This window comes from Lipophrys pholis (genome assembly GCF_963383615.2).
Source record: "Lipophrys pholis genome assembly, chromosome: 1".
NCBI lineage: Eukaryota > Metazoa > Chordata > Actinopteri > Blenniiformes > Blenniidae > Lipophrys > Lipophrys pholis.
In genome coordinates, this window is record NC_137635.1 from 42,265,712 (window position 1) to 42,392,561 (window position 126,850).

A 126,850-nucleotide genomic window follows, 5' to 3' on the forward strand; every position below is an offset into this window, starting at 1 on the left:
GTTTGGATTTTGAAAAGTATTTTAGTTTCCAAGTCGCAATAATGACACAAGTATTGGTATCAAAAACAATTTACCAGCTCCTCGCAGAACAAAGATGGAGCCTCTGTAATCGGCCACAGTCGACATCCACTTCACTGCAGTCACTCCCATTATTGTCAGAAGTGGGCATGTTTGCTGGTGAGATGGGTGTGTCTGAGGGGATGTGGGCGTGGTCACATTGTCGTGGGCGGGACCAATGGGGAGTGGGTGTGGTTACCCATTTGCAGACTGCATTCTCGTCTATCTACTGGGATAACAGGCCGGATGTTTCAGAGAATTTTATGTCAATTTTAACTGTCGGGCTAGTCTATGATTATCTTATTTATTTCTAACATTTGTTTCTAGCATCTTCTTTTTTTTTTCTTTTTTTTTTTTTAAGTCAGCTGCTAAATAGCACAGTAGTTAATAAGAAAGAGAGATAGAAACAACCTGCCTCTTGGGAGTGATGTGGTTTAATTTCTGTATTCATGCGTTGTAAGAAAGGTTTTTTTTGTTTGTTTGTTTGTTTTTACCTCCATAAGTTATGGAGAAATGACCAGATGATGAAGCTTGATCTTATAAAAGAGGAAGTAGACGTGAAATTGCAAGGCTGCTTGAGGTTTAAGAAAAAAGGAGAAGAAAAAAAGAAAGGAAAAAAAAAAAAAACTAGTTCAGGGAGGTTTGTCTTCTCTGTGTGTTTTTGATTTAAAAGTTTCTGCCACGGGAGTTTTTCCCGTACCGTCTTAGTCTACAGGGGTCATAGGTCAGCCCCGCCACCCCACTCCTCCGCTGAGCAACGTGTTTCTACTTGTTGTCAACCATCGCAGCCGTGACTTCTCTAAATGTGACTAGAATGTGTTTGACATGTTAATATTCTGCATGTAGACTCTTGAGGGGCTATTTTTGGTCTCTAACTAAATAAAAAAAGAACAAGTTTTTTTTAATGTACACCCTCGTGCCGATGTGTCATTTGATTCAAAATGTTGCTTTTAATTTCTGCATTCTGTGATTTTCTTTTTTGTTTTGTCTTTGACTTGTGTCTCTTCTTCTCACGGTGCTCTCATTTTACAGCATATACCACGTTCCTATGATGATTTACGGATGATTTTGAACAAGATGTGTGTATGTGTGCTATGTGACTGCAGAAACACAAATTACTGAGACATCCTCTGTGATCGGTCACAAGAGGGAAAAAAAAATAGTTTTCCCCCTCCACAGGGACTCTATGTCCTAATTCCATTCGTAACGTCAACTTTAGTGCAAAATCTGTACATGATGGCAGTAGAAGACTTGAAGTCCTACATTTTAACCATGTTTGTGCTATAATAACCAACATCAGATCAGGAGTATCTTTAATTTGGAAACACTGTTTGATTTCTTATCTTATGATCAATCAAACTCACAATGGGTCATCCCACAATGGGTCCGTCTGCCGTATACTATATATATATATAATTGTTCTTAATAATTATTTGATCCATTAACTACCAGCTGCATTATGTAGATGTGTTAACTTGTAGTAACATGAATATATGGGCCCCATTACAGAAGCTTTGAGAGCTTGTGTTTTGAAAATGAGGGCCATTGAGGTTGAATATGGCCTTCAGCCATCATTATCTGTCCCCACCCACCTGTCAGAGAAAGGAATACATCATTAATTGTCTCATTAAAAGCTGCTTGTCTGCAGAAGCTTGAGCAGGGGTCACGGCTTCGTCATATGAAAATAAGCCAACCACACATTTCTGTCAGGGGCGGGGCCTCAGGAACGCTCCCGCGGCTAAATATAGAGGCAAAGGCTGGCGTTGGTGGGTGGTTGTGTGGGAGTGGGGTATTTAGGGACAGGAGCAGCTGCTGACTTCAGTCGAACTGATTCAGCAGTCAGATCACTTCAAACTGCTCTTTTATAACATCTTTACATCCATATTTTACACTCCTTTCATCCAACTTCGGGCGGTGCGGGGTGCTGGAGTCGATCCCAGGGAGCTCCCTGTGAAGGCAGGGTACACCCTCGACAGGTCACCAGTCCATCAGAGGGCAAATACAGAGACGGAGGCAGTCACACACTCCATCAAGCACACCTATTTAGCGTCATCCATTAACCTCATTCATCAAGTTTGGTTCAGTTGCTTTATAAATGCATATTCTTCACAGTATTCATTAAATACCCCTCATGGTTTGGGTGTCGTCTGTTTTCAGATACACCGCAGAGACGCAGCAGGGGACAAAAACATCTAAACCGAATAAACCGAGGATGTGACTGATGTTGGATCAACTCTCTTTTTACAGAGAATTTCCTTTGTTCGAGTGTGTGATTGAGGAGTTCTTGATCTTTATTGACTCCTTTGTACCTTTTGTGAGCACTTGGGGAAATCTCACCTGATAAAAAAGACTCGCAATCCTCCACAGATTAAATTAACACATCACATAGCATCACTTTGTTTGTTGAATTCTTTAATTCATTCTTCTAGAGAAAATAAAAGCATCTATATCAGTAAAAATATACATATATCAGAAAAAACCTATTTATGTAAATGCAAGCATTGCGCAAGCTGGCTACAATCATATTATGATTAATGCAGATCTGGTTTGCCTCCTAGACAATTAAACTTTAACCGAAAGATGTTTATTACATTCATTAACAGTCTTCAACAAGCATTTGTAATCATTTAGAAATTTGTGTATCTGGTTAATACATATAACGAAGAGGTGATAATTTGGAGTAAATGAGGTACTTGGTTTTAAGCAGATGTATTTCCATTTGTCTCATTAATTCAAAGAAATAACATTGCAGAGAACCTGCTCTTTTGAAAAACATATTACAGTGTTTTAATTGAACTTCACTTAAGCACAAAATAATCGGAGTGCTTTTCACTGTTTTTCAAAGGCATCCAATCATACACGAATGATCATGGCCAATTTGCGTGTGTCTTGCCCAAGGACTGCTTGACAAAAAAAAATAAAAAATGGTGGATCAAACCATGGACCTTGGGGTTGGAAGTCAACCCGCTCGACAGCCAGCACTGCAGGCAGAGGAGGATAATCTGAGACCAGAGGATTAAAATCATTTCATGAGATGTCATCAAAGAGACCGTAGAACGGTTTCCAACACATTGTATCGAGAGTTTTACGACCTCGGCTTCACGCTCTCAAACTGTGAGTTAAAGAGCACTAAATACCACAAATTACCAGACGCGCTGCACGTGGAGCAGCGTTCAAACTCCATAGAGCCCTGTGTGTGGTGGGAGTTCAGACGAGCGGGTGTTAAAATAGTGTCACTCTGATACTCCTCCTCACGCTCTGAAACTGTCAGTCATCTCTATAAAGAGCTTCAGATCTCAATCTCACTCCACCACTCAGGGGAAAGTTTAAGAATTTTTTTTTAAAAAAGGCAGCGCTGCAGTGATTAATCCCCTGAAAACATTCCTGCGCCGTGTAATCAGAGCAGACAACTGAGGTTTCCCCGCATCAGTCGCCTCCAAACAACTCTGGAGCTGTCGTTGATGTACACGTTTCACAGCTGCTGACATGAACACACTCTACGATCGGAAAATTATGAATCAGCCTGCGTTGGTTTAACATAGCGGGCCAGCACCTGGATGCAGATTTTCATCGTCCCCTACTTCCCAAAATGTCAGAGTGTCGCCTTACAAAAAGTTTTTATTTTTAGCTGTGGGTTGGTGGGTGTTCGTGTGAGCACTGCAAACTTTATCGCCTGGATCTCATCCCGATGGGGGCTGACTTCAGGTCCCATTTGGATTTTGAGGCCTTTTTTAAAAGGAGTAGGTGGAGTTTCGGGTCTCTCCTCTCCCCAGACCTGAGTCTGGGTCACTGCGGTTGGGTGTTGCCCCTCTCCGGTCTCCTTGCTGGTAACCCCAACGGGTCCTCTCCATTTTTACCAAAACCACACCAAAAGTTAAGACCTGATTCATCGAACCACTGCAATGGATCAGCACAAGTATCGCACGGCTGGTGTACAGGAGAAACTGGAGATCGTCGGTGTGGAGGACGAGGCCGGGAACCCCATCAGTGCCCTGACCATCCTGTCCCTGCTGGAGCGTGTGGCCGGCATCATCGACAATGTCCAATCCTGCCAGCAGCGCATGGAGGAGCGTCAGCTGGAGCTGGAGAACAACATCAAGACCATCCAGGGGGACGTCATGAAGCTGGCCAAGGACCACAACGACACCAGCGGGACCGTGGAGAAGCTCCTGCAGAAGACCCGAAAGGTCAGCGCCAACGTCAAGGAGGTCCGGACCCGCGTGGAGAAGCAAAATGTTCGAGTCAAAAAGGTGGAAACGACACAGGACGAGCTGCTCACACGCAACAAGTTTCGAGTTGTCATCTACCAGGTGAGCACAGGATCTATGTGTCATACTTCTAAAAAAAAATAAATCCTCTATATCTTTTCTTCTGAATCAAATGAAAACCTGAGCAGAATTAATCAGGGCAATAACAATACCATTCAATAGCTTTCAATATAAAATGTTTGACTCTTATTTGACTCTTTCAAGAAAGAAAGTGATTAATCCAAGGACTTCCAGCAGTAAAGGTCAGGGGTGAGTTCGATGGTAGAAACAAAAAAACAATGAAGGATTCACAATGCTTACAATGTAAAGTGTTTCACATCTGTTTTTAAAGATCAAACTTAAAGAATGTAAAATGATTGCTTAATTTGCTGCCATTTATATTCAAATGAATGTGAAGAATTTAAGAAAATCTTTTCTTAATTCATAACTCCAATGATCAAGGTCTCTACCATTTCAAAGTACGCCAAATGCAAGAGTGAAAAAAGCAGGGATCTTGAAAAAATTGCATGTTTATGTGAAGTTTTCTGGATAGTCTGAGTTTGAGCACATCAAGGTTTCTGTTTCCAAAGGACTGGAGCGTAATTATCAGAAAAGAAGGAGAACAAACTCTGAGCGGAGATCTTATCCCAAATGAACTCAGACTCAGTTCATTAAGCAGCGGTTGTAGTGAGAGGGCAAGCAGCGATGTGAGGAAATGAAGGGCGGCTGAAGTTCAAACTCTTAAGAGCCTCCGACTCTGCCACACTGGCAATTTATAGAAAAGCACCCTCATTATGTTGAAGGGGCACGAGTTCAATGGGCGTGTTAATCGGGTCACCTAAAAAGCATGAAAACAAGGTGGTTGACTTCAGAGTTTTATCTGTAATCCAAAACACTCAAACAAATTCTTAAATTCAGAGAGATCAAATCTAATCTAAGCCATACCAGCTCCCGCATGAGTACATAATAGAATCCAGTCGTCTCGTCACATTAAAGGTCGAAAAATAAACCTCAACAATACATAGAATTTTCCAAGGCACGATGCCTTCCTTGAGGTTAAGAGTACTTGGATACACTTGTGGTGATTGAGGACACGACTGCTGGTGAAAAGATGGACAGACTTTATAATACTATTAAATAAGGATTTTCTGTGGAAGCAGCTGATGAAAAAAAAAAAAAGAGCTTTTCTCAGCTGAAGGATTTTTAACGCTGATCAAAGACGCTCCACTTATCGCTCCAGGCTGTATGAGTTCAACTTTGGTCAGACAAGAGGAGAGTGATGTCAAATTCTGAACTTCAATAGTAGACATTTGGGTTGTCGGAGGTGTGTCAGGATTCTTGCCATATGTTGGTTCATTTCTAGTTGTTTGAATATCTTTTAGAGCGATTGAAGCATATTTTTCCTGATCATAAATAACCTTGTACAGAAATAAATGCCCTCATGTTGCTTTTAACTAGTATTACTTTTAAAATCACAATACATATTGGTAAAAGCACATTTAGAGCCGTTCAACACTGAAGTGACTCGATACACCATCTTGTGGTTCAAAGTGGTATTACAACCTGAAACCACGTGAGCTTTCATCGGGAGATGATGACACTTTTATGCACTTGGTGGTAAAGACGAGTGTTTGTAGTAATCACTCTGTCCTCTTTCCACACTCAAACATTACTTTTTAATCGTTTCTCACGTTCCTAAAATCCGAACATCCTTCCTTGACAGAGGAAGTAGTGACGGAGTCGTTGAGTTTGGTGTTGCTCTAGATGACTAAAAATAAACACGAGAGTTTACGTGCATCTCTTGATTGTGGTCTTGGTTGTAAATTGTTGAGGATTGAGCCTTCAAAATTTTGCCTTATTCAAATATGTTTATGTCATTAGGTTGACTAAGTGTAATGTTCTGAAAAGAGAGCTTTCCTTTTTGTCCCATATCAGGTTATTTGCTATTTATCTGTGTTAATCATTGTGTCATTTGATCAAATGTAAATCTCATGAAGAGTTATCATTGATATGAAGCCTTAGATCACAATTAGAACTCGGATCTCATTGGTGGACTCAATTATTATTGTGGCTTCTGTAAATGTCAAAATTCAAAAGATTTTTTATCCTCCAGCTTTTTCATAAATCATGACTTTTAGTACTCATCCATCGGCACCACCTCTATGTAAAAGCGACATAAAAGACAAACTGTACATCAAAATCAGGCACTTGCAGTAAAACCTGCCTTCAGTTGTGTTTTAAAATTTTACTTTCAAGCAAATATAAGAATGATGCGGTCCAAACCGAGACAAACCCTTGTCTTCGCAGCTCAGCGTCGAGTGAAGCTTCTGTCCTCAATATCGTCGAGACTTCAGAATAGTAACCGGAGCTCTATGTGCCGCTAACAGCTGCTGTGGATCCGTGACAGAGAAACCTATTCTGGGATCACAGCATTCTCCCTCACTGCCAGTGGGGACAGGCCATAAACTGCTGTCAACCCGCATCAGGGTCTGATATGGCAGCTTATCACAGGGGTCAATATACAGTGAGAGGCAGAGTGTCAGTCAGCATGACCTGCTGCCGGAAAAACTGCTATGTGGAATAGCAGGAAAGGAGGACAAAATAAAAATGGATTACTTTGACCAGACAGTGAATGAAAGTGGACCACAACATGGACAGAGACACACTTTATTCATACCAAGGCTCTGCTGTATGAGTCAGTGGAAGGTGGGCTCATGATGTTGACGTCCACATTTCATGTCACGTCTTATCGTGGCTCCTAGAAAACCTCGGCAATGGCAAAGGAGCCGTTTGTGAAACCGTGTTTGTCCTTTTCAGTTCAAGGGAAAAGAAAACACTGATCGTTAGAAAGCCAAAAGCAAATGATGGTGATTTATGCAGCCGCTTGTATTTCCAGCTGTTGTTTCAGCTGCTACTGGCTGCAAAAACATCTGGACATGCCCTGATGAGAGGGGAAAGTGATAGTGGTCAAACCCATCTAAGGCTCCTCCAACAACATTTTTTTGTTGCTTTTTGCTGCCAGAGTTACTTGCAAATACAGCTGGAGAAAACAGTTGCTTGGGGTCATTAGACTTTGTGGTTTGTTTGTATCAGTATCAGGCATTAATCAACACTTTCCGAGTGCAAGCTAAACAGCCAAAACACATGCAAATGCCAATTCTGAACTGCTTCACAGTCTCGCTCATCCCCACCTTACCAAAAGCATTTGTTTTTTTTTAAAACCTCCAAACTTGACTGAGTTCCTATATGTACACCATATAAAAATCTGACCCCTGCAGGTGAACTTATTCATGTTGGACCTGCTTCAGCACACGATACAGAGACAAAACCGAATGAATGAAAGCCTTGTCAAGATGTCTACTGCTCGTGTTCCCAGCTGTAATACAGCATATCACGTTGTGCTCTTGCCCTCCAAGCCCAGGTTAACTTCGCTTGGGTCAGAAGACAGTTGCACAGTTGAGTTTCTTCCTGACTGATGTGCTGTCGGATATTCTGAGGCCTCCGTGCGTGTCCTAATATAGAGCCTCGGCTCTGTGGACGTTTAAGAGGGAAGCAGCTTTGTTAAAGACGCTCGTCGCCGGTGGCTGAATGATGACGGCCGGACGAAGGTCAGTAATAAGAAAAAGATAAATGGCTGCCGTTCTATACCCGGGGCCGCTCCGTCCTGACTGTTGTTCACACCGCTGGCCGTTGGAGGACGAATTGTAATTTTGGGGAAGTTAATGGATCTAAGTTTGAGATGTTTCTGCTGTGTGGCAATGAGAGAGGATGAGTCGTGACAGGTCCTGAGTCATACGGCCGACAGGCAAACACAATTAAATAAGAGGTCACCCAGGAAATAGAGCAATGCTGCATAGCATCCTGAGATATCCTGAATGAGTAGTGTACGTGTATATCTGTGGGGCTGGTCAATTTATCATCAGTGGGACAGTAAAGTCAACCGGTGCCCCGCCCTGAGATTATTAGCCGATCAATCCATGATGAATGTATCTCACAAACACAAACTGTGCCTCACAATTGTCTCTGTTAAGGCTTTAAAATAGGAGTCCCCCAATCGGCGGGATGAGGAGAGCTCCACCATGAACAGCATGAAGCAATGATCGTGTGTTCACAATGTGAACCTCAGCTACGACTACAACACTAACCGAATTATTAGTTCTAAATTCCAAAATCTCTATCAAATCATTTCAACCAATCATTTGTCGCATTTCAGAAGTTGGAATTCTGCCCCGTCGTGCTACAACACAAAATATACGTTCAACACACCAAAGCAAACACTTCACAGATGATCAATATATAAGAGAAAGATATATTGTTTATCAAAAATTCCTGTCTTCAGACTTTTCTTCATCTGCTTTCACCCTTCAGTTAACTCATTTGCCTTTATGTCCCCTCACTATCAATGTCCGTCATGGTCATTTTTTTGTGATTTAAAGTCATTTTGTCCTCTAACTTTCTACGTCCCGAGTGTGTCATTTCAAACAAATTTTTTTCTTTTTTAAATGTAGTTTCAATTATTTGTTTTGCTTTGCGTCACATACGTTTCTTGTCTCTTTCTGATATGAGTTTCTCGACATTGTCTGTTAATCAAAACAGCCTTTTTTCACACATCACCGCTGATGACCATTAAGGTACCCAAATCGCTTCTTCATTGATGCTCCGGTTTATTAGAAAGCAAATCGCCCCACATTCCCAGCCGGTGTAATTATTGTGTCATTCACATTGTCTGGACACGCTCCGACGACTCCTCCTTGATTAATGCATGTGATCATCGCAGGTGGCTGCAGCTTAATTAGGATTAATTGGCTTTCACATCCAAAGTCACCTGTAGGGCACAGCAGGTGGAGCAGGCCTGGGAGGAGTTTCCTCCTGCGGCCGCTTTGTTTGCTTTGGCCAGTAAATACAAGTGAGTGATGCTTCAGGAAAATTAACAATTACTGTTTGACACAATCACTTGAAAAATTAAAAAGAGGAAAGTTTTGTTGGGTTTTTTTTACGATTTAAATCAATATATTGTATGAACTTAATTTGTCGAAGTTCATTTTTATTTTACTTTTTTCATGCATATTCCTATAAACCCTCCAACCAACCTTTGGTTTGACTCCATTTTTCAATAATTTATTTTTTGCGGAAAACGGAAAAGGTTGATGAGAAAGGTCATTTGCAAAAACTAATGATAACGGAATGAATTTCCATTTAATATACAGATTTCTGTGCATCATTGCACCACAATGTTGCAGAAACTGCAGATTGGTTCGTCCCGACCATGACATTTCAAATTTTGTTATTTGCAGACAACTTTTTGAAATCAATGTATGAAACTGATATAAATGCAGAGGGTTCATATAGGTTCTGTATGTAAGTAGACTAACATAGCATATGATATTTCCTCTGTTTTGTTTCTCAACCTACTAAACCAACATGTTACATAGTGTTTATTTAATCATGAAAACAAAGATCTGGTTGATGGGTTCTTCTACCGGAGGTCAGATGAGAACCAACAACAGTTAACAGAGGCAATGAAACCTAATATACTCTACCATCCCTTCATGCCGACACTCCACTGATCATTAACGTTAGCCAAGATTTCCATGTGAATTCTGGGCCGCTGTGACTCAGTGGGAATAGCGGTGCTGAAGTGTCCTTGAGCAAGACACTGAGCGAGCGTCTTGTATGGCGGCTGAGTGTGTGAGCATATGGACAAATGGGACTGATCATTGAAAGCGCCTTGAGACTGCTCAAGCGATAAAATGTGCTTTAAGTAAGAGTCCATCTACCAGTTACTCCTCAGTGTGATTGTGCAGCTCTGACTGGCCACATGAAAGATGGCGTGGTTATTATTACTGGCAGTTGTCCCTGCCAGCAGTTTCCTGTCTGAATGAGGTTAAGTTACTCTTCGTCTGTAAAAATAGAAAAACCTGATCTCATCACGGCGGTAGAGACAGGAGGCAGGAGGCTGCAGGTCAGAGTATCTCAGCAGAATATCATGTTTTCTGTCTAAGCCTCCATCAACTCGATGATCAGGTCAGTATATAACGGAACGATGGGGCACATGGATAGCTCTGTCATCTGCACTTATTATGTATGTGACGTGTATATGTTTGGCACTACAATTTTTTTTTTTTGTCATTAGTTATCAAAAAAAACAACAGCTCAAGAGGTCATAACAACAATGCTATATTATTTTCTTTAGTCCGTTCAAAGTTCTCCGTTATCATCCTATTTGTTTAGGGCTACCATGGTTACAGTAGTTATTCTGGTCTGTGCTGAATTTATAAGAAGAATATGTATAGTCCACGCCCTCTGCTCGATAACGACGCGTATATAAATATAGAGAGTAGAGCGACATTGGTATTCGCATTCGCTGCACCGTGTTTTAAAGCCTGTGAGTGTAAATGTGAGCCGCTTCTCTATAGTGTTTCTTTTGTTTGGATGATGCTGTTCTATTCATAAACAAGTCTCAGTGGTTCCAGAAGTTGTATTCCGCATTGATTGCAATCATATCAGAAACATTTACCAAGTGTTGAGAAAGCTGTTTCCAAAACAGTAGAGCGAGAAGAAAATGTTTGAGCAATATCTACAGTATGAAGAACACACACACACACACACACACACGCACGCACGCACGCACGCACGCACGCACACACACACACACAAAGATAACTACGTGAATGCTTTTGTTACTCTTCAACAGGATCGACGTTTCAACTTAAAAAAAAACAGTACATTTTAACACAACAAAACATAACCAAAAGATTGTGAAAATAAAACCCTTGTGATATAGTCTGAAGGATGTCCATATGTTCCATTGCATTTCACGTGATCAGTAAAAGAGCGGTGTTCAGCCCATCTAAAAAGTTTGTCCAACCTTGTAAAACACAGCAGGAGGCGCAAACAATCGTCAAAGGAACCACACATACAACAATGACTCAAGCCGGCAAGCAACTGTCAATGCTACCTCCACACCTAATCTCTAATTCCTACACAATGTACTTTTGAAGGAATGGGCAACTAGATTTTTCAAGAAGTTCCAAAACTTTTACCACTACGACCAAGAACTCTTCCACACGGCCATGTGACTGACACGGCTGCTAATTAAAAAAAAAAAAAAAGATTTGTGAAGTACCTTCATCAAGTCAACTTGGATATATTCAGAATGTTTAAATTCATGGATAAATTGACCTTCCTAAGGGTTCTCAATCTACCACTTTATAGCACATTTGAATCCCATTGTAAATGTTATCACTGCAAAAAAAAAGAAAAAAAAAAAAAGATTAAAGAGTCTTCAATTTGAGGTTTTTAGTGGAAAAATTTAAAAAGGCTTGTAGGTTCTATGTCTAGGTTTCCTCATTCTTATTGTATTTTTAACCTAATTTGTAGATGATGTTTGTCTGTCCGTTAGTCCTGTGGCGTGGTCTGGCACACAGTAATGTCTGTTTCCAGTTAATCCAAAATTACTTTATCTTTCTTATATATCTTTCTCTTGTTTTTAGGGTGACACAGAGGTCCCATCAGTGGCAGTCACCAAGGGACCCAAAGATCCCGGACTGGAGGGGGTGGAGATCGAGCCTGACTCCTACGACATCCCTGCTGACCTCTCCTCTGATGAGGAGTACCTGAGCGTCGAGGAGGCCGACCCGTCCCGGGCTGCTCGGATCAAGAAGTCTATGGCGAAGAGCACGGAGACCCTGAAGGCTGCTTTCTCCAAGGAGAGCATGAACAAAACTAAAGACAACCTGGGCTCCAAGTTTCACAACCTGGGTGAGAAGGTCATGCCGCCCGAGAGGAGGGAAAAGATGCACCAGGCCGGCGAGCGGCTGAAGCAGTCCGGCGAGCGGCTGAAGGAGAACATCGCCAAGAAGGCGCCGAGCAAAGAGGCCTTCCGCATCAAGCTGAAGAAGGAGCGGGTGGTCGCCGAGGGCCAGGAGGGCGCCGAAGCTGAGTCAGAGCTCCCGGGCAAGGGGGAGGAGTCATCTGGAGGGGCCGTCACTTACACCGAGGTTGCCATGGAAACCAAGAGAGAGGGTCCGGTAGAAGAGGTCGGCGCCACCCGGATACCAGAGTAAGGTCACAGGAAGTATATGAGCATGAGGAAAAGCAGGACCACAGGAGAACACTCATCCCAGTTGAGATATCGAGGTCCGTAACTGGTCAACATCAACGATGGGACAAGTTCATTTATTTGGTTATATTGAAATGGAGGAAGTTGGTACTGACACTAAATTAAACCAACTCAGAATATCATCTCATATAGAATCTGATCATTTGAGTCAAGTGACGTCTTTCTTGTCTTTCACAAACTCGTGAATTTTTATGAATGTGAGTAAAAAGTCCCTTGAGTGTCTGTTACGTTTGACGACTTCAAGAGTTACGATTGTCCGTAAGTTGTGTCGCAATTCATGACCAGAGTCAAAGTGCACATGAGGTCAGAGTTAATTTGCACAGGATGGTTGAGAGCAGAAAAAAAAAGGGGGGGGTGATAACAAAGTGGTTGAAAGAAACGCGTCGGAAAGGTTAATGAATGTTGAGTATTTTTTTTTTCTCAAAGTACATGTAATGTTGTACATACTGCCAGAGGTGGGTGGTGAAATTGGCCTCAGCTGGTCTCTGAGAAGCCCGGTGACTAAAAAAAAAAGACGAACTGGAGTGAGACTGGCTTTTTGTATGAGATCATCGGAGTAGGAGAGGAAACTTCATGGTGCGAGGAAGCAACAATAGTGAGCGCTTCGATAGGCATTACAGCTGCACCAAGCAAAACCTTTACGTAAAAGGACTAACATGTTGTTTCTGGTCTTCACTGAAGCTTTACAATGTTTACAGGGGGTGCTAGGCCCGTGAGCCTTTGTCAAAGGTATTACTCAATAGCTGTGGACAATTCTTGACAGTTTTTCAGATATGGAGTAGTACTCACACCTCTTACATGGCTCAGTGATATATATATGTGTGTGTTGCAGACTACAGTCAATGACACCGACGATAATTTGAGTTAAACCACAGATTTTACTCACTAATTGATATGTTTGATGATACATTAACATTGTCAGACAGGAGCTGTTTGTTTTTGTTCAGACTCAAACAAAAAAAACAAAAAAAAAACAATCAAACATCCCGTTTTGCTCTTGGTGAAAATCCAGGCGTTACGTCCTAAAACTCTTTAGATTTCTTCCCTCGTCATAGTTGATCTCCCAGATAATTACTATAACTTCTGGAGGTTTTGACAGTTCCTTCATTCTGGGTGGTCCGGTTGGACCCTACTGTGACACAACTATGCGAATCATATGACCAACAAAGCCATTCGATTGGCTTAGCAGCATTAGCGTCTGCTCAGTTGGTGAACTAACAAAAATCATGCATGTACTTTTAAATAGTATAGCTCCTTCTGGCTAGCAATAATAGTAATAATAGTAATAATAATAATAATAATAATAATAATAATAATAATAATAATAATAATAATAATAATAATAATAATAATAATAATAATATAGCTCTGAAAGTGGTGGATTTAAGGTGGCCTGAGCTTGGATTTTAGTGGCTTCAAAGCTTTTTGAGCACCGCTGCATATTGGCATATGAATGTTTTAATCTTTTTGCTGCTTAATCGTTATAGTTTTAGCTTCTTTGGGGTTCAGCGTGCACACTGAGCTTATTTTCCTTAAGTGATGACTGAGAACATCTTCAGTCGTGATCACAGGACATAGAAAATATAGCTTATATTATCCAGAAGAAGCTTTGCATTTGTAGCGCTGTTGTTGTACATGAAAGCAGCGTCTTATTCTACACTCTGTAACAACTTTTACTTCTTACATTGATGTTCATGTACCGAGGTTGGTGAGTGGATTTATTCTTCTAAGTAAGGGTGTTTGAGTTGATTTCATGTCTTCTTTTTTTTTTTTCACTCGTGATTACAGTTTCCACATTTTGTTTTGTTTTTACAATTATCAGTCACCTACACTTTACACTGAAAGACAGTTGATTGTTGTGTTTGCCTGGACTCACTTTGTTTTTGTATAAATAAAATTCTCATAAAACCTTCAAATATTGTTTCCGACTGTTTGTTTTTTTCTGTTCAAATACGGTGCAAATTGTTTGTCAACTGGTAATTGATGGGAGTTACAATTACTTTAAGCTTTTATAAAGAAGCAGAGTCAACAAGATCGCCATGCAAACATCACATCACACCAGTTATTTCGGATGATCGTTCTGTTGTAGTTGCAGTGTTGTTTTGATTGATAAGCTGACTTCACACTTCATTGTTGCGTATTTTATGTACCTTGTTTGTTTTCATTGTGTCTACTTTACATTCTGTTTTAAGTATATTGATTTTAAAATACACTCATTCACTTATATGTTTTAATTCGATCACATGGAATAATGAACACTGGGAAAAGCGTGTTAATTGTTAAAATCCAGTAACATTTTGTTCATTCATATTAAATGTAAACTAAACTAAAAACTAAACTAAATCATACTTTTATTTTTTTTATTCTTTAAGACAAGAAAAAAGAAAAACATGAGCCAAACAACACTTTGGGCTTAAGCCTCTGATTGTCTTGTAAAAGATTAGGGGTTCTATATCAAACATCTGTCGAGCAGCAGTGACAGTGCTTTTGATCATCTCTCCTTTCTCGATTTCATCTGTTTGCCACTCAGATTAAATCACGGACTCGTCGGCTGCAGCAAAACACAATCACTCAACTGAGTCAGCAGAGTCGGGCGGATTCACCCACTTCTCCAGCGTCGGCCTCTAAATGAAACGCCAATCATCCCGCCCCGCTCTGGTGGGGATTTATGGTCCAACTCATCTCTGCATGGCCAGGGGTCGCAGCAATTTATCAACAGCAAATTTATCGCGTTCATTACAAACACTGGGGCCCTTATTTCCTAAACTAGTCCAATCAAACACACCAACCAGCCGCAACATAAACCCTGGAAAGATGAAAGGCAATAATAAAAAGAAAAAACTCACGAGCGATCCAATTATCTACAGAAGACAGCATGTTGGTCAGAGTTCTAAAACTTCATTATTTTATCAATAACAAGACCACCTCCACCACCAAATCATGTCGCTTGTTAGAAACATGTTTTTGAGCAAAACGTAATAAGCCCAGAAAGGCACGTGACAGCCAAGAAGCTAAGATTTATTTCTTGTTCGCATTAATCAAACTTGAGTCACATCACCTGAATATTTGCATTATCAGGTAATGTGGCTGTAACAACCTACAGTTTTTACATTGCAGTCAAAAACTGACTGAAAACACGTTGGAAAAGGAAGCCATGACCATTGTGTAGGAAGACTGAGAAAACGTGTGACAGGAGAAAATCAGTGACCGATTGAATATGCTGATTTCATCCAATACATTACGTTTTAGAGGTCATTCAACTTTCTTGAGGCATTAAATGTAATTGTCGCCAAGTAGTGAGTACGGTTAAGATGTAGGCGGGATTGTGAACAATGGATGTGTTGGGTGAAGAATGCGGAGGCGGCCGCGGAGCTACGGTCGGTTTAAGCCGCCATCCGAGTAAAGCCTTGAAGCCCCGTTCTCTGTGGCACAGCATAAACCTTATCATTGTGAACAGCAGCGTCCAGCTCCCGCTGAATCTCCTCCTCTCCTGTTACTGACAGGAGCGTCTGCACCTCCTCGGAAGACCGCAACGTTGTGTCGAGCGCCGACATTTCAATAAACCGAGTTAACAATACAACACGTGAGCACAAAGCAGCACATATAAACAACAGGAGGTTTACAGCCGATGAAATATTTAAATATTTTGCGGGCAAGTCGAGAGTGACGATGGTGACTACCAATCAGCTGCATTGTCGCTCCTCCTCACAGACCCGTTCCTCAGTGTTCGGTACCTCAACAGAGGGGAGATGAAAAATCGGAGCCTGTGGTTGCGTTTTTTTCTGTACCATTCACAACTTTTTCAGTTGGACAACACAAACTCGTCCCGCCCTGCCACGGCACAAAAAGTGCAGTGGACCGCAGCTTAAAAGTACCTACAGGTGAGCAACAGTGCTCTCTTGTGGCCACTGCCTGAACAACGGTAGCAAAGTAGATCCACAGGAGATTTAAAAAAAACTAAACATGGAAAGCATGAAAGAAATAGTGAAGTCTGTATATTTACTGTGTAATTCTACTTCATCCCTATCCCGTCTACTAAAATAGAAAAAATGGATATTTACTTGACTTGAGGAGCTATTTAGATTTTGATCAACTTTTCACTTTTACCTATACGATTGACTAGAACTGTCTTTACTTTCTACTTCTTACCTTCCATAAACCAGCTTGTTGCTTATTTAATCCTTCATGGATGATTCAGAGGTACAGTCAGCTCATGGTGACAGTTTCCATACTGAAGCTGCAGAAGTTGACTCATTTACAAATGATGAAGTTACAATAATAATGATTAAATGTCTGAATGGAAGACTTAAAACTCCTTCAGCGAGTGGATTTATGGCCGTTTGCCTGTTGTTCTTCAACCCCCTAACACCAACCAGAACAACAGAATGGCTCCATCTTTGCGTCTGGTTCCGCAGGTTTTTTTTCCTGTTAAAACGGAGTCGTCATTGTTTTCTTTCCACTGTTGCTTATGTAAGTTCATGTAGAATTGTTGGGTTCTTCTCTGTAAAACTGGATTGAAATGACTGCATTGTATTTGAAAATAAAATGGAATGGAACTGAATGGAATGTGTTGAAGTGTCCTTGAGCGAAACACTGCACTCCCAAACACTCCGAAAGGACATGTGTGTGCGTGTGAGTGCGTGCGTGTGAATGAGTAAATGTGATTAACAATGTGAAGCACATGAACGCAGTGGAAAAGCATTATATCAGTGAAGTTTCGCTTTTAGTCAAGAAAAACAATCCAATCTCTTTTCTTTTTTTCAGCTCTGTATTGTTACCCAGGTAAAGAATTTGAATACTTTTGGGACTCATCCAAACAAGGTAAAATGAGGAAAGTGGGTTTGAACCCACGACCAGCAGGTGCAGCTGGTTAAGCTCTGTTGCGGTGAATGGCTGCAGAGTGGTAAAGTGACAGTGTTGAATGTGATTATGAGTCCGTGTGTAAATGAGCTGCAGACTCTAATCTGCTCTCTGCCTCTGCAGGTCGTCAGTGGCTCCATCTAATTTCAGCGCCGCTGCTTTTTATAACCGGGACGAACTTAGAAAGACGACCCTGCCACTGTCTGCACCTCCCGCAGGATGGATATCGGTCATAACCTGAGGGCGCCTGTGCTTCAGTCCCTACCAGGTTGTCACGGCAACTCTACCCATCAAAGCTTTTCGAAAAAGTGGAGCAAAATGATGTTAATTAATTTCCCCTCATCCAGCCAGATCTGTGACTTGGAGCCACACGATCTCTGTGCTGCTCTGCGGCACTTCCAGGCCTGCGTCGCTGCACCGACGCCAAAAACCATAATTTTGATTTATTTCAGCGCTTCAGAGAGCGAGAGGCAGGGAAAAGGAGATAGAGACGCCACTCTGCAGTGATTGCATTCAGCTCCATCTGTTTGTTATGCATTAGCTGAGCACAATTGAGCTCTTCAAGCAATCTGTTGAAAAGAAACGGCCTCGGGTGAAGAGCGGAGAAGGGAAAGAAGAGCTCCATTAAGATGTTTTCATTTTCTCCTTCAGAGTGTGAACACTTTCTCTGTGCCAGAAACACTTGAACAATCGGCGGAGATTTTAGTTTGTCTCAGATTGTCTCGTCAGATCTGCTGCATAACATCTATTCATGCCTGTGTGGGGAGGATTTACATTTTTGTAAAGCAGAGGTGAATCTGGGGAGTTGTGCTGGACTCGTCAATGCGTTTTTGTCTCATTTGATGTATTGTGTGAAAAGCCGACCTCTGGCGACAATGCAGAAAATGTTTTCTTTAGAATATCCTGCGGCTTCTTATTTATTCACTGTGACAGCTACAAGCACACTGAAGAAGACCAACCGGCTGACAGAATAAGCTAAAGTGAAACTTTCTGCAGCTTCAGCAAGCTGGAGACAACTAACATGCTCCGCACAAAATTACATTTGTATGGCCTACTGGTAATCTGCAACAGCAACATCATTCAGACGCATTACAGCAGGACGAAATTAATGAGCCACACTGTGACAATAAACCTAACGGTTACTGCTGTATTTTCACAGCATTGATTTGGCCTCAATGCAGAAGCAGCAGGTGGATGCTTAAGATTTGGTCCGCATTATTCATTTTTGAGGATTTCTGGAACACTCATCAGGATTTCAAGAGATCTTAGGGTTTTGTGTGTGTGTGTGTGTTTGTGTGTGTGTGTGTGTGTGTGTGTGTGTGAGTGTTATTTAATTGCAGAGAGCACTATTCCAATTCAATAACTTTTTATTTCTATGTTTATCTCAGTTCCTACGTTTTGATTTCAGCTCCCAGTGTTATTTTGATTAATTCACATAGTCTACATAAAGCAGTCAGCCGTTACATTACATTTATGAACCCCCCTGATTAAATGGTATAGGTCTCCCTATTTGCTGCAAATCAAAGCACAGACTTCTTCGAGACTCCAAAGAATCCGAAACATCTGACCTTCCTGCCCTGTACATCGTAACGCGAGGCGTCAACCATCACAACCGATTTCAGAATCACCTTTAGTTCCAAGCTGGAGACATTATCCCGCTGAAAAATGTCACTGGCAAAATATTGTTTTTATGAAAGTGTTTACATGGTCTGCAGCAACACCCACGTAGGTGCTATTTGTAGAAGTAAATTCCATATGGATCATGGCATGTCCAAAGGCAGAGACTCTTCCTCTATACATTTTGTCTAGTGCCCTTCCTTGACGGCATCACTGTCATAATATCAAAAGATACAGTTGAAGGTTGGTTCTTGGAGCTCCAGGTAGGGCTTATAACATACATATATGATATTTAAAAAAAACAATATGATGATTGCTAATCAATCAACAAAAATCTCTATATTTTTTTGTTTTATTCGCACACTCACCACTAGAAATAGGCACAAGTCATAAGGGACCAATAAGCCTAACAGATATGTTATTGGAGGAAGGTAGGAAGCTGAAATACCAGAGGAAAACCTTTTTCAAGCAGAACAGTTTTGCAGTGATGCGTACAACGTTAAACACATTTCTGCCACGCTGCATATGCAATATACAGGTTTTTATACTACAGCAAAAGCTGAAGCCTTCACCATGGTGTATTTAACTACTATACCTGTTATGTAAGGCAGTGTGAGATGTATTTTGTTTCTTTGTATTAGTTTGATTTAATTTTGAACCTATACAGCTATACAGATTTAAACATTTATTTTATTCATGCAGACTGTCTGGGCTGCGATCAGCCAGTGCAGCATGTTTATTTAAGTGTTTCAGGTTTCACTGTATATTTGATATATAGCTTTGTTTGATGAATGTGATTATTTTTATCCATCCAACATCTGAATTTGACGATTGATGTGATCTGAGATAAATAAATCCATCAGTGACAGAAAAACTATGTGCATCTTCTGTTGTTTGGAGGGAATTCACTGTTATCGTTGACATTTTGGACGTATTCCCTTTTAAGTTTGTTAATGTACTTGGAAAATGTGTTTTGCGTAACAATGGCAGCTTTTGGCTTTCTCACAAACCATCACAATGAAACACTAAAAAGAACAATTAAATATACTCAGATTGAGATCATTATAATTCAACATGTCAGGTTTGCGCTTTGTCTACACTTCAGGGGGGGATTTTTTTGTTCTTTTTTTCTGCATCGGCACAGTGACTGCCTCCCTGCTCGGAAGCATCATCCTCAGACCTGCTCCGTGTTACTGAAGGAAACACTATCAAATGTGTAGAGGGTGTTTGAACTCACTGCTCAGTGTGTGGGAACTAATAGCTTCGCCTGTCAGTCGGCTTTCGGGGAACATAATGACTCATCAAGCTGCGAAAGAGAGAGCATTTTCTTTTCAAAATGACAAATCTGCCATTTGAAAGAAGTGACACCTTCTGTTAGGAAAATGAGCACTGACTCCATAGCAGAGGAAGTGGAATATTAATGAGGCTGGGAGCCGATCTCCTCACATCTGTGCTCACACAACAGTCAACTTCATCGCATCCCTCAAATTTAAAGTTACCGCTGACCTTTAGCAACATCGATCTGCGAACTGTGTAATCTGCGATATCACCTTAAGACGTGGCCAGCAAAAGTCTGCTGGAGAAACTGTGCTTTCGAAATCAGTTCTTCGTATTGCATACTACAGAAATGGTGTCGCACAAAAATATTTATTCCTGTTTTGTTTTTGTTGCAGTTCCAATTTTTCCCAGGGAGAAAGACCAATGGTGATTGTTGATCAATATGACTTCCCAAATATATGGGAATGCCTGTTGGAGACCTCTGGTGGACATTGAAATTATGACAACAGCAAAGTTTGAAGGCATTTTAAACTTAAACTGCGATCCTGACTAACCTATAGTTAGGTTTGAGATAGGTGGGAATGTGTCCTTTGTCATGATGAGGAAGGTCTAGTCTACATCTTATCAATTAAAGACGCCCTAATGTCAAAAAGCTGGAGTTGAAGCCTTTACAACCTGATATCTAAAAGACTCACACAATTTGAAGCAAGTGATGCTTTTACAATGTATCAGGGAGTGTAGATCGAGGACCCACACTAAGATCAGGGTCCAAACCAAACAATGTTTATTCAGGTGATGATTTCTCGGATAAAGAAAATGAATAATGAACACAGCAAGTGTGAAGTGGGAAAGGTGAAACAACAGAAAGAAACACACCCCAGGAGGAAGGGCTTGACGAGAACAGGTGGAAACACTCAAGAGGCACATCCAGTGGAACCCACCAGGGTGGAGCCACAAAAAACAAGAAGGGGAAATTGCACGTGTAAACATCGAAGAGGAACAAGGGACAAACAGCAGAAAACTAAAGAAGGAACTGAAAACGGGGGACAGCAAGATGAAGAAGAAGACAGAACTGAAATGTAGTAAGAAAAATAATGAATGAAGCCAATGTCTGCAGGTTCGGATTTGTTGGGTTTCTCTCTGTTAAAAGCACCTAGAAATGACTGCCTTGTATTTGGTGATTTCTAAATGAAGTTGATGTTGAATTAAAAGATATTTTGCATGAAGAACGTTAAGCTGTGGGAGGTTATCTCAACTAAGACTGATTTGTCATTCATTAGCGTCTTCTATCTATTTTCCCCTGTAGTGGCAATATGGACAGAGAGAGAGAGAAAAAAAGCCCAGGTGTCCCCGTCCCCGTCCCCGTCCCCGTCCCCTTCAACTTCTTCCGGCTCTTTAGGGAGGATCCCTCATCAACCGAGAAATGTGATCTCTCCAGTGGGGTTGATCTCTGGGCCTGGGAGACCTTTAATGGGAGGCAATAGAGAGCATCCTAATCAAACACCTCAACCGACTCCTCTCAATGTGGAGGAGTAGGGTCTCTTCTTTGAGTCTCTTCTGTGGTCCTCACTGTCATTCTCGTTTCTGCTTCTGCATTCTGTTATCCTTTAGTGATACATTTTTATAATTTCATTTTTTAAGGCAACTTGGTCTCCACTGCAAGAAGGATTGTGCTACTTTTCCTTTCATAACTAGACTATTTGTGGATAGAATCCCCCTTCTGGGCTTTTGCATAGTGGTTAATGCTCTTGGCTCAAAGGTTCAGGCATTGGGGGGTCTTTCGGAGTGGATTTCTGAATGTCATGGACAACTGGATTATCTCTGGGTTCACTGGTTTCCAGTCCAAAACCATGATATGAATAAATTATCTGTAGGTGTAAATGTATGTGAGGTTTTGTGCAAATTATTTTTAGACTTTCCAGACCAGCTAATCTATGAGGAATTGATACTGATTCAGAATGAAAAGATGCTGTGAGATCAAAAAAATAAAAAAATAAAAATGAAAATAAAAAAAAGGAGCTTGAAAAAATTCTTACTGTAATCAATGGACAGTTTAAGGTAAGACAGTGTTCAGAAGACACATTTATTATCAACCGTGATGTGACAAGCAGAAATACTTTACAAGATCACATAAATCCTCCTCAGTACCTTGACAAGCATATCAGCCCCCGCGCGGTCATTTAATGCTGCACAACAGCAAAAACGTCACCTATCACCCCTTTTAGAAAACATCCAGAGGAATAACGACTCATAGATAGCAGTTATTTTCATACAAAAAAAACCAAAAAAACCCACAAATAGGCTTTGTGAGTGACACCCGGCACGCTGATAAAGCGTCCTGCTGGCCCTGAGGGGAAGCCTCCCAGCAGCCGGCGCTCATTACCGCCTCACTCAGGTTAAGACGTGGAACCACCTCTGCTTCTCAGTCCAATTACTCCTCCACCCAGCTCTGGCAGCGCTGTCTGGCTTGCACCAGTTCTGTAATCACACCAGAGCAGAGGTGAAGAACAGTTTACTTTCTCTGCAGGTTGTGTAAAGGTTCGCTCAAGTCTGACTCTCATTTGTGGGCGTCTGGGTTGGAGATTGATAATCAGCTGTGTATTGTGAGCTCTATTCTTGTGAGGACTGACAGTTATTTGCTTGCTTGATTTCCCATATTATCATCGATTTATGGTAATCAATCATCAGACGTTTTGATCAGTAAAGGGATTTTTTAAAATGTTCATGGCAAGAGTCACTATCAAATGTCACTGAAAATTTAAACTTATACTTATAGTCATAGTTTCACTATATATTACACTCATTTACCTGGGGGTGACCATATTTCTATTTCCATGAAAGAAGACACTTGGCCCAACCTTTAGATACTTTCATGAAAGTTGAAGTTTGCAGTGACTACAACACCACAGCAATCACTCGTAAATAAGACTCTTAAATATTATTGAATAAAGATAAAATATAATATACTGAACAAGTTATGTGGAAAGCCTACGTGGGTCCAGCGACCATCGAGCCATCATACGCCACTATGGCAGAAACTGACCCCTGGGACATGAGAAATCATGATACAATTAATTAATAGCTCTCTTTTCACATGTTGTTGGATAGATAAATAAATAAATAAATAAATAAATAAATAAATAAAGCATTATGGACAGTGATTGGGATTTTAATTGATTTTCTTCAAACATGCTGCTTCACTGAAGAAAAGTGCTGCTGCTTTGGCACTTTGACGGCAGTTTAGACGCAGCACTGCTCACTGTTTTTGAGCGTAATGGAGTGTAGTTTCCCCAGATGTGTGTTTGCCTCAGTTTTAACGATCAAGTAACAAATGTAAATTTAATAGAAATGAGTTGGTTGTCAGGTGCCGCTTGGAGTGTTTGAGCTGTGGTCTGCCTTATGAAAGCAATGAATTGCACTTATTTTACTACAGCATGAAACATCGCTCAACCAACCACAATAACCAGTATTATCTGGCGCACACACACGGCTGACTGTGGCTTGATAGTCCAACAAAGTACGACTCTCTGGAGTTAATGTGAAGCTTAAAGTGAGCAAACATATTGTGGTAACCTTAGGGGTTAAACAGTCAATGAATTACTTCCAAAGCCTCCTTTTGACCTTTAGTGAGTGTATTTCTGAAGAGTGCATTCAGTCTTTTAATGCCAGGTTACATTCAGACTGGACTGTATCCTCATTGCAGCTGAGGAGCAGTCTTTCTTGTAGATTGCATATCGCCTCTTTCTGACATTTCGATGCATCGTGGTCTATGATAGTCCTTTTTATTTGCTCATAATCAAACTGTTGATCCTGCTGCTGGCCGCTGTTTAGCTAAGGAATGTCTGCACCTTTATGGCATTTATAAAGCTAGGGGGGTCAAGTCTGATAACTTATAACAAGTTTATCCATTTAACTTTGATTATTTGATAAAAAAAGAACAAAAGTTATTAGGCCATCAGCGATTTTGTTTCTGTGGTGTATATTTTTGCAGGTGCAGCTTTTTCTGTTTGACTCTACTTTCATCCATAAAACTGCCACAGTGACTTATGAAAACACCCAGAGACATTTCTATGCACTTTATTACAGTGAGTAAATTGGACCGCACAGTATAAAAACGCATAGAAAAAAAACAAAAAAAATAAACGAAATCAATTCGAAGGTATAAACTTGATCACAACTGACCATCCTGTGAACCTTTAAATATTTTCAAGCACTTTGGCTCCTTTGAAATGACTCTGATTTCGAGGTGCATATCTCTGCACAACTCCTGCAGGGTGACGCCACACTGCCGTTCAGTTGGGTTCTTTCAAAAGGCGAGCAGAAGAAATACTATATGGAATAGTAATAGTGTGCATTGCTTTGGATCAGCACACTAATGAAGGAGGCTCTCTTCTTTCTACTATGATATATGATAATGTCACGAGCTGCAGATTCAGAGCAGCACAAGTGTGTTGCTGCCTTCGACAGTTCGGTTGTATAACTCGCTGACTCTCCTGTATAAATTATCTGCCTATTAGTGCTGATGAAATTCAGCCCCGCCACTTCATGAATTTATCTGCGTTTCGCAGGTGACATGGAAAAAAGTATTGTATTATGTAAAAAAAAAGAAAAAAAAAGAAAAGTCATTTTAAATATGTACTCAATAGTCACTGAGAAGCAATAAATACCAGTTATTTTCAAGTACAGCTAATGGTTTAATAACTTACCTCTTATTTCAAACTACCGAAACCATATCAACTACGTAAACTTATATAGAGATGTTGTATAAGCAAGCCATTTAAAGAGTATGTTTATCAACAACTTTTTGCAAAGTAAGTCTTCATGTTTTTCTATAACTTACCAGAAAATATATGAACTATTTTATTCTGTTTTCTGAACTTATGCTCACGTTTTAGGTTGCCTAGCACGAGAGAGGTTACCTTCTCACCTGCTCAAAGTTCAATTATACCACTGAGGAAAAGACCTAAGGCTGAACCTGAACCTGCGACGCTGGGATCACACGTTAACACTCTAAAGTAGTAAATATGTTAGAGTGGTAGCTCATTGCTTTGAAGCTGTCTGACACGGACTGTAATGGCATACAACTCATTACGTTAGGATACTCTTCGTACGTGTACATCCATCCATCCATCTATCCATCCATCCATCCATCCACACACCTCCATGTTGTTCTATCTCTGTATGACTCCATTCCTCAGTTTCGGTGGCGAGTCGATGGTGTGAAGCCGAGTTGCGGCTTGCAGAGCATCATCAGCGATGCAGCACGCAGTCAGCAGGCCTGTCAGTCAATCGCAGCCACTGGGGAGCTCCACCTGTGTGCTCACAGACAGGCTGGGAGCAGCATGCAGATGAAACAAACACACTCTCCTTCACTACGCTGCCTGATGCACCACGGGGGGGAGGTGGAATGAATTATTCATTCAGATAGAGGCAGGGAGATGGTGTGTATCGTGCATCAGAAGAGGTCACTAGGTGATGTTTGACTATGTTTAATGTATAAAATAGGAAAACATACGAGAATGATACATGAGCAATTCCTGCCTGTTACAAATTTTCATTTATATTAGCTTCTGGCTACAATCGAATAGAACAGAGGAAGTAGATATATTAAAGCTGAATTACTGAATACTTTAACTCTTCCCACTGTGGACCAGGGCATGTGTGTGTTATCAAAATTCCACCTCTCTCAGTTTAGACTGCACAAGTGTGGTTCATCCGCTGTACTGCCATAACTAATTCTAATGTAGTTTCATTCCAGCAGCACTAGATTTGGTCAAATTTTAGCTAACAATTCTTTATTAAGCTTAATTGCATTTAAAAGATAGATAGAAGCATTATTGTCTGTTCTTTAGTCTTTGACATGGCTTATCACAATTAAAAAAACACACTTACAAACACATTCACATACAACAGATATAAACAGTGCAGCCTATCTTGTGCTGTTTAAAGCAGTTATAACAGAGGGGATGAATGATTTCTTGTAGATGTTTCTGGGTTCTGTATCAAATAGCTACATTAAAACCGTAACATTGGTGGCATTTGCTCAACATTTCATTTCTAATACACATATGTTTGAATGTCATTTTTGGCAAAAACTTTTATTAGACAACTCACAGAAATATCCTGTCATGGATCGATTAAAGATATTAAATATTGTGGCGAGCCGAGAAGAAGAAGGACGATTCAGGCTTCCTTCCGCACGCTGTACAGACAGGCGCTTTTATTGTGAAAAATCAGAACGAACCATTTGAAGAAAACGGACCAGAGCACATCAAACACAGTACAACTCTCGTACTTGGTGCTAAAATAACAATAAATTAAATTGGGTCAACTGATAAAACAGTAAAAGCATGACAACACAAACACCAACACTACAGCCAAAACTAATTAGAACAACATTAATTGAAGTTTAAAGCCCATATTCCCCAAACACCCAAGATGCATTGCTGCATACACAGCGATCAGCTCCCTGATCGCTACACAGCCCCCACCTGAGGGGTCAGTCGTCCTCGGCGACCCCATCACCCAGGACAAAGTCTCTCAAGCGTCCAGGCCGCCTCCGCTGGCGATCAGGCCGTCCAGAGCAGCCAGCAGCCGGACCTGGCGGAGTGTCAGTCTGGTTGGAGCCTGGGGGGTTGCCATCACCCCCTCCGACAACTGCTGGTGGAGCAAGGGGGCGATATGGTGAAAGTCTGTCCTGGTGCAGCACCACAATGCGGCGTTTACCAGGCATCCGCACCCGATACACCACTTCAGACAGACGGCCCACCACCTCGCCAGGCCCCTGCCAGTGGCTGCAAAGCTTGGGGGAGATCCCCTTTTTGCGGACAGGGCAGTATATCCACACCAGGTCCCCTGGCCCAAAAGCTTGTCCTCTGCACCGGGTGTCGTATGCCCTCTTCTGCCGAACGTTGGAATTAGCTTGGGCCTGACGGGTGTAGTCATGCACAACCTGCAGTCGCTCTTTCAGTCTGCGGAGGTAATCCATCTCCTTTCCTCCGGCAATCTCCGGTTCTGGCGGAGCACCAAACACCAACTCCACCGGTGTCCGGAGCTCTCTCCCAAACATGAGAGCTGCAGGTGTGCATTGGCTGGACTCCTGCACAGCCGATCGGTAGGACCACAGAACCAGTGGAAGGTGGCGGTCCCAGTCCCTCTGATGCTGGCTGGTGAGGATGGCAAGCTGGGTAGCCAGAGTGCGATTGAATCGCTCCACCAAACCATCACTCTGAGGATGAAGGGGGGTTGTCCTCGTCTTACTCACCCCCAACCGGCGGCAGATCTCACCAAAGACCTGGGATTCAAAGTTCCGCCCTTGGTCGCTATGGAGCTCCTCAGGAACCCCGAAACGGGCGAACATCTCCTCCACCAACCTCTCTGCTGTGGTAGCGGCGGTCTGATCTGGGACTGCATAGGCCTCTGGCCACTTTGTGAAGTAGTCCATAGCCACCAGCACATAGCGGTTGCCAGAGTCTGTGATCGGGAAGGGCCCGAGGATGTCCACCCCTATCCTCTCCATCGGGGCCCCCACCAGATACTGCTGCAGAGGAGCGTGGGAGCGCTGAGTTGGACCCTTCTGGGCGGTGCAGCTGTCGCAGCAGTGCACATGCAACTCCACATCTTGCCGACAGCCAGGCCAGTAGAAGCGTCCCCGCAGGCGACGAAGGGTCTTCGCAACCCCGTAGTGCCCCGCCCCTGCTGAGCCATGGACAACCTGTAGGACTTGGGGACGCAGAGCATGGGGCACCAGCAGCTGCAAGAGGTCACTCCCTCGTCCGGGCGCCAGCCACCTACGGTACATCACCCCATCACGGGCCTCCAGATTGCCCCACTGGGAATGAAAGGCCTTGACCTCAGGTCCCAGGGCCGACACCTCAGCCCACTTAGGGCGCTGCCCCGCGTCCATCCAGCCTCTCACCACTGACAGGGTTATGTCAGCCTCTTGCTGCTGCTTCAGTTGCTCAGTGGTGAGGGGGAGCCATCCCTCAGTGTCGTAAGTCGGGCAGGCGGCCGCCACCTGCTCTGTCTCCTGACTCCGCTCTTCTTGTCGCCAGCAGTAGCGACACTCCTCTGCCTCACACGGACGACGTGAGAGGGCATCGGCATTGCAATGAAGCCGCCCTGCCCGATGCTGGATCTCAAAGTCGTACCCTTGAAGAGCCTCCAACCAGCGAGCCACCTGGCCTTCAGGGTTCTTGAAGTTCAGGAGCCAGGTCAGTGAGGCGTGGTCGGTGCGGAGGAGGAAGCGACTCCCATGCAGGTATGGCCGGAACTGCCGGAGGGCCAGGATAACCGCCAACAGCTCACGGCGGGTGACGCAGTAGTTCCTCTCTGCTCTGCTTAAACCTCGACTGAAGTAGGCCACCACATGTTCCCCATCTTTTCCTTGCTGTGAGAGGACGGCACCAACGCCCACGTTGCTGGCATCGGTGTCCACGATGAAGGGCTGTTGCGGATTGGGGTACGCCAGGACAGGGGCTTCAGTGAGGGCTGTCTTGAGCTGAGCATAGGCCGCCGCACAGTTGTCGTCCCAGTTGAATGGTTTACCCTTGTCAGTGAGGCGATGCAGTGGACTGGCGGTGGTGGCGAAGCCACGGACGAAGCGCCGGTAGTAGGAAGCCAGTCCCAGGAAGCTCCGCAGTTCACTGACGTTTGCAGGGGTTGGCCAATCTCGAACTGCAGCCACCTTTGCCGGGTTAGTAGCAACACCCTGAGCACTGACGACATGGCCCAGGAACTCCGTCTCCCTGGACAGTAGGCGACACTTGGCAGGGTTCAGCCGCAGCCCTGCTCGGCGGATGGCTGCAAAAACCTCACTCAGATTGGACAGAGCCCTGTCAAAGTTATTGGCGTGCACCAACAGGTCGTCAAGATACACCACGCAGTGGCTCCGGGGAACGTTGGCCAGCACCCTCTCCATCAGTCGCTCGAACGTAGCTGGGGCATTGCAGAGTCCGAATGGCATGACCCGGAACTGCCACAGTCCCTGGCCAAGGGTAAAAGCGGTCTTTGGTCTTGCCTCGGGGGCCAGCTCCACCTGCCAGTAGCCACTGCGGAGGTCAAGGGAGCTGAACCAGCTGGACCCAGCAATGTGGTCTAGGGCGTCATCGATGCGTGGGAGAGGGTAAGAGTCTTTCCTGGTGACTGCATTGAGGCGACGGTAATCCACACAAAACCGCCAGGTGGCATTTTTCTTCTTCACCAAAACGACTGGGGCGGCCCATGGGCTGTCTGAGGGCTCAATCACCCCAGCTGCGAGCATCTCGTGGATCTTTTCCTCTGCCGCCTGCCGCTTGGAGAGGGCCAGCCGATGGGGGCGTAGACGAATTGGTTGGGCATTCCCAGTGTCAATGGTGTGCTGGACTAGGGAAGTCTGCTTACAGTCCTCATCTCTGGCAGCAAAAATGTCCCTGTAGTCATCGAGGAGGCATTTCAACTTGTGGCACTGCTGAGAGTCGAGACCGCTGCTACTGCTGCGCTGCCAGAGTTGATGTATAGCTTCAGCTGTCTCAGCAGATGGAATGACTGTTAGCCCTATGGGTGGTGCTCCAACAGATTGTGGTGGTGTGTTGCTAGTGTTGGGTGTTGGCACCTGCTCCGCTGCGGCTGCTCGACGGTGCTCTCTCCCCTGGTTCTTTCCTTCCCGACCAGACTGGAGCCTTACTATCTCATCACGGAGGGTGACAGTCTTACTCACCACATCAATTTGAGCTCCCCAACGGCTCAGCAGGTCTAGCCCGATGATACATGGGTCCTGGATATTGGCAAGCCAGAATTCGTGCACCACCTCCTGGTCTCCCGCTCGGACTGTCAGCAGCCTCTTCCCCTCCATTCCAACCTTTTCCCCAGTCACTGTCATCAGTTGCGTATCTTTTGGAGCCCACGCCAAGGAAGGGGTGCCTGTGGTGTCAGGGAGAGTACCCGGTCGTACTAAGGAGATTGTGGATCCTGTGTCTACCAGAGCACGGCAGTGATGACTATCAAGTTGGCAATTCAGATAGAGTCCTTTAGAGTGGCCGCAACGGCCCACCAACGTGCATCTGCCTTGGAGGGGGAGTGGAGGTTGGAGTGGCGGTCCCCTCATTGAGCCACTCCTCTGTCGTTTCCCTCTGTCTTGATAATCGGGGCAGGAGCTGGGCAGTTGCGTGCCATGTGACCAGGCTCATCACACCGGTAGCAGCGGCCAGGTGAACGGGATGGTTTGCTGAAGCGCGCCGGCCTCTCCTGGGATGACAGCACTTGGCGTGGCGTGGCTTGGCGGGTCTCTTCAGCCTCCTCTTCCTCACCGTAGTCAGCCATCCTGACAAGTGGTCGTGGAGCAGGGGCCATTTGCCGCATTGGCTGAGAAGAGAGCACTACTTCAGCCCGTTCAGCTTCATACAGCGCCTCGGAGAGGGATTGAGGCAAGGCTAGGCGGACATGTTGCCGCAGCCTCTCAGGCGCGAGGCCCCGTAGGAAGGCGTGAAGGGCGAGCTCTTCTTGGGCAGCAGCGTCAAAATGTGGGTAGCCTTGCTGGGCATATAACTGTACATCTGCTGCAAAGGTACCCAAGTTCTCCCCCTCCTTCCGACGCCGATCAGCTAACTGCTCCCTACTGTGGTCGGTGAATCGCCGTAGTCCAAACCGCCTCTGCAGTGCTGTAGTCAGGCTGGAAAGGTCTCGCTGTTCTGCTGGAGCAAGGTCAAGAAGCACTTGCACCGCCTTCCCCTCTAATGCAAGGGCCAGATGTGTGGCAGTAACCTCATCACTCCAGCCGCTGTGCTGTGCTGCTAGTTGGACTTGGGCTAGGTATGGTGTTAATGGCGTTGCGCCATTGTATTTAGGCAGTTTGACTGGCAATCTGGGCATCATCATTGGTTGTGGGTTTGACAAAACCATCAGTGGCAAAGAGTTATCTGAGGCAGCAGCAGGAACGCTCTCTGATGAACTGTGGCCGACAGCTCCAACGGCATCTGCTGTAGTAATCCTCTCGGCATCCAGGGGGCGATGAAGCCGCGGTGCACTGGAGCCGTCTGCTGCAGTACCTCTCCCGGCCTCCAGGGGGCGATGAAGCCACGGTGCACTGGAGCCATCTGCTGCAGTACCTCTCCCGGCCTCCAGGGGGCGATGAAGCCGCGGTGCACTGGAGCCATCTGCTGCAGTACCTCTCCCGGCCTCCAGGGGGCGATGAAGCCGCGGTGCACTGGAGCCGTCTGCTGCAGTACCCCTCCCGGCCTCCAGGGGGCAATGAAGCCGCGGTGCACTGGAGCCGTCTGCTGTAGTACCCCTCCCGGCCTCCAGGGGGCGATGAGGTTGTGGCGAGCTGAGGCCGTCTTGCCGATCACCGGCCTCCAGGGGACGTCGAGGTCTCGACGCTTCGCTCCCCTCTCCGCTGGGCTCTTTCGTCTGTTTCATCATCTCCCGTAGGGAAGCCATGCATTCTTCGACAGCTCGCTCGAGTTCGTGGACCTCCATCTCCATTCTTCTGACGGAAGATCCCACTTCTGACACCAATGTGGCGAGCCGAGAAGAAGAAGGACGATTCGGGCTTCCTTCCGCACGCTGTACAGACAGGCGCTTTTATTGTGGAAAAATCAGAACGAACACATTTGAAGAAAACGGACCAGAGCACATCAAACACAGTACAACTCTCGTACTTGGTGCTAAAATAACAATAAATTAAATTGGGTCAACTGATAAAACAGTAAAAGCATGACAACACAAACACCAACACTACAGCCAAAACTAATTAGAACAACATTAATTGAAGTTTAAAGCCCATATTCCCCAAACACCCAAGATGCATTGCTGCATACACAGCGATCAGCTCCCTGATCGCTACAATATATATATGTATGTGCAGTTTTGTAAGATACCCTTGCTGTGTTGTTGTTATTTTTGCTTGAGTGATGTAACTTCATGTGCAGAGTTGCGGGACACGATAAAGGTTCCGTTTTATACACAATACAAAGTCGCTAAAAGTGCGTCAACTGACTGATTATAAAATATATTTTTTAAATGTGATGGCCACTTCGCGCTGAATAATGAGACGACGCAATGGAGATTACGTGAAATCCTGTCAAGATATGAGGCAAACAAAGAAGACTTACTTTGTATATTAATGACTGTGTGTTTGCGATTTTCATTTGTTTGTTTGTAATGTTTCATATAAATTCATTAAAAAAAAGTTATTAAAAAAAACTAAGACGTCCTTTATAAAAATGACGTTACTTCCGGTGTCGAGAGAGAAATGGCGGCTCTCATGGTTCGCAGATTGTTTTCTCTCGAGTTATGCAGCTCTTTTTATAGGAATTAAGTTTTTTTTTTCTTCAATCTAGAGTCTGAGCTTTACATATCTTGAGAAAATAACTGTTTCGCATAACAGTACACCTGGAATAGGAAATATGACGGAAATAGGAAATTGGAATAGGAAACGTTCGCCACCGAGCTAGCTGGGTAGCTCTCGGTTGCCAGACAACGCGGAGCTCGCCAAACAAATCGGACAAGTGGAGCCAATAACCCATTTTATCTTCATTTTTTTTGCATTTTGTTTTCCCACGGTGTGATTAAACTCAATGGCAGACGAGGGGAGAAGAGGAGAGGACGACGACCGCGGTCCTGGAGCTGCCTACCAGGTCTTTGTGGTGATGGAAGGTCTGCTGGAGAAGTTGATGCTTCTTCATTATGAGGAGGAAGTTCTCGCTAAACACAACATGAAGAATCTGTCCAGGTGAGAAACGAGCTGTACCCAAGGCTGACGATGTTTAGGCATACTCAAAATGACTGGTAGTGATCTTTTACCTACCTTCTTATGCTGTTGATTAGTGTCGGTGTGTTTAATATGGCTCAGATTTAAACAACTCCATCTCACATGCACAATACTGGGGACATTTCCTGCTTTCAGTGTTTATTGGCTGGATATTGAAGAAATATACTTTTGCTCTCCTCAACTACATGTATCAACAATTTGCATGTCCCATAACATGTGAGGAGGTTAATCTGTGGCTTTAAAATTGCCTGTAGGGGTGAATGGGACTGTGTGTTATTGTCTGCAGTTCTGAGTTTTTTCCCCAGGATGTATCTGTCTTCACCCATAGTCATAGATGGATCGATCAATTAACCCATTACTTTTCCTAGAATCTGGTCAATATTTAACTGCTGCAACACAATGCTGAACTATTATGCAAAATACCAATGTCAAATTAAGTCATATTTATTTGTCAAACACATCAACAAAAAAAACCTCAACAACAAATAAAACAGCAGTAGTGATGTGCGATACTGCAAGATTCCACCAATACCGATGCATTGATGTACTTAAACATTTTCATGGCCTTTAAAAATCAGGACAGAAATTGGGTAAAGACCACAGATGACATGAAAATACTTTATAGTTGTGATACGTTTTTGCTCAGAAATGTAGGAACAATTACAAAATGTGACGGGGGCAGATAACACACAGAGCATAAAGGAAAGAAACTAAAGTATCATTACACTTTGATCAATCAATATCAATAGCATCAGTATTAGTGACATTTGGATTGGTCCACCCACCGCTACTGTACAGTTGTAAAAGGCAGATGTTTAAAAACAGCAAATAGCACCACTGATGGATCACCGGTGTGGGTCCCTGCGCCTGGCCCTTAATCCCTAAGAACTGTCCAGGCTTCATCAGGAACAACGTACAATGTCAAACCTGCACCATATGAAACATGCTGATCACATGATCTATCGTGATGATTGCAGAAGAGAGCAGCAAAAATGCATTTTCCCTCTCTTAAAGATCAAATAACTGATTGAGTAAACATGGGGAAAATTGTTGTTGCAGCTCTGATTGAGGGAGTCCCAATACGCATGTGATCGATTAGCAGATGTATGACTCCGTATCGTTACTCAGTTTATCTCATTCATCTGCTCAGTGCAGAGCAGTTTAAGTAAACGTTAACATTTTTTTCCCCCCCTGCTAATACAGAATTTAAATGACTGACTGATTCAACGGGTTCTTCATGAGCAATCATTCTCCCGCTGTCCTTTCTGTGATCTGGTTTTGTTTTCAGACATTACTTCGTCTCCAGCCCGTACCTCCCGTCCAACTCGGGCGAGCAGTTCTACATGTTCACCATCCTCGCAGCGTGGCTCATCACTTTGGCCGGGAAGCCGTTCACCGAGCCTCAGGAGTATGACGAGCCGAACGCCACCGTGTCCAACATCCTGGCAGAGCTCAGATCTTTTGTGAGTGTGACATGACACTATCAGTCACAGACCTTGAGTGCATTGACTCAGGAGTGTCTGGAAATCTTGACAAAAAAAAATGAAGTCAACGTAGTATAAATCCATTGATGTATGTTATGGTAGTTCGAAGCACAACCTGTTCCTTCTGACTTCATTCAGACACTTAACCTCACTGTGCCGTGCGGTGCAGTTGCAGGGTTATTTTTTAAAGTGAATTCGATGTATGTTAATTATTCTGATTGATACTGATGTTTGTAGTAGAGCTGCAGGAATCAGTTTGTCAACAAATTATGCTGCTGTCTTTGATAGTTGTTTTAACTATAAACATCGCTGACACCAGCATCCTAACCGTGAACACATTCATTTGTTTGGCAGCCATAGTTTACAATGCTTTTTGTTGCGCCCGTGCATGCTTGTAGGGCAACCGACTCCTCCTGAGGTTTGTTACTATTAATCATGTCATATTTATAGGTAAGATCAATGGAAGATGGATGTTTTTTCAAAGTTAAATGGGAGGGGTTCAATCTTGACACACAAAGGCAAAATAAAAACCGCCTGAATCCATGATTTAATTCAAAGATTGATACAAACTAATCATGAAAATAGGATGGTTACTAAGAAATATGAGAATTGGCAAAGAAAATGTTCATATGATGCTCTTCTTTTTTATGCGATACTCTTGGAAATATTTTTTAATGCAAAAAACCAACAAACAAAAGTTGGACTGAATCGTGAACAGTTGACGTTACAATTTCGACTGAATCAGAACTTGTCAAACTTTCCAGCACGAACCATCTGAGGCTCGCTGTGGACACTTCACACATTTATACTCATCATATGAGAGTTGTTTATTCGGAATCTTTGTCAGCCTGCAGCCGCACTGTACAATGAAGCAGTAGCATTACAAGAGGCACTTAGCAAAGTCTATCACCCCGTTTATCTCTCACACATACAGCAAGGGATAACATTAAGGTTAATAGCTGTTTATCATTCATTCACACATACACACAGCAGGGCTGACAGATGTATTGCCGCTCAGTATCTTCAAAAAAAGATTCTCATCAAGGTCGGGAAACATTAAGACAAAAATAAAGCGGTTATTTTAAATATGGATTTCATTTTATTTTATTTTTTTATGTATCTCTCTTTGTACTATTTGTATGATTTATCATATTTTTCACTGAAGAGAGCTTACCCACCACCGCAGTTTGCGAATCACTGCACTAAATTATACGATGAAATTTCCTGTGTGTACCGATAAAGGCACTTCTAAGGTTTTATGTCTCTGGTATTAGTCGGGATTTAAATCCCAGTTGCAGCAGGAAGGGCCACCGGCGCGGAAACTGGCTCAGTCTAACAGTGAACATTGTATTGAGTCAGCATTGCAATAGCTTTAAAAGGTAGCAGCCAAATAGGCATGGTCTTAAAAAAAAACACACACATAGTAAAAACATATGAACTGCTCAAAGAAAGGCCCACAAACATAAACTCAAATTGGGGATATTCTTGCTGTAAAGCAAGAGTGTTGATTTTCTTTCCGCCGCTTTTAATCAGTCTTTCTATTAAATGTATTAATTCAGACTTAAAGAATAGTTACTAGTTCTTTTTTCCCATGGGAAGAGTGTTGAAGTGTCCTGTGCTGACACACTTTCTTATTCCAGATGAAGCTCACAGACAGTCAAACGTTGAATAAAAGAGATAACCGCCAGTTTGACCCGTTAATAAAATATCTCCAGCCCTCCAGTGTTAATTTGGCTCCGACTCCTCATTACCAGCCGCGGCTGCTCCGAGATATAGAGTGATTTTGAGATGATAAGAAGCTCGTGTCTGCGTCTAACAGGGTGTGAAGGTGGACTTTCCACCCTCCAAACTGAAGTCCGGCTCTGGTGAATACGTGTGCTTTGTGCTGGACCGACTGGCTGATGAGGCACTGAGGAAGACGGGATTCACTTTCAGGAGGTACCGCCTGCGTTCTTACCCTCTTCGCCGTCTTCATCCTCTCGTATTTTTATTGTTGGCTCGATGTTTGCATCAGCTTCTTTTTATATTTCCTCGTATGTGTAAAGTTCACTTTTTTAATCCGAGTCTCTGATGTCTTGAGTTTAATCTTTGAGAGTGAAATTTCTCACCTTAACTTCTTTTTTTTCTTTTTTTTTTTTTAGGCCCAAATACCCAACAGAAGACGCAGAGGAAGAGTTTGTCATGGAGGACAACGCAGAGCTCACGCTCAGCAAAGTGGAGGAGGAAATGATTGTCGGTGTCCCAAAATCACTTCATCTCTTTCCCATATTTTTACCGTGTTTATTCCATTCCGTGTGTTTCCGTGTGCGCTCAGGAAGAGGCTGATGACGAGGAAGAGAACGTGATGGACCTGAAAGCGCTGCAGTTACGAACCACTCACACCGTGAGTTTCGCCGGAAGCTTTTCAGCTCAGTTTGGAAGTGTTGCATTCGCGCTGACGAAGTGCGTCCTGTCACCCGTCGCGCTTTGACAGGAAGTGGAGCCGTCCTCCAAACCCGACGAGATCCTGGAGTCGACGGTGGATGCGGAGGAGTGGAACCTGGAGGTGGAGAGGGTCCTGCCACAGCTCAAAGTCACCATCAGGACGGATAACAAGGTACGCCAACCCTTCGACCCGTTAAGTCCTTTTGTGTGGGATTCAACGGCTGCGAATCAGGGTCAACGCCAAGAAGCAAGCGGGTTGTTCAATATTCAGCAAAAGTGGTACTGAACCGGAAGCTTCTGCTGATCCACGGGGAGTAGTAAATCTGTTAGCGAGTCGCATCGGCCATGAGAGACACTGCAGCGCGGTAATATTGTTGACAAAGGAGCGAGGCTTCGACCTAATGCCAAAGGAGATCATAAATAAAGACCGAGGACTCTCCAATGTCAGGCAGTCTGGGTTGACTTTATAGTGTGCAACAAGTACAAAGACATAAAGCACAAAGGTACACTTGCATCTCCTCTGCTTATCTTGGTTGACCTCGCCGTGATTCACGATTGGTTCATTTCTGTTGTTTCACTGCGCGTCAGTCAGAAGCATTTACTTTGATCAAATCTCACCGTCTCTGTTTAGAAGCACACAAACGGCAGCCAACAAGAACTCCGAGTCACTTGATTTGAAAGCCAAAGGGAACCGATGCTTTAGTTTCTTCACCTCCACCGATCTGAACTCATCGATTGTTCACGAGGTGGGAAAAAGAGTCGATGTTTATATTTGCACCGTGAGTCATTATATTTCAAATAAGATTGTTCTGTGCGTCACATTTCTGAGATGCTCCAACTTCATTCACATCAATACTAATTCGTTAAATCATTTGGAATGTGCATTATTATTGAGTCTCAATTAATTTGAATATAATACAAAGAACCTTAGGAGATGTTCTGGAACATTAATTGACATTTTGATTGACAAAGACTTGAAATCGAGGCGGGCTTGATTAAATCTGGGTCATACTTTACAAAAATACTATCATAGTATGTGCAGCCACAGTGTCAGCCGGGGGTTATACAGTCATGAGGTAATTACTTGAATGCAACTCAAATTTAAAAACATTTTTATATCTTCTCAGTATTTTTCATTCATTTGCAGTTGGAATTCAATTTGCAGCAAAGAATTGTGGGGAGGGGGGGACAGTGATTCCAATTCCGACGCCCAGCCGCGCGACAGCGAGCCAACACGCTGTGACCCTCGCCCCGGCTTCTCACGCCGACTCGGCCCTCGATCAATAACAATCACACACTCAACATCACTCGACGGGAAAAAAAACTGACCCGATGTCAGATTTACGGTCGTTTCTGATTAAAACCAGAGATCCCTTTTCTGTGAGGCAAATAGCAAAAACCGCTTTCAAACAACGATCCATCGCACGACTGCAGCGTTGAGTTTGTAAGCACAGACAGGAAGCGCATCCAACTGAATCAATCAATCAATGGAAAGTGCGATCTGAAAGGAGCAAATCCCCCAGGGCGTTTCTGCCTGTTGGTAGCCATGCTGGAGAAGTGGCGACGCGCTGGAGTTGTGGTTCTTGACGGTTTCGATGCGATTTGATCCGAGCTGAACGTGGCAGTGTATCGTTTGTGTATGAAAATATGCTCATCTCTGTTGCCCTTACTTTTTTTTTTTTTTTGCTTTGATGGTAGAAACCGTGGACAAATGCGTTTCCAGGAGACGATAGAAGAGAAAACACGGGGCGAATGAGCCTGGCGGGGCTTTTAGTTTATGTATAAACCACTGTTTCGGGTCCGAGGACGAGCTTCCGCTTTCCCCACGCCTCTCTGCTGTTTGTTTGCTGCCGTCTCACCTGGGGCCGCCTGTTGTCCTGCAGGACTGGAGGATACACGTGGACCAGATGCATCAGCACAGAGACGGGATCAAGTCTTCGCTCAAAGAGGCCAAGGTTTGTTCACTGACTGCTGGGTTTTTATTTTTTTCACGGCTTTACTCGAACCGTTTCCTCACCTTTTTTTCTTTTAAAGGCACCTTGTTAAATCACCAGTAAGAGCGAAACGGAACGGCAGCAAGTGGCTTTGTGTGGAGGAAATGCATTGAGATTCTGTGGAGCTGCAGGCTCATTTGTACACATTTACCATGACAGGATGACTGATAACTACAAGAGATACGAATCAAAAAAAGCAATTACAGAAACATTTAATTCCTAAAAAGTGATTTATCTGATATATCGGCAAATTGAAAACAGTTTGTCGGAACTGCACTGGTTCACTAAATCCTCTTTTGGTTTTTAGTGTGAAATTGGTCCAATTGGTCTCTCCAACCTGTATTTACTTCCCTTTTTGCGTCTGTGCTGGGTGACGCTACAGTATTCGATCCAGTTTAAAATAAATTCGGCACTTTTAAAGAGCAGCTACAGAAAAACAGTACTTGAAAGGAGCAGCTCGCACATCGTCAGCGTCTTACATCCCGCTAACTGTTACAAAGGTGTGTGCCAGTTCATGTCCCGCTGAAGGATTTCCAAACGCCACAGAGTTGAATCCAGGATGGAAACAAATATATGCTGCAAGTGGTAAAAGGGATTAAAGTGATTGTAGTTTGAAGTAAAAATTCCCGCTGTAAGAGCGTCACAATCTTTTCACTCCCGCAAGTGATTCCAGCAGGAGTTGATGTTTCCAGCAGACGCCTGTAAAACCCATTTAAGACGCACTGCAGCAGATTTGAGTTGTTTCTCCTCCTCTCCAGCGTCTCTCAGCCTCAGCGTTGAAGATGTTTTATTCAGATTTCTCATATTCCATGACGTAACATTCAAAAGACTGAAGCGGTTGATTTGACGTAAACCGGAGACATCGTGAGGTCTTTTTCTGGCGCCTTCAATTGGGAGTGAAAACGAAACCCGGCAAAGCACGAGAAATACGACTCGACCTGGATACATATCCAAAGCGGAGGAGAAGAAGTACCTCCAAGTTCAAAGAGAGGGCTTCCATTGGAAGGATTCCTCCTGACAGGAATGTATCCCAGAGAGAAGCACAAGCTGTCAGTACTCTGACAGGTGTGAGTACTTTCATAGCGCCGAACGGCGTCTAAATGAGCTGAATCCTCCTGATTGAACGCCTGAGCAGAAGAAGGCCTGACAGTGGAGAGTAAACAATAAACACAAATAATCCTCCCTCCCGTCACAAAGGGAGAGGGTTTGTCTTGCAAACCTGATTTAGACAAAGCGACGCCGCAGTCGTAATGAGGCGTCTTGTTTGACTTCACAAACTGCAATTACCCCCCCCCCCCCCCCCCCCCCCCCCCCCCCCCCCCGTTTTAACTTAATTTGCATTTCCAGAGTGACACGATTTAAGTACCCCGGAGGTGGCGGTGTTACGCTCTTGCTCCGCTTCACTCAGACGCCACCCCCAGAGAGGAAAAAACGGGCTCATTCAGAAAATAATCACACGCAAAAAAAGCTGGAGAACCGAGGATCGCTGGGAGCGTACATGTAGACGTACGTGACGCACAATCCCGGCTGTCCCGTCTGCCTTGCAGGGCTACCTGGACAAGCTGCACGAGGACATCGGGAAGACGCTGGAGAAAGTGGGCAGCAGGGAGAAGTACATCAACAACCAGCTGGAGCATCTGATCCAGGAGTACCGCAGTGCTCAGGCCAAACACAGCGAGGTACCGACTCATCCTCGCCGTGCGGCTGAAATATCTGACTCAGCATCCGCGACGCCAACCGCTTGAGAAGTTTCTCTTATACCGACGGAGCAGAAGTGCACATCTACGTGTAGTTTTATCGACCGCGACTGTATGTTTGTATATTTACGATTTTCAACAGAAATCAGATGAAAGTGAGCCGAGTATAGATGAATAAAGCACAATGTCAAAATAGTTTTTTTTCAGTAGGAAGATCCTCAGTTAGAAGTTGCTTAGAATTTGTTTTTGAAGGTCAAAACAGCCTTATTATTAGGTTCACTTTCCCAGTGGAAGGTTGGACCCAGTGGTGGAATCCAGGAGATACGGCGTATATATGCTTATTTTTCAGTCAGCATTACACACACACACACACACACACACACACACACACACACACACACACACACACACACACACACACACACACACTAATCCCCCCACTCAGCAGTATCTACGAGCCAGGTCGCCCTCTTTTTTTTCCCCCTACAATGATGAAGCCATGACCCACCCTACTCTGCCGCTAATTAGCTAGTACTCACCGCATTCACTGATCTGATTGGTTGATGTCTATGTTTACAGTGCAGCATGAGGGCTGACGAGCCAATCAGAGGCAGAGGAGGACGGATCATGATGAGGCGATTAGAGCTGACCGATACATTTTAATGAAATTATGGGACAGTGAGAAAATACCATGGACAGATTTTCACTGAATAGAATTTTCTTACATGTCACTATTTGTAAAAAAGAAAAAGAAACTAAGGACATAAAAGAAATCCGGTATGTACCCACTTCTCTAGGCACACACATCCTGATCCACCAAAACCCAAAGGGGATTTATTTTGTTGGGATGTAGAACTGAAGTTTAATAGATTAATTCTCGTGTTGAACAGTTTGAGACCATTTGAGGTTTGCGACACGGGATGTTATCATGTAGAAGTCGCCATCGGCCGTAAAGTGCTGGATAACAATGCTTAGGAAGGCCGTGGCCAAGAAAATCTTTCTTCAGCTTTCTCCACTCGGACCAACGTGTCCTCACACAAACCATTTCACCCAGGCCTCTCGAGCCTCATCTGCCAAAGATTTTTATCAATTGATTGATGTTGTCCAACAGGTGAAGGAGCGCTACCAGCAGGCCAGTGGAGGAGTGGCAGAGAAAACCAGAGTCTTAGCGGAGGTCAGTGAAAGCACCTTCCAGCATCTTGATTGGCAAAAAAAAAATATTTTTTTTGCAACATCATTCCTGTGGGTACGGCAGTTAAAAAAGTTTAAATGGAATAACCTTCCAAAAGAACATCATGGTTTATTCCCAATGTATTTCGCCTATTTCACAAAATTCTAATTGTGAAGTTCATTGTGATAATACAGTATATTGTAATAGTACGGAGCATCTGGCATGTTTTCCATGTCCTTTTAGGAATTGCAGTTGAAAGACCAATACATGTGTGGAACACCAAAATCCCTGTGTTGTATTTGACATTGTATTGGAGCTGAATACACTCCTGTCCTGTTGTCATTCTCCCATCTAGTCTCTTCTCTCTTTCCATTATTGGAAACTTCTCCACACTCTAACCAGTCAGCAGGCTCAATTTCAGCTCAACAGATGCCTCCAAGTGGCCAAAATATGTCACTGCATCCCTGAAGAGCGCTAGAAATGTAATTAAAAAATAGCGTTTGGTGCATATCACTGTGATGTAGAGTGTCACCGACACGGGAGGAGATTCACACAGCACAAAGTAAAATAAGACAAAGAAACGGGAAGCTGAAGATTTCATTTAGTTTAGTCTGTATTTTTGTTAGTTTATTCTTTCCGGATGATTTTTGCATTATTTTATTTTCTATGTCAGAATGCTTTCCGTGCGTTATATTCATCACTAAACTCTATATATATATATATATATATATATATATATATACACAATCTAGAATTACTCTCATGCTGTGGGTTTATGCTTTCTAAAACTGCAATAAGAAAAATAATAATGGTTTTATAGTGAATCAACAAAACGCTAAATAATGACTAGAAGAGAAATTCAAATGCTGTTGACAATTAGTCTGACCTGCATTTGGCTTTAAAACATTATTGTTACACATTTGAGAATATATCTAGTTTTTTCATTCAGTGTACCAATCGTATGGTGGGCGTGTATTTACACATTGTCACTGTGTTGAAAGATTATAATTTAAATCAACATCATTGGCGAAAACCACTCATCCAAATCCTCAACACACTGCTTTTTAGTAATATCTTTATTTTGATGTGTGGAACTCTCCTTATTGAATGGCATGGTGTTTCAGATCAGTGACGAGCTCGATAAGGTGAAGCAGGAGATGGAGGAGAAGGGCAGCAGCATGTCTGACGGAGGTAAAATCTGGTGTCCTACACACACTTGCTCTCTGTCCTCAATGTAAGTTAATGTTACGGTGAAGGAGGTCCCATCCAACTTCCTTCTCTCTCTCTGCCTCTCTCTCTCTCTGTCTCTCTGCCTTCCTGCAGCTCCGGTGGTGAAGATCAAGCAGAGTCTGACCAAGCTGAAGCAGGAGGTCGTACAGATGGACGTGAGGATCGGGGTGGTGGAGCACACGCTGCTGCAGGCCAAACTCAACGAGAAGTCCAACATGACCCGGGACATGCACGCCACCAACATCCCCGAGCCTGCAGCTGGGCACTACGTTTAATGGACACGGACCTGAACAGTCTTTTTTTTTTTGGTTTGTTTGTTTGTTTTTTTATTTAAAAAAGAAGAATTGTGCTTTTTTTAATCCTCTTGGGGAAATTTCTACAGAATCACGCTCAAGGGGAACTGGTGGGAGCCGAGGATCTTGCTCAGGGACCTCCAGAGGAAACCTACGCGCACACACGGGGAGAACATGGAAACTTCACACTCATCGTGAAATGTCTGTGCGCCCAAAAGCTGAAAATGGCGTGCCCCAAAAAATACTCCGATCTATAAAACCGTGCGTACGCACATCTGCACACACTTTCCCTTTATAGATCACCGTCCACCTGGAAGGTTCGGCCATTCATATCCCGCCCTCATCACACGCACATACATTTTTTATTTATTTAAATCATGTCATTTTCTTTTTCTCACATTTCATGAAGCTCAATATGCTTACATGTTGAAAAGGAGCATAAAGAAGATAAAACTAATAGTGGGTGTCCCTTTCTTCAAAAGACAATAGTAGAAAAAAATAAATATATTGAATGGACTGTTGTGCAATTTATTGAATATTCACTTAAGTCACACAGACGCAAATCATGTCATCACGTCATCATGTCCAGCAGAATTAAAAAACTATTTAACTTATTGTAGCTCATAGCTTACAAAATCTGAGCTGCAGTTCACAGACATATTATCATACATTTAACTGAGTTATTGTGGCTCCTAGGATTTCATTGCTGTCCTTTTGATTTGTCTTTTAAATTGGTGCACAGTGGAGGAGTTCTTTAAATCCGAGACCAAGACATTCCACGGTTTGACTCCAGCCACAGAGGTGCTCATCTCTTTCTGGCTCCTTCTGGCAAAGGGGAGAGTGAAGTTGAGTTTTCTCTGGCGAGATGATTGGATTTGATTGGAAACAGGTTTTGTACAGTTTGAGGCAATAGAAAAATGTCTTGTTTTATACATTATAATTAGTGTTTGCAGTTTTAGTACTTTTGATTTTATTAATAGTTCACTGGTATGTTCTCTTCCATGGTTTTATGTACAATTCTTAACGCTTTTTTTTTTTTTTTTGTACTGTCAACGGTTTGATAGTAGTTGTGTATTCTATTTCATGTACTTTTAAGCAGTACATGAAATAAGGCAATATTAACATGTAGTATAAAAACTGTAAAGCTGTACAGTTTAGAAAATATTTTACTTTGTGACGAATAGAAATCTCTTTACTTAATTTCTTTGGAACGTTGTCAACGTTTCCAGTTTAATTTTTCATCCAGTGTCGCACCAAAGATAAACTTTCAACATTTAGTATGTAAATTGAAAACGCCATAAATTTAGGTTAATCCACATTTAGTGATAATTTATTTTCGTCAAATCAATTCTTTATTTTTTTTTATTATTGTAGTCATGTCCTTTGAATTTCCTGACAAGAAAAAAAAAAAAAAGCATCATCAACAACGAACACAAACTGTAATGTTTCTGATGCTTCACATAGATCATTTATGTCCCGATCCAAAAGTTCAGGCTCGATAATGGAACCCTGGGGTATTCCACATCGAATGCTCTGTGAATTTCATTAAGGCTAAAGCTACGGATCGGTTGGTTTAAAACCCAAACTGGCTCTCACTCCAATTACTTTTCTCTATAAATGCATCTAATCTATAAACAAGTTTTTTTTTCAATAATTTTTTTAAACTGTGAAAGCAGTGATGTTGCTCTCTAATTGGTTTGGCCGACTTTATCTCCTGGCTTGGAAGAGCGGGATTACTTTTGATATTTTCATTTGGAAAAAACCCCAGACGCGAAAGACGGATTGAAAATGTGTCATAAAGAGGTACTTATACAATCAATAATTTGTTTTATAATCGTCATATCAAACCCATTGCTCTCCGGTGACGTCTTATTTATTTAGCTGAGCTCCAGTGGATCTAATTCACGTCAGTGATGCTTCAGTAACGCCCTCCAAAAACATGGAATTCATCATTTTACTTCCCCTTTTCCTGAACTTCCAGGTGGTCATGTGAGTCAACTTTCTTCTGTAAGATTTGGGCCAATTTTAACAAAATAAGAATTGAATTCATTGGCCATGTCTTTTATATCTATTTCCTTATTTTACTCATTTAGTAGATAGTTGGGTACACTTGTTATGCCAACTTTATTCTCCATGACATGATTTAGTATTTTCCATGTCTCTTTGATGTTGTTCATATTATCTATTAACATTTTTGAAATAATCTTGTTTTACTCGTGTTAATATATTTCTCAGTTTATTTTTTTTTATAGGTTTTATATTTAGATTTTGTTGCTTGTGTTCTATATTTTATGAAATCTTTGTATAATTTATTTTTCTTTTTACAAGCATTTTGCAAAGCTTTCATTTTACCATAAATGATCAATGCAAAGTACCTCGGGAATATTTTTACATCTCAATAAGCCGACATTTGATGATAAATCGGGAAAGAAAAGATGAGGAAAAGGATATCATTCGGTGGTCACAGTGGTGCTCACCACTGCACCACATGCGGCCCAAATTCTGTTCTGTCACATATCACTTTTGTTTGTTTGTGAATATTTATATAAAATAAACGTTGATACTCTTAACATGTGTTGAGGCTAATTTTTACTTGCATTTAAGCAAAATGTCCACTAGATGTCACTGCAGTTTCACAGTTTTACTCCCAAAAAATCTCATATTTTGTAGGTGTATTCAGTTAATATTCTTCAAAGCAGCAAGCCTAACAACAAAAATATATTTGTCTAGAGTTGGACACTAAAGAATTTCTCACGGGTAAAATATTTCTATTCTAGTTTATCTTAAACAATACGTCAAGATGGATAAACGTAATTCGGAAGTCTTACTTCAGTTTTTCAAAATCATAATCAAGATTCGGCTTCGTGAGGAAAAACGTCTGGTGTTAAATTTACATTTAGTCTTAAGTCACTTAATTACTATTTACATTTTGTCATTGAAAATCCAGATCAAAGAGTACAAGATTCAGTAGCCACATATAGTTATGTGTGTATTTACTTTGAAACGCCCAACCGGATGTTTTGTGTGTATAAGTATTGACAGGGGCGTAACCTGTTCACAGATAACTGAAGGTCCGAGGCGAGTGCCAGCTGTGCTTCGCTTCTAAAGAGAAACTGCATTGATATTTTTAACTTGAAATACAGGAGAAAAAAAAAATAAGAAAAGTAATAAATAGAAGTTCACCACCCGGATAAATATTTTTTTTCTCGTTTCATTTCGGACGAAGAGAGCAGAAAACCACGGTGAGTTCAGATGGAGACTGCTATATGCTTCCTTTGTCCGTCAGTGTACCGTCAAAACTGCTGAGGTCAAGTTTAAAACCTAAAAAACAAGTCAAACAAAGATGTTTTATTTAACTGAGACACATTGGACAGTTGATAGTTATTTTGATGCATTTCTTTTAGTGTAATGTTCAGAAAAAGAGTCATTTCCGCTGTTTATTTTCATTATAACAGACGTTTGTTGCTATTTCCGTTTATAGTTTTAATCCACTATAACAATTCAGATAATGACAGAAAGACATTCCAGGCATACATTAACATGGAAACACAGCTATAAATATCACACAACTATTATACATACGTTGGGGCATTTATAGCCGAGGAGGAAAGGAGATAAAGTACTTAAAATTAATTATAAAGGCTCTCAGAAGGAACATTTCAGCTGTATTTAACATAAAGTGGATATTCTGCATCACTTATTTCACAAGTTGCTATGAAGCATCAAATAATGAGTGTGACAGGTGAATATTACTATTTTTATTATTATTATTTTCAAGTATGATTTGAAATGTGAAGTGTAGAAATGACTGTGGTGACTGATACTAGGTTTTCAGATGATGCTGAAGTGGTTTGGTCCGTGTCTGTGGGTCTTCAGGCAGACTCTGAGGATGCTGAGATGGTTCGGTCCATCTCTGTGTTTCCTGTGACGGGTTTTCCTCCAACATCAGCAGCTCCAGCCATGGCTCCAGCAGCTGCTGCGGGGCATGATGGGAAACACAGGATGGGAAGAGACCACCGTGTCCCATACAGGGGAGGAAAAAAACAAAAATCATTATTTTTAAAAGCAGGTGAAGGAAGGCCGAGGATTAATTTCAAAATGCTCACGTTTTTTAACCTCACACTCTAATTATATTTAAATTTTGTAATTGTGTTTGTGAGCTGCAACAATCAATAGATTCTCACTATTGCTTTTATTATTACTTTTATTTATGTTATTAGTTACCCATCAGGTTAAGGTTTGAATCCTAGAAGCATCAGGAAGCGGCACCGGACACAATGACCCGATGTGGTGACTCACTTTAATTGTTTCTCAGGTAAAACAATGGATAACCGTTCAGACTCGTCATTTTTCTCTACATGAACGATAAGATAATCCTTAATGGACCCATAGTGGGAATATTTTCATTTTTGCAGCAGCAGAGGGCATATAAAGGATACAAGCAATAGTAATATATAGAAATGAATGGAACTATATAATGTCAGTGATCGTATGATAAAGTTGGTGGTGATCGGATTGGACGTTATTAATTTGGACAGAATAAATAAATGCGTTACAAACAGAACAGTATTGGACATTAAAGAGTGCAGTGTCTTAATTTGTCCAGGTCGGGGGGCATGTGAGGGGAGGTGTTACTGATTATCAGGTCCCACAGCTGCAGGGTGGAAGGACCTGCGATAAGGCTCCGTCACACACTTGGTGTGAAGAAATTGGTCCCTGAAGAAAGTCGTCAGTGGACTCAGGGTGGGAGACTTTGTACTTAAGCTGCAGAAAGTTCTGGCTGCTCAGAAAGCGGAAAGCTTGTTTGTTTTTATCCACCTCAAGTTCACAGACTGGAGACAAGCCAATCTAACCCTTTACAGGGCATTTCTTAAAAAATAGTTTAAAAAAATAAATCAACCAGATAGAAATGTTGTGACCAGTAAATGCCCTTATGTGCCACTTAATAGTAACATTCTTTATAAAATCTGTTCGGCTCTGCTTGGTTTTCATAGGACGGCTTGAAGATGACTGTAATTTCCATATGTGATGTTTCAAACTACAAGAAACATTGTTTAATACGCGAGAGGGAAAGGACCCCCCCCCCCCCCCCCCACCCCCCCCACAGGCATTCACTGTCACACAGAGCTCCTCTGTTCACTGCCCACCGACAGTCGTTGACCCAGTTCTTGTTTTCAAGTTGTTAGTGACCGGTCCGTGTTCATCCTGCTCGGTGGCCGGAGGTATTCCCCAACGCTTCATCCCTGAACGCTTCGCCTTTCCAAAGGAAAGGCCTGTTCTGAAAAGCATCAGTATATATTAGTAATATTTAGGTTACGGTTGTGTATTGGTGGCTTTGAGGGGTTTGTGCTCAGTTTAGTCTAACAAGATGGGTGAACGTGAGCGTGTGTGACTGCGTTTGCATTGCGACGGACTTGAATTCATTGAGTTTTGTAGAGCCTTTGTTTTGCTTGTGATCAGTCCGTTCATCGGGGGAAACCGTCGTCTGGAAGCAAATAAGATCACAGAAGTGAAAAAAACAATTCTGTTTGCCATTTCAGCTCAGATGCATCCATCATGCCTGATAATATTGTCGATTTTCACACTGAGACAAATTTGGGGGAAAAAATGACCTTCATGATGTTTATAATTAAGAGTTAAAAACAGTGAAATTGTATATATTAAAAGTTTAAGTAGAATATTAACAGAAGGACTTATTGCACCTTTTTTTTTAAATTTTTTAAGCTTATTCTCAAGATTGCATTGTCAGTCCCAAAGCAGTTTGTCCCCAGCAGACGAAGTGTTAACAGGAAACATGAGCTCAGAGTCACAACCCCTCACTTTTTTTTTCTTGATGTTTTTCTTTTTCTTGCACGTTTGTTCTCAGGCTTGGTCTCCGCAGGATGTGAGAGAACCTCAACAGAGAACAACACAGCAAACCAAGCAGCCACTCATTTGGAGGTAAGATTAAAACAAAACCCCGACTGTCGTAATCCATGTGACTTTGTAAATATCCTGCACAGGTTTGGTAGTCAGATCAGTGTGGATTAGTTTTTATACTAACCTGCGGTTAATCCCCGGGATTGCTCAGCCGCACTTCTCATCAGTTCTGCAGAGATCAGCTGAACCGACTGAGCTTTAATACGACTCCACAGCATGGTGGGTTTTTAAGTTCTAGTCGGTCTGTTTATAACACTCCTACTGTCTTTCTTTTACTTATTGTGTATTTTAGCCTGAATAAAGTATAACTGCATCTAAGTGCTGTGTGTGTGTGTGTGTGTGTGTGTGTGTGTGTGTGTGTGTGTGTGTGTGTGTGTGTGTGTGTGTGTGTGTGTGTGTGTGTGTGTGTGTGTGTGTGTGTGTGTGTGTGTGTGTGTGTGTGTGTGTGTGTGTGTGTGTGTGTGTGTGTGTGAACGATATTTCTCATTACTTTTTGCAACTTTAGTCAAGAAAAAAAAAAAAAAAAACTAAAAACTTCCAGTTGGGTGACAGTATAAATGTGAACATCATGTTCTTTGATCACACTTGTCCTGATGTAACCAATCCTCACTGGAGCTCCAGATGTGCTCTAATCAGCTGCTGGAAATAACCGCCTTACAAAAAACCCCAAAAAAAACCCTGCCTCCTCTATTTTTAAAGAGTAAATATCTCTGCTTGGAACAAAGTGAAGGTTGTCGGAGATGCACCGAGTCACAGTTCGCTTGACGTCTTGGTGGTTTTCTCACCGCTGGGTATCCGCTCTCCTTTCTGATGCGTTTCACAGATCCACGGACGAGACCCCCGCAGAAACAACATGGCTCTGTTCTTCTCGGGAGCTGTCACGAGTAAGCGTCACCACACAGACAGTTAAACAAGCTTAAACTGACACCTGAGAGTCGACTTGAATGGAGTAGTGGAGTATCGATCACACCTCGACTGTTTACCCCCCCCCCCCCCAGTGTGTGTGTGTGTGAGCCTGGGTATTCTACAACACGGTCAAACTGGACGCCGCGGCCTTATCTCTCACAGAGCCGCGCAGAATCTCACACAGACATCGCATAGTTTCTCAGTGAGCAGAAAGAGGGGGGGGTGTGTGTGTGTGTGGGGGGGGGGGGCATTTTGGAGTAAAGATAAAAACATCAAACCTGATTGAATTCACAACAACATAATAAGTTCATAGCAAACACTACAGGTTACATGGAAATTAATCTATTAAAAAAAAAAAAAAAAAAACCTTTTGTGATTGAGGACATTTCAGAACTTTTCAGTCCTTGTTTTGTTTTGTTTTGTTTTTGGTGCACAATCATCAGTATTTCGAGTTAAGTAAAGAGCGTGAGTACTTTTGCCACCCAGCACCTCTGCAGAGCTGTACAGTATGAGTCATGGAGAAAAAAAAATCAAGTCATCTGTACCTGCTGTAAAAACTTATATATGTATATCCAGTTCTGCAGACAGGTGGGACACTCCACTATCTTCTGTCCTCTTCATTCTGCCTCACGTCAGTTTTGCGCAACAAAATAAAGAGGACAGAGAAGTGCTTCCTGTTGACTCAACTGCACTTTGCAGGTCGCGGCTTTGTTCCTCCCTGTCTGTCACATTCCTCCTCGCTGTTTATCTTCATCATGTCGCTACTGACTGGAGTGTTGTTCCAGCCCGGCCCTCAGGAAGGCTCTGCGGTTCTTCATACTGATAAAAGTCCTCTTTATTTAGAAACCTCTTTCCTAGCTCACCGCTACTTCTCACCTCTTTTTTTTTGTTTGTCCAGGTTCACCAGTGAAACGAAGACTGCGGTCTAACCACTGTCAGAGGTAAACAGTCGCCGTGGATCTGTGTGTCACTGCCCCATTCACGTAACATCAAGAGGCCGTTCTGTCTCCTTCAGCCTCGACGCGTCTCTCCTGTCTCCCGACTCCTCCTACGTCTGCTACCCCTCCGCCGATGGCGCCGACCCGTGCAGCTGCCGCCGCTCCCCGCGCCTCCTCACCAACGGGTACTACAGCGTGACCGAGGACAGCTTCTCCTGGGACGGTGACGGCAACGTGTCCCTGACGCCCTGCAAAACCAGCGTGTCCTACAAGGAGAACCTGGTCAAGTGAGAGCGGCGCCATGTATTGTAAACTCGCTGGAAAATTGTGTTTTTCTTTTTTTTTTAAGGACACTTTTAATAAGTGTTTCCACAAGACGCTGGCGTTTATTTAACAAGATTAAGTCACATCAGGAAACCAGCCAGCATGTGCTGCGACACACGCACACGCACACGCACACGCACACGCACACGCACACGCACACGCACACACACACACACACACACGCACACGCACACGCACACGCACACACAAAAGCACCTGCTCTTCACGTTAAGACGCTGCAAATTCTTCAAATCTGACATCATTCTCTCTCGGGGGACCGAGACGTGATGTCTACAGTCCCGGTTGCTAGGTAACCGCCAAGTTATTGAGCGCCTCAGTGTCGTAATGTTACGTAACTGCTGCTTTCACATCAGACTGACCAAATGAAAGAGTTTGGTTGCTTTACGCCTGGATTTGTTCACTACTTTTAGTTACTCTGGCTCACATTTTGATTCATTGCATACATTATTTTAATGTATGATTGTTTTTTTTTTGTTACTTTTGTTTTTACGCTCTTGACATTTAAGAGGGTTTTTTTTTTCTGTCATTTTTGTGTTATTACTTTGAAATGTTTTTTTAATCAATTAGTGGACATTTATTTGACTTTCCATTTGTCAGTTGACAACAAAGAGGCGTAAAGCGAAGAATTCCTGGCGGTAATTTAATTTCATGGACTCCTGCAGAAACATTGAGTCCTATTTGAAAAATGCTTCTTCTTCCAACAAAGTGCTTAACTTAGTGTTGAGTTTTGTCCAGAAAAACAGCATTTACAATCGATTTGTCGAAAAATAATCACACGAAAGATGTTGGCAGGTAATTTACCAGAATGGTTTACTAAGAAATCACAAAATGAAGTGAGTAAAGAAAGTGGAATCCAGTTTTTGCTCCTCTTCAGGGTTTTCCGGCGGAGACGGCGGCCTCGCAGCTCCCTGGCGAGCCTGCTGAGTGACGTGACGGAGAGCTGCCAGTCGTGGCTGGACGAGAAAGTCTTCAGGGGCATGTTCAGAACAGGACAGAACCAGAACCTGAGTCATGAGCCGGACCGGGATCGAGACCTGGATCTGGACCGGGACCGAGATTTGGACTGGACCAGGAGCACCCGGGAAAGCCTGGCCCCTCTAGACGAGCCTTCCTGGACCAAACTGAACAGCACCGAGCTGGATGACAGCCGCACTTTCACCTACGGTGAGTCAGAGAGACTTTTATTTGTCCACGGATAGAAAATATTTGATCCTAAATCAGCAATAAAGTTCTCACACATTTTCATTCTCTTGTGTTTCAGACCCGACTGAGGTCCCGCCTCCTCCTGACAAAATGCCCCCAAAGCTTCTGATCCAGGAGGACATTTGCTCTGAGATCTGTCAATCAAAAGAGACGTTCGCCCAGACTCTGGCCGGTCTCTCTGAAGTCCCGCCTCCTTCGCCCTTCTACACCAACACCTGCTGCTGTCAGGTGACACCGGAGCCCCACGGTGAGCTGCACAGGCGTTTCTTCCAGTTTGTTCCTTCCTGTGGATGTGAAAAGCTCCGTCATGTTCATTTATTGATAATATAGAATGTCGCTTTCAGGCTGAAATATGTCTAAGATGGGGATTTTTAGTCGTAGAAAACACAGAGTACAATAACTGATTCCGATTTGTGTCTTTATGTTTCAGGAATAACAATGAAGGCCCTGCTGCTTTTCATTTTCACCGTCTTCTTCTTCACTGCTCTATACTCACGGTAAAAAAAACCAAACAAAATGTTAATTCACTAATTAATCTCCTTTATCTGCTTCAGAGACGTGCCGTGGTCTGTGATAGTGTCATGGACAAAGCATGTTAAAAGTGAAAGTGGCTACTCATTATTCATAGTATTTGATTTCTCTGTCGTTACTTTTCTTCATTTTGTGGTTGTTTTTTTTTTTTTTTCTTCTTGGTTTTGTTTGAAGAAACGTACCGACGATAGTGACAGTTCCGTGTCATGGTTTTTATTCCCTGCAGATGCTTGTGGTCGAGTGCAGCTGTGGCAACGACCGTGTTCATGATGATCACAGCAATCATGGGTGAGGATTAGAGGCTCCCTTCATCAAAATATATTCTAATTCTAGTTATGATGTCGAATTTATTCAGATGTAGCGGAACTAAATGCTTAAGAGAATGTGCAGCTATCTGTGTTTTTACTTTATAAATAGTCATGATTATGAACATTGTGCGGATCTAATGTGTGGGAGTATTTCCTCTACCTTCAGTTCATACATTCTATTTATAAATATTTCAATTGGTATATAATTTGCCCCAAAAAAACCCCGTTCCTTTTGCATGTTTTTTTTTAGCCAGCATAGGTTCTCTGTAGCTTCAGGTCTTCACACGCACGTCAATCTTAAAGGCTTTTCTCTTTAAATGTAACTGCAGATCACGGGGACGTGCACCACCTCGTACTTCCTATATTTGTCGTGAGAGAAGAAAAAACAAAACATGCCGCCTCCTTTCAGTGGAGGCTGGATAGGAATAAAAGATGTCGAGTGGAAGCTATTAACTGCGTTACGTGACACAATTTTAATATCGGCGATCAAAGTAACTTCAAATGTTCCGCTTGTTCCTGCCAGTGCTGACAAAGTCGGGCCCGATGGGCGAGTGGCGGAGGGCAAAGACCGAGGTGAGTCTGAAGGAGACACGACACGCTTCCTCCTCACGCCCGACTGCTCGTTCAACCGAACCTTCATTTGAATCATTCAAGAAATTAAGATTAACATCTTTTTTTTCTTTTTTTTTTTTCTTTCTTTTACTTTTAGGACATCACGTCACGAAACGAGTGAGGACAGACGCCCGGCGAGGTTCCCGGCGTGTTTGAAGGCTGGAAGAGACAGAAGAGAAAGGTGTGATGGGACTCAGTAGAAATGTAATCTCTGAATATTCTTCTTTTTTTTTTTTCTTTTTTTTTTTTTTTTACCGTTTGCATGTGAGTTGCACCTAAAGGACGAGTCGCACTGAACTCTGGAACACATTTTACCGCAGTGCTTGTTAGAGGCTAAATCTTCGACATGGGTCGATGGATCGCGACGCGATTTTAACCTTAAAATGTTGAGAAAGAAGAGAGGGAATTTAAAAAAAAAAAAAAAGCGTCTATTGTAAAGAACACGGGGAACCGTCCTGTTTGGATTCTCCCAGCTCACGAATAATGCACTGCCGGAATGACGAAGGAGCTCAGAGACGCGGCGACGTGAGAAACTGTAGTGGAAAAAAAGAGAAGAAATGTATCCGATGTTAATTCTTTAAAGTGCATCTTGGCTTTTTTTGAGCTGTCCAAAGTGACCAAACAGAGTTTTCTAAAAAAAAAAAAAAAAAAAACGAAACAAATTCAGGTGTTCCATGCAACAAAGCGGACGCCTCACTTCTGCTCAGTGAAATAGTGAACAGGAGATAAGTGCCATGTTTTTCCTGAAGAAACCAGATGAAGAGTTTTATTCCAAAATGGGGGAAGAAAAAAAAAAAAAACCTAAACCAGCTCAGATTTTATAGTGATATTTTCTGATTTGCCGATTCCAGACGAAGAAATATTTTTTACATTTAAAAACAATAATCGCTGTTGTTATTGTGTGACGTTTCACTCCGTCGGGACGTGATTGACGGGTTAATGGGCGGGGCCAAGAACTCGCGTCACCCCGTGCGAATGATACCTGAATCATCAGATGCATTCATTTATTTTGAAATTTAATGAAGCAGCTCTCGCGTCAAACAACCGAAGAAAAGCACACAGTGTTTCCACATTTTTTGTATGATAAGAGGATTGGTCTTTCGTCAATGAACGGCTGGTGCAGCTTGAATGACGCCGTGTGCTAAACCGGGTGTGTTTTCTGTCTTCTGGTTACTAAACGGTCATTTTCAGGTAGAAAGCTGCTCCCCTGCAGCCCTTTTTGTGGTAAAACTCTTCATTTTGGAAAGTGCCTTCATATCAGCCAGCATTGCATGAAAGTCAACGACGACAAAATTATCAGGAATACAGGGATTCGTCGGGTGAAAGCGCCTGAAATGCTGCTCGCAACAAGCTCCAGCATTCATGGAGACGGGGATTTGTGAAGTTCCAAAAGTCCAATCTTTTGTACTTATGAAGATAGAAATAAATGCTTTCGTCAGGAAAAGAAGTGTGGCAAGACGCTCAGAAGGATGTAACGTGCATCCAAACCCTTTTTCACGTTTGGGCCTCAAAATATGCCAAGACTGATGGAGAGCTGAGCTTCGGTTTGACCTGCAGCACAGCTCCACTCTCTCTGTTTGTGTAATGGGTGTCCACATGAGGACTACATTCAGGTCGCTCGGGCGCTTCGTTGCTTTTCGTCGTGTTTTGAGTCACATGGGAATTAGTGTGATGTACATAACTTTCCTGCCCATGTCCAAATCGCACCCACAGCTGGAAGATCTGGTGCCACATCAGGCAAGTTCTTAGGTCAATAAGTGGAACTTGCGTGTTGTTAAGCATCGGCCTGCTTGTAACAAACTTAAGTTTTCAACACGTGAGTTTATTCCGTCGCAAACAATCAAGGAGAGCGACGCTCAGTTCATAAGCTACTATCACTTTTGGCTCTTTGCGCGAAAGGCAGCAATAATGAAGCGATTTAATATAATATAATGATATAATATAATGATATAATATAATGTGTTTAGGCTGTGTTCACTCCACGGTAGCGACCCATCAGCGGTGGGATTGCTCCCTTTACCTCCAGGCCACCGTACTGAATCCACATGGGTACTTTTTTTTTTTTAAACCAGCTGATGCTTAAATATCAGTTTTGGAGAGACTGAAACTTTAAAATATCAACTCTCACCACCACTGTTGTACATAACTTCCAAAAGTGTCGAATGACTTTGACAGATAATGTGACACATTTATTCTCCAGTGAACAAAAGACCGTCTACATATCAGCATTTAATGCTCTGCATCTTTTTAGATTTATAAAGCCGTGCTTAACAAAATATTTGTATTGATAGTGAATCATATGACGCATTGCGAAAGGCCTGTGTAAGCTCCTTGTTTTAGGTTTGTAACTTAGAAGTTTCGAGGAACTAAAACCCAGCCAGATGAGTCAGCGATGCCAGGTGGGAAATGTAGGATTTTCTTTTTTTTTTAGGTGTTTTGACACAAGTCATGAGCAAATTAACGACCCCTTTGTTGTTGAATAAGGCCGATCGCAACCAAGTATTTTCACGAAACGGTGAAATTATCATGGATCACATCGAGAAACAGATCACGTTAATATAATTATTGTACGTCTGGCATCGCTGTTCCTCCATTAGTCAAGATATGTGAAGGTCTCTGTTCTAAAACCAATGAATGCAGCTTTAAACGATCAAACGTCCGATTGATCATTTTAGATATTTATATTGTGTATTAAGCAGCTACCTAACACAAAGTTAATATTGTGGCAGCACTTATCTTCTCACTGTACTCGCGTTAATGAAAACCGTAAAGTTAAACCTTAAACAAAACACAAACTGGGACACAAGGGAGATTTGTGGCCGATGTTCTAAAAAAGATTCCGTCTCAAAATGTTAAAAGAAAAAAGGATGAAGTCGTAAGGATGAAGGCTTTTTAGTGTTGATCACTATTTAGTAAATAATCTGAAATGAACAGATTCGGGGGTTGGCGGATTGGATTTCTAAACACTGTTGTTGTGGTTAAGATTTAATTTTTACAGTATTTTTCATTACGACGTGTATTATGTGAATGTTTCCGATCCAATAAATGTTTTAAAGACAATTCTTTGTATTTCTGTGATCCTTCCGACATTTTCTCACACAGCAACGCCACAGTGGCTCTTCCTCTTCCTCTTCTTCTCTCTCTATCGTCATGTCTCCTTTCATCAAACCACCTTTTTTTTTTTAAGTCTCATTATTATAGATTATGAAAATATCTTTCTATCTGCTCATCCTACAAATGCATGGTACTTATGAAACCTAACATGATTGATAACACAATAAATGGGAGTTCCAATGTTATGGAATGTATTGCCAAAAAGCAGTAAAAAAGAAGAAGAACAAAAAAGTCTACTAGTCAGGGCTCAAGTTCTTTGGCTGACATTTAATCTGAACGCGCAGAAGACGAGTCAAATGTAATCCATATGGATTATCTGCATCTTTTTTAATAAATAGATACAAAATTGTTTTTGGTTTGGCCACAGTGTTAGATAACTTTCAGCCAACAAATGCACATTTGTCTATGGATAAACTAGAAGATTAACGCTGCACGTCGTTGCACTGAACCTCATCAGATCTAAACAAACGTCAACAATTCTACTTTCATATTTCGGAAACAAGTAAAACGGATTTATTATTGACGGACGTTCTTACTTGAAAAAGGAGGGTTTTTTTTTATTGGAAATGCAAAACAAAATAGTGCCTTGATCAAAGCGATCATGTAGTGCCAATGTGTACTTCTTTCTTTAAAGAGGCTGGAGTTACAGAAACATACTGTACTTCCTGTTGTAATGGAAAAGACAAAAACCATGAAATATAAAGGTTTTAATTGCATATAGTTAAAAACAGTGGGAATGTAAAAACACATCTAATGTTGTGAAAGGTATGCAAATTATTTTACTATCACTTTATGTGTTTACAACACTACAAATACTTCCCTTTTTAAAATCCAATGTAAAACATTATGTTTTAGAGCGCCAACTGAAAAAAAAAAACCTATTAAATCTCCAATTCAGCTCAAGCAACCAAAAATAAAAGAAATCTGTTATTTTTTTTAAGAAGATCTTTTTTTTTTTTTTTTTAAATAGTGAGTGTATTTAAGATAAACTGTTTTCACTGTGTATATTCACCGTTTTGGAATCCAAAATCAGTTTCTGATGCACTCATTTTCAACTTTTTGGACTTGTTGGATGTTGATTTTGTGGCTTCGGTGAAAGTCGGTGCCGAGCTCTGCTCTCCCTCACTGCGGCGTGTTGGCGAGCCGCTTCTCTTCGGCGTGAAGGGCGATGTGTCGCCGCAGGTGGCTGCCGGATATGAAGGTCTTTCCGCAGAAGGAGCACCTGAACTGCTTGTAGTCTGTGTGGACAGTCATGTGGACCTTGAGGGAGCCCGACTGGGCGAAGCGCTTCCCGCAGTGGACGCAGCCGTAGCGCTTCTCGCCGGTGTGCACGCTCTGGTGGCGCTTGAGGTTGCTGGAGTCGGAGAAGCGCTTGCCGCAGAGCGCGCAGACGAAGGGCTTCTCCCCCGTGTGGACCCTCATGTGGGTCTTCAGGTTCTTGAAGCAGGCCAGGGCCTTGCCGCAGTAGTTGCAGACGAACGACTTCCCCCCGGACTCCCCTCTGCTGAGCCCGTCCTGCTGCCTCCTCGCGTCCCTCCTCATGAGGGCACACTTCCCCGCCACCTCTCGCCTCACAGGGAGCTGCTGCTCCTCTGCGGGCGGCAGCGTCCTCTGCTGGCTGTTGTGGAAAGCTGCAGGCTGCAAACTCGCCTCGCTGAGAGTATAAGGAAAGCTGCCGCTGCCGCCGCCGCCGCTTCCTGAAGCGCTCATGCCAGAGCAGCCGGGATCCACACCCAGAGGATTCTGGGAGCTGTGCTGAAGCTGCGGCTCAAACAGAGCACAGTCATAACCGCTGGTTTCCAGCATCTGGCTGCTGTGCAGGCTTTTCTGACCGGACATGGACGTTGAGCTGACTTCCCCGCTCGTCCACGACTGACTCGACGCACTGCCACCGCTGTCGCCTGCTTCGTGTTTAACCAGCGGCGACGAATCGTCCATCTCGGTTGTCCGTTCTTCGGCGACAGGAGAAAACTCTGGGAGACGGAAATGCAGAGTGAGAGGGGAAAGTTGCAACATATAAACACTTTATAAACATTCGAAACCTCCAAGTTGACGGTATCAAATGAAGAAATTGAAGGGAAATACCATGAAAAAAAAAACAAGAGACTTACTCTCCATCTCAAGATGTGACCAAGACTCTTCCACATCCTCCACTTTGATGATGGCCGTTGTCTCCACTGCAACTGGCTGTAATCAAGGCAGAGAAGATGAGAGCTTCTGGACTGGGTGAAATTCACACGTTTTCGCTGCATGTTCGAGCTCCACTCACCATCTCCTGTGCGGTCTCTCGTCCGAGTTCTGCGGGTGGACTGGGGTCTCTGCACACGGGCGACTCCTGGTTGGACAACTCGCACAACGCCATCTGACCTGGATGAAGAGAGACCGTTGTTGATCGCAACTGTAGGATTGCTTCGACTCAACATAAGCTGCATTTACATGGTCACCTTTTTTTTTGTCAGTCAGGTTCAATTCTTTCCGATGAAAGGATCAGATCGGCCCGTACACATGAACACTGAATAAAAATAATTGGAATACTGTGCCGGTTTGTAAGTACCAGGATCTGGCCCGATTAATTTCAGTGGATCAATCGCATAATGCTTTGCACTGTGACTTTTGTGGTCTGTGACAGGCGCACAGAATCCCCCAACCGGATGGAATTAACCAGAGTGACGACGCTCGTGGAGCGTCTTTGTTTCATTGTTTTTTAACACTGCGACCTCAAAGATACCTTCTCTTGGTCAAGAGGAACCTGGTTGTTCACCTGAACAATAAACTGCATGTCTGATAACTCAGCTGCATTCGAGTGACTTTAAAAACTTCACAGCCAATGAAATGGTCTTCTTCAGTGTTACTGGAATGAAAACGTTTTCTTAAGCTGAAGTAGAGTTAACATTTCTAATGCTGTTTGAAATGGTAAATTATGCATATTTCAAAAAAAGGCTGAAAAAAATATGAATGCATGATGATTCAACATCACTTTTTTGAGTGCATGGATATTTTAATCTTAAGAGTGCAAAATGCATTGAGATTGTAAAATCTAAATTAAAAGTAAGAGTTAAAAATAGGTGGACTGCAGCCAAAAACAAGTTCACAGAATCATAAAAATGAATAAGAGAAAAACGCAAAATGACTGAAGAAGATATTAACTGGTGATGTAAAGTCAACGTTTTGACTTTCAATAAACATTTTTCTGAAAAAGCTTTAAAAAAAAATTGAATTATCTTTCTTTAAGTCACTGTGGTGTAGTTTTACTAAACCAATCATCGTTTAATAATTCCCTTGGGGAAATACAAATTTCTGCATTTACCCATCGCTAGATGATTGGGGTCAAAGGTCAGGCTTGGGGACCCACAGTGGTGATCTGTCTGCGGTGGGAATCGAACCTGCCAACTCCAGATCCCAAGTCCGCTTTGAGAGAATATTTAACACTTTGACTCAAAGCTGAAAGGGCTGTCATTCGGGCAACATAAATCATATAAAACACCGCCTAAAATCACAATTAAAATCACAATAATCACGGTTGACGTGTTAACTGTTACCCGTCGGTCTGCTCCTCTGCAGCAGCTGAACCCGCGCGCGGCCGGCCGCGTGCACTAGCGCGGAGCCGCTCGCGGTGGAGGCGGCTCGCAGGGCGGTCGCTCGGGCTGTCCGCAGCTCCATGAGCCGCAGCTTCCTCCGCAGCACCTCGTTCTCTTTGCGGCTCCGGCTGATCTCCAGCTGCAGCACCGCGTAGCCGCTGTCCACCAGCTCGCAGATCTCCGCCACCGCCGTGTTGGCCAGCACCTCCATGATGGAGGCGAGCTGCGCGTGGAAGGTAGCGACGGGGGGCATTTTTTTTCGACCCGCCACGGGCGCGTTGTTTCAGGAGAGAGCTCCGAGAGGCTGACCTATATTTGTTTACAGTTTCAGAAAGGAGCTCGGCCGCAGTTTTTAAACTGAAAGCGGAGCTTCAGCTGATGTTAAACCCCCCTCCCCGACACGAACCAGGAAGTAATGCCTGGAAGAAAAAAGGAAAACAAGCCGGAATGCGCATGCGCACTGCGTCCAACTACGCGTGTTTCCATCAGGTACTGTATGTAAAACTAAAATCTCCTCTATGAAACTTTGACATTACGCCTAACGCAACAGCCTGGTTGATTAATCCATCTCAGGGGCGCTTTCAGGCCAATTTGGTTTCAATGGGGTGATAAAACTGTTTCATAATCATGTCATGACATCCCAAAAACGTTCACTTCTTTATTCTTCTTTTGTCTGCAAAATCTGTTATGAGCAACATGGAGATTCTAAAGGGATCCAGTGAATGCAATGCACTTCCATACTCCAGCAGCGAAGGCGGTTTTCATTAGTAGTAGGTAGCTGGTGATCACAGCTGCGTTCTCTCGCTACTCTGCATGTCGAGGTGGAAACTGCAGCATATCTATCCATCTTCTCTATCTGTGCCTATGTTACATTGCTGCTATTTCCCCTTATAGTTTTGGGTGTCAGTTTTGCATCACGTCCTCTATTATTGAAACAATCTGACCAGCAGCGTCTTTATTTTTCACACATTGTTTGGAGATACTCGTTTGACACCTCTGATCTAAATAATCACAGCTTTTCTTCACATCACTGTCATACAAACAAGACATTTCAGTTCACCATAGCAAAGTCTAGAAAAATAGCCATATAAAATGCAGGATGTCTTTATTAAAATCCTTAAAAACCAACATCATATCAACTATGTCAGGGCTATATATATAAATGCACGTAAAAACAGGGAAAAGGGTGGAAACTGTTTTGTTTTAACGATCTGGCAGAGTGGGAACACACAACATAGAATTTAACCGTCTTTTTTGCGGGAGGCTGTGATACTAAATAAAATTACCCTGATCTCAGCTTATCAGAGTCATAAGGAGACTTTATGTGCTGATGTGGATTGTGTGTAAAGAAAGAGACAAATGTTTTCTTCACACATTGCACATCTGGAACATAACTTTCTGTAAAAATACAACAAAAAACTGCTTCATCATAATAGAAATGCCAGGTAACCCATTTGTAACCATGCTTTATTTCCAAATTAAAAAAGCATGGACGATAAAATCTTTTTTTTTTTTTTTTTGAAATCTGCCCACAACATACAGCAAGTAAAATACGTGGAACACTGATTTTCTCAGCACTATTGGCACGTCCATCAGTTTGTAATAACCAATGCAGTCTTGCAGATTGCATTGGCTATTGCAAAGAATTCAAACGATAGATTTTAATAAACTACAGTACAATAAATTTGAGGTGGCACAAGAAAAATAGTATGAAAGTAATTGAAGTTCAACAGCACAGTTGTTGGTGATCAGATATTCACTGAGAAAAATAGTGATGTGTTCAATATTCATTTCACCCGCTTTAAATCTGTTTGAATAAAACATTTTTCGGGAGTTGTTGAACAAACCAAACACAATGCATAAAGAAAAACTACACGTCCTTTAAGTTTAAAGGACTTTGCCATAGTTATCAGTGAACTCTTTATATTTACAGTGTTTTGAAATGTTGTCTCAGATGCTTGGGTGACACTTCTTCACGTGCAACTTGAGGCTGTATTTGACGATGAAGCTCTTGGAGCAGACGGAGCAGGAGTATGGCCGCTCTCCGGAGTGAACGCTGAGGTGGGACTTCAGGTGAGCCGACTGCGTGAACTTTTTGCCGCACTGGTGGCAGCTGAACGGCCTCTCGCCCGTGTGGAGACGCATGTGAACGTCCAGGTTCTGCGCCGTGGCGTACGTCTTGCTGCAGAGGGAGCATACGAACCGCTTCCTCCTGGCGCCGGGCTGCCCGTTGCAGAGCTGCGACTGATCGCCGTACATGGCGTAGTTCATCATTTCCCCGTCTTCGTACTCGAAGGCTGAGCTGCTGCCTTCCGACAGCTGGCAGTCGGTGGAGGTTGAGCCCGACACGCTGATCAGTTTCACTCCAAACGATTCGCCTTCCACGTTTTCACTTTGGTGAAATTGTGCAAAAGCCATCGGACCTTTGGACTGTTTGGTCCACGATTGGTCCACGCTGAGGTCCAGTTCCGCTCTGCTGGAGGGAGACTCCATCAGAGCGCTACTGCCGAAATATACCTGTCTGTGAGAACCTGAAGGAACGAGCGTGCACTCCTGGACCACGTGGACGTCCGAGTCCATCTGGGAGGAATAGGAACACCCGGACTCCCCAGCGTCCACCTCCACATCTCCACCGAGCTGCCCAGAGCAGCTGGGCTCACTGCGAGGGGAGTCCAGAGAGTACACAGACATAGTCTTCTTCTGCATTCCGACGGTCACTTTCGGAATTTTAGGATTGTCGGGAGATGGCTTCCTCTCAGCGTCCTCCTTTTCTGGCCAGATCATCCTCTTGTGCCAGCTGTTTGGAAACGATGCGGTGACCTCTCTGGATCCAGCCGACCCTCCGTCGGAAGGTTTATTAGAACCTTTGAAATGAGCAGAGACAAACGGTGATTAACAAACGCACGACACATAAAAGCTTTTTTTTTTTTATCACCGTTTTGCATTTGTACCCTCGGCTAGAGTTGAGCTGTATTTGACATTGTTTGTCCACACTCGTATTTTTGGGGGACAGCAACACTGTTCTTTTGTCCATGGGAACATCTGTGGCAAACCCCATGAACAAATCCTGCCCGGGCAATAACTTTTTTGGAGTAAGACTCAGGGGGGCTCAACCTTGGAAGAAAGAGACTCAGGGATGTAGTCTGGCGTTTCACTCGACCTCAGTCTGACAGCAACTTCAGTCAACTTGATACTAAACGTAATGACCATATAGAGGAAACTCCAACTCCGTTAACGTGCTCCAGTTAACCACCACTGACGATGCATAGTGACATCACACCTCTACAGTCTTCATGATTGGCGACTGTGGCCCTATGATCATTTTTTTTATAGAAAATCTGATGTTAAAATGACTCTTGACTGCTAAATTTAATCTAGTTCACTCATTTGTTCCCATTTTGAAGAAAATTGAGACGAAAAAAGACAAATCCGGTCCAGTTCCTCATTTAGTGGAAGTGAACACTTCTGACAAACTGGAAGAGATTTCCTCACAAGATTTTCACATTTGGGACAAATATAGGTCACGGTGACCTTTGACTTCTAAAAACGAATCGGCTGAAGTGGATCGTACGGCTTTGGACGATTTTCTGGAACAAAATTGACATCTGATCACCAGAAAACCATCAGTTTATCCTGTTAGGTAACAAGTTAGTTTTCCATAGAAAATTCCTTCCGGACGTTATGGAAATGTATCAACGGCAACACCAGAGTAATTTCTTCTCACCTTCGTCAAATGTGTCGTTGCTGTCAGAGTCTTCATCTTTGATTAGCACCACATCTGGAAGCTGTGAATGACACAAGAAAATATCACAAGTAGTATTTAGTATTTACAAGTAGAATATGAAACTTTGAGATGCCTGAGGTCCTCTGGAAGAGGTTTACTACGTTTTAGTCGGAAGAAAACTAGGTGAAGCAGCTTTTAGTTCTGAAGCTCTTCACCTGTGGAACAAAGTCTCTGAGCACCTGACAGCTGCTGACACACACACACATACTTTTCAAAACCAGGACTTAAAACACTTATTTGTAGAGGCTTCTGAATAAACAATAGATGCATTATTTCTATGTCGGATGCGTGGAGCCAGTCTGTTGTTTGTGAAGGTACCTGGGACAGCGTGACGTGTGGAGTTCTCTGATAATGTGATGCCGAACACCAAATATGGGAAAAGAGCCAAGTGAATTTGATCCAATGAAATGGTTGAGTGTAAGACAGAGAATGTAAGCGGTTATAAAGTATTTCATACTCTTAATTCCTTAAGATGAACTCTTATTAAATGCTTGCTTTAATGCATTTCTCTCAATTATTTGTAAAGCTTTAATGTCTTTCTTTTATTTCTCTATAAAACACTGAACTGTAATGTCTGAATGGTGCTCTATGAATACATTTACCTTGCCAATAAGATGCTGTGTGTTTGGACTCAACAAGTAAACAACCCAAATGGTTACTTCTAATTAAGACATTAATTCTCCATCTCATACACAACCAATAACGTGTAAACTAATTAAGATGGAGTCCTCATTGGCTGACTGGTCTTTAAGATTAAATGAGGTTTTAATGGAAGAATAACTGAACCGGGAACATCCAGGGAAGGCGGTGATTACATTAACTTTGAACAGCTGGCTTAAGTATTTATGGTGACCACGGAACATTGCAACAGTAAATGATCACATTATCTATAAAATGTTATTTTGCTTTCCTTCAATAACAAGATAATTAACACAAGCAAACAGCCCAGAGCCAAAGGATAGAAAGAAATGATCATCTCAAAGTGCAGCAGCCATCTGCACATCAAGATAACCAACCACAGATCAGGAGATTTTTTTTTTCTTCCCCAAGCAATAATTTACATCAGCCTGATATTCCAGTAGCGAAATAAACAATTAATGGAACAAAAGCCGTCTGTGTCCAAACAAAATTATCTGGCTTCCACAAATTATTATTTCTGTAACACTGAAGCCAATTAGGGATTTCAACTCTCAGATAATCTCTGGGATAAATGTAGAGTCTGTTATGAAAAATTATGTCCACAGTTAGTTCAGTTGAAGCTGTAATTTAAGTTAGTTTTAAAATTAGTTGACTATAATGTAAAAAAAAGAGGTGAAGAATATACAACACTTTTTTATCATAACCGAGTCATTCCCTTGTAATGGGGAAATAAACAGTTTATAACCTTCATTAATCTTGTCTGGATTATATAGACTTGGATTGTGTTATAAATAGAGGAAAACTATCTATAATACCAATTACTAAAGATTCCAACCTTTAAAGAAAAAACTTCAGGTTTTTCTTAAGACGTTTGATTGAGTAAACAAGTGGGAAAACATACTGACAGCTAAGAAGAGTTTAAAATTCAGCAATATATCATTATAGAATATACTGCTGATAGTTTGCAACAACTTCCTCTAAACTATCGAGAGGAATGGCTTTGGCTGATTTGTTTACCTCTTGCTGCGCCACCGCGGCGTGTCTCCCGTCCCTCCCGGCGGCCGGAGCAGCGGCGGCGGCTTCTGTTCCGCCTCCGTCGCGCTGCTGCCGCGGTGTTTGCGGCCGCAAAGCGTCTCCCGCGGCCGGATCGCCCTGCGCCTCCGCAGCCTGCACCGCCCCCCCGCCGCCGCTGCCCCGGACCACGATGGACTCGATGAGGTGCAGCTTCTTCCGCAGGTCGTCGTTCTCCTTGTGGCTGCGGCTGATCTCGCGCTGCAGCACCGCGTAGCCTTCGTCCACCAGCTCGCAGATCTCCACCACGGCCGCCTTGGTGAGCGCGCCCATGATGATGGACAGCTGCTCGTGCAGCACCGCGCTGCTCAGCAGCACCGACATCCCGCCGCTTTCAGACAACCGGGACCGGACCGAAACGCGTCCGCACGGGGCTGCAGTGGACTCTGATTGGACGGAGGAGGAGATGGAGGCTGACTGGAGCCGCTCAGACTTCTCAGCGTACCACAGACGTCTTCTCTGAAGCGTCTCCAACCTCAAAGACGACGCACTGCTTCCTGCTCCCAACTGGCGTCACTTCCGCTCTGGCTGCTTTGTTGTTAATGTTTACCTTCTGAATTATATTTTAATCTGACGTTATTCTGCAATTCAAAACACAATTCTTTTCATTCTTACCGTCTTTGTTTCTGATTATATTCATTAGTTTCAAACCAATCTCCTAAAGCATTTCTTTTTCAAATTTAATCTACTTAATATTAAAGGCGTCAGATTATTAAGCTTTTCAACAGTTTCCTTTGGGTCTCGTTGGTCCAGAAACGTTGTATCCAAAGTTTTTTGCCCCAAATCCAGCTTGATTTTCATCCATTTCAATATTGGATCATATGAGCTGCATTCAGAATCTGCTGTGTCTGTGAGAGCTGGCCTGTCTCCGCCCACATATGCCTATCTTGGGAAGCAGAGAAAGTTCTCTGGTGTCACGTGCAAGAATAGAGCTGCCTAATTGTGGGAGAGTCAAAGGGAGGGTCTACCTTGATTGGGATTGGCTGAACCCCCAATGACAATGTTTAGGGTTTGATTTGTGATTCGCTGGTTGGAGCTGTTGGAACCCGGCCTTGGGCCCGCTGGTTCTTCCAGGTCCTCTGATCCTGTACTTGGTTGTCTAACAAAGTCTCAAGACAGAAAGATACATTTCGACACCGAGTAAATTCTGCAGGAGCACACTCAAAGTGTCCCGAACTTTCGGGGATCACAGTTGGGTTTTTCTCCTGGGGGTAGGCCTGCCCCATCAATGGGTCGGTCTTTTTCGCAATTGGTCAATTTGAAAAATTACACCTTATTGCCAACTAGAAAAGACGTCTCATCAGTTCTTGTGTGAAAATATTGTGTGAAGAATTGTTTGTCCAGAGTTATCTCGTGGCCTTGACTGTATCATCTTGACAGTATCATACCATCCCTGCAAATTCAGCATTTCTTACTGATTAATAATAATATATTCTATTTGTATAACACTCAAAGACACTTGGCTTTTGTTCTGTTGTCCTGATAAGACACAGGTGGCCAGACATTACTTCAGAGTTTTGAAAAAATGGCACTCTACTGTTTTTAGGCCTCAAATTGCATAGAAGTTTAAAGAGTTTAAGATTATGATCATTAGCTCAGTATAGTATTCTTCAAAGTGCACACTTTTCATAAAGTGTCAGGGAGAGAGATGACAGACCTTACTTCTGGGGCGTCACTCCCAGGTATGAGGATGCATTTTATGATCGGAAAACCATCAAAGAGAATTTTACATAATATATCATATATAAAATATTTTTAATATTTACCTATTACTAATTAAAATGTTAAACTGTCTTAATTTAGTATTTTAAAGCCACAAATGTCTATTTTTGGCCTCATATTAATTTAGTGGCCAAAATTTGATATGTTGTGGTCTCAAATTAGTATTTTAAAGCCAAAAAATATATTTAGTGGCGTGAAATGTAGATTTCATGGCCTCAAGTTAGTATTTCATGTCCGCAAATTATTGTTTCATTCCTACAAAATACTTATTTGTGGCCACAATTTTAAGTTTTAATTCAGAATTAATGTCTGTTCTAATTTATATTTGTTTCATTAATCTTATTGAAACAGTTTTTTTGATCAGTTGATTGTTACATTTAAAAAAAAGGCCTCCCGTATAGTTTTTTTTTTATGGGTCAGTTTGACCTTGTTTCACCTTTCTATTTTGATTTATAAATATCAGACTTGGGTTTTAGTCATGGAATAGAGTCATATGAAATGTGTGTAGATGTGTCTCTGGGTAACTACTAAGTATAGCTTGAATTATTCTCAAGTTAGAAACTTAGAATGATCTGTTGTTTTGATGCTGTTAAGAATTTAACTTTTGATTTAAGAATTCTTACTGTGAAATATTCATTTTCTTAACCCAGTGGTAGCCATCATGGTAAACATTTGCTTGGCATAACAAGACTACATAAAAAAAAAAAATAAAAAAAAAGTCATACTTCTTAAATTCAGTGAGTCGGTGCAAACTTTTAAAATATTTACAAGTATTGAACAGTCATTCTTTCATGTCAACATTTATGAGACAACTCTCCCTGCCTCTATGATCAACAGCAAACGTCACCTGAAACACAGTGTTGTTATTCTACTACCACATCAAACATGTCTGCATATAAAGTCCCCGTCCAGCAGTCAAACCCTTCATCCAGCATTGCACACGTTTATTTTCAGATATACAGCAATCAATGAATAGCCACATGCTTCTTGCAAATGTTAGCTTGCTACAAACTAAATATACCAGGCAATCCCAAAGTATTGAAGTGGACCTAAAAATGGCCGACGTTCTTGTTGAGGTAAGAATTGATTCAGATCAGGTCAGGGGACCATTTCGTCTCTTTTTGTACCAAGGCAGTTAAAAATGAGTAAGGCCCGACAAGAGTTACCACGCTCGGCACTACTGATCAGTTTTATGTTACAGTAACTCTTCAGAAGAGCTCCGTTCAGTAACAGCAGTGAGGTTTTGGTCCGCCAATTCACGCTCAGAATCAGTTTCAGCTTATCCGCACACAGTGTTTGTACTCGTCACATGTTACAGCTGTCCAGGGAGCGCTGCCTGCTCGGCCATGTGGTGCTTCTGTTGGTGTATCCTCAGGTTCTGTTTCCCGGCGAATCTTTTCCCGCAGTGCTCGCAGGCGAATGGCCGCTCTCCGGTGTGGACACTCTGGTGAGTCTTCAGGTGGCCTGACTGAGTGAACCGTTTCCCGCACTGGGCGCAGCTGTACGGCCGCTCGCCCGTGTGAACGCGGACGTGTGTCTCCAGGCTTCGGGAGGAAGTGAAGCATTTTCCACAGTAGCTGCAGACGAAGCGTCGATCCCTGCAGTACCTGTTGAGGTCGAGGGGATCGAGTCTGGAGCCGCTGAGGGATAAGGCCAAAGGGAAACTGGCCGCGTTCAAGTCGGAGGCCTTGTCCATAAGCGTTGGTCGGTGGTCTGGTTTCAAGTAGGACCGATGATGAACCATGCTAGGCAGACCCTGGCTGCTCCACGAAGAGCACAAGTCCAGCTCGGCGTCATAGTGGCGGGAGCTGATCAGCGAAATGCCCCGTTTCAGCTCGGAGGTCCCGGGGAGTGACGCTGGACTGTCTCCCGACCTGAGCAGGAACGGCTTGGCAGTCTGGGCTGCAGAAGGAGCGTGACCGTCTGACTCTGCAGCCAAATCAAACACGACATCGGCGGAGTTGCTGTCAGTGGTCCCTGGGGGTCCTGCAGGAGAACTGGGCATGCTGTGGGACTCCTGATGCTCGAGATGCTCCGACAGTTCACTACTGCTCTGGTCCCATAGGCGGACGTCTGCAGCTGAAGCAGAGATCCTGACGCCCGAGGGCCCCTCGTCGCTGTCATCTGCCTGTGACGGCAGCATCTCTGTCCCTGAGGAGAAACAGATCAAGTCTCTTAGAGAGAAACGATGTCTTTTAATATTAAACACAAACCGCTGAGGTTCTTAATAATTAAAAGTGAAAAAATACTGTCCATCTTATGTGCAAGTCCCAGATTAACTAGTGATAAACGACCAGATCCTTCATCCTTGAATTCCTACATTATCATCTGTACAAACTCCTAAAACATGTACAAGAGACCGTTACAGGGACGAGGAAGCGCTCACTACATTCCACTCACCACCAGAGGCAAGCATGCCATTATCCCTGAGAGACTATTGTTTCAGAGAAGTGAGTTTCATAACGAGAGAAAAAGTAAAAGTCACTCTTTGACAACCCAAATCCACATCTGTCTCAGACTGAGTAACAATGCTTGAATTCCTAAGTCTATAATTCCCGTAGATAAAATGTTGCGAGGTCGGCGCAGTGTTTTTTCTTTTTTAATCCTACTGTGTCAGAATGGCTCAACTAAAATCTTCAATGGAAATATCCAAGAGTCGCTTCATTGGCACTGTTCAATTTAAAAAAAGTATGTCCTCCGTCCTCCCCTTTCAAAATCCAGCCTCACTTTTATTTAAACTTGAATTGTGGCAACGACATGCTAAACAATTTCAACTTGTTGACTCGTACCATTGTCGTTCAGAAGCAGCTCGTTTGTAGTGAGGTTGTCAGTCACCTCCTCCTTTGTGGTTTCCTCCTTTATCAGAACGACGTCTTGGTCAGACTGCTGTTCGTCTGCTGGCGCTGCAGAGGAATCCTGAGAGCAAAAGACAAAGAAATGAACAACTGCTATTTTATTTATTAAGTGGAGACAACCCCTGAAGGTTATATGAAATAATAATAAAGCATTTGTCTTGCATTGCTCACTCTTTTTGTGCGACTCTTTGTTGCTCGACTCTCGGGAGTGAAGGGTGCAAAGATAAGCTGATCTAGCAGAATTAATAAATAAATAGAATACAATATATATTTATTATTATATTATTAAGGTGTCATCCATAGAATCCACTAAGAGCACCATAAAATCCACTAAAAGCCCTGAGCAAAACAGGAAAAACACAAACATCCATCACTCAGTCAACCATGTCTTCTGTCAATGTGCCATTGCATTGATTTCTTATAAAACATATTACCCATCAAATGCGTTTTTCTGTGTTGAGTGTGGTGATTGCTGTTGGATAGAAACGGTTCTTGAATCTGCTTGTTCTCGTTTTTAACGCTCTTCATCGTCTGCCTGACGGCGGCAGTTCGACCTGAGCGTGTCCAGGGTGTGAATTGTCCTGAATTATAAATACAGACCCAAAGCACTATTTATTGCCTTTAAACATAGAAAAGAATATAACTACAACTTAAGTTCAAACTCAAACGACCCAGTTGTTTTCTCCGGCATTGTGTTTATGATTGAAAATGTACAACGTGTCATACTGTTTGCCATATTGGTTTCATCTACATCTTCATGTCATTTATAAAAAATAGGGTAACTAGCGTCTTTATCATGTGTAAGCTTGACTGATGTTATGGAGCCAGATCATTTCGGTCTAAAATCTTTCATCACAGTGAGGTCAAATTATCTTCCACATTGTGTACTACAGGAGCGCCACTGTGTTTTGTCTTGAGTTGTGTTATTGGTCTCACCCCTTCTGTTGCTTCCGTGGTCACATCCGATCCCGAGAGCAGCCCACATCTTCTGAGGTTCGACACTTTCAGCTGCTTGTGGCACAGTCCAGCGGGTAAGGCGTGCTCTGGAGGGGAGGAGACCAGTGGAAGTGGAAGTCAGACAACTCCTGCTTGATCACACATGGTGCACCAAGAGTTTTGTTTGTTTTTTCTTAACAGTGACAAAACCAAGGTCAACGTGTTGGTCCTCGAGCCTGGATGTTTTGATGATGGCAGTAATAGAGTGGTAAGAGAGGAAAACCTGTTTGCACCACTTTGAGGTGCATCCAGACAGCAGGAGGCCGAGGTCATACTGAGTTTATGTTAATAGAAGGTGTATGTGGAGTTCTAGAGAGAATCGGGAGTGAACTTTCCTCAGTTCAGACAGAAACAGGTATATCAGACCACTGGCGCGGTCGGTTCTCCCACATCCTGCCACCACCAGCCGTCGGGCACAACAGACTGGTTGAACAGCCAGAGGTTTAGAAAACCAAAACAAAAGCAGGCCGAACAAACTCACCGATGGCGAAATCCACCAGGTCCCCGCCGCCCTCCCCCTCCACCGGGCCGCCGTAGTCCAGCATCTCGGCGTGTCCGCGGTTACCCCGGGCGATGATGGACTCGATGAGCTCCAGCTTCCTCCTCAGCGCCTCGTTCTCCTTGTGGCTGCGGCTGATCTCCAGCTGCAGCACGGCGTAGCTGTCGTCCACCAGCTCGCAGATCTCCGCCACCGCCGCTTTCGCCAGCGCCTCCATGATGGACGTCAGCTGGGAATGAAACGCCTTGTAAGTCGTCATCTCGGCCCGACGACGAGCAGCAAGCTGCCGCCGAAACGTGGATTCAGTAACGGGGGCGACGTATCCAGGGGAGGAGACGCGGCAGACCGGACGAGTGCCGCGTTTACCGGCTGGGCGAGGCGGTGGATGCTGCCGCGGCGGACTGTCGTTGTTTGGAGTTTGTCGGTTATCGCTCAGCTTCAGCGTGTCCGCAGCAACTTCCGCTTCAGCAATGTCAAAACAAAACACCTTTCTAAATACGCTTATCTCTTAGCTTCAGCGTGGCCAGACCAACTTCCGCCCCGATACTGTCAAAATAAAAGATCCCAACGACTATAGTCTTCTCAGCTTCAGAGGGTCGACAGCAACTTCCACTGACACCCGTTCAATGTGAAAGATCCCACTACGAGCACATCTCAAGTACCTCGAAAACGTGTTTTTTCTATCTCATTTAATTTAGTTGAAAAAGCAAAACACATCGAGTAAAGGAGTCTCTGTCACATAGCCTATCTTACATAGTGCCTAATGTAGCCTATACTACTTTTCTATTCTATATTACATTCAGTTTTATTCTTTACTATTTTTACAGTTTTTTGCATTGACCAGGCCTCAGGAACAGCTAATACGTATGTATTATTCCATTATTAGCTGCAGCATTACATTCTGGAATGATTTTATGCTACTTAATTCATGTAATAACTGCATTGTAAACATAATGTCATTATGATAGCTAAAACATGCTCTTACGCTACTGGAACGTTGTTATGTTGTTGGGTTGACGACATTGAAAAATGCTAAATTATTCCATTCTTGGTTGTCACAACATGATGAAAACTTTTGTGAACACTTCATGGAGCCACTATAGAGCGACGAAAGAGCCACATGTGGTTTAAGAGCTGCAGGTTGCAGAAGCAGCGAGAATATCCCCAGTGGATGCACTTTTGTGTTTGAACGAATTTTACTGTGGTTTTGTTGAAAGGTGAGCTTTAAAATGATATCAACAAGGTCCTGATTAAATCAATATTTCAAGATTAACAAAGTAAGAAGTCACAGTGGAAAAATAAATTCACAAGTATGAAGTATGACAGAAGCTCTTTGCCTGATGGAAAAATTGACTCAAAAGTCAAACATATGTCAAAAGAAGAAAGAAATGTCTCCTTGGCTGCCAGTCAAGGATCCTTGAACTTTTCAAAGCTTGTCAGACCTGTTTGTGGTCTGTCAAAGACACATGTGAGATGTGACATCCTCTTTCAAGCACATTGCTTTGTAAATCACAATGCAGGAGAGAAAATTAATGTAATAATTATTTCAAATGAGCAGTGTTATGGCAATATTTTTTATCATTCATGTAAACTATATGCTGTTTTGTGTTTAATTGATGGCCATGGTCCTGTTAGAACAAGGAAAGGTAAACACTTGTCCTTTTTTTCCATCTTATTGTTCACATGTAGCAGATAAAAGTTAAAATAATAAGGTTTGGATGGTTATGTACTGTTAAACAACAGACTTTGGATTTAAATTCAGCATGAGCCCATATTTGTCTTCCCCATTGTGGTGGGAAAAGTGACAAGTCAAACAAACAATGAATAAATGTACTGAGTCTGAAAATACTGGAGGAGGCGGTTGAATCATGACATCCATGATGATATTCAAACGACATCCATGCATGTGTGGGTTTTCTGTCAAATATGAAACGTGAAATGTTTAATCTGTATGGAAAATTAAAAAGCATTTTAAGAAGGATAAAATAAGCTATTTATAGTTTTCCCCTCAATGTTTATCCAAAAACTGAAACGTCTGTCATTATTATTAGAATGCAATTAGTCCGTTGTAAACTCAAAGTGTGCGTGTATTACTGAGATTTTGAAGAAGCAAACACCAGCTGCTTTAGGACAACGATTGTTTCTTGGTTTCATTCTCTCATTTTTACCCCTCTTCCTCTTTCATTGATAAGATTTCCGACAACACCCAAACGCAACAGCGGTGCGGTTTCTATAGCAACCGCCGTCAACAGAGGAAGGATGGTGTACAGTAAGTTGAAAACAAAGAAGAAAACAACGATTATTTATCACATTAGTTCTGGTTTCAGAAACTGACATCCCCTGTTATTATGTATTTTTCAAATTTAAAGCAGGTTTGCGTTTTTTCTGTTGTTATTAGGAGAAGCAGCCACGGTGGAGGAGTTTGTATGAGTCGTAGAGTAAACGCTGTTTTCTCGAAGTTTAACAAATCCACAAGGATGTTTGACATGAAAACACAAATAAGATACTATACACACGCAGCACACGTGTATTGCACATGTGCACAAATAGGGCACGTGACTGACTGCCATGTTTGTTTTGATCGCAATATCAGCTCGGCTTTGGAAATGACAAAATATTATTTATAGACAAACTAACACATCCGCTTGGTTAAAACTGTGAAAAACGTGCTTTGAGGATTCTCGAGGGAGATTTTCTTTATTTTTATAACGATGGTCAATCAATCAATCAATCGATGTATTTTCCTTTACCATTTTCCATCAATCAAAGTACTTGGAGTTTGAACAAATAATGCATTAATAATGAATGGCCAAGCTGAACGGAAGATATTTCATTACCACTAATAATGGGCCTAATAATTAATAACAAAACAAACAAAAACAAAAACCACCAAGTCTGAATGGCTGATTTACAGCTCGCTGCTTTATTAAGTTGCATTAGGGTTAAAAATAGTAGCTCTGCACATGAAACTAAGACTCTGTAATGCACAGTATTGGAATGTTGAGACTGTTTGGAATACTTTAATTGAGACCATTCATTTTTGGCGTCATTTAATCAATCTGGGTGGATTTTAACTCTGAAAACATTTAAATGTACTATAGCTAAAAAAAAGTATTGTCAATATCAATGATAAAGAAATGAGCATGAATTGATTGATCAAAAAAAAAAAACGGGGGGGTCACACCAAAGCTGATATCTCACGGTAACGTGTATTCACCACAAATGCTCCTCTTTGTCTTGTTTGAACCAGTCACCGAGGACATGGTTCGGGGCCGTGCCGAGCACAACGAATGTGAGCTCTTCTCCCTGGAGGAAGTTTCTCTGCATCAGCAGGACATTGAGAGGATCGAACACATCGACAGGTGGTGCAGGGACCTACGGATCCTCTACCTGCAAAACAACCTCATTCCCAAGATAGGTGAGCTGTGGATTGCTCTGGTTGTCGACATCGCTGGAAAGCAGATATATCACTTCGACATTCAGTCACGTTTTTGTTAACTGTGACTTGCGCCTTGTTTTCAGAAAATCTCGGACGCTTAAAGAAGCTGGAGTATTTGAATCTGGCTTTAAACAACATTGAAGTTATTGAAAATCTTGAAGGTATATTGGAATATTTTCACGAGTATCTACATTCTGTTGATCTCTTCTTAGTCTGTGTGCTGCCTCCTTTAGGGGTCACCATTTTAGTCAATATATATCCACTATCTCTCCTCAGCGTCTTGTCTTTCGAACAGTTCCTCTATCTCCAAACCACAGATCCCAACAAGTCACTTGTAAACCTTCCCTTTCACTCGTCTCCACCGTGCCTGCATTCTCTTCTTCACCTCTCTTTTTTTCATGGTCCATTGCGAATGATGAACTCCAGGTACTTGAACTCATCTGCTTTTACTGCCACCCGCCTTCCTGTCATTTTCACACTCACACTATTCTCTCCTGTCTCCTGTCTTCTCTCCAGTGCAGACTTTCACCTCTCAAGACTCTTTTCCATCTCTTCAGTTACAACAATCAGTTACAATACTTGGTGATACTCCTTTGTGTCCACGTCCATAATACTTTATTGAGACGGTAGGTGTGAGCATAAACAGAAAACACCTCAATGATCAATAAACTGCTTGCAAAAGGTTTGTTTTACTGGAAGCTTCTTATCCTTGTAATTTCTTTTTTTGTAAAGGTTCATCTAACTTGACGCATATTACAGACTGATGCACTGAGAGCCGACAATTTGTCACCTGGCTCAGCTAATGTCTCAATCAGAGGCAGTTGTGTTGTTTTGTTGTGCTTCTTTCATACAACGACGCCGACTGCCTGATGTAAAGCTTAATCAGAAAGACCAAACAAAGGCAATGAGCATGCTTCGAGGCTTTACGGAGGTTCTGATTGTGGAAATGAGACCACACCTAATCTCTGTGACCACTCGACCACTGCCGCCTGTTTTACTCCTTTAACCACCCAGTTATTTACCATTCTCCCAACATTGTGCCACGTTTGAAGGATGTTGAAGTAATACACATTCTTACTACTTTTTGAACAGTGGGATTTTGTGGGCTCAACCTGCCGCCATCATAATAATGATCTCTGATCACAATAACATCCGCTGCAGCCTTTGAAGAAGAATTGTCTAAACGTTTATATTGCTCTTTTGGAGTATTGTTGTTTGCAACCAATTTGGATTAAAGTTAACATACTGACTGAAAAAGCTTTGGTGACTTTGAAACTGATTGAACTAATTGGCACTTGCATTCTGCCTTCAGGCTGCGAGAGCCTCCAGAAGTTGGATCTGACAGTGAACTTCGTGGGACGTCTGAGCAGTGTGGAGTCCGTGAGGCACAACATCCACCTCAGAGAGCTCTTTCTGGTGGGCAATCCATGCAGTGAGTTCGAGGGTTACAGGCAGTATGTGGTGGCGTCTCTGCCTCAGCTCAAGGTCTGTTTGAATTTTTTTACTATTTTCTAAAACCATGTGATAAGACTTTTTTATGTTTTCAGGAGTTGTGATAAAACACAACAACATTTCACATATTATCTGTGTGTGTGTGTCTGTGTGTGTGTGTGTGTGTGTTCAGAGTCTGGATGGGACAGACATCAGCCGGTCGGAGAGGATCCGATCTTTACAGGCCCTGGAGGATGTGAGGAGAGAGGTTCGGGAGCAAGAGAGGGAATATGTGCAGAGGAGAGCTGCAGAAAAGGAGGAGGCGCAGAGGAAAGCAGCAGGAGAGGAGGAGGGAAACAAGGAGAAGAAACCTGGCTTTGATCGCCGCTGGTACAGTGACATTAACAACACAGCGTGAGTCCCTGTGATTCCTTCCTGTGACCTCAATATGTTTCCAGGAGGTCAGTGATTACCTAATATGTTATGCATGCTGCAGAATCTCAAGAAAAGAAATATTGAAACATTTTTAAAGTATTTTTTTAAATGGAGTGTAACATTTAAAAAAAACATTTTTGTACTGAAAGATTTTGAAATCCAAAACTCTGTTAAAAGGGAATCCTTGAATTTATTTGACAGAAACAACATTTCTTAGAATTTCCAGTTTGTTTTATACTATTTCAATGAAACACATTATATTGATATATACTAGAGAAATGTATTTATAAATATCACTTCACAGCATGTCTAGGTAATATGAATGAAACTAATTAGAAAAAGAAGAAAAGAGAAGAAAAGGGATCAAATGTTTTGTTGGGCAATCGGATTTGTCAGAACTGCTATTTGTTGATCATTCATAAATCTGCTGACTATATTTTTTATTTTACCTGTGACAATTATTTATGAACCATTCTGTATCTTTCGTCTGGAATAAAAACTTGTGTACTTTCAGCCCATAATAGCAAAGCTATTATTATTTACATAACCTATGTATTTGTAGTTGCAAAGGAAAACTTAGTAATGACAGAAGACTGTGAGGAAAGCTCAGTTTTGTTGATTATTTCTGCTGTATGTTGCCGTAGTTCACCACTTCAGAAGGAGGAGGAACTGGAGGATAACAAGAGGACTGAGGAGTCAGTAGAGGAGGAGAGAGAACGGGAGTTCTGGCACAAGCCCTGTTTGTTCACGCCAGAGTCTCGTCTGGAGGTTCACCAACACCTGCAGGAGAAGAAGAACAAGAAAGTCAAGTAAGTGCTGCTCACCTCCATCTATTTAAAAAAGGGTGTTCAGGGTGTTTGGTTCCCTTAACATTAAACAGACTGTGAATAGCAATGGTTCTCTTAATTCACTGTATATTTTGATATAAATATATGCCTCTGAATCATTAAACTCGTCCATATCCTGAGCAGCCAAAAATGGAAAATGGAACACATGAACGGACACTGAGGAATTTAAGTTTACAACTTTTAAACTGTCCGTTTTAGTGCAATTCACAATTGTAGCCTCTAGATGTCAGTATTACACCAGGCATCATCCAGATCACTATCAATGATCCCTATTAAAAGTTTGTGGACACCTGTATCCTTTCATTTGTGGTGGAAGGAGGTATTTTCTAAGTAAAAACATTTGGCCTCCAATCTCAAGGAGAAATTCCCCACATTTCCTCACTATTATCATTAATGAGAGAGCCCACCTCAACATTATAACTGGCATTATACAAAAAAGAGACTTTGTGTGCTGTTAACAATGTGAGCACCAGTTAGTTTGCCAGTTATTTTCCTGGTTAATTGAAAACTTCAGACGGACAAAACAAGGGGATGAATAAAAAACAAAAAGACATGTTTTACTTACTTACTTTTTCTTTTTAAGTCATGTTGATGCTAAAATATGTTTGACAAATGTGCATCGGACCATCAGCAGAATACATTGAACAATCAATTGATCACTTCACTCTCCTATTTATTTATATGTAAGCTGAATATCGAAATCAGACAGGAACGCTGTATTAATTAGCAGTGCAGACCAGAGCTTTAGTCCAGATTGTGTCTTCAGTTTAATAGGAAGCATTCAGACGAACACACTGTTCTACAGCTGGGACAAGCGGGCGGCCTCAGCTGGAGGAGAGATGAGCGGGTTCAGGGGTTAGAGGGAAATTTGTTCTGACATTTCGTCGACAACTAATAAATCAGCATGGGAAAGCCTATAATCCTGACTGATTAGGTAACCTCTCATAAAGGTGTCACAACAGGATGGTGGATGGTGCAAGTGTTGAGGATGTTCGCTCTTAATATGAGGCCTTTGGGAGACCACTAAATGTGCAGTCGCACAAGTTTGTTATATTGTCGAAATCAGTCACAGGAAAGCACTGTTTGCTGAATTGCATACGTCATCTACAGCCTGAAGTGCCTCTTCTTTTCCATCACCAGTTCTTTGTCAACCTCCTCCTCGTTCCTCAGCTGTCATGCTTTCTAACTTTGCACTCGCCTCGCAAATTGACACCAATTATTTTGAGGGGAGCTGACAGGTCACTGGAGCTTCACCTTGGAGGCTAAATATTAGCGTTTGTGCGTGTGCGAACACAGTACATTTATCTGCAATCAGGAAACACAGAAAGTTGGAGGGAAAAAAAAGTGACATTTGGCAGCTGCAGCGTCCAGAATCTTCCTCAGGAATCTGTGGGGGGAGCAAACATAAAACTACATTCGTCCGGTGACAATTAAATCCAGTCGGAGTCGGTTATAATCCTCTGTATGCTGGATATGCCACTTCTTAAAGAACAGATACTATCACCAGATTGACCTTTCATCACGTCAATATTTGTCAGTGGACTGTAAACCTGCTAAAAAATATATAGTTTTCCCTTGTCTTGGATTGGTGAAATCCAGACAAGCACCTCCTCCACATAAACAATCCTCACAATGTGACACACAAAGTGAGCGCGAAGTTCCTGAATTAAATTGTGACCGGACGGTTGGCCTGAAACACCAAAGGGAGAACATGCAACCTCCAACAGAAGGATCGTTTCTATCCGTGTATTAGTTTCCTTATAAGAGTATAAGAGCCCAAACTGCTCCTCATATAAACTGCAGAGAGGCTGCGGTGAAGCTTCTGCTGTGTATAGCAGTGAAAGGATATTTCACAGGATTTTGACAGCGACTTCTCCCACGCCGCTGTGGCCTGATCTAATCACATGCCGGTCAGGTGTGACTCCAACACCAATCGAACGGCAGTGTGTTGCAGCGGGTCGCCGGTGATTCTAATTAATTTCTTCCGCCATCCTTTCCCCTAATTAGTGCTCACCCTTAAGGTGACTCCCATGCCAAGGTGTTAATTGAGTGTGTGTGTACATCGACATCTCCGCTTGGCTTATCTCCATTGAACACACTTTGTCACCGCGGTGATATCTTTCGACAGCTGCAGGGTTTCATTTGGTCACAACAGCCAGTGGACTGTACGCACTCATTAAAATTCTTTATTATTAGGTTGGCTGTTTTTAAATCTCACGCTATGGGGTTTTCTCATCAATCAGAAAAGACTGAGCATTTATATGCAGTACATAATATGCACACTAGTTTAATAAACAATATTTCACATAAAGACTTGTTCATACTCGTGGCTTAGTGGTTATAGCACTCTCGCTTCCTAGCAAGAAGTTTCAGGTCAGGGCTTGAGGGCCTTTCTCTGTGGAGTTTCCATGTTATCCCTCTGCATCTATGGGTTTTCCGTGTATTCTGTGGTTTCCTCCCACAGTTCAAACACATCAGTTTGATGTTAATTGGTGAATTGGTCCATTGGTGAAATTGGCTTTTGACTTGTCCGGGGTGTAAGCCGACTTTATCTCCAGCACCCCGAGACCCTGAGTTTAGTAAAGTAGCGTAGAAGATCGATGAATTGACTATTCATCCTGTTCGGGCTGCAAATATAGAGCAAATTTACACTTGAATGAAATATGAAAAGGGATTTGACGCATTAAACGTCATTCAGTTCAGTGACAATCAATCAATAGCAGAGCCAACTGGCTTCACCACATTCAGTCGTTCAGTCTGAAAACTTTGTTTTGATGGTACTTTTCAAACCGCAATATTCGTTCAAATGGGTTTTTGCAAGCCTCATGCCTGTGCTCCAGGAGTTCCTGTGAATTTCGATTGTGACATGAGCAGTGGCATCCCATCCTCACCACTTAAAACATGGAAAGCTGCTGTGTTGGCCATGATATTCCCCGTGGAGCTTGTGCCTGGTTCACCGTGATGAGCAGGTATTTATCTCTGCAGTGCCCTCGGTTGAAGGTTGGATCACGCTCTTTGATGAAGGCCATTTAATTACTTTACATTTGCAGTTGTAGTCCCCAAAGTTACTTGTCATCGGTCTGTAGTAGAGGAGTGTAATTTTTCTTCCTTGACACTTTTTTTGTACTACGACGCAAGTCTTATGAGGACATCCCTATAACTGGGTTTAAAGGCTAAGAAAATAAACCTGTCATGCCATTGAGCTGCAGGATAAGAAATACACAAAAAAAACCTCTTGTAGTCAATCCAGCGCTGTGGAGACTTCAGGGTCGGCCCAGACTTCATCTGTATCCAAGGGCACTCTGACGGTGCACTCTGTGGTACCTGCATCCAATCTCCAGTTCACTGTTGAATGGACCCTGCAGTAGGGTCTGAATATTAAACTTTCAGCCTTCAGGTTACCGGATATATATAGATCTACTTTTACCATCTTTTGGGTAGTGTCCCAAATAACTCAAACAAAAATACTCAAGAGTTGATGTCATGTAATAAATGCTTCATTGTCTCCTCTCATGAGTTCTCAAAAGTTAAAATGAGCATAAACATGGGTACCATTCTATTTGCTTGATAGCAATTGAATCAGAATATCAATTATCAAAATAACAGTGTGGTATTGCTGAAGATTATGGTACTTTTCTCTGGGAACTGCAGGTAGACTTCTTGGGAAAGCTTCTTATACCACAGGAAATAATTGGGTATAATATGAGGCCCGGCATAGTATTGTGGCTTTTCAGTCAATGAATTGTCATTTACATTGAACGACTTTGTGGAAGAAGCTGATACCCCCTGATATAAGCGTAGCGCCTAGACTCCATTTGGGGGGGGGGATTGGTGGCCCAGAGGTTATAGAAGCAGACTTCGGATCAGGAGGTTTGAATGCCACAGCTGACGGGTCACCACTCTGGGTCCCTCCGCATGACCCTTGACCCCCATCAGCACACCATGATGTGACTGCACCTCCGCATCCAAGAAATAGAATGGATCAATGCAGGAAAGAAAGCAATTTACTCCAGGAGATTAATAAAGTTTTTAGTCCAAGGTTTCAGCTTAACCTGGCTCTTCTCATTGACAATATTTTCCTCCCACTCTCTCAGTTGATGGTATCTTAGGTGGTTATGGTACACTTCGGGTGCTAGGACAGGTAGACGACGGCATTGTCACTACTTACCATAACTCACATAAACAGAGCCTGGGTTTCTTGAAGTGGACAGCGTTAGTTGATCTGTGACCGAACAGTGAGAGCTCATGGCATGTCTCAATCACACATTTGGACTTGTCCTGCCACAGAGAGCAGAAGTTTAGACCACTCTTGGGGATTCATCATTGGTTTTTAAGAACAACCTTCTTATTTCCTTGGCTCGTTGATCTCCAGAAGTAGCTCTGATGAACACAATTTCGTTTTCATAGCATCTAATGCTACAGATTCTTGAATCGCTGTATTTGTGCTCTTACTAATATATATATATATATATATATATATATATATATATATATATCATAACGAGTGAGGCCAGTGGATAAGCCCTACTTTAATAACCACCAATGGGTGACAGTCCATTTCCTCATGCGCATTACGAAAACATTGCAGGCCTGCATGCTGTCCAAGCATAAAATCGGGGTGATATGGTGTTGCCGTTTTTATCGTCTCCCCTGCGTGGGGCTGTCAGAGTGCGCTGACGTGATGTGTGCAGTCGTCCCATCACAGGATTGTCAGGAAAGATGAATTTCCTGCTCCTGCGGTGGATTCTGCGATAAGGTCAGCCAGGAGATCCTTCTGCATTTAACTGCTACTCTGCTCCTCTTAGAGGAAGGATACCCTCAGAGAAATGGCAGGTCCTACCGGCAACCAGTGCAGCAGAACCTGAACACACTTTGAGGTTGAGAACAAAGCAAGTGGTTCGTAAGAGACATCAGTAGTTAATGTGGACAGGTAGAGATTTAAAGGTTTTTCCTGCATGCAATATTGTAGTGTCGGTTATATAAATGGAAAGCATTAGCCCCGACCTGAATGAAAACGTAATTAATAATATTGTGTTCATAATCATTCAAAACTTTTTCTGAGTAGTCATCTGTAGTTTATTGGTGAGTGTTGCCTGAATGATGATGTGAGAAGAAATGATTCAAAACAGCCACTTTATCCATTACCTCTGTGCTTTCTTGCTGTGTGTGACTGTTGCTTCACCTCCAATGCATTTTCATTTATTTTTTGTTTTTTAGCAGATGCTGCCAACCGTTCCTCTGTCACTATAATATGTCACCAGCTGTTTTGTCAAAGGTGATGTTCCTTTTGAGAGGTTTATGTGTAAAGTCTTAGGTGATAAATCTCAAGGTGCATGGAGTGCTCTCTGCTGGTGGCTGATCTAAAGCTGTCTCAACACATTGTCCTCAGTTCTGAAGTTTACGCACAACCAGCAGTGGAACAGTCATGTCTCATGACTCCCTGACTCAGCCGGTTGATAGATGCTCTGTTGCACCATTTTACAAAAAAAAAAACGGCATTTTACGGCAGAGCCAAGCTGTGGACAAGTCAACAGTATATGGAGGAGGAGCAGTGACGCCAGTGGGATGCTCATTCTGTTTGATTCTGTTGAAGTGGATACTTGCCCTCTCTCTCACCCTCCCTGTAACAACATCAGGGAAATGACAAAATGATCAACCAAGTATTATGATAGTAATGATCTCCAGTTAAAGTCCAGCGGGCTCATTTAGGGTCACACTCCATTAAACTGCTGAGGGGATTTCCAACATGGAGTGTGTTGGTAAAGAGCTGCTCCTCCAGTAGCCTTGAGAACATTTGACACTACTCGGTACGATTCAGTTTTATTTATAAAACACTAATTACAAAATAGATATGTTATAGCCCTTTTACGGAGAAAAATAAAAACAAAAAACAAACAAAAAAAAACCCACATGACCCAGCAGAGGCGCCAGTTGTAAAGAAAAACTCAAATGACAAAGAAGTTGATATCAGATAAGTTGCTGGTCCAAGCGATGCACACTTGATGAAGGCACAGTAGGACACAGATCATGTACTTCCTGTTACGCTGTCAGAGGTCCTGCAGACAGATACAGAGAAGGAGGGGAGAGAGCACAGACTACTGGAGCAACATACATACCGTACTTTCATACCACCTATACAATGATGACCCATGAGTTTATAGAGTGAGAAGTGGAGAGAAATAACTTGTAGTCTTAATCTGTAGCTGCTTTACTACAAAATGGAACAGAGTGACCTGAGCCACCTCTAACTTTAAGCTTGATCAAATATTAAAGATTTAAGCCTGATCTTAAAATTACAATGTGTGGAACATCCAGTTTAATGTATGCGTTAGTACATACATATTCCAAAGAATTAAACAGCCTTGGTTTTTAGGTGGACTTCTTATTGTCTCCGATGTTGATGTTGAAGACAGACTTTTGCAGCATCTGTTGGCCAGCAGAGCAACTGCAACTGGAGGCAGCATGTGTCCGGGAAAATACATATTTCCATATATAAAAGAGAATGCCATTATAGATGTGCGTATTTGTAATAATTAAAAGATGTTCCTGGTAATCTTAACATTTGGTTGAAGTACACCCTCCAGTCCTGCAGAAGGTGTGGATGTCTTGCCTCCCTAACTATTCCATTCTAACACTGTTTACTGCAGCAGTTACTATTAACCAGGATGGTGACACTGTCTCGGCTCCCTGTTTGGCTCCACAGCATCACTTAATTCGTTATAGCGCCCTGCAGCCCCTCTCTAATAAAAGCGTGAACTTAACATCCTTGAGTTCAGCAGATTGAAGGCTGCTCGAGCATGCTGTCCCACCCGTCCTCTCCACTGACGTACGGCCGTGGAGGTTGTGACGGCCGACCCTCCACGGAGAGCTAAACACTCGCCCAGCTCACCCGCCAACAGGCTCGTCTGCTGCTCAGTGGGTCCAACAGACGGCTGGATGTGAAGTGTGCAGTTCCCTGCCTGTGCTTTAGTCCTGAACTGCTCCACGCAGCTGATGGAGGGACTTCTTGAAGCAAAAGGTTACACGAGTGTTGTAAACCGAGGTGGAGTTCTAGAGGAAAAACTCTTCTTGACTTCAGTTTCAAAGTATGCTGAATGTAATGGTATTTTTGCAAAGGACTGAAAAACCTCCTGTTTGAAGAAAGTTCGTTCAAACTTCTTATGTATTTGTCTAAGTTTATCCTTTGGATCAATGATGAAAGGAATTTAAAAAAAAAGAAAAAAAAAGATATATATATGCTCCCTTATATAAAGAATATTTGAGAATATTGAATTGATTGTTAGGCAGGTTACAGTGGAAAATGTGAAGTCAGTCACTTTATAATTTACGGTTGAATGAATGACTCAACTATGAATTCAGAACTTCTTCATTGTGTCTGTGGTTGCCAGTAACAACAAAATAGTTTTGAGCATATCTACAGAGAGGTATGGAACATACAGAACTAAATCCTTGACTTTATGAGTGTCCAATTTTGTCAAAGTGCAGAATAAAACCAATGTACCTGTAATCTCTGGAACGATTTGGGTCTTTATTCATATTTTTCCCACTGTTTTTATTATATATATATATCTATTAATTCTTACAGTATGGAGCTCATTGGAAACATAAGGAGTTTAAACAATAAGGATACCTCATAGAATCAGATAAAAGCAATTATAAATGTGAGACTAAACTTTGGTTTATAAAAGACAAGTGGTTTACTGAGTATTGAGTTGATCTAGTTATGATTAATGCAGCGTATACATTGTTTCATAAATGGTTAATAGAATAGGTTCAGATGGTGTAAAGTGTGCGCCAGCTACCTGTTTAAAAAATCCTACCACCCCAGTCTTGAAGTTCTATGTCTTTTGATTTGCATTATATGCTACTGCAGAGTGCATTGTTGCTCCACTTAACTATGAGTGAATCATTACATTTTGTAAAATAAGTCAAATGTTTCTGCTGCAGATGTTTTGGTTCTGCAGTAAATCCTATGATTGCTGTTTTGTCTTCGTGCCTGTTCCTGGCGGACAGGTAGCTCTCTCTCCTTCACCCCTTGGACCTCATAACTCCGCTGCTGTCATCCTTCAGTCCATCTTCGAGACAATAACACTCGTACTAAATGCTTTTTCACTCCTAATGCTTTCCTCGCTCTCTGCAGGGAGACGGAGAAGAAGCCGAAAGCCCCCAGGATGCTGATCACCACCGATGGACGAGTGTTGAACGTCAATGAGCCAAAGTATGAGCTGAGAAACAGCAGGTTTTCAATTGAGTGGATGAATAGAAAGACATTTCTTTCAATTACATTCTTCAGCACAACCCATTACACCTCAGTTATTTTAGACTATTTGTTAAGATGCTGACATAATGGCAGACATGAATGAATTTATCATCACAGGGAATTCCCTGCACAAACAAATAAAGGAGGACGATTGTCCCCTAAATCTATGGTTCACCCTTCAATTTGAATCAAACTAACTTTGGTCACACAGGAAGATTCTTAAACCCTTTTAGCCACCTATCCATCTTCAATACAGTTTCACCAAAACTCGGGGTCACAAGGGGCTGGAGGAGCAAAGCCCTCTGTCAGTGAAGTGCATGTTATAGGTTACTAGAGCATCACTGGGGAGACACAGTCACACACAACACATCCTCTCCTCCGGGCAATGTGGAGTCACCAATTACAAAAGAAATGCACATTTTGAGATTGTGGGAGGAGACTGGACAACATGTAAACTCCACACAAGAAAGCTTCAAACTGGACTTGATCTAGGAACATTCTCGTTTTGCAGTGTGAGCACAAACCACTAAGCCACCATGCAGCCCCCTTTAGGTGAAGCAATTCCATATTATTGTTTTTCCTCCATTCCACTTCATTATCTCGTGTAAAATAGAGCAAATTATCACCAGCAAGTGACCCAAGTTTTTAGTTTGACTAAAACTTACTGCTGTAACTTTAGGAGAGTGGTTTTAATATTCTTTAAATATAAAGTCTGGCGAGATTTATAGCCATCCATATTCAATTGTGACTGGAACTCAATATCTGCAACCTGTCTTTCTTCAGCTTTGTGGTTTTAATCCAAAATGCATTTGTTTCACAGGCCCTTTAGGATATATTTGAACTGCCCACAGGCCTGATGCGTGTAACACTATATATCCGAATCTGTTTTGCTCCACAGAGTTCAGAACAGGTCATTTTATTAATAGAAGTTTTCTGTTTCTATTACTTATTTACTGACTAAGCTTTTTTGTACCAGCTGGTTAATACAGTGTTTCTGCCTGATCCATTCAACAACAGCAGCAGCAGAAAGCAACAGAATTGTTTCTGCTCGATTACAGCAGCTACAAACAAAAAAAACCTGAACGAAGCAAGATGACTTTTCTAGTTTTCTTTCACAGTTCTTCATCTCTGTCGTATTTCACTTTTGAGACCCTCCATTACTTCCGTCTGTAAGGCCGGTGAAAATCACTGGGTGCTGTGTGATGATTCATGGTGTTTGGATTTTGGTCTCTAGTGTTGAATTGTCCCGCCTGCCTTCGTGTTTTGTGAAGGGTGGCGACGACGGCGGCGGCAGGGGCAACCCGATGACCGCGGCCCTCCTTCGGTTTCCCTCCATTAGCTCGAGGTTTATATCAAGAGCAAGGCCACTCGGGTCGAAGCCCTAAATCGCAACTGATTTCATTTGTAATCTGAGCTGAGGACGCAGCCGGGTCCGGAATGTGTGATGTATCACCTTCCTCCGGCGGAGAGACGGGATGGTGTGGGTCACTGCCACCCGCCTGATAACAGTCACAATGTTATGTTGGTACGGTTTGAATTCTAACTCCCTTCCACGGGCGCTTCAAACGTCCCATTATGCAAACCGGTATGTAATGTGGCGGATGATTATCTGACAAGAACAGAAAACTGAATAAATTAACTGGCAGAAGGACAAAAAAAATTTGAGTTGCATTGTCAAATGCAAAGGTGCATGGGGCTGTAGTGGTTAGAATTTGCCTCACAAGAAAAAAAACAAAAGCCAGGTGTACTTATGAATGGAGTTTCCATGTTCTCTCTGTACATGTGTGGGGCTCTCCAGGTACTTCAGTTTCCTCCAGCAGTCCAGAAACATGCAATTGATGTTAATTGGTGACTCTACATGTGAATGTGTCCCTCTGGATTGACCCTGTGAAGAAGTGGAGGCCTGTCCAGTGTGTATCCTGCATCGAGCGCCCCGTGACCCTGAATTGTATACATTCGATGATGGACAGTAGATGTATGGATGGGTGTCAGATGTGAAGCTGTACATTACAGGTCTGGATTAAAAGATAATATTGTATTTTGTGTAAATACTTATTTTACCAGTAAAAGTAAAGGGGCACCAATGAACAGTAAAATGTAAAGATTTAGTATCAAAAAGGACCAAAGTATAGTTTTATATATTAACAAACCTTTTAATAAAAGATAGTTGGCAGTTGTGCGAGTGGTAACAACTGTTTAAGAACTGTTGACAAAGGGGCAGAAGTTAGTTGAAGCAGAAGAAACTCCCAGCTGAAGCTGACACACAGTGCATGGTTAAAAAAGGGCTAGTTAAAATCAGTGTTGTTGACAAGTCAACAAGTGAGTTAAATGTAAAGTGTAAACTTAGCCACAAGAAGTCTTTATTGTCACTACATTTATTGTAACAAACTAATGGTATGATCCTGTTTTGGTTTGTATGTAACAACATTTTGCGAGATTGTTTTTCCATTTATTTATTTATTTATTTGTTTATTCCCTCCCTTCAAGAATACCCCAAGTTTCATAACGGGCAGATATTCAGGTGCTTCTTCAATTATTGTGGCATCCAATAAGCAATCATGCTTAATGATACACTAAATAGCTGTACTCACTGACCATCTTTTAAAGAAAGGACTGAATCAAAGCATTTGCTGGTCATTTCAATACTGATTAAGTGAAAGTTCGATATCCCTTTACCAACTTTTGTTCTTACAAGCTATAAAAGATAAATGTTTTTGTTATTATCTAGATTTTAATTTTTGTCTGCAACTTTCTTTCTTTGTGATCATTTTGTTGTGTCGGTGAAGTTTTTTTGTTGCGTTGTCATCGTTTTGTGTTCAGTGTGATTTTCGTCACTGTACATTTTGTACATGGTTGTAGCGTTGAGCCCATCTGTGGTCATGTTGGCACACGCAGTCTGGATTCCTGCTGACTCAGTGAAAAGTCCACCGTAGATCTGAGCGCTGACGATCTGTTTTCTAGCCGATTACCATGTACAAACAGTATCGGCAGATCTGCAGTTTTTAATGTCTCGGCTTTTCTTCCTGTGCACAATAACAGGCTTGATTTCTCTCTCACTGAAAATGAGGAAAACAACACGATTGTCTTGGACCTGTCGGTGTACAGGTAGGAAATGGACGTGCTCAGTCTCGGCTGACAGTTATGTTGAAAATACACAACTATAATTCAAAATGATGGCAAGAACTTGAGTCGCATGACCGCCGTCATGGTGCTTGTGTTATCAGACGTCCTGATTTCTGAGTATGACATTCATGTGTGTATCTGATTCTTGAAGAGTGCAGATTTCCTCTGTCCTTTTTTTTTTTTTTTTTATTAAGTCTGGAATTGAAATGTTCTCCCTTCACAGACACATGGACACCTCTCTGATTGATGTGGACATCCAGCCAACATACGCAAGAGTCTTAGTCAAAGGAAAGGTAGGCTGTCTAATATTTTGATTTACTCATGACCTTTCAGATTCAGCTACTCACCCTGAACCATCCAACAAACACATTAATTTGGGATCTTTTTTTTATGGTTTTAAAGGGCAGCGCAGACTTGGACGTGGTCCTTAAATTTGTTTTATCCTCCTTGGTTTATAGGTCACTCTGTTGCTCAGCAACGGTTTCCATTGTAGTTGTGCTGCTTCACTTCTAGTGCATCCTTAAATGTTGAACTCGAGGAACAAAATTCTCAGATATTAAAAAAAAAAAAAAAAACGTGGGCTTCACTACAAAACATTTTGTTATTTCCATGTTATTTTCAGGTATGTTTGGAAAGTATCTAACCTGCAATTCCTCAAGAGAAGTTTCATCCTTTGCTCTTTCACACCAGAAGTTGGCCAGTTTAACTTGCCTGCATCTCTGCCAGCAAAAGATTTTGCTCAAGGGCGCAGTGATCAAATCTTAGTCAGCCTTTCTTGTGGAAATTAAACAGTCGAATTTGGTAGATTCCCAGAACGCAGATCTAAGTGAGCCTTCACCGCGTTCCAAATATTTGTGGTGCTGAGAAAACCTTCCCTATGTTTAGAGCCGTTTGCATGAGGTTTGAAACCACCACAGGGAGCTGTTGGCCTCTGAAGCCGCAGAAACACTCACTGTGCTGCATCGCTTGTACAGTGCAGCTCTGATATTTCACTGTGACGCGCTGGCGCAGCTGACAAGTCAAAGATTTCCCCCAACAGACGCTCAGCTCAGCACACTGCAGGCCAACAGCAGAGTAGTATAATCAAACGACGTCAAATGTACGCAGAAGGTTCTTTTCATCAACAACCATGTGCCGTATTTAATAACTATCTAACAGTCTTTCTATTGAATAATGGCTGCAGATGTTTTCTTTTTTAATGCAAACCCGGACGGTCAATCCAAGTCAGGCCTTTAAGAGAATTCACGGCTTCAGAATAACGTCACATCTGCCCCTCAGAGAGGCGCCTGGCATCATTCATATAATCACAAGAGATTGCTTGTCAGCATAACACATGTTCATACAAATGATTTCCCTGGTGAGGACGGCCTCAACTGTCAGAGTGACATGTATGGCACTGAAATGTTTTCGGAATGTCAAGTGGTGCAAGAGAGTCCGTTTCTTGTTTCTAAATCAAGGTAAATTTGCCTTCCCATTTCAGACTGTAACTTAGCCGGAAATCGAATCAAATTTGGCAGGGAATCTTTAGGTTATTCAAACACATCTCTGAATCTCATTTGCTGCCTGGATTTCTTGGTTTCTTTAATTGAGTGTCTTTTGGTCTTTAACTCAAACTCACAGCTTAGTCAAACTGACCGATCAACTACTTACGCTAATGTGCTTTCAGGGGCAACAACTGTTTTGTAAATGGAGTCTGGCGGCATCGAGTAACGAGGTGGTGATTTAACTGCTCCTGTTTGCCACTGGAAGAGTCTAATTGACTGTTACATTGATTGTATGAAGATGGACGATGTGACAGCGCCCCAGAAGTGAAGCCAAACTGTCTTGATCCGCCTTTGGCGTGCTTGTTCCAATACAGGTCATAAATCAGTGAGGACGGAACTTGAGCTCAACTAAAACATTTAGGCACACATCAGATGAGTTGTTGTCCAGTTTGTTAAAATGCTAGTATTCTCATGGCTTGGCACTCATAACTTTCTTAAGTCAGGGCGAAATCGTCCTTCTCTATCTGGTACTGACAATAGTGGTGTATTGGCTTCTTGTAGATTTTAAAAGATGATTTCATCACACTTTTTTTTTTTTCATCCCTCAGTTGGTTTCTTATACATTTCAGAATGAAATATACTCGTCACCTTTAATGCTCATCTTGCTTTGGCTCCATGATACAGCGGATGCTGTAGAAGCCGGTTTGCAGCCGCAGAGCCTCGACTGGTGCCCCTCTGCATATATTGTAATCGAGTAGCAAATATGCAAGATTTGCTGGAGGATTTTACCCCTCTCTGCCCTTTATATATCTCCCCCTTATTATCATTTGTAACCTTTAAAATACAAGATATCGTTGCCAGTGGCAGATTTATTGACAATGGTTTTTTTTTTTGAATTTTGCCTTTTTTTTCCTCGCTTGTTTGCTCGTGATTTCTGCTTTTTTTTTTTTTTTTTTTTTATGTTTTAAAAAGAAATTTGACTAGAAAAAAATATCTATGGACTTCAATGTAAAACAGAAAATTTGAATAAAGGCATTTTTCCTCCAGGCACTCTGGTTTTCTTCCCACATTCCCAAAAACATGCACTGGGGGTACCTGAGCAAGACGCTCAGGCTCCCCTTGAGTGCTCCTCTGTGTGACTGCTACCGATGGGTCAATTCAGTATGAATTTCCCTCAGGGGATTAATACAGTGCTATAAAATAAAAACACACAATCCAATTTCAAATCTGAACTACCTTTTAAAAACATTCACAGTTTTCATTTTCTGCACATTTAGTGATGCTGCCTCTAATACGTTGTTGTCACACTTTAGTAATGACCATGGGCCCGAAAGAAAAAAAGCATTATATTATCTGCCCTGAAATGCTGGTACTCTTTTTGATTCTTCCCATTTTTACACACTGCCTCTTAATGTAATGATGTGTCGAGCGCACGGAGTGATTCATGCGATAACCAGCCACAGCAATTTCATGGAGATGCTACTTGTCACTGAGTCAGGACCCCAGGGACGTGTGATAGAGTCAGATCGAGAGCAAATAAAACCCCAGCCCAAATCTCACTCATTCCTGATACACCCATGATTGTTTAAAACTCTTCCAGTGGGGACTTTGGTTTGTTCTTTATTCCTTCACAAAATGGCAGCTGTCCAGTCTGAAATGACCGCGATCTTTCTTTGGAACGGTCCCCGTTTAGATGTTACAACCTGTAATCAGGCGAGCTTCCTGCCAAATTTGGCGTCAGCAGAAGTCGAGCAGTTTTTATCTCATGTCAGGTGTTTATTTGCAGCCCTGCATGAGATCTGCTGCAGTCTGACTGCGGCTTATTGCGAAGGGAGGCTCAATCCTGCTTGAGTTTACTCCACCACGGCCCCCTCGGCAGCACTGAAGGGAATATGTGGATCCTTTTAATTTGCCACAAATACAAGACATTGACCTCTGAGTGTGATTAAACAGCTGTGTGCCTGTATTTTCCTTTTTTTTTTGTTGTTTTCACTCTCTCACAGAGCCCTGCAGGTAGTCGGGTGTCCTGTGAATGTCACGGCTCGGCCTCAAGCCGTTACAGTATTTATGGACGGTTGTTTTATGCCAGGGGTCAGCCTGATTGGACAGGGCAGGTGATTTACGCAGCGATAGATCAACTCAGGTTTTCAGAATTTCATTTTAATGCGAGCTCATTTAGAGGAGATGGAGGAACTGACTGGAGGAGTTAACCTCTAGGGAATGTACATCAGTCACATCCTGACACTTGGAGTCAGAGGGAAGATCCACTTTTGGAGTTCTCCTATGGCCTCCCCGTGAGTGTGGGCTCCCTCGAATTCCCTCCGACTATCCCATCAAATTGAAATGAAAAAGTCTAATTTTATGCCCAATTTGTAGTCTCACATGGTTCATTCTGGTTTCCTTAGGATTTTGCTTCAGTGAGTGATTGTCACTGTTCTCATTCAGAGCTATTCTTGGTTACTCTCCTAAGTCCTTTGTGGAAAGTGTTCCTATAAAAAGACCAACTAATGATTAAAGTCATTTGACACAGTGGGACAGTGACGGTGCCAGATCGGAGCATTAATCTCACTAATTAAAGTTGTGAATAATTTACTCTGCAGATATTTCAGGTGGTTCTGCCTGCTGAAGTGAAGCCCGACAGTTCAACGGCTCAGAGGTCCCAAACCACCGGACACCTGGTCCTGACGATGCCCCGGGTACGTAGAGCCGCGCATCGAGGTGGTGTACATGGTGTACATGAGAGTTACTTGGTGTTTTATTGCAAACACAAACTTTGTGTCCCGTGTCACGGCACACCGTGACTTCAGCTTCTTCGAGCTTGAGATGCTTTTCTCTTTTGACTGGCTACTTTCTGACTCATTCACTGGCAAACCACATTGGCTTGTTGTTCCTCAACATTTTCTCACTGAGTTTAATGATAGTCTTCATTGGTTCCAAAACAGTTTTATAAACATGAGGTAGTAGACTCCAGGAAAAATTGACTTTGGAGAACAATATAAACTGCTTAAAAGTTGTTCTAATTGCTATAATCCACTGGGATGTGGTTACTCATTAGTTACTCTTTGGCAGAACAACAAATTGGTGTAAGGATGTGATGGAGCTGACGTTGCTAATATTGTCACAGACACATTTTGTTAGGTTTATGGATTACAACTAGTTGGATAGATTTAAGAGGCACCTCAAATTACTAGTTTGTCAGTTACACATGGTACATGCAACTTAAAACAAATACATATTTGGGGTGATTTTAAAGAAAACTCCTGAAACTGAGAGAGAAGAGAGTTCTTGCCAGTCAATCTGTGTCATTACCTTTCAAATCGTACAGCAGAATGAATAAAGCAACCCGCTTTATAAAACCCACAAACAATAAACTATACTCTCTCTTTTGAAACAGTTTCTCTGTTTGATGTTAGTTTACGATAGTGTTTTGATAATTGATTAGATTGCTTTCAAACATGCTTTTCTACTTTAGAAACCCAGGAAAGGCTTGTTGTCTCTGCATTGATGTTTTGAAGTAGTACCATCAGTGATTAAAGGTACAGCATGACCTAAAAGTCAGATGTCAACGCCTAACAATCGTTCTCATGAGAAAAACTTTAATGAATGTTGTTAATTTACAATCTGCTCCTCTTTCTTTGTTGGTTTGTTTCTGCATGTTTTTCCTACGTTGATGTTTGATGAAAGAAAAGTTTATAGTGACTATAAAAAGACGGTGGTGCTGATACTGCAGAGTCAGCGCTGCCACTATTAATCCTCCATATGGCCTCGGATACATCCGTCACCAGAGAGCTTGCAAACGTTCTGAAATCAAAGTGTGAAAGCAGTTTGCAGAGGACGCATGTGAACGTGTTTGGTTGTTCTGTGTCCTTCAGGCTGAAGGTGAAATCAGAGTGACAAAGACCACCCCACACCCACCCAGAGCTCCTCTAAACAGACTCCGCAGCAGCTCACCGGAGGACAATAAGAGGTAGAAATTCTCTCTGAACCAACTGGAGAAGGGAGACCTTGATAGTCTGTGTCGACAGGCAAAAACACATACTTTACAATCCGTATTTCATTATTATTATTATTATTATTATTTTCAAAGGGCGGCTGTGGGTCGATTGGTAGAGCAGGTTGTTACTCCATCAGAAGGTTGCAGGTTCATCCCCCCCCCCCCCCCCCCCCATCTGTCCCTATGTCAAAGTGTCCTTGATCAAGACACTGAATCCCAAACTGCTCCCAATGGATGGATTGTGCGCCGTGCACGACAGCCGCCTCCATTGGTGTGTGAACGTGAAGAGCTTTGGGAAACGTGCTAGACAAGGGAAATGTGCTTACGAAACCGAGAGAGCAGATTCCAGAACTGTCAAACCTAAACATTATTGATCGATCAAATCTAAAATACATTCTCAAAATATATTCTTCTTTAATCTTTAAATTGAACTCGAGAAACAGAACATTTTTCTGGTAAATACTTCCTGAATGTTAGTGTTTTATTCCTCGATATGGTACTGATTCATGGTTTTATTAACTATTTGATTAGTTGTTTGATTGAATCACTTTTTGCACAAACATTTGACTGAAGACCAAAACAAAAAAAAACAAAACTAGAGAAAATACAAGCAGGATAAAGACAGCTACAACATTTCAGATGAAGTTTTGTGTTTGCTCGCTGCGGACAATAAAGTAAAAGTAAAAGTTAAGATAATTTTTAACCCAAATCCCATCCGCTTTGAACGGAACGTTTGTTGCAGTTTTTTTGCGTTTTCTTTCAGAAGCGATTTGCCAAGTCAAGTTAACAAAAGTCATAGCACGTTACTCCAGAATTTTTCCACACAATTTTAGGTGCTTTTTGTGTTCACACGAAAATCTGGCGGAAGAAAAAGATGCAAGTACGTAGAACTATAATAATACATTGTATATGTCTACTTGCTTACATAGGCAGTCTATTATCATACTACAGCAGTGCATTTAAGTTGATCATTCTTCCTCTCCTCACTTTCTTGGACGACATCATTTAGATTTCAGGGCAAGCGAGTGAATCCAAGTCTGCCAAATGTCCATGAAACTGGAATTATTTGCCCATTAACTTGGCACGAAGTCTATTCATTCGAAGTAAATCAAAAAATGTCATCATAATACTGAATTAATTCATCCATATGCTATAACGCTTTATCCAATTCGGGGTTCCAGAGTGCTGGAGATGGGTGGCAGGGCACTCAGTACACCAGTCCGTCACAGGGCAACAGAGAGAGACAGACAACCAGAATATGCAAGCTCCATACAAAATGACCCCCAATCCATGCATTAAAATATCACATTCACAGCCAAAAAGTAGTCCGGAAACCTAGCTCTTCTTACACGTAATATTCTGTTTATAGGATGCGACAAGATACACTGACTTGGATCTGTTCCAGCATTGTAATCCTGTCTTCTTATATTACACTGATCATTTCATTGAGGCATGCCTACTCAGCTGTTCTTGAACAACTTCAGTAACGTGTGTATAGACACCCGTGGTTGTGGTCTTTATATTTATGATGACCCAAGCAGCTCTTCGGCTTACAATTGTTCTTGAATTTCTTTGTGTATTCGTGTGGTTTAGAAATGCACCGACTTCAACAATGTCAAACCAGTGCACACGGCTGATTGAGACCCGGGGTGGGTTTTCAATAGGGATTATTAATTTCTTCTTTGTGATGCCATAAAAGATAAATCAGCCTCTGATGAGATGTTGCTGTAAGGCACTGGAATTAGGTCCATATACGTATATAGTGCTGATGATATTTGACATCACCACTTACAGTATATGTAACCTAAATGGGTTTCCTTTTGAACTTTTAACCCAGCAGTGTCCATGATAAAGCTTCTCACAGGGTCCATTAAATCACACACATTATTTTTAAGTTCTCCATAAAAATGAACTGCTTTTTCCGATGCATTTATTTGAGATTTACTTTTTTTGTGTGTGTGTGCGTGTAAAAACTACAAACACAAATGAGCCGTGGATCAGAGAAGCTGCAGTGACAGCTACCTCACTGCTAGTGATGTAACATCAGCCTCACAGCCAAACTATGGAAAGAAAAGTTGCAAAAAAACATGTATTCTAAAGGCTGCAAAACGTTGCAATAAGATAGACGTGTCAAACGGCTTTATGTGAAGGTTGCCTTCAATTTAAAAAGACATAACCTGTTCAGGTTATGTGGACTTACAAATGTAGACTTTTTCAACATGTACTCATACCCCCTTTTCACTTAAACAAATTTGAAACTATTGTTATTGTACTACTATTTTTCCATATTTTTCCATAAATATTGCAAGACAAATATCTCTTCATAAAAGTAGCCGTAAGAAAAATGTATCAGATTGGGCTGTTCATGTCACCTGAACTAAAATGAGTTTGAGACGACCGTGTTCGTGAATGACGGTCTTCCAGATTGGAACGTGCCTTAATCATGTAAGAAACTAGTGACGTTTATAAACCTTTTCAAGCAGAGGCCTAAAACACAGGCTGTGTTTCAAAGTGTTAGATTGTTGGAGATCACACTGTAATCCAAATCAGTTTGTTTGTGGTGGTGGCAGATGATAAAATAGCAAGGGAAAGAATCTGTTTGTAATATTAACAAGACATAAAGAGCAGCTAACAGCAGAGTTGTACAGATAGAACATAGTTTGTGTTTGTATGAATTTATCAGAGCCCAGCGTCAGTCTCAGTCGGCTCTGGTGTTGGTCTCGGTTTGGCCTTGAGTTTGATGCGCACATATTTGAATGCCCGTGGCTTATCAGGTCCCCGTTGTCCCAATTACCGTTGCCTGGTGTATATTAAACACTCTGCACGGTTCATTTTATCAGCTATGTTGATGATTGCTCTCCCTGTGCTAATGACTGTGTGCTGGGCACAGATAACCTTGACCAGATGTGAAGCACCACATTTGGAGAAAGTACAGTAAACTCCTGAGTAGAACACGTCTTCTATTGTGGGGCCCAGATTTGGCTTCAGGCAAACCACCAAACAGCTGCTGCTGGCTTGTCTCTCAGTACCTCACCCTGTCTGTGTGTGAAACTTACTCACATCTTCGCTAATATCAACTGCATAAAATAGTCTTTAAAATACCTGCGATTTTGGCCACATCATGGAGTAGCGGTGCACGCTACTCCTCGTTCATATCTGGCCTTGGGGACCTTTTGGGGGCCTCTCGAAATGCAAACAGATGCTTTTGAGGTTAGATGGCGACTCTGAATTGTGTGTGGTCGATCTTGTTATTGACTGGTGACCCGTCCTTCACCCATTGCTGGGATTGTCTCCGGCACTGTGTGACCCTGAGTCAGATGAATCATATAGGAGATGAATGGAAAGAAGGATGGGGCGAAATATTGGATTTCTTTATACATATGCATGTAACTAATATATATTTTAATTTTTTTACCTCAATCTTCCTGAACATCATTATTATGCCAATTCCACACAGTTCTTAAAAATGTATGCGTTGTTTATTCATTGTTACATACTTCAGTTGACATGAGTTCATATCTCAAAAACGCGGTGGGAGGAGGCTTCCTGGGAGGCAAGGAGTTCCAAACACCTTTATCAGCTTCGTGCCAGGACATTTTCATGGTCAGCAGAAATTCATGGGAGGAAGAGTGAAGAGTGTAATCAAGACAGCGACAAGAGTTTGACTCAAAATTTCCCATCAGCTATTTTCTTCTCCGATATGAATGTTGAAGTAACAGGAACATAAAGCCTGCTCAGGTAATGTGCAGCATCTGCATCATGTACAGTTATGATCATTCATGGTTATGCAATGAAAAACTGCCAATGGAGGCACATGTTATCATTTGAAATATTCAGTTAGCACCAGTTGCAGGTTTTTACCATATATGGTAATGTGGAGACCCGGTAGCAACTACATGATGTCAAAGGGTCAAAGGATTCAGATGTTCACTAGTGCAGAGGGTTGTTTAAAACCTCTCATTCATTTGTTGACCACCATTTTGGAAAAGTCACTTATTGAGCCTGGAATACAAAGACACGATCCCGATTACATTTGATTCTGTTCAAGACAAGGCAAGCTAAGCTACATTTATTTCTATAGCGCCATTCGGACACAAGGCAATTCACAGGGCTTTACAAGTACTGTATGAAGTAGTGCTGTCAATCGATTAAACAAAATTAACTAATTAATTGCACAATTTTCTGTAATTAATTGAATTTCTTCTACTTAAGATTGAAGCTAGTAATGGATATTTATTCTTGGAAAATCATGTAATTAAATGTAGACGCAACAATTGTGTTAGTCTTTGTTAAGGCGTTAAACATTTAAGATTAATCGCCCCAATTAATGTTTTCATTTTCACAGCACGAGTATTAAGATAAAGGTAAAATATATCGTTTAAAGGAAGGTCTGAGCAATTAGTTATGACTATGTCATGTTGTGTTCAAATGGCATTATGCTGATTTTGTTATTGTCTTTATGTTGTTAAATTTCAGATCTGAGTCCATAATCTCCACCAGATCTCTTAGTTAATTTGCCATCTTGAGTGTCAAAGAAAAAGATGGAGCAGGAAAATGTAGAGTACCTCCAGTGTAGAATTCAGTCCTTGGACAAGGCTATGAAGTTCTACAGCAAAATCAGCATGGAGCAGTACTCCAAAATATCTGAGCTGAAACGGCGCTTAACCACCTCAGAACAAGAAAAAGAGAAGCTGCTTGGAGAAAAAGAACGCCAGCTGAGAGCTTTACAGGCCAAACAACAACTGATGGAATCAAAGCTCCAGCAAAAGGAAGAAGCGGTCAACACCCTCAAGCAGGCTCTACAGGACAAGGGAACTGATCCCAAATACGATCAGAGTGTGTTAGCCAAAAAGGTCAGGCAGATGAAGATAGTGGCAGACAAAATGTTGGCTGACACGAATAACCGCTGGAATCAAAGACTGGAGAGCAGAGAGCAGAAAATGGCTGCAGAGAGGGAGGCTCTCCGCAGAAGCCAGAAGGAGGTCGTGGCCGAGCTCACCTCAGAAATTGAGCGCCTGAAGACCACTGTGAGGGAGCAGAAGACCAAGGTAGACAATACAGAGTCACTGTGGGAGGAGCGCTGGATCAACCGAGAAAGGAAGGTGGCTGCACAGATGGCTGCTTTGCAGAAGGAGAATGAGAGAAAGCTGAATGAACTTAGACAGGAAAAAGAAGAAGCAGTCGCCAGCGCCCTGCTTGAAAAGATAACCTTCACTGAAAAGGTTATGGACATTGAGTCAAAGCTGAGAAAGCTACAGAAAGAGATGCACCAGAAAGAGGCTGACTTCCAGAAGCAGTACCAAGCTCTGACAGACCAGTTGAAACAGGACAAGCACTCAGAAGAGATTTCAGTCACCATGGAGGAGAAATGTCTGGACCAACACAAGACGACCAAACAAGACCTGAAGGTACTCGTCAACGGGGTCAACCGTCTCGATGAACTGGCCTCCAACAGAAAGAGAGGGAAGGCCAAGAAGAGAGCCGAGAAGAAAACTCAGAAGGCCACCCACCAGAACAAGCAAGAAAAGGATGGAGGAGAGGGAGAAGAAAAGCAAGACCCAATGAGGGAAGGATCTGATTGTTGAGGAAAACACCAACTCACCTTCTCTCTTTTCCTCGCAATCTCATGCCCTATCCACCTCTCAAACTTTCCAAAAAATTCAGCATTCATTATAAATCCCAAATTCCTTAATGTCTGTATGGTTCTTTTGCAGCTCAGTGCTGCATGTAGGTGTTGTCAGACTTCACTTGACTACAGAACCATGAGTTCACTTTGTTGTGCGTTGTGGACTGAATTCAACATCCACTCTAATGTATAAACAAGAAGTTCAACAATAATTCAAACTTCTGGAGAATGTGTTATCAAAGTCATTACTCAACATTTATTCAAACTGCCACAGTCATTTTGAAGCCTTCGCAGTGAGTGGTGACTTTTTGTGCACTTTTACATAACTTAGAACATAACAGAATCATGAACAGCAGTCTAACAGGTAATACCATTTTCCTGAATCTCAAACTGGACACTCACACTGGCCACAATGACTTTAGCTGACTGTGTTGTTTCATCTCTTACTTCAAGTGTCCATCCGGAGAGGTGAAAACATATTACAAGCCATTTATGAGAGTCTAAAGAGAGCATTTATATAGGTTTGCTCTCCATTCAAAAAACCAAACAAACTGTATTTTAATTTTGTCAATAAGCACCTAAACAGTGTTGTTATGGTTACTTCTGGCCGCCATGTGATTGGTCTTGACCATTCACCTTATGTAATAAGTAGGGATGCACTAAAATCAATTTTGGGTATTGGGTATCAGATCCGATACTCCACGGCGTACTCACAGTCGTAAAAAGATTTTATTCTGAGCCATGTTACATGCTACTATGACTGATGCAGGACTGAGCTTGCTGTGTGCCGCCACACGTTCCAACCTGCTGTTAAGGACTTTGTTGGAGGGGCGTGCAGCGTCGACGCAGAGGTTGCTATGGCTATGTAGCCTTTGTGTATCAATCGTGCATGGACTATAAATTAGGCTTAACTAATGCCGCGGCGGTTCATCAAATACTTTTCAACATTGCCTCCCTCCACCACAGCAGGACGAACATACCTGTTAGAATATCACACAATACAGGCGACATTCTTTTATTGAACATAAAAAAACTCTATATTTGGATCAGAGCACAAACTCCCTGACCACCTCACTGCTCACCACGGCTCTTTTGGAGAAAAAAAACATGAAACTGAAAAATATGTGGCAGAGTTCAATAAACCATTAGTACAAATTTAAGTCATATAGTTCTTCCTAAAATGTATTGATTGATTGATTGATTGATTGATTGATTATGTGTTGCAATGACAAGGTCAAGAAAAAAGAATAGGAAATGTTTAAGTGTGGGTCAAATGTCTTAAATATGAAAGTCTCAAATGAGGAATTATACATTTTGAAAGCATTTATAATGGCAATTGAAAAGTGCTTGTATCAGTACTCGGTATCAACAAGTTGCCTAAGCTTAGTACTTGTCCTTTACAAAAGTGGCATCGGTGCATCCCTATTTGAAATTATGTTGAGGTTTTGGGTTGGAGCTGGTTTCCTTGCAGCCACTTTATGGTTACATTTGCATGTGGTATCCATGTATCCTGTGTATACAATAGTGGTGCACCTACTTTAATTGATTGACTCCTTTTTTTTTGAGCCAGAAACACACAGATATTCTCCCTGAGCTTCACAGCTTCACCTCGTAAAGAGCGCATTAGTCCTCAGTCCTGATTCACTGAACCCTCCGTTTCCTCACCTTGCCTGGAGGGGCCCTCGCCATTGTGCTATCATCATTATCATTTTATGACTGAGAGTCACTTGGTGTCCTTCAGCTGGCCCCATCAGACATAGTAAAGAGCCCCTCTTCAATCCCGCACCCTCAAATTAAACATTCGATAAAATGCTAAGCTGCTCCTGCACCACAGCAGGGTGGCAGGTGAAAAGTGCTGCTGGCTCCTGAGTTATTGTCTCATTTGGACATGATTAGGAGTAACCTTTGACCTTAAGCTTTACCCACAGGTTCTATATTCTGCTTCCGGCAAGAATACAAATAGATTTGAAGGCCATGGTAGGTCTAAAATGGATTGGCTTGATAACAGAAGCCAGAGTGTAGTGTAAAGGGTGTGATGAAATGGAATATCAAATTCCTATCTGAGATCTACAGCTGGTGTCTGTCGCCTCTGATAATGTTCAGGCGGGTTTAAAGGTCAAGGTCAATTGAGAAGAAAAAAAATGTGTTATGAAATTAAAGCAAGGATCCTTAGTGTTACTAACCAGTTCGCCTTTAATTCATTGGGCTTAAAAAGTAATGATTAGTTTCATTAACAATCTAATGAAGGTTTGTGCAACTCAATAAAAAAACAACATCGACGCTCGTCAGAAGAGGTGAAGAAGAACCAAAAAAATGCCATGAGGACCAATCACCAAATTATATGATGAAACTTTAAAAAGCTAAATATATATAGAACAGGACATTGTAAGACCACCTACTAGATGTCCAGAAAATAATTATTCTGTCGCTTTCCATTAAACTTAATCTACATTTTCATTAAAAGAAACCAACATTTCCTTGTGAACTGGCGACATCTTTCCTGTGGGCGTCATGAATAAACACTCCGTCTACTGGCTTGGATTTGGAAATCAGAAAAAAAAAAGATAAACATGCATTTTATTGGTTTAATTGAGCATTCAAGCAACAATCAGTTTGGAACTGATAAACTCCTCAAAATAGATTATTTTGAATGTAGAAATGTCCCTACTGTTAGATAATACAAATCTTTTACGGTGGCTGACTTGATGACAGAAGTAACCAACAGATCAGCAGTCAGCAGTTTTTCTTTTTGTTCCACCTTCCACTGCATTTTCTTCATGATTCGTAATGTTTTTAACCCTTTCTGTTTCTCTGTGTTTACGTAAGAGAAGCTGCCCTGTTTATTTTTATAACCCTGACCCCTCCTCCTCCGTCACACACCCTCTGAGCCGCTCTGACATCTGACAAAGCGGCAAACGTGCACAAGAAATCACTTTATCAATAATGCACCATGGGCAGTTATTACTCCCCTGCTCTCTCATTATAACACATTCTTGGTCGGATAATAAGGTGTGAACACTTCTCTGTAGAGTGCTGCAGAGCCCATAACCTGTGAGATGTGATGACCAATGGGCTTTTGCCTTGGGTAACCTATTACACGCAGCTGCTTTGGACCTCCTAACCAGGAAGGACATTAGTAAGAGGAGCCCCGCACTAATGACTCCATCCATCTAATAACGGGGAGTTGCCGATGATAAGGTTTACACGTCACCAAGATGACTGTTGGGGCTAAACTTAGACCAGGCTCTAAAATGTCATAAATCTTCAAAATCACCTTCCACCTCTTCATCATCAATGTACTCAAGCATCATTTAGATCCTTTACTGTGTTACGAGTTAAAGGAAACCAATGAGCTGAAGAGATGCTCTTCACAGGTCTCACATTCGTTGTGTTTGATTCCAGGACAAAAGGTAATGAGAAATCAGTTAGAGGTTAAAGGCAAACACGATATCCATATGTAGAGGAATCAGATGGCTTTTTTTAATTCATTTATTTTTTATTTTATTTTTAGATAGATTGGCTTAAGAATTGGCTTTCTTCAGTTTTGTTATAAATGTGGCTACAAGTTTGGAATACTTAAACAAATCTATTAAATAAACACGATTTTTTGATTTTAAAATTACTCAATGTGAAAACAACAACAACAACAACAATTGAATAAGGCCCCCAAAAGTGAAAGAAAATATTTTGGTCACTTCTGGTTGGTTGGTCTCAGTATTTAACACAAGCATGTGTTCACAGCAATGACAATGGGGTATTGATCTTGATTGACAGCCGCTCTCAGTGGGTCATTCAGGTACGTGGGCCATTAAAAGGTCTTTGGCGATGTAGCTCTTGTCACCATATCAGCCGTCTCAAAGCTCTCCAAGGTGCTCGGCCTCCATGGGGAACAATTTGGAGTTCAGTGTCTTGCCCAAGGACACTTGGACTGGGTGAGGTGGGAGCTCCAAACGGCTCACCTTGGGATTCCAAGGTGACCTCTCGGCCACACAGAACCTGCATTTATATGACCTCGCCAAGACCGAGCTGTGATTAGCTTCGGTGAAACCACCAACCTGAAGTGGAGAAAGCGGTGTAGAAGATAGATGGGTTTGAATGGATGGCAGTGCTCATTTTCAGGGTTATTTCGCTTCCTATGCATGAAAACAGTCCATGGTTTAAACTGACGTTTATCAGTTGTAAGTAACTAATGCTTTGAAAAAATAAAACATAAACATGATATTTGAATCAGAAAATGTATCTACTTCCTCTGACTCGACAAGACACCACAGGTCTTGTGTTTGTCTGCTTCTTATCTGTACCTGAGCTGATGGGATTAAGATCAGCCTTCTGACATCACCTATTGCTCGATCGGTATCGCTGGAGACATCGAACAGAACCTGCTGATGCTCCAGCTGCCAGGTACAACTGGATTAAATCCCCATTACCAAACTGAGAGCGATACCCCTGAGCTCAGTCCCAGGGAAAGCTACGCCATGGTGATATTCCTGCAGACAGTCATGAGACTCTTGATGGTTCATGCAGTAGTTGTGGTTCAGTTCACCTTCTGCATGTGGATTTCTATCCCAGTCCTCTGAATTCCCAAATTGTGAATCTGCGAGTGGCGACAACTTGCTGCTTTTAGTGGTTGAGCTAATTAGACTGAAGCCAGGCAGGTCATGTAAAAACTAGGCATGGGTGTGGGAAATGATCTGAATTAAAATCTCCCTCGTTTCTTTGCAAGTTAAAGTTAAACTTTAAGTGCGAGAGGGCATAGACTATTGCGTTTTAAAAACTGTTCGCAGTCCAAAATCATATTGTCCACTCGGCACAAAACTGAACCGTGAAATACCAGTTTAGGAATTTTGTACAGGTGTTCCGCTATTTACCTCCGAGCTGTTCTTCTTGATGCCATTGCAATGAGAAAGAAATTGTATCAGAAAAGCAAACAAACAAATAAACAAAGAAAAAACAACAGCAATATTTTTCTAAACCAACTGGAGAAACTTTTTTCACCCGTATTGCAAATGTTCAGTAAAACCGAACTTGTGGTCTCCATAAAGGTACTCTTGACAAAGAAAACAGAAGCTAAGAATAAAACATTGACTTTTGAAAACACATTTGATCCAATTTATCCATTTGTGTATTTCATGTAGAGGTTGCCATCTGTTATGTAGAGGCCAAAACCTGCTATTGGCTGATCACCGCCAAATGAGTTTTCAAATATTTCTGTGCGGCATGCAGCATTAACACATAGTTTAAACACTGTATGACATTTAATAAACTCCCCTTCTATAAATAGACACAAGCTGACTGCTCCATCAGCAGGAAATTGGACCAAATTGCTTTCCTGTCTTCTTGGTCCAAGCTGGTAATTTTCCTGCAGCAGAGTGAACAAAGACAGGACCCGTGCGCTCACCATCCAGTATATACGTCCTGTGGCAGCTTTATTCCCTTCTCAATAAACAAGTGGCAGAATGTACAGACTAATGAAGGAGCTCCTCCTCCTCCTGTATCCTGCTGCTGTTTATTGTCAGCTGCTGTGAGGAGATCAAATTATAATAGCCATGCTCTTCCAGGAAAATCAGCACATTTCATTTCATTATTTTATTTTTTTTCTCACCCGTGGTCTCTCCTTCTGATACGATATAGTGGGTTTAATTACCAGTGTAGTACATGCCATACTCGTATATTGCTTTTGTGAATTAAAATGCAGCCCGTGCATGTATTCCTAATGCCATCTGTCATCTTGATGGCAGCAGTCAGGGAAACACTTTTCAATCAAATAGTCACCGATGCAGATAAAAGCAGCTGCAGGGAAGGTGAGTGAGAGATTAAGTGACCTGGAAGGGGCTCATATTAAATAGGTGGTGGTTTGGACACTTGATCAGGACATTCCCTGATGTCTACCAGACCGGAAAAACATGGAGGACCTGCTGGAGAGATTATGTCTCTCAGTTAGATCCCCTGTTGGTCTCTGTGGACAAACGGCAGGATATCATGGGAGGCATCTATGCGTCTAACCACTTCTCGTATGTTGCCACAGAAACGCTATTTTAAACAAACAGGATGGACGCTATTGATTCATAGTAAAACTAAGCTACCAAACAATTTAGAAAATTGCTCCAACCTCATAAATGTGCCTTTAAGATTTGTGCCTGTTCAAATTGTGCTTCACTTTCAGTAAATATGTGTGCAGTTTTCTAATAGTTTGATAATACAGTACAATTGCAATTCTGTCCAAGACATATTTAATGACTGTAAGACTGCCGGTTGGTTCAGTTTACTGCAGAATAACTTTGGTTTGAAAAAGACATCTAATAGTAACACTTTCTTTAAGTTTCTCTACAGTTTCTGAACTTATAAATGGTCAGTCATGATAATGTCAATCTTTTCCATAAAGCTTTTCTTTTCAGAACAAACCAAAGTAATTAAACCAAAATTAGATTTTCTTCTCAAACTTAAAGTTCAAGTTGGTGTCTTGGTACCATAGGTTCATTTACATTGCATTTAAAGGGAGCATTCGTTACAATTAGTACACATTAAAGACACTTTGGATACACATAGACAATACAACTAATAAAGTGCCTTCTCCTAAAGCACAACTATCAAAAAGCAGCAGTACAACTTATAAAAATATAAAACCTAGGCGGGCAGTCCCGATGACCATCTCCGATTTTCTTGAAACTTGGCACACCGAGGGGCCCAACTCTTAAACCATGAATACTGCAGACAGAAGTGTCCTGCCTTGAGTTGTCTTTTCTGTGGGAAGCTATTGAATAAGAGCTGATTTTGAGGCCGATCCGACCCAAAAACTGAGCGTTTCGGCTCTAAAATCACACTTTTCCTATCTTCAAAAACATGCCTTTAAATCACATCCATAGTGAAATAATGGTCATTGTAGTGATGTGTGGACTCCATATTATAATAAATAATGAATCTCTGATATTTTGTGAAATTTCATAGAAACTGAACTTTTTCCACTTAAAACTATATGGAAATGTGTAATTTTTTTACTATGAAGTTCCAAAATCCATCGGATATGTAATATATAAGCATTATTATGATGTTTGGGTTTGGGGCCTTTTCTAGCCTGCATACTCTGGTAGTGGTTAAGTGAGGTCTTGTTTGATTGATTCTTAACCCCTTTAACAAACCACTAATAATACAAAAAATGTCCCTCCTGCAAATATTTATTATGATTGAATTAATTCTAGCAAACAAAGTGGCTCGAACGGATTCATCAGAAAAGCCCAACAGAGTAATTCTGTGTCTGAGGAAACAGAAACAAACCATTAATAGGTCTTCAATTATCTTGGTGTCTAGACTTTAATTGCGAAGAACACGATGTAATAAAAGTTGTACCGCAATACGAACGATGGACTGTTTTTGATGGATCATGGAGCTCCTAAGTATTACATGCGAGCGCCACTGCTGTACAGGGGCTTTCACAAACAAACAAAAATAGTTCCAAACACATAAAGCGAAAGAAACTAAGGCGGCACCAAATACAAAAGTGGAATGTTTTCTTTATTGTGAATTATTTAAAAAAAAAAAAAAAATCTACTTTTGAGTTTGAATATCTCTTAATGTATTCATGATACCACCTGTGCTCGCTGTAAAATTCCAATACAACATAAAACTCTCTGAAGTACGGCGCCTCTAAGATATTCATAGATCCCTTCATAGAGGGAAAAATATGTGCTCTCGAGATATTAAAATATTGGATATGACGTCGAGAGATAAGATACAGGGCTTTATGCCGTATAACACCCGAACAGGAATGCATAGAAGCACAGTCATATTTACAGTTGGAAGGCTTAACTACATGTCCGGGGCTCTGCCATATATCACCTCTATATCAGATCCTGTATTGACTTCTGCACATTAAATCTTGAAAGTTAGATGTCTCTGCAACAAGATGAAAGACAAACAATTTATCTTTCTCCACAAGGTTCCTAGAAACCTGCAATGTTTGACCTCTGTGTTGTTTCACAGAAGGCGATTACATACAAAGTAAAGGAGTACAAAGAAACTGATGGTGGTGATGTCGTCATTGTTTGTTTTTGATTAAATAGAATTACATTCTGTTGAGAATGGCAAAACAATCGTTGCATTTTGCCACAGTCATGCATTACAAAACTTTACATTGTCGTGTGGCTGCATGTCTCCTAAAGTCCAAATTTACAAAAACAAAGAACAAATTACAGTAGGTAAATGAAATGCTTACATTCTGGCCCTTTGTTGTTACTTGTGAGGCTTAACAATTACAAACCAGCCTTATAAAGTGTTTCTGTGCTCCGTCATCCACAACAAGAACAATACCTCCTGGTTTCATTTCTCTTGGTGACTGACCACTCTGGACCTGTTGTCGTCACCTCTTAGACCCCTTTCAAACGACGTTTTCAAGCGAAAATGGAAAACTTGGAACCTCTTGGAAATTCACGAGTTCAAAGTCACTAAATTGCTTGGATCTGTCTTTCCAAACATTTACTTTGAATTCCAAGGTTACCAAAAGTGCATATTCTGTCAGCTAGCCTATGGAAATCTGAGATTACTTATATCCCATTGATATTGGCATGTGGGAGGGAAACCCATGCACACACAGGGAGACACATGCATAGTTCTACACAGAAAGGCCCCCAAGCTATACTTGAACCCACAACATTCTCACTGGGAAGAGCACTAACCACTGCACCACCGTGCAGCCCAATACGTAGCATAATCTGAATTTAGAAAGAGATCAATTAGAATAAATCAAATGAACACACCCACCACAGATTATTAGTTTAAAAAAAACTTGTTTAATAGGTAAATAATCAGAAGTAGGTGCAAAACCTGATGGAGAAATTCAAAAAGTAAAAACTTTCAGGCTGTTGAAGACTTTTTTCCAGTTTGCATATTCTTCCTTGGTCAGTTAATTAGTGTGTGGTGTTTTTAAAATGCCACAAATATAAATAGTGCGTTAAATTTTCAATAGTCTTCAGCTCTTTGCCAAGCTAAAGTTCTCAGAATTTGTTAGAGTTAATATGCAATAGAGGCTTTTCTGACCTTGTCCTTTCTTGCCTGTTTGCACTCTGCAGAAAAGCTCATGTTCCTGAGAGGTTGGAAGTGGATCCCAGCAAGCGCACGACCATTGACCTGGCCAACATTGTGCCACACAAGGAAGCCACACCGGGTCCACTGGAAGGATCCAGGACAGCTCCAGTCACTGCTCACCTCTCTGAAGGCTTTGTGGATGACCCCGATATGCCACCGCTCATATAAGACTTCTGACAGCGAGGTGCCGACGGCCGCTGTGTCACTTTTAAGCTTCCCACTCTTCATCTATTCAATTAGAAGTTGTTTTCACAAAAAGCTGACTATTGCATACAGGTAATGCAGCGTATACGTTTTATGTGTTATTCATAATAAAGAAAAAGAAAAAAGTGTGTGGTCAAAGGTAATATTCAGTTTAGTTTTTTTTAGCTTTTTGTCCTCCTTGACTGATTCCCCTTGATTGTCGTCAGCTGTGCCCCTGTGAGCGTTTCCAGGGCTTGTTGGTGGTGAGTTCACACGTTCACACGTTCACCTGTTTCTCTTTCCCAGCCTTATTATCTGTTTACCCTACACTTCGATAACGAGACTTCTGTATTTGCTATTTTATTCATTGAAGGCCTTTTGTTTGTTGCATTTGGGTTTTCTGTCTGAGTCCCTCACTAAATGATGCCACTCATACATGTCGCTCCCGTCTCCATTGCTGCCCTGAAGCTAATTGGCTTTACGGATTATGAGAAGAGACCATTTTACCTCATTTCAAATGTACATATTACAGAATTACAGAGTGTTATACTGTAAAACATGAACCTTCAGCAGATAAAGCAGACAAAGTTTGTAAAAGGTATCCTTGTCATTGAAATGAAGTCAGTCACAAAATGATTATTTTTTATTTTTTTCAAAGTTTTCCCTCCCTTCTCCCAGGTGCTAAAGTACATTTTGTTTCTGTATCTATCCAGAACACTAGAATCTGTGTGTTTGTTTTTCAAATCCCTCTCATCCAGAAAGTACCTTGAGTCCTGAAGTACTGACACTGTAACCACTTAAGTTTAACGAGTGCTTCGGTAACTGTCTATTTTATAAGTTTGACAGACTTTTTGAGTTTTTAGGGTCTGAATATCATTTCATCCAAACCTCTCAATCTTAGATAAGTGCCTGTTCAGCTGCCTCTGGTCAACGGGTTGTCTCAGCAAGTCGTCACAACGCTCACTGTATACTTGGCCAGTTATAAAGAATGATGCTCTTCCTGTCACATTGAGGATTCCAGCCAGGGCCCCCCACGTTCAAGGTCAAGACTAAACCCAATGCACCACAAGGGGGGACTCTTGAGACCATTTTAATAAATATTTATAATTTCTATCGTGTTTCTGTTAGACTCTTGGAAAGGTTGGATTCAGGCAAAAAATAAAAATCAGGACTAAACTGTCAAACAGCTGAACGTCAGTCAGAAAATGAAGCTATTAAATATTGCATTAGCAGAGTTAACTGGGCAGATGTTTAGTTTTTCTTCCAAAAGCTGGAAAATCGATCCGCTGAGCTGTGGCCGCTTCGCCTGTGGCCCGTTGCAGTGCTGCTCTGGATGCTATTGTTCTTTGCTCCGCTGTGTTGCCTCCTTTCTTGTGAAGCTCCTCCCGAGTGCCTTCCCCACGGCGCAGAAACATACTCAGCCAGACTTTGATCGGAGAGACTCGTCCATGCACCCAGAGGACACCAGTCCAAAAGTATTCAGCTCTCCTTGAAACTCCACTCACAGTCTCCCGGGTCCTCACTTTCTTCAGAGTTGTCACCTCTTGAAGCTTGAAGGTTACGACTTCATCGTCTCCTCTTCCTCCTTCCTGAGGATCTCTTGCTGGAGCCGTGGCATGTCAAGAAATTCTTTTGGCATCGGATCATTTTTCACTCCTGACAACCTCCGTGCTTTTATCAGCCATCGATCTATATTTGGACTCTGCTCTCTTATCATCTTGGGGACAAGTTTGATGTTTGAGCGAGAAACCAGCCTGTCCAGAAATACTGTTTGTGATGTCTCTTTGTTTTAACCCAAAACTGTATCTATGTGTACTGTAATATTATCATTTATCTTTACTGCTAAATGGAATCTGCTGTTTTGTGTCTCAGATATAATAGGAGGCCTCACGGTGGCATAGTGGTAAGCTCTGACTCACTGGGAGAGAGTCCATGGTTAGATTCTGGGTTGAGCTCATGGGAGTTGGGTTGGTATGTTCTCCCTGTATGTGTGTGTACATGGGGTTTTCTCCAGGTTTAATGAATGAGCCAAAGTTACCCATCGTACTTGTGGTCGTCTGTCCCTCTATATTTTTCTCCCTGTGGTGGACTGTTGAACTCTGCATGGTGCACTGCCTTCACCCAGAGCCAGTTGGGATCCATTCCAGCACCCCGTTCCCCACAATTAGAAGAGAGACGATGGATGGATGATTAGAAGTTTTCATGTTACCTCTGCGCGTTCTACTCTGGTTTCCCTCCTCAGTCTGAAAATGTATTTGAATCAGGAATCCCAAATCAAGAATTTCTTTCCAGTAACATTCTCTGTTAAATCAAACAACCTCCAGAAGTTTGTTATTCATCACTGCCTTCGGCCGTCTGATGAAACATTTCACTCCGCTTTTTTGAAATACTGAAATTTGACAGTTGGGGAGTTTTCCAGATTTATGAATGAACATTATTTTTCTGATATTACTTTGACCCACATCTGAGCACAATGAGGGGACAGTAGATCAGTGCACTGTGGGCGGCACCGACTTCTGCTCTGCTTCATTAATTATTGATATATAATTCCCCCGGTCCATCATGTGACTGCACTGATAAGCCATGTTGCATTCATGTTGGTTTAATGAGAAAAACCAGCATCACTACTGGCATTTGAATTAGACCCTCAAGGCTCTAAATTGGCTGCGATCACTGGAAAATGCTTAATAAATGTTGTTTAACTATTTATTTTACTCCTTTTTATGGCTTGGCTTTTGTGCTCTGGCTGGTTGTGATTAACTAATGTTTAGTGGATGATCGTCACTGGTTTGGCTGTGGGCCTCGGAGACTCGCATTGTTCGATGGCTACCAAGGCTTTCCTTACCTACATCTTCAGCCGAATCGAAAACGGGTCAGGTTGTACTCGCAAAGAACTAAGTCAGGACATGTTTATGAGATGAATCCAGGCGTCTCACCCTCCCGATATGTCTCCTTCACGATTAAATCCGCAGACACAAAAACCTGGAGCACCTGCCTCCTCTCCGCTCGGTTATCCTTTTTCTTAGCTGTCCAGGCCGAATCACTGCCTCATCGATTTGTGTCTGTTGCCGTGACAACGGATGGTCCCACTAGTTTTGTGCTACAGCACCGACTCATTGTGTCAACCAGGGTCAGTTTCTGTTCCTCTCTCGATGCTCTGCCGTCATCTACCAAAGAAAAAGAAAAAAAAAAAGGTGCCTGCAGCTTCTCTGGCTTTGTCATTTTAATTCAAGAGCGATCGATAGATGGACGGATAGTCTGTATAGTGAAGTTTCACCCCAAGAAATAGGATAACCAGTGTTTCCCATCTCATGCTATTTTCTCTTATCTTTGGTTTGTTTTCATTTAAGGCATCACACAAACACACACCAGATGGGCTGGTAAACATGAGCTCGCTGTTTGCACTTTAATGTCTCCACTATTCAGGAGTTGTCCTTTTTTTTCTTTTTCTTTTTTAAAGTTCAGACACAGATCTATAAAGCTGCACGGATAGCTGGGTGCTGCTTTTAAATGTGATGAATTATGAACTTGTTAGGCTTTCCAGACAGCCTGTGCAATCGTCAGATAAAATGGGTTGTAATTTTGATCTGTTTTTATTCAGCTGCATTTTGCTAGAGTCTGATGCTATTTCAGTTGTTTTTGGTTTTTATTAATTCCCTAGATAAGAGATAAACCAGTTCATGGTCACAGATAACGCCACTTAATTATTGACTTTCACCAATAATATCTACCTTGTGTGAAATATATGCAATTTGTTTTTTAATTACCGTAACTCTCAGTTTTGTTATATACATTATTCTGCACATGTTACATACATATGTCATGGTGGTTATTAGAGTTTACAGTAAGACATTTGTGCCAAAACAGAAATACAACAGAGTGATAATGTCGATGGAATGCTTGTTTATGTTGCCATGGCAACAAGTGACAAACTAAACCAACGAGCAGGTTAAAATCAGCCCTGCTCTCCCAAATCTCTGCAGACAAGTATGAAGCTGAAAATGTCTGTGTGACTAAATAAGTCCACAAATCTGTGTGAGGTTTCCTGTTTTAGTAGTTTTTTGTTTGTTTTTAGCAGATTTGCAAGTTTTTTAATGTATTGACATTTTTCTTATGTGTTTTATGTGCCTGTTGTGTCTGGAACCTTAATGTACTGCTGCCTGTCTTGGCCAGGACACTCTTGAAAAAGAGATTTTTAATCTTTTCTGGTCAAATTAAGGTAAAATATATATTAAAAAAAAATTTAATAATAAAGCCTCAATCTTCAAAGTAGACGCAGTGAGAGCTACTGCAAGACTGCCGCGCAGTTCCGTTTCCAGCGTGATAATTCCAGGCGTGGTCCTCATCACATCGCCCAGCTGGCACTGATTGCCTCCCATATGGTCCAAGTTAGATATGCGGTTCGCAATATTTCAGTATATATGTCACATTTACCGTCTTGGATGCCTTCCAAACAAATCTCTACTTCTGTGTGAATGCCTATAGCTGATTCGACAAACGCCCGGTATATTAAGAGGCCTTGTTTATGTGACCTTTGACCGATCTTGCCAGTGTGATGAATAGGAGAGCTGCTCTGTGAGTCCTGTACATGTGGCGCTGCCCTGGGGGCTGATGGATCCTTTTTTTTCTTGTTTTTTTTTTCTTTTTAATATCTTTTTTTCAGCCCATGTGGCCCAGTGTCAGTATCCGCATGAGTTTGTTCTCTTCAGGTACTTTCGCCGCAGCTCGGATTAATTAATGCCATGCTGCCACTCTGCGGGGTCTCGTCCTGAGAGGACGGCACACAGCTGCATGCCAAGCCCAGAGATTACGTAGAGAAGATTGGGTCGCTGCCTAGGATGAAGATTCAGATTGAATGTTAGATTCTCACTCCGGAGTCACATCAAACCAAAGGGACACTTCAAGGATTCATGTGAAGGAAATCCAAAGACATTATGTTTCCTGAGTGGTCTTTCCTTTTCCTCTCTAGACTCCGCATCTCCCCTCCCTCCCCTCCTTCCTCCTTTCCACTCTGGGATGAATTATTTAGCCGCTTTCCTCAGAGTAAACCTCCTCCCTCTCTCGAGTTTTCTGTACATCTCGGGGCTGGGCGTCCTGTGCTGCTGCCAAGGACAGATGCAGAGCGGTGACGGGTCGCTTGCTCTGCAATACCCTGAGCTGAAACAGCCAATAAGAAGATCTTCATTACTGCGAACAATAAAGCAAGGAGGCAAGGGAAAGCTCTTTTCATACTTTGAAATGATTCGGTGAACTGTTCTTGTAGGTAATGTTGCCCTTTGGAGTATTTGTAAATCTGATGGAGGTGATGGGGGGTAAGAGAGAGCCTCCAGGCAGAGGTGCCCCCACCACCTTCAGGTGCCTGGGTTTTCAAAGCATCACAAGCAAAAAAGTCTTTAAACATTAAAAAAAAAGAAAAAAAAAGTTTAAATAAAAGCTAAATCTATAAATGGACCAAGTCAAGACCAAGACCAGAACCTCAATAGACCAAGACAAGACTTTAAGAAGCTGAGACTGAGTCAAGACCAGTCTCTTTCTGGTCTTTCTCACTTTTTTGTTAAAAACCAGTTCTAAATGTTTCCATGCCTATTGACACACGAGGAGCTCTTGCGTAACGTTTCCCCCAAAATACTTTGTGCTTGTCAAACCAAGTCTTCCCATCACCTCCCATTTTCACACTCTCTGACATATTCATCCACAATTGAGGAGGCTTTTCTGCAGCACTGATCTGCAGAGCAACCGAAGCCAAATTTGAGTGTGGCATTTATTGTGCAGGTGGATATACTCACAAGACAACGCAGGATGTACTACATCAGTCTGTTATAATCAAATTTGTGAATACACAGGGCAATTTTTTTTCAGAAACATCACACTGAAACAGGTGTGTGAGAGGAAGATCACCTCTTCATACTCTTCTTCGTGCAGTATAGGTCCACTCGATAATGAAAGAAAATGTCTTTAAAGTATTTATCAGACTTATTTTGCAGAAGTTTTGCTTTCTCTGCTGATGTACCCAAATTTGTTGATTTTAATGATGATGATGATGATGATGATGATGATGATGATGATGATGATGATCTGCTTATAATAATTAGGACATTCTACATTCATTCAACAGCAAGTTGAATAAAAAAGAGCAGGCTAACATTTGAATGATAAATGAGACATTTTGCTTTTTAGATTTTGAATTCATGTCATCCAGCACATGACGTTTCCTCATAATAATAATAATAATAATAATAATAATAATAATAATAATGATAATAATAATAATAGGCTTACACGCACCAGTGCAGATCAGCCAAACACTCAGCCATTATTTAAACAATTGATGATTACTCAATTTCTCCTTTACGCCCTTTCCATAGACAAGAAGATGTAAAGAAACACTTAATGAGCAGTGCTCTCTGGGATCCCCGTGTAATGTCCTGTCAGCAGGAGCTCCAGGAAGCGCTTCATGTTTCCAGGTTTCATCATGGCAACACTGACCGGGCTCTGGGAACGTTATTGTCTCTGATGGACATAAAAGGCTGCCCTGGATGAAAACCTGCCTCCGCCTCTACTCTGAGAAGTCCCGTGCTGATTTATGCCAGTCCTTATGAGATTGATATGCTTGTCTTAGCATTTATGCTGAGTCGTGTTCGCTCCATCCTCTGGGAGCCGGCAGCTGGAGCCATTTTTCATGAGGCCACGGACGCCCGAAGCTCGATTCATGAAGGATTTAAGTCACCAAGCGTCTCTAGAGGCAAAAACACATGACAGCCTCACATGTCCAATTCACCAAACCACCTTCACCACAGTCCTGTTCTCCACATGCACAACCCTTCATCATCTGGTGACACTTGGAATGCAGGATTAGGTTACTGTTGGAGTTGGGTTTTTTTTTTTTCATTTGCAAATTGGAGTTCACTGTATGTGTGAAGCACAGAGACTGAAGAGGTTCAGCAGTGCTTCAGATCTCACGTTCGCTGTGATGTTTGTCTCGGAGAAAGCGCTGAGTTGTTGCCGCACAGACGAGTTTCGAGGAGCCGTCATGTAACAGGAACTCCGATGCTTTGAAGACGTTTTCATGAAAATGAAGTGCTGATGTCGGTGGATTCTCTTTCCGCTTGTCGTGCTGTTTCTGTGAAACTGAACCTCAGTTAGTCGCAGCACAATCTACTGATGGATCTGGATAAGATAATGTGATTATTTATCTGAAAACAATAAGCTCACAAGTTCATAGGCGAAATATAAAAACAACCATACATTATATCCATCTTTAATAAAAATGGAGATGTGACATTTCCACATGTGGATTGACAAATGTAAGTCGTTGTATGAGTCTTTGCAGTCTGAAATGAAAGCATAAAGTAAGTAAACAGCAAAGTAGCCTACTTTGGCAGATGGAGCAGCCGAGCACACTCAATCGTACCATCTTGTTATTCTTTCTGAATGAGGTTCTGCCCTACCTTGGACTTGTGTTTTGGCTCATTATCTTGCTCTTGGATGAACTGCTGACCAGCTCGGCTCATACCAGAGCGCATTGGATGGTGCTGCACAATGCTGTGGCCCCGGACCATTGTTGGGGTTTATGGCTGGTTATTAGCATATAATTACTGTAAGTAATAGATTACTAAAAGTAATAAATCACTGGAAGTAATTTATGAAAAATTGAAATTATTAGTGGAAGTAAACGGTCATTTACTCATTAACAACTCCTAAAGTAATTGAATAATTACTTTAAAAACAAAAAATGAAAAATTATCGGAAATAATTTTTAATACATTTTTTTATTAATTTGCATAAATTTCCTATTTATGTATTAATAATAAATCGGGGCACCACCAGATAAACTGGAAATAGCTAATACCAAAATTTCAGTCTCGTTTGTAAAAGTTTTATTTAAGTTAGTTAATATTTCTGCATAAAATATAACAATCTTAAATAGATTGGAAGGTGTGAGATCCGAGCACAGACTGTTACAAACCAGTGAATTGTCAACAATAAATACACAATAATCACCAAGAAGCGTACAATTCAGCTAACAGGCGTTTATTAATAAAAATGTACCAATTCATAAATAATTCGGAAATCATCTCATAAATCAACACATTCAAGTAGCAAACGACATCTAACACGGAGATCTAATCTATTAAACAGCAAACACTATGTACAAAGAGTGTGTGTGTGTGTGTGTGTGTGTGTGTGTGTGTGTGTGTGTGTGTGTGTGTGTGTGTGTGTGTGTGTGTGTGTGTGTGTGTGTGTGTGTGTGTGTGTGTGTGTGTGTGTGTGTGTGTGTGTGTGATGACTCGCTCTTTCTGGGGACGCGGCGGTTGCTTAGCGGCCAGATAAACAAGACGTCCATCGAGCGCGCGTGCGCGAGGGCGGTCTCGGAGCGAGTTAGTCTACCGAGGGCGTAACGAACGGGCGGTTCCGTTGGCCCGGTTCTGATCACCAGAGTCCTAAGGGGAGGTCGGGTCCTGCAGTTAGAACTCCTGTGATCAAAACAGATCTGCTCTGCAGCAGCTGACATGCAGTAGTGTGTGACCTTATCTCGATCTGATTATGGGGGTGCTGCGCTTAGTGAAAGAGGGGGAGAGATGAGAGAGGATGAAGACAAGAGAAAGACAGAGAATTCTGCGCGGCTCGGTTCTGAACCCTGGTTCCTCCACACAGAGCTCCCAGTGGGCCTGGAGCTCACTCGGATCTCTGGTTCTGAGGTGGAAAACCAGAGTCCAGGACTTGGTTGGTGCGCGTGAACGCGCCTACACAAACATATGAGATACTGCGGCCTTCTGAGCGGCACAGGGAAACATATTGCATTTTCAACAGAACATCATTCTAACTATTCTCTGCCCAGACAAAAGCGCTCACCCTCCGGTTCTGGACAGCACCGTCCGTGGTGCTGTTGGTTCTGGGAGGCGGTGGTAACTGGTTGTTACCGGGTCTTAATTTCAGCGTCCTGAAATTCAGAGGCCTGGCTCCAGCTGCAGGAGTGCAACTGAGAGGATGATCTTGGGAGGAGACGACACTGGCTCTGGTCTCCAGAATCTCCCAAAAACAGGAAAAATAGCGGAAAACAGAAGATGTAGTCCAAACTGGGTTCTGCTCGTCCAGCTGGCTGGCGTTGGTGGTTCTTCTGTTCTTTTGCTCTCTTTACCATCCTGAGGCAAGCAGAGACATGTGTCTCCGCGGATGGTCAGTTGAGAATAGCTGAGAGTTTTGATAGAACGTGAGTCCCACCAACTTGGGTTTGGACCCCTGTGGTGTGTTCGGGTCGGATTCAAGCGTCCTCATTGGCCACTTCCGGGGTCTGGCTCGCTCCCCTGCTGTTTTATGGCCTATCCATTGTTGTGGTGTTTTCCTTCGGGGGAGCAAGTTGGAGAAACAGCTCACTGAAGCTCTGGAGGAGTTCATGGATCTACGGCCCCAACATCATCACACTTCCTCCTCCATGTTTGACACTGGAGAACCGTCCCTTCGTCTATTTGACAGTGATGAACCAAGCACTTCCCATAATTCCTTCTTTCTTGTAACTCCAAGCCTTAACATATTTTCTGGGGCCACTATTTAGATGTGCTTGAAGCTCCTTTTCCTGTGAGCCCACTGCCACACAAGCTCTTTAACTCTCATAAACTTGTAAACTTGCCTGCTGACTCTGCTGTGGCTTTGGGTCTGCCAGACCTCTTCCTGTTACCATTTCTATGCGGCTTTTGATGGTGATGGAAACTACTTACTGACGTTTTTTAAGTCTTATAATGTTTTTTCTGTGGTCTGTTTTCTTGCCTTTCATTAGAGCAACACATGACTTTCTACAGCGTAATGCTGCTCACGAGGGTCTGATACCACAGTGTGGTCCAACACTGCTTCTATGCAGACAGAAGGGGTTGTACGTAATCCAGAAAAGTTGGAACACCGGTGGGAATTAGCGGCACCAACTGTCAATGCCTGAACAACTTCCATTGCTGCAGAGCAGCAGCTAGATGTTAAGCCATTTCTTGTTACCCTACCTCTTCACCACCTACCTTTGCACCATTTCAAGTTATTCACTGGACTTCAACCACTTGAACTGGAAGTGGAAAAAGTGGAGCGCTTCAAAACTTTTGATAGTTTTACCTATATTTTTAACGATGCATGTTATTAATCTCGATACTGTATTGTATTCCCCCTAAAAAAATACAACCAAATTGATTAAATGTTAGAGATGCAACATCACCAATCCATTTTTACCTTTACATTTGTTTTTGTTTTTTTAAATCTCATTCCGGATAACAGCCCAAATGAAATTCAATGATAAAATCATAGTTTTATATCTTTCAATTTGATAGATTTGTTTAATTTTGGCTAAAATGTTGCAAAGGTCCATAAAGTCCTGAAAAAAAAATTCTATTTTGGTGTGTGTTTAGTCACGGTATAAAGCACCGGGACGTTTCGTGGCATTTCAAACTTCCGAAGAGTATAAAGTCCATGGATTTACATTTCAGAAGATTGTGGATTCTCAAAAACAGTGTCTGATCTCCTGATAGAAATATGTTGATTCAGCCTGGATTTAGTTTTATTGTGCCCTCTAGTGGTGGCACCAGTTTTGACAGATGCAAAGGAGGATGAGAGTGGCGAGCACCATGAGTGTTAGCACCACGGTCGGGAGGAGGAGCGCAGTGTTCTTAACACGGGGTGTCTGCCCAGAAGACAACCTGATCTTAAAAGTGCACAGGTACCATCTGTGAGGTGACGCGTGGTGACGGGGAGATCGAGACGGCTTGCTGGTGCTCGCACGATGGCGTTAGATCAGGAAGCCGGTGATTATTCATCATTTGCGTAATCAAGTGAGATTCATGCCTTTTGGCTTTCAGCTCAATTTCTTCCAATAAAAGGGAACATCCCCAAGCTGTGCGAGCAGTTCTGGATTCAAACGATTGACAGAACAATTCACACAAAGGCCTCCACACTGCCCAGCAGCAGGGTTAAATGCCGGGAACTACACATTTTCTTATCTCCTTCTTGACAACCACTGTCACATTTCCTGCCTCTTTTATTTGAGAAGACATATTACAGGGAATGGAGAGAGCGAGAGAGAGAGAGAGCGAGAGAGATCTACACTTGTCGAAAGCTGTTGAGTAAGAACTAAATTTTCAACAAAATATCTGCGCTTTAGCGGAAAGTTTGAGGCAACTCTCAAAGAAGCTGCAACTACCAACAGCAGGCAAGTGAGTAATCGTTAAATAAGAGCGCTAGTTTTCCAATTGAGAAAAGAAAAACAGTGATTTCCTCATTTTCTTTGTCCCCACCTGTGCACCGCCGCCGCCGCTGTCACCGCGCCCGTCGAGTCTTTTAACTTTGTGTGAAAAGTTGGACGAGGTGCATGAATTAAACATGCAGCCTGCGCTGCTGAGGAGTTGGCCGCATCATGCGGATATAACACAATGCCTGTAACGCCTTCAATTATTCACCAGCTGGATCCCTGACAAAGACCCCGCTACTCCACAGAAGAGATCACTCACTGTCTGAATAAACAGGAAACACTCAAATACCTGCAATCCAAGACGCCACATATGTTCATTTGGCAGCGGCTGAATTCACTCCAGCATGAACACTCATGCTTCATAACTTCTATTCCACATTCGATTACGTTCATGTGTAGTAAAAATTTGGTATTTTTTTATAAACGAAGATGCCAAGTTGGTGGTTTATAAATTTGTTGCTTGGCACTGTAAATCTTCCTGTAACCTTTAGCCCCGCTGTTCAAAGTCCTAACAAATATATACGCTGAGGATGTGAATAATGAACCAATGCTTCTATACGGTCAGTTACACATTAATTTTACCAGTAAACCAGTGTGTTTGTGAGTAATAAAGCAGCTCCAAATGACACCCAACTGCTCCTCCGACATCGGTCAGGATTTATTGGACCCGTGTGGAAGGCTGCTGGTGTAAATGAACCAAAAACTAATCCTTTAACTGGATGTCGCAAATCAGCTCAGAGCCAGCGTCCCGCATGCAGAGGGTTGATCGGTTTCATAGTCAAAGTTAACAAAATTTGTTTTGGGGTTTAGTGCCGCAACTTGTGCAGTGATTCAGAATCAATGAGGATCTGAGATCGTTTCTCTGCAGCAGCTGTGACCCTGTGATCTGAGGTCACAATCGGACAGGACAGAAGTGAAATGTAAAATAGTAACAATAAATTTTAGGTCATTCTCATTTTCCCCTTCTTAAACTGTTACGCTTGAGCTCACCGATGGATCTTTGCCTAATAAATCACATTTTATGAAGGTCATTTTTCAGGCCTGGTTTCACAGTAAAAAAGGAAGATTTGGGGAAGTGTATTGTTGCACAATGAAACCTTTTAATGACCAGCAAATACAAAACATGCTGATTAAGTTAAGTGCACTTTGAAAGGCCTTAACTTTGTCCTCTTTCTGCACTAAGAGTTGATTGAACTCACATCAAATTGTGACTGGTTTTCCTCATGTAATCTATAGTTCTGCTGTGTAATCTCAGAGGATTTTAGTATTCTTCACAGTAGTAAGTATGGCCCAGTCCCGAACACGCTACGTAAATGTTATACTGGTTTTATTAAGTGTTTTTGGCCCGCGGTTCAAGCTTCCCTTATTGTCCATAATTAAGTGTTTCTCTTGTCTCCATTGTGAACATTTCCATTATTTCTTAGAGTGGAGTCCTTGTGAAATCACCAGGCTTGATAGACTGAGTCCCGCCTACTAAACAAACGCATTCCTCCCATCGGGGCTGGAGTTTTTTTTCAGAATAAGATGCAACTCACTGCTCCTGCCTTTTAGCTTGTTTGTATATTTGATAAAGACAATTGTGAGCACTTTGGAATCCGGGACATCATTAACTTCTTTGCTCACATTGCTCACATGTGGAATCCCTATGAAGGGGATAATGCCAATAAATGCACCGGCTTATGATCCCATAACTCAAATACTGCCACTGTAAGGTGGATGTGCAAACCACTACACCATTATTAACCTTTCTTAGCATATAGTTCTCAACCAATGACCAAGTAAAGCACGTTTGAAAGTTAATGTGGTCTTATAGTCAAAAATACATCCCTTTGCCAGGTGCGGATTCTGCATGTCAGTGTGTGTTATTGAGATGGTTGAGGGAGGATACAAGCAGCAGGAACGTAACCAGTCCACCTCAGAGGTCCCAGCAGGCTGTGAACTCTGTCATCCTGCAGCCCGGCTGCGGATCACCGCGTTCGGCACTCAGCCGTGAAAACAGGAGGAGAAGGTGCGGAAAAGTTCCCCTCCACACCTGACAGGTGATGACTTTAGGATGCTCGGAGACACTCGGAGTGGCCAATCAAATGGAACGTCTATTTATTTCCATTTTAACTTGCGTGCGTTTGTAGGCCTCCACCTGTAAAACCATTCCTGTTTTTGGGATCACGTTGTTGCCACTCTACAGCTGCCTCCGGCTATACTGACTGTGGTGTTCTTCAATAACGAGGCGGGGCACGCGTTTCACTAGTTATATTTAGATATCTGGGAGCAACAACGACAACGTGATACAAAGGGTTTAACGAACTACTTCTGCTAAAAGACATGCGCAGTAGGCACCCAAGAGCTAACTACGGCAAGTCTACAAGGTCAAACTTAATGCACATATAAACAATATCAATACACCACACTGACCACATCAATTACCTATTTACACCAAACTCTGAGTTTTCCATTTTTCACAATGTATTAGTATGATCCCACCTGCCTTATTACTTCATCTAAAGAAATACTTGCACTTCCCAAATTTTTCATTTTCAAGCTGTTTTTTTACCTTCTCAAATCCAAATAAATATGCTGCCTTTTTACTGATGTGTCTGCTGCCTTTTGATGTGAGCAGGTTTTCGCTTCAGGGTGCTTAAGCAGGATGTTTGCCACAGTGGCGGCTGAACTTCTGCTTGTGTGGCTGCAGGCCGGAGAGCGGCATCACCACGTGCGCTTGTCATCTGCCTGCAGGACGGATGGTCTCTGCTCGGGGGACAGGGTGCTCCTTTCAGCCTGTAAAATTACACGGATGATAAATCTGGTCCCATTCATGGACACAGGTATTGATCGGAGCCTCGTCCATCACCAATCACTTTACACCCACATATTGACACACGGGGAGGCTTTGAAGTGTTCAGCCGAGCTCCATCAATCTCCCTCCGCCTTACTACTTCACCGTGTACCGGAGAGGCCAGTCGCAAGTTAAAAACCTGCTGAAGGCTTGTAAAACTTTGTAAAGCATCCTTGAAGAATGAACGCTTAGTCAGCACAATTAACAGCAGGTGAAAACACTGAGATCTGCAAAGATCACAGGGAGCTGTCCCAAACAAGGAGAGGATAAAAACAGAACAATTGCACTGTCATACTGAGGAAGGATTAAAAAAAAAAAAAAAATCATTAGGAAGATTCATTGGTCTGGAGTTTTAAAATGCTGCTCAGACTCTGGATCCCTCCTGTCTCCGTGAAGAGTGTCAGAGCCGCCGTGAACCAGAGGAGCGTCTTGCTCAGCAACAGACAGCTGGAGTCAAATTATTGCTTTTTCAATTACAGACCTGTTCGGCCATTTTTCATCCAGATAATTAGTCAATTCCGCCAACCGCCAACGATTAAGTAGAAATACTAAAGGCCACCAAGACACGCAATCAATCTATTTTAAGATTGCTCTGTTCTGTTCTTCTGGGTAAATCCTGTCAGGTTGCGTGGTTCAGCAGGACTTTCGGTAAAGCACTGTACTGAGTCTTTCACATCATTGTTCGCTGCACAAGCACATTTCTACTTTAAACGATCATCATGTTATTCAACCTTCAATCTTTATGTATGTCATATTTGCTGGCTGTGTGCAGCTGCATGTGTGACATATCGAACAAGGAACCGCAAACAAACAGAAAAGATCAAAACACATGCAAGACAACTACAACTGCAATAAACGGTGATGAAAAGTGATTACTGAATATTAGAGACAAGGTAGGATTAGATACGTTTTTTACTTCTCCCTATCCCTATACAGACCTGGTGTGTGTGTGTGTGTGTGTGTGTGTGTGTGTGTGTGTGTGTGTGTGTGTGTGTGTGTGTGTGTGTGTATATACAGTATGTATATATATATACACACACACACAATAAAAATCGTAGTCTCGAATAATTAATAAATAAAAACTAACAAGGAAAAGACAATAAAAGATTATTTCAAAATGTATGAACTTAGAAAAAACAACTCTCACAAATATCACAGTTTGGGAAGCACTCAAAACTTCTACAAATAGCTTAAAACAGCCACAAACAGACATGAAACAGCAACGACCACAAAAACGGCAGGCACGATACAAAACTACGACAAAAGGTGCAAACTACCGCAGAAAAACCTTTCCCTGTGGTAAATGTAATGATTTTAATACTTATTCCTTTCTTCTAACTTCTATACCATTTCATACAATTCAGAATAGCAGCGGGGTAGAACTAACTCTACGTGAAGGCAGGGAACATCCAGGGCACATCACAGAATAACAGCCACATACTCACATTCACACCATTTCAGAGTTATTGTACTGCATGAGGAAACTGCAGTGAGAAAACCCACACATACACAGGGAGTCCATGCAAACTCTGCAGAGATTTGTAATGGGAATATTCTCACTGTGCTGTTCATTATACTGTGCATCCGTATTAGTTACTATTGGAAAGTTATTTTATATATCCTATGGTCGCTTTGTTTCTCTCTGGAGTCTTTTTTGCTGAACTTTTTGTGGCTTTTTGGGTGAAAACTGAAGGAAGGACTGATGTTTTACCACAACAGATTAGGGTTAAAAAGAGAGACAAAAAAGTGCTATATAAGTGGAATCCACTAATCAATTTAACAATGTGGACAAGGGCAGATAATCAAACACAATTTAAGAACAAAACTAAGGCTGATCAGTTCTTTGTCTTAGTTTTTTGTAATTTCCTGTTCTTATATATTTGATTTGTGTATTGTCCTGCACACGTATACATAGGCATGCGCTTGCATGCTGCATGACAGTGCATAATAACTTGTCGCGCGCACATCCGTCTGCTTTTGCGTGTTTCCCTCATGAACGCCTCAAGGTGTGCGCTCTGCGCGCGCACGAGTGATCGTCCGACGTACATGCAGGCGCGCCTATGTGTGAGTGCGCACGCACGCACTTCGCGTCTGCGCTGTTGCTGAAGAAAACCTGATCCCCCTCTTTCTCTTGCTTCTCCCTCTCTCTCTCTCCCCCCCCTCTCTCTCTCTTCTTTCTGTCAACTGCTTCTCCCCTGCTTTAGTTTCAGTATCGACTTCCTTCACGCAGCATCTCTGCTCTTCATCCTCCTTCCCCACCCTCCTCCTCCTCCACTGCTGCCGCCGCCTCAGCGCTGCTTCATGTGCAGGTGGATGGAGCCTGGGAGCCCCGGAGACACGAGCCATGCACCGGATCCGCTGCTGGTAGGGCTCGAGACCACTGATTTCAGAGGGTTTCCTCCCTTATGTGTCTCCCTTTTTTTTTTCTTCTGCCGTGTGTGTGTGCTTGTGTGTGTGAGGAAGAGAGAGAGAGGATGCAGCCCGTGATGCCTGGTCTTTGTCTCTCCTCTGTCCGTGTTTTTTTTTTTTTTTCTTTTTTTTTTTTCATAGAGGAGAAAGCTGGAAGTCGGCAATTGTTGCTTGCTTTTTAAATTGACTCACGGCTTCGGTGTGGCCCCATTGTGCCTTCGCGTAAAATCTTTTTTTTTTTTTT

At 42.2% G+C, this 126,850-nt stretch overlaps 7 protein-coding genes and 1 long non-coding RNA gene across 11 annotated transcripts; 5 read left to right on the top strand and 3 right to left on the bottom strand.

The window, feature by feature from the left end:
• Positions 1 to 3,828: 3,828 nt before the first annotated feature.
• cavin4a (caveolae associated protein 4a) lies at positions 3,829 to 13,642 on the top strand. Its single transcript, XM_080479614.1, has 2 exons — positions 3,829 to 4,367; positions 11,798 to 13,642. Exons 1-2 carry the CDS (start codon positions 3,960 to 3,962, stop codon positions 12,368 to 12,370), a joined length of 981 nt encoding a protein of 326 aa, XP_080335740.1. The 5' UTR covers positions 3,829 to 3,959; the 3' UTR covers positions 12,371 to 13,642.
• Positions 13,643 to 32,386: 18,744 nt separating this feature from the next.
• Positions 32,387 to 44,619, top strand: ift57 (intraflagellar transport 57 homolog (Chlamydomonas)). Of its 2 annotated transcripts, XM_080465913.1 has the most exons (12): positions 32,387 to 32,890; positions 34,218 to 34,392; positions 36,233 to 36,351; positions 36,555 to 36,645; positions 36,728 to 36,796; positions 36,887 to 37,009; positions 38,721 to 38,792; positions 40,379 to 40,510; positions 41,640 to 41,702; positions 42,824 to 42,890; positions 43,023 to 43,237; positions 43,312 to 44,619. In XM_080465913.1, exons 1-11 carry the CDS (start codon positions 32,736 to 32,738, stop codon positions 43,202 to 43,204), a joined length of 1,248 nt encoding a protein of 415 aa, XP_080322039.1. In that variant the 5' UTR covers positions 32,387 to 32,735; the 3' UTR covers positions 43,205 to 43,237; positions 43,312 to 44,619. The 2 variants fall into 2 exon arrangements, with proteins under 2 accessions (XP_080322039.1, XP_080322038.1); XM_080465912.1 differs by having other exon boundaries at positions 43,023 to 44,619.
• Positions 44,620 to 46,246: 1,627 nt separating this feature from the next.
• tmem71 (transmembrane protein 71) lies at positions 46,247 to 54,817 on the top strand. Of its 2 annotated transcripts, XM_080484177.1 has the most exons (11): positions 46,247 to 46,464; positions 49,089 to 49,162; positions 49,965 to 50,025; positions 50,946 to 50,988; positions 51,063 to 51,272; positions 52,205 to 52,494; positions 52,592 to 52,780; positions 52,964 to 53,030; positions 53,291 to 53,352; positions 53,896 to 53,945; positions 54,082 to 54,817. In XM_080484177.1, exons 3-11 carry the CDS (start codon positions 49,995 to 49,997, stop codon positions 54,103 to 54,105), a joined length of 966 nt encoding a protein of 321 aa, XP_080340303.1. In that variant the 5' UTR covers positions 46,247 to 46,464; positions 49,089 to 49,162; positions 49,965 to 49,994; the 3' UTR covers positions 54,106 to 54,817. The 2 variants fall into 2 exon arrangements, with proteins under 2 accessions (XP_080340303.1, XP_080340302.1); XM_080484176.1 differs by lacking the exon at positions 46,247 to 46,464 and having other exon boundaries at positions 49,093 to 49,360.
• A 2,969-nt stretch (positions 54,818 to 57,786) lies between these two features.
• On the bottom strand, positions 57,787 to 61,097 carry LOC308122435 (uncharacterized protein). Its single transcript, XM_080484229.1, has 4 exons — positions 60,638 to 61,097; positions 59,368 to 59,465; positions 59,210 to 59,285; positions 57,787 to 59,071 (listed from the first exon to the last, which is right to left on the bottom strand). The coding sequence occupies exons 1-4, from the start codon at positions 60,927 to 60,929 to the stop codon at positions 58,221 to 58,223; spliced, it is 1,317 nt and encodes a 438-aa protein (XP_080340355.1). The 5' UTR covers positions 60,930 to 61,097; the 3' UTR covers positions 57,787 to 58,220.
• LOC308122443 lies at positions 60,691 to 65,029 on the top strand. Its single transcript, XR_013936141.1, has 3 exons — positions 60,691 to 60,912; positions 61,002 to 61,165; positions 62,631 to 65,029. It is a non-coding gene; the product is annotated as an uncharacterized lncRNA (long non-coding RNA).
• On the bottom strand, positions 61,618 to 66,660 carry LOC308122410 (uncharacterized protein). Its single transcript, XM_080484195.1, has 3 exons — positions 66,117 to 66,660; positions 64,401 to 64,461; positions 61,618 to 63,540 (listed from the first exon to the last, which is right to left on the bottom strand). The coding sequence occupies exons 1-3, from the start codon at positions 66,492 to 66,494 to the stop codon at positions 62,627 to 62,629; spliced, it is 1,353 nt and encodes a 450-aa protein (XP_080340321.1). The 5' UTR covers positions 66,495 to 66,660; the 3' UTR covers positions 61,618 to 62,626.
• Positions 66,661 to 68,629: 1,969 nt separating this feature from the next.
• Positions 68,630 to 72,708, bottom strand: LOC308122421 (uncharacterized protein). Of its 2 annotated transcripts, XM_080484207.1 has the most exons (6): positions 72,225 to 72,708; positions 71,684 to 71,790; positions 71,182 to 71,328; positions 70,919 to 70,980; positions 70,682 to 70,808; positions 68,630 to 70,043 (listed from the first exon to the last, which is right to left on the bottom strand). In XM_080484207.1, exons 2-6 carry the CDS (start codon positions 71,730 to 71,732, stop codon positions 69,205 to 69,207), a joined length of 1,224 nt encoding a protein of 407 aa, XP_080340333.1. In that variant the 5' UTR covers positions 71,733 to 71,790; positions 72,225 to 72,708; the 3' UTR covers positions 68,630 to 69,204. The 2 variants fall into 2 exon arrangements, with proteins under 2 accessions (XP_080340333.1, XP_080340332.1); XM_080484206.1 differs by lacking the exons at positions 70,919 to 70,980; positions 71,182 to 71,328.
• A 2,790-nt stretch (positions 72,709 to 75,498) lies between these two features.
• On the top strand, positions 75,499 to 110,736 carry dnaaf11 (dynein axonemal assembly factor 11). Its single transcript, XM_080484250.1, has 11 exons — positions 75,499 to 75,660; positions 75,765 to 75,842; positions 76,994 to 77,166; positions 77,306 to 77,526; positions 78,192 to 78,356; positions 86,536 to 86,613; positions 89,695 to 89,760; positions 90,002 to 90,071; positions 93,863 to 93,958; positions 95,135 to 95,229; positions 109,945 to 110,736. Exons 1-11 carry the CDS (start codon positions 75,504 to 75,506, stop codon positions 110,126 to 110,128), a joined length of 1,383 nt encoding a protein of 460 aa, XP_080340376.1. The 5' UTR covers positions 75,499 to 75,503; the 3' UTR covers positions 110,129 to 110,736.
• Positions 110,737 to 126,850: the final 16,114 nt, after the last annotated feature.

Coding starts and splice junctions, on each gene's coding strand:
- tmem71 (XM_080484176.1), top strand. Junction 51,273..52,204: donor TACAAGGAGAACCTGGTCAA/GTGAGAGCGGCG, acceptor GCTCCTCTTCAG/GGTTTTCCGGCGGAGACGGC. Junction 52,495..52,591: donor CAGCCGCACTTTCACCTACG/GTGAGTCAGAGA, acceptor CTTGTGTTTCAG/ACCCGACTGAGGTCCCGCCT.
- LOC308122421 (XM_080484206.1), bottom strand. CDS start 72,501: ATGACGACTTACAAGGCGTTTCATTCCCAGCTGACGTCCATCATGGAG. Junction 70,809..71,683: donor CCACGGAAGCAACAGAAGGG/GTGAGACCAATA, acceptor TTTTGCTCTCAG/GATTCCTCTGCAGCGCCAGC. Junction 70,044..70,681: donor GCTGCTTCTGAACGACAATG/GTACGAGTCAAC, acceptor GTTTCTCCTCAG/GGACAGAGATGCTGCCGTCA.
- cavin4a (XM_080479614.1), top strand. CDS start 3,960: ATGGATCAGCACAAGTATCGCACGGCTGGTGTACAGGAGAAACTGGAG. Junction 4,368..11,797: donor TTCGAGTTGTCATCTACCAG/GTGAGCACAGGA, acceptor TCTTGTTTTTAG/GGTGACACAGAGGTCCCATC.
- LOC308122435 (XM_080484229.1), bottom strand. CDS start 60,929: ATGCCCCCCGTCGCTACCTTCCACGCGCAGCTCGCCTCCATCATGGAG. Junction 59,286..59,367: donor GAGAGACCGCACAGGAGATG/GTGAGTGGAGCT, acceptor CCTTGATTACAG/CCAGTTGCAGTGGAGACAAC. Junction 59,072..59,209: donor GTCACATCTTGAGATGGAGA/GTAAGTCTCTTG, acceptor TCCGTCTCCCAG/AGTTTTCTCCTGTCGCCGAA.
- LOC308122410 (XM_080484195.1), bottom strand. CDS start 66,494: ATGTCGGTGCTGCTGAGCAGCGCGGTGCTGCACGAGCAGCTGTCCATC. Junction 64,462..66,116: donor CCGCGGTGGCGCAGCAAGAG/GTAAACAAATCA, acceptor TGTCATTCACAG/CTTCCAGATGTGGTGCTAAT. Junction 63,541..64,400: donor CAACGACACATTTGACGAAG/GTGAGAAGAAAT, acceptor CTCATTTCAAAG/GTTCTAATAAACCTTCCGAC.
- ift57 (XM_080465912.1), top strand. CDS start 32,736: ATGGCAGACGAGGGGAGAAGAGGAGAGGACGACGACCGCGGTCCTGGA. Junction 34,393..36,232: donor TGGCAGAGCTCAGATCTTTT/GTGAGTGTGACA, acceptor TGCGTCTAACAG/GGTGTGAAGGTGGACTTTCC. Junction 36,797..36,886: donor AGTTACGAACCACTCACACC/GTGAGTTTCGCC, acceptor GCGCTTTGACAG/GAAGTGGAGCCGTCCTCCAA.
- dnaaf11 (XM_080484250.1), top strand. CDS start 75,504: ATGGTTCGGGGCCGTGCCGAGCACAACGAATGTGAGCTCTTCTCCCTG. Junction 77,167..77,305: donor CGTCTCTGCCTCAGCTCAAG/GTCTGTTTGAAT, acceptor GTGTGTGTTCAG/AGTCTGGATGGGACAGACAT. Junction 90,072..93,862: donor GAGTCTTAGTCAAAGGAAAG/GTAGGCTGTCTA, acceptor TTTACTCTGCAG/ATATTTCAGGTGGTTCTGCC.